This window comes from Oryctolagus cuniculus, chromosome 11 (genome assembly GCF_964237555.1).
Source record: "Oryctolagus cuniculus chromosome 11, mOryCun1.1, whole genome shotgun sequence".
Taxonomy (NCBI): domain Eukaryota; kingdom Metazoa; phylum Chordata; class Mammalia; order Lagomorpha; family Leporidae; genus Oryctolagus; species Oryctolagus cuniculus.
In genome coordinates, this window is record NC_091442.1 from 9,089,305 (window position 1) to 9,230,739 (window position 141,435).

General features: G+C 52.3%; 1 protein-coding gene, 1 long non-coding RNA gene and 1 pseudogene across 4 annotated transcripts; 1 reads left to right on the forward strand and 2 right to left on the reverse strand.

Annotated features, from left to right (window-relative positions):
- Positions 1-16,299: 16,299 nt before the first annotated feature.
- ZFP64 (ZFP64 zinc finger protein) lies at positions 16,300-101,122 on the forward strand. 3 transcript variants are annotated; one of them, XM_051832673.2, is made up of 9 exons: positions 16,301-16,899; positions 20,641-20,880; positions 42,518-42,679; positions 44,371-44,433; positions 47,792-48,043; positions 86,917-87,066; positions 87,576-87,638; positions 97,209-97,460; positions 99,944-101,122. In XM_051832673.2, exons 1-9 carry the CDS (start codon positions 16,854-16,856, stop codon positions 100,639-100,641), a joined length of 1,926 nt encoding a protein of 641 aa, XP_051688633.1. In that variant the 5' UTR covers positions 16,301-16,853; the 3' UTR covers positions 100,642-101,122. The 3 variants fall into 3 exon arrangements, with proteins under 3 accessions (XP_069907784.1, XP_051688633.1, XP_002720929.1); XM_070051683.1 differs by lacking the exons at positions 86,917-87,066; positions 87,576-87,638; positions 97,209-97,460; positions 99,944-101,122 and adding an exon at positions 53,313-61,703 and having other exon boundaries at positions 16,300-16,899; XM_002720883.5 differs by lacking the exons at positions 16,301-16,899; positions 20,641-20,880; positions 42,518-42,679; positions 44,371-44,433; positions 47,792-48,043 and adding an exon at positions 80,992-81,719.
- On the reverse strand, positions 47,283-53,407 carry LOC138844272 (uncharacterized). The gene is made up of 2 exons (XR_011379828.1): positions 53,300-53,407; positions 47,283-52,302 (listed from the first exon to the last, which is right to left on the reverse strand). It is a non-coding gene; the product is annotated as an uncharacterized lncRNA (long non-coding RNA).
- LOC127487364 (small nucleolar RNA SNORA51) lies at positions 95,676-95,782 on the reverse strand (annotated as a pseudogene).
- Positions 101,123-141,435: the final 40,313 nt, after the last annotated feature.

Consider the following 141,435-nt stretch of genomic DNA (forward strand, 5'->3'; position numbering starts at 1 on the left):
ATATGGACACTGGTTTGTGTCTCGGTTGCTCCACTTACAATCCAGCTCCCTACTAATGCACCTGGGAAAGCAGCAGAGGAAGGCCCAACTACTTGGGCCCCTGCACCCATGTGGAAGACCCAGAAGAAGCTACTGGCTCTTGGCTTCGGTCTGGTCCTGCTCTGGCCAATGTGGCCATTCGGGGAGGGAACCAGCAGATGAAAGGTCTCAGTCTGTCTGTCTCTCTCTCTATCTCCCTCCCTCCAACTCTGACTTCCAAATAAACAAAATAAATCTTTAAAAAACATTAATGACACCTTGAAGTGCTGAATTATTTTTTTGAGAAAAAATTCAACAAAAATAATGGAGCAAAGTCTCTGGTAAGAATCAAAAGGGAGTCAGTTGCAATGTTTCAATCATGAAGCCATCTTGTTAACATGGGGAAAGAGAGGGCAGCAACTGTCACTGCTGACTCCCTGCACCTTGGACACCTCCCCAGCTTGGCCTCATTAACACCACCTCTATTTCCTGCACCGCAGGCAGTCAGGTGCTGACCCAGCAACGTCTTTGTTTCTCACACTTTTAGTGAAATTTCTGTTATATTAATAGGAGTTTGGGGACCTGAATACATTTCAAAAACCACAGAAGAGATCGTGATACAATAAAAGCTCACTTGAATTCTGTCTGCAGGCTTCCCTCTGAGACATATATTAAGTTAGTGAGTTACTCAAGCTTTTCTCCACACCTTTTCATCTTAGGGGCCGATACTAAAATTCCCTTTGTGTCCCAAAGCAGAGAGAAGTGCACTCATTTCCTCTGACTGCTGTCACAAATTACCACAAATGTGGTGGGCTGAAGCAACACACATTTATTTCCTTCTAGCCCTGGAGGTCATAAGTCCAAAATCAGTCTCATGGGGCAAGATTCAAGGTGTGGGCAGGGCTGGTTCCTTCTGGAGGTGTCAGAACCAGTTCAAAGGGGAATCCAAAGAACGGACATGCTCATAAAACAAAAGTATTAAAATGAATGTGTGAATGACACGGGTTTGTTTCCTACTGGTGCTAAAATCATTTAGCAGTTTAAAACAGGAAGCGACTGGAGTAGGCATTTGGCACAGTGACTTAAGTCGCCTTTGGGACATCCAAATACCATGCTGGAGTGCCTGGTTCAAGTTCCAGCTCTGCTTCTAATCCAGCTTCCTGCTAATGAACACCCTGGGAAGCAGATGATGGCTCAAGTACTTGGGTCCCTAACACCCACATGGGAACTCAGACCCAGTTTCCAGCTCCTGGCTTCCACCTGGTCCACCCTTGACTATTATAGGCATTTGGGGAGTGAACTAGCAGATGAAAGATCTTCATCTCTCTTTCAAATAAAATGGAGATAAAATTTAAAAGTTATTTTAAATCATACTTAAAATATAAGAGTAAAAGTTTAAAAAAAAAAAGTGGATTATCTTATAGCCCTGGAGGTCAGAAGTCCTAAACCCAAGGCATGGGCAAAGCAGGCTCCTTCCAGAGACACCATTCCCTGCCTTTACCAACTTCTGGAGGTTGCCTACAGGCGTGGCTCCTGGCTCTTTCCTCCACCTTCAGACCAGTCTTTCTCCTTCTGCCCTCCTCTCTCATGCTCTCAGTCTCCCTCCTCCTGTTTCTCCCCTCCTCCCTCTTGCATTTACAAGGACCTCTGTGACACTGGTCCCACAGAGGATCAGGTGCTCTCCCCATTACTTGATCATTATTTGATCACATCTGGAAAGGCCCTTGTGCCATGTAAAATGGTGTAGTCAAGGGTCTGGAATTAGGACATCAGGGCTGGGGAACTGGAGGGCATCATTCCGACAACAGCCACAGAAGGGGAGATCGGACCTCAGAGGAAATGTGTGTGGATCTCTGTTAACACCCAACTCTTCCTGACCCCCACTGCTATCTCCACAGAGCCCAGCTCTGTCCAGATTACGCATTGTTGCAAGAGTAAAATATTTCAAATTTTTAATAATTTAAATTTTTTTATGTTTAAGATACAGATATCCTGACCACTTGTTTGTAGGCATATAGTGCTATGACCCATAACATGCAGATTCTGAACCACCACACATTCAGGGTACAGGAAATTTCCATCAGCCCCAAACCTACCTCCCCCCAACACTTAAGACCTGGTAACCTCTGATCTCTTCCCCATCACTACAGTCTCACCACTAAGAGAATGTTGATGTAAACCCACCAAGGTCAGGCTCTACAGGCACACGTCGTAGGCCAGGCTTCTGGGAGCAGAAATGCTTTACTGAGGGACAGCTGAGGGACAAGCAAGGGGCTTTAGGGCTGCAGGATGCATCAAGTACAGATCACTGAGCAAGGCTGCAGCCTTTGCCAGACTCTCAAGCCAGCTGGAGGCACCAGGGAGCTCCAGAACCCACACTGGCCACTCATGCTTGTCCCCAAGGAACTGCACTTCTGTGAGACAACACTGGTTATGCCAGGGAGGAGCGGGGAGGGCCTGCTCTCCAGAGCAAGACCCACCTGGAATCTGTTAGCATCCACAGTGCCCCTGCCTGACAAGGGGATGGGGCAAGGAGGCCACAGCAACAGCCCTAGAGCCCAGGGCCTCATGCTCCAGTGTGCATCCAATGTCCTAGAAGTCTCCTCAGAGCTCTGATTGCTGGCCCTGCCCCAAGGTTCCTGGTCCAACAACTCTGAAGTCAAAGTGCCTGTTCTTTGGAGTCTCCTTTGAACTGGTTCTCGTGCTCACCAGTGTCCTTGTTAACAAGCTCCATAAAACCTTTCATGCATTCAACTTCCTGTCTCAGAGTCAAGATTTCACTTTTTTTTTTTTTTAAACTTATCTTTTAACACTGGAAGGTAGATTGGTGGTGATTGAAAAGGCAGACTCAGGAGGCCTGGAGCCTGAGCTGGATGTGGGCAAAGCTGGCCAGGAGCCCATATGTCCTGCAGAGCCCTGTGAGGTGCCAGGAATTAATGGCACCAGACACCTCGGCCCCTTAGAGGTGAAACTGGGGCATGAAATAGAAGGAGCGTTTGGAAATCTGAGATTCAAGTTCACAATATACTAGAAGAAAGCACACTAAGGTACCAATCATAAAATGATATCAAAGAAGAGATGTTTTTGACCTTAATTTGATCAGTACACACTGTACACACATTTTAATTGTCTCCTTGTAGACCATAAATATGTACAATTTTTCAAAATTTAAAGTAAGAATAAAGTGTGAAAAAGAACTGAGAGAGCCCAGATTCCTTCCCTCATGCCACCTGCTGGGCATCTGTGGTCTTTACCTGTTCAGATAACTGAGAGGATAAGAGAGGATCCCTAGGCAGGGAGCCTGGGGCACAGGATGTAAATGGGGTTAGATGGTGGGAAGCTTACATCCTGGTCACTGAGACTCCCAATCTTCCTCCCAGCCACGCTTCAAGCACACAGTCAAGAAGAATTAGATCCTCCAGGCAGTGAGTAGCAAGTTTTCTCCAGGAAATTTGCCTGGTGTAGAACAAAGAAAACTAAATACACTGATTTGTGAGAAGGGATGGGGGATGTGACATAGCCCAGCCAGGTCCTCCTCTGCTGATGCCCAGGTTTGACAACCATCCCATCCCTGCAACCTATGCTCTCAGGACTATCAATCAGCTCTCCAGTGCATTCACCTAGGACTGATCAATTCAGGAGCACGAGACCTTGGAGGAAACCTGAAAGACAAAGGGCAAAATAGCCCCGCAGGAAGAAGGCGGGTCATGGGGACAACAGGCAGGATGGAGGAAATCCCTCCCCAGAACTTCAACAGCCTCAGAGAGACAACTGAAAATATTGTGCTCACAAAACAAGATGCTGATTGTTTAAAAGGCATTTATTTAAAAAGCAGAGTTATAGAGACAGAAAGAGATCTTCAACTCACTGGTTCTTCCCCAAATGGACTCAACAGCCAGGGCTGGGCCAGGCAAAAGCCAGGAAACTAGAACTCCATCCTGGTATCCCACATGGCTTGGGCCATCTTCTGCTGCCTTCCCAGCAGCATTAGCAAGGGGCTGGATTAGCAAGGGCTCAAACCAACGCTCATATGGGAAGCAAGCGTCACAGGCAGTGACTTTAACCTGCTGAACCACAACACTGGCCCCAAGATGCTGATTTTTAAGTAGAAAACTTAAAAGAAATAACCAAGGAAAGATCCCAGAAAGTAGAGCAAACTGCCCAAGACAGGGAAATTGGAGAGAAATGATCAAGGGGAAAATGACAGATGCAGTGCTAGAGTTCTGAAACCAGCAGTTTCAGAAGAGAACAAAGAAACCAGAAGAGAGGAAAATAATGCTCAGAACCAGAGGATTTGAGATGGTGGAGACCATCTGAGACCACCACACAATGGATAAAAACAGACACCCCCAATAGATGTCATCGCTGCATTTCACACTACTGAAGAACAAGGAAAAGCAGTTAAAAGCTGGCTAAAAGAAAATGAACTGTTTTTATCTAAAGACATAACAATCAGAAACATAACAATCAGAAGAGCATCGGACTAGCATCATCAGTAATGCAAGCAACTCAAGGACACACCTTCAAATTTCTGAGGAATAATTAGACAGTTCTCATTCACAGATTCCGTATTTGCGAATTCCCCTACTTGCTGAAATTTATTTGTACCCCACATCCACATTGCCAGCTCCTTCATGAGCAGGTGCAGAGCAGCACAAGTTTGTGTGACTCCACAAGCGCATTCCCAGTTGAGGCTGAGCCAGGCGACGCTCTGTCTTGGGTCAGCTCTCACGATTTCCTCTCAGATTCTGCATGAACAGGGGGCTGGAACACGAAGCCAGAGCTGGGAATCAAACCCAGGTACTTGCTTCACTGTGGGATGAGGGAGCATGCGCTGGTGTCTTCATCACTAAACCAAAAGCCCACCTCAAAGCTAAATTTAAAAATTGGACATGTGAACAGCGCTGTGGCATAGCGGGTAAAGCCGCCACCTGCAATGCTGGCATCCCATGTGGGTACCATGTTGCTCCACTTCCAATCCAGCTCCCTGCTAATGTGCCTGGGAAAGCAGTGGAAGATGGCCCAAGTGCTTGGGCCCCTGAACCTGTGTGGGAGACCCAGAAGAGGCTCCTGGCTTCGGATCGGCACAACTCCAACACTTACAGCCATTTAGGGAGTGAATCAGTGGATGGAAGACCTCTCTCTCTCTCTCTCTCTCTCTCTCTCTCTCTGCCTTTCAAACAAAATAAATCTTTTTTAAAAATTGGACATTAAACTTTTTTTCTAAATCAGGAATAAGAAAGAAAGCCATTGTTGATATTACCATCCCTGAAGCCAAAGCTAGAGTTACAAATTTCCTCTGTTCTGAGCTGGTTTCTCTCATTAGCAATCAAAAGAATCCCAACAAATGCAGTCATTATGGACTCTCAATGTCAAAAAGCCAGGGCTGGGCTAGGCCAAACCCAGGAGCTGAAACCTCACTGCTGTCTCCCAGCATGCACAGTAGTAGGAACCTGGAAAGGAGAGTGGAACTGGGACTCAAACATCCCAAGTCTTAGCGTTTTGTGAATCCTCTGCCTGGGACCCCAGCAAATTCCCCTGTCCTTTCAGATGAGCTCTGTCCCACGGGAACAAGTTGTCCCCTCTGCTAGCTCTGCTTTGTATTTGAGTCTCTTCTAACCAAATCAATAATTACAAACGTTGTACCTACAGTTTTGATGGAGGTGGGTGCTAAGAGGGTATGGTTCTCCTTGCTTAAACTCAGACCCATCAGTTCTCCATCATAGCCTTTGGTACCCATCAATTTAACAAATTTCAAGAGTTTGATAACAATTTAGGAAAGGCTGTAGGAAACAGGTGTTCTAACATGGTGTTGATGGGGGCTGTTACTGGTACAACTCATTGGAAGGCATTAAAATATCATCTGCACACACCTTTTGACCTAGAAAATCTAATTTAGGAAATTAAAAAGCCACTTATTTACAGATACTGATACACAGAGAAATTCATTACAGCTGTATTGAAGTAGCAACAAAAAGGGACCAAGTGTGTGTTACTGGGAGCTGCTGAAGTTCATTTTAGTAGGAGTGTTTCTAAACAGTGGACCACTGAACTCTTCCTAAAGCAATGGGGCAAATTTGATGCACTTGTAAGCAATATATTCCAAGATACATTGCTATACCAAAAAAGGTGTAGGACGCTGTTTGCATTACAGTATAATCTGAAAAAAAAAGGGATGGCTATGCATATGCCACTTTGCACATGCTCATATGTAGGAAAATTCTGAACATCCAGGAAACTGGTAAACAGTGGTTTCCTCAGGGCACCCATCTTCACTGCATACCCAATTGTGCTGATTGGGCATTTTAAGATTCATGCATCAATTATATAAAAGAACAAAAAAATCAAGCTCACACAATGCTTGCTTGCATGCAATTATCTGAGTGGACCATTTAAGTCCCAGGTGTGTGTCTCTAAGCCAGCTCTCATCAAAATAATTGGTTGTGTAACCACCTCTTAACGCCCAACAGGTTGAGTCTTGATCAGATCCCATTACAGAGGATTTAGCACTTATTTTAAGTTTCAAACGTTTCTTCGTTGACAGTTATATGTATGTAAAGGACTACAGGTAGCTGCTATATATTGTCAGTGAGTCAATTTTGGAATGGAAATTCTCCTGGTTCCCTTCCAAGATTCCAAATCAGGATTTGGTGATGGGAAGTCAGGAAGAGCTCTCTAGAGTCACCTGAGGCGTGTCTCCAAGCTCTGCCCGCCTGGACCACACGCCCTGAGACTGCTCCAGTCCTCGAGGGTGGTGCCCAAGCACATGTAGCCTCAGCAAGCCCTGTTGGAGAGTCTAACTCTCCAGTTAAGGATCACCTGCACAAGGTCCAGAAAAGAGAATCCGCAGCCCTTCAAACCGACATCCAGCTACCCCTTGCAATTCCGGCAGAAACTGTCTGGTTAGTGAAAGGGGATCCTCGCCCAGGAGCCCGAGGGTAATCAGCACTCAGGATCTACGTCATCAGGAAAACATCACGTCATCAGGAAAACAAACACTGCCGGCTTTTCCGTCCTCATTTACCAAACAGGAAGCCTGCCGACAAGACTCATTTCAGCGAGGAAACCGACGGAGGTGGGGCGACTACCAGCAGCTCGGTTCTTCTACGGACCCCAAGGTTCCCAACTGAGGCCTCCTTTACCGACCTGACTGGAGAAATGTAACTCAGCTTCCGCACCTACACGGAGCGCGGACCCCGGCTCGGCCCCCGCCGACCGTCACCGACCCAGCCCGCCTGGAAGGAAAAGGCCTTCCTTCACCTCACGGTTCTGGAGGTTCAGCTTCCGCGACTGGGCAGGGCCGCCCGGCGCACCCCTCGCTGGCAGCGCAACGCTGGCCGAGGCCTGGCGCAGAAAAGGCGCGAAAGTCAGGGAGCCGGCGGGACCGTCGAGGCAGGCGACTCGCTTCTCGCGAGAGTTGCTTCCCCGGCCACGCCCCCAGCGCCCCGAGGGCCGCCCCTGCAGGCCCGCGTGCTGCGCGCCGGCCGGATGACGCTTCCCAGCCTGTCGGGCTACCAGCCTGGTACCGGGGTTAGCCCGCCGGTGTGAGCCCAGAGCCTGGCGAGTCAAACCGCGGCGGGAGACTAATTATCAAATATGTAAAACACGGGGAGAGAAATCTTTTTTTTTGTCCAAAACATTTTGGAAATTTTTGCTAAATTCAGATCCCTTCCTCAAGGTCAGTGAGCTACGGGAACTGACATCACTGGGGTACACGGAGGGGCTGGCTTTTAGCCAAAGGACCAGCCTCTGAGGAGCAGCCACGTGAGAATGTGGGGCCAAGTTTTCCAGATTGTTCCATGGTGGGAGGGGGGACACACCTATAAACCCCTAGTCTTTCAACTTTGGGGCGTCGGTAACAGATTTGAATGCCTTTTCACTTTTAAATTTCGAATTACCTTTCATTTCTCCAATTTAGAATGTGGAGTAAGATTAGCGACATGGGGGCACCCCACCCACCTACCGAATGTGAAGTGGCCACGGAAAGTTCATCATTTATATATATATATATATATATATTTTTTTTTTTTTTTTGACAGGCAGAGTGGACAGTGAGAGAGACAGAGAGAAAGGTCTTCCTTTGCCATTGGTTCATCCCCCCACGGCCGCTGCGGCTGTCGCGCTGTGGCCGGTGCACCACAATGATCTGAAGCCAGGAGCCAGGTGCTTCTCCTGGTCTCCCATGGGGTGCAGGGCCCAAGCACCTGGGCCATCCTCCACTGCACTCCCGGGCCACAGCAGAGAGCTGGCCTGGAAGAGGGGCAACCGGGACAGAATCCAGTGCCCCGACCGGGACTAGAACCCAGTGTGTCAGCGCCGCAGGCAGAGGATTAGCCTAGTGAGCCGCAGCGCCAGCCCATTTTTAGATTTTATCTACTAAATGTGAAGTGGTTACATATAAGAAACCATGAGTATTCTTGTCAGACAAATGCTATTCTTTTTTTTTTCCCCTAGGATTTGTTTATTTATTTGAAAGGCAGAGTTACAGAGAGAGGATGAGAGAGAGATCTTCCATCCCCTGGTTCACTCCCCAGATGGCAACAAAGGCCTGCCCCAAGCCAAAGCCAGCAGCCTGGAACTCCATCAGGGTCTCCCAAGTGGCTGGCAGGGCCCCCAAGGACTTGGGCCATCATCCCCTGTTTTTCCAGGCACATTAGCAGGAGCTGGATCAGAAGTGGAGCCGCCAGAACTCCAGCTTGTATATGGGACGCCGGCATCACAGGTCGCAACGTAATCCACAGCACCACAATGCCGGCCACTTCTGTTACCTCCTTAAGGAATGTGAGCCCCGTTCTGGAAAGAATCCATTTTGAGAAGATGGCCTGAAAGGCAAAGGAGGAAAAAAGTCCAGGCAGGCACCAGCGCTGTGGTGCGATGAGTTCAGCCACAGCCTTCACTGCCTGCATCCCACATGGGAGCACCTGTCCCAGCCCCAGCTGCTCCACTTCCCATCCAGCTTCCTGCAGATGTGCCCAGGAAGACACCTGTTCCAGCCCCGGCTGCTCCGCTTCCCATCCAGCTTCCTGCAAATGTGCCCGGGAAGGCAGCAGATGATGGCCCAAGTGTTGGGGCCCCTGCCACCCACGTGAGGGGCCCAGATGGATTCCAAGCTCCTGGAGCCTGCCCAGACCTCTGTGTTGTGGTCATTGTGGAGTGGACCCACAGATGGAAGATCTCTCTTTACCCCTGCTTTTCAAATAAATGAATAAATCTTTAAAAAAAAAAAAAAAAACAGCTCTTCCTGATGGTGTTTAAAGAAGTTTCCTGCAGCTCTAGTTAGGACAGCTGGCATGGAGATAATGTGTTCACAGGTTCCAGTCCAAAAGCTACCTTGTAGTGGGTATAAAGCCACAGCCTGCAGCGCCGGCATCCCATATGGGTGCTGGTTCGAGTCCCGGCTGCTCCACTTCCGATCCAGCTCTCTGCTATGGCCTGGGAAAGCAGTAGAAGATGGCCCAAGTCCTTGGGTCCCTGCACATGCATGGGAGACCCGGAAGAAGCTCCTGGCTCTTGGCTTCAGATTGGTGCAGCTCCAGCTGATGCGGCCATTTGGGGAGTGAACCAGCAGATGGAAGACCTCTCCCTCTGCTTCTCCTTCTCTCTCTGTGTAACTCTGACTTTCAAATAAAATAAATAAATCTTAAAATACATATATAATTTCAAATTAGATACCTCATTGACTAAAAAAAAAAGCTATCTTGGTGTGTCACTTGTGATACCAAAACAATCATTAACAAACGCTGAAACCCCAGCAGCACGTCAACTAAATCACAGTGCAACCCATGATGAAATCTGCAGCCTTTGACACTAACAGTGGGAAGCAGATGTGTGCAAACAGGGAGGGCCTCAGCATGATCCAGGGGCTGCCAAAGTGCAGATACCCAGGCCCTGCCCCAGCCCTTCTGAAGGAGTCTCCACAAATGGGATCGGGAATCTGTGGATTTCATAACTTTCCAGGTGGGGAAACTTTCCACTGTGGTGTTAGCAGGGTAAGCCACCACCAGCAATGCCAGCATCCCATACTGCCACCCAGCTGCTCCACTTCTGATCCAGCTCCCTGCTAATGCACCTGGGAAAGCAGCAGAGAGAGGATGGCCCAAGTGCTTGGGCCCCTGCGCCCATGTGGGAGACCCAGAAGAAGCTCCTGGCTCCTGGCTTCTGGCTCCTGGCTGCAGCTCTAGCTATTGTAGCCATTTGGGAAGTAAGCCGCACAGATGAAAGATTTCTCTCTCTCTCTCTCTCTCTCTCTCTCCCTCCCTCTCTTTCTCTGTAACTCTACCTTTCAAATAAATAAATTCTTAAAAAAAAAAAAACCTCCCAGATGATTCCAATGGACCCACCAAATCAATCAAACCCCAGTTGTGAAACAATATCCATGATCTTGTGTTAGATTAGGATTTGATTTAGCTGCCTGTGAAAGAAATTCCCAAATAACATTAACTGAAACAAAATAAAAATATGTTTCTTGTAGAAGGAGTCCAGAAATAGACAATTCAGTTGATGACTCCACAAAGAAGTTAAAGACCAGGCTTTGGGGCCGGCCCTGTGGCATAGGAGGTTAATCCCCGCCTGTGGTGCCAGCATCCCCTATGGGCACCGGTTCGAGTCCCGGCTCGAAGTGCTTGGGCCCCTGCACCCATGTGGGAGATCTGGAAGAAGCTCCTGGCTCCTGGCTTTGGATTGGCTCAGCTCTGGTTATTGTGGCTATTTGGAGAGTGAACCAGCGGATGGAAGACCTTCCGCTCTGTCTCTCCCTCTCACTGTCTGTAACTCTGCCTCTCAAATAAATAAAGAAATAAAATCTTAAAAAAAAAAAAAAAAGACCTAGGCTACTCCCAGTGTACCACTCTGCCATATCTAGAGCCTCATTCCATAGTCTAAAGTAGTAGTCAGAGCTCCATCCATCACATCCTCATTCCAAGTAAGCAAGGAAGGAAGAGATTAAAAAACCCAGCATATTATGTCTATTATCTTTAGGATATTTATCATAAACTGTATTGCAAAAATTGATTTACATCATCGGAAATTAGCCATGTGCATGCCTTGTTACACGGGAAGCTGAGAAAGGTGATTTCCTAGCCGTATGCTCAGGAGTTCCATTACTAGTAGAATTTCAGAGACTGACGTTAGGTACATAAGCAGCAATTACCAGAAGTACAATATCAGTGTTGTGAATACAGTAAACTCCTATGAAATTATGGCTTCTAAGCAAAGAATCGATAAATAGCAGCAATCCATCTAGTTCACTCTATAATATTTCTTCAGAAAAAAAAGAGCTTAGAAAGATATACAGCCTGGAAAGCGATAAACACTGGGGCAGGCATCTGGCCTGGAGGTTAGCACACCTGTGTCCCGTGTCACAGTGTCTGGGTGTGATACTGGGCTGTGGCTCCTGACTCCAGCTTCCTGGGAGTGCAGACCTGGAGGACGGTGGTGGTGGCTCAGGCGCCTGCTTCCTGCTACCCACAGGCAGGCCTAGGCGGAGTTCATATGAAGAGTGGACCCATAGATGAGCACTGTCTCTCAAATCAATGAAAATTTAATAAAGATGTAAACACCAGCTATCTCAGGCAGCCAGGCATTATTTGTAGAATGTTAAGTTGCAATCACATTTTTATAAAATGTATGAAAACAATTTGTGTGTATCTGTGCATACATACTCACACCAATAAAAAGGCGTTACATGCATTCACCAATCAAAACGTTATTTCTGGGGACTAAGCCATAAATGGGTTTATTTCCCTTCTTATATCTTTCTGTATTTTTCCCACTGTCTAACCAAGAACTGGAAAAACTCTTGTAGTAAAGAAAAACAACTATAGAAAAGAAAAAAAAAAAAAGAACAGGAAAACAAAAAAGAGGGCATTTTAGGATCAGAAAAAGTGCCTGACAATGGTGTAGGCCTGTGTTGGAGCAGGCGGGGAGGGCCCAGGGGGGCTCAGGGTGGAGGCGGGCTGAGGGCAACAAGCATGGGTCCGCTCCACAGCAAAGAAAACTGTAGTGGGGGGCACTGTCCTAGACCCCGGACACACACAACAAACAAGGTCAAGTACACGCTTTGCTGGGCTTACACTCTGGTGGGGAGACGCACAATGACAAAGCATGAACACAGAACACTAATCACTGGATTTGCTGCCCAGCTATGGGAGCCAGGTGCTGTTCTAGGGCAACTTAATGAAGTAGGTGCCAATATTCGCTCCAGGTTACAAAGGCTGACAGCACAGAGCAGTTGACTCTTTTACCCAAGGTCACCCAGCTAATCCCACACAGCAGCCACAGGATTTTGTATGGCGTTGAATAACCTGAGGCCAGGAATTGCACACTTAACCACGGAGCTGGGAAGGCCCAGACTGACATTCTCATAGAAGTTATCTGGGGCACTTGTGAAATAAGCACAGGCAAACTGCCAGGTCTGGACCCCAGGAAATTCTTTTTTAAAATAGTTATTCAGGGGACGGCGCTATAGTGTAGCAGGTAAAGCCACCGCCTGCAGTGCTGGCATCCCATATGGACGCCGGTTCGAGTCGCGGCTGCTCCACTTCCAATCCAGCTCTCTCCTATGGCCTCAGAAGACAGTGGAAGATGGCCCAAGTCCTTGGGGGCTCTGCACCCACGTGAGAAACCTGGAAGAAACTCTTGGCCCCTGGCTTCGGATGGGCTCAGCTCAAGCCATTGCAGCCATTTAGGGAGTGAACCAGAGGATGGAAGACTTTCTCTCTCTCTCTCTCTCTCTCTCTCTCTTTCTCTGCCTCTCTTTAACTCTGACTTTCAAGCAAATAAATAAGATCTTTTTATTAAAAAAAAAAGTTATTTATTGAGGCCGGTGCTGTGGCATAGCAGGTAAAGCCGTAAACTGCAGTGCCGGCCTGGCCGCTGGTTCAAGTCCCAGCTGCTCCAATTCTGATCCAGCTCTCTGCTATGGCCTGGGAAAGCAGTAGAAGATGGCCCAAGTCCTTGAGCCCCTGCACTCGTGTGAGAGACCCAGAGGAAGCTCCTGGCTCCTGGCTTTGGATGGACACAGTTCTGGCCATTGTGGCCAACTGGGAAGTGAACTAGCAGATGGAAGACCTCTCTCTCCCTCTCTTCTCTCTCTGTGTAACTCTGAATTTCAAATAAATCTTTTAAAATTTTTTATTTATTGTCATCTACTTGAAAGGCAGAGAGAGAGAGCAAGAGAGATCTTCCATCTGCTGGTTCACTCCCCCAAATGCCTATAACAGCCAGGGCTGGGCCAGGCTGAAGCCAGGAACCAGGAACTCTATTCACGTCTCCTACGTGAGCCGGCTGGGACCCGAGCAATTGAACCATCATCTCCTGCCTACCCAGGATGCATCCGTGCTTTAGATGAGAGACAAGAAAGGTCTATTGGGGAAGGTGACATTGCATTTGACCCTGCCCACCCTGAAGAAGCCAGCCCTGGGAAGATCAGGGCAAAGCAGTCCAGGCAGAAGAGGAGCAGCTGCAGAGTTCCTGGGCCAGGAAGGCATGGGCTTGTGTGAGCTGCAGCTATGGGTGGGAGAAGCTGGCCAGGGCAACACAGGAGAGAGTGGTCAGATCTGCAGGACTGGCAAGCAGCAGGGCTCACAGCTAGCTCCTCCCAGCTGCAGGGCAGACCTGCACTTGCCCTGCCCCTTCCCCACAAGGTCGCCTCCTCCTGTTCAAACATTCCCTGCAGGAGGGGCCTTTCTGGGCCACTCCCAAAGCTGCCACCATATCCCTGCTTTGTAGTCTTCGGAGATCTTGTCGCATCCAATAAATTACACTACTGCTTTGATGAGTCACTTGTCACTTAGCGAAACCCGTGGGTACGTGACTTCATCATGGTGCCATGATCACAAAACCCACAGGAGAGGACACTCACTTCACTTGGCCTCTTGATGCTGTCAGGGTAACACAGCATTCTGTCCTAATCGTCTTTATAGAAATAGAAGGAATCCACTGTAAAAAAATGAAAAAAGTATAGCATTGCAAATACATAAGCCAGTAACATAGTTGTTTATTTCATCACCAAGTATTATGAACTGTACAGAATTTATGGGCAATACTTTTTTAAAAAGATTTTAATTTTATTTATTTGAAAGGCAGAGTGACAGAGATGAAGGGAGAAGCAGAGAAAAAGATCTTCCACCTGCTGGTTCACTCCCCCAATGGCTACAGCAGCCAGGGCTGGGCCAGGTTGAAGCTAGAGCTTGGGACTCCATCTGGTCTCCAGTGTGAGTGGCAGGCACTCAAGTATTGATCCATCATCTGCTGCCTCCCCAGGCGCATGAGCAGGAAGCAGGATTGGAAGCAGAATATCTTGGACTTGAACCAGGCTCTCCAATATGGGATGTGGGTGTCCCAAGCAGCAGCTTAACCTGATGTGTCAAAATGCCTGCTCCAATGCCATTACCATCTTATGGGACCATCATGGTCCACACGGCCCCTGGTTGGCCAGAATGTCACCATGCAACACATGACTGTTTTTGGTTGTGCTTCCTTAGCCTGTAGCCAGATTCTGTTAGAGCAATACTGCACCCAAGTGGATGCGGATGGACCTCTGGGGGCAGCACAGTGCCTGGCACATGGCAAACACAGGAATGGACAGCCACTCTGGGAATAAGCAAACTCTCAAAGGAAGTAGCAGGGGGAAATCCCATTAGTTACACAAGCTACAGTAACAGCCTGCTACAGGTCAAGCACTGGCAAGGCACCAGGGATACATCAGGGAAGCAGAGAATTGTCAAAACTCCTATTTTCACAGGGGCTTATTGAAAGTAAGGGGAGGGGCTGGCACCTGTGGCACAGCAGGTAAAACCACCGTCTGCAGTGCCGGCATCCCATAAGGGTGCAGGCTTGAGTCCAAGCTGCTCCACTTCTGATCCAGCTCCCTGCTAATGTGCCTGGTAAAGCAGCAGAAGATGGCCCAAGTGCTTGGACCCCTGCACCCATGGGGAGACCTGGAAGAAGCTCCTGGCCCTTGGCTTCCGCCTGGTTCAGCCCTGGCTTTGGGGAGTGAACCAGTGGATGGAAAATCTCTTTCTCTCGCGCTCTCTGTCTCTCTCTCTCTCCTTCTCTGTAACTCTTTCGAATAAAATAACTTTATAAAAAGGGGGAGAGGGGTAGAGAAGAGATAATATACAATCAAATTAAGTACCTATGCAGGTAGAGGTGCATATACAAAGAGATACTGGAGACGATATTCACCAGGTAGATGCAATAAGATAAATCGGTTGGGAAGGGGAAGAGTGTATCGCAGTGTTAGAACCGGGGAAGCCAAGGAAGGCCTCCCAAGAATGAATTCCTGCATCGGCATCAGGGATGGGGGGGCATGTAGGGAGGGAGCCAGCAGATGATGGGAGGGGGGAGACATGTAGGGAGGGAGCCAGCAGATGATGGGGGGGACATGTAGGGAGGGAGCCAGCAGATGATGGGGGGGAGACATGTAGGGAGGGAGCCAGCAGATGATGGGGGGGACATGTAGGGAGGGAGCCAGCAGATGATGGGGGGGGGGGGGACATGTAGGGAGGGAGCCAGCAGATGATGGGAGGGGGAGACATGTAGGGAGGGAGCCAGCAGATGATGGGAGGGGGGGACATGTAGGGAGGGAGCCAGCAGATGATGGGGGGGGAGACATGTAGGGAGGGAGCCAGCGGATGATGGGAGGGGGAGACATGTAGGGAGGGAGCCAGCGGATGATGGGGGGGGACATGTAGGGAGGGAGCCAGCAGATGATGGGGGGGGACATGTAGGGAGGGAGCCAGCAGATGATGGGGGGGGGACATGTAGGGAGGGAGCCAGCAGATGATGGGGGGGGGACATGTAGGGAGGGAGCCAGCAGATGATGGGGGGGAGACATGTAGGGAGGGAGCCAGCAGATGATGGGAGGGGGGAGACATGTAGGGAGGGAGCCAGCAGATGGGAGCGCGCTCTCTCTTTGCCTCTCTAATTAATTAACAGACTGCGAACTGAGTCCAGGCCTGTAGGGGTCAGGAAAGGTGGCGGTGGGTGCGGAGGGAACAGTGACTGCCAAGGCCCTGAGGCCCAGGAGGGCAGGACAGAGGGCTGCCTTGTCTGCAGGTCGCCAACGGGGCTGAAAAAGCTGGGAAGGGCAGAGACCTCTCCTCCCAGCGTCCGGGCGAGGGGAGCGCATCAGAGAGCGCAGGGCCCCGAGTGTGGACCCCGGCCCACTTCAGGGACCTCCCCCGGGGAACTTACAAATGCTCGTTCTCGGGCCTCTCCCCGCCCAAACTCCTCACTCTGGGACGCAGGGGTGGGCGGGCACTCGGCGTCCGAACACCGCCTCCTGGCGACCGTGCTGAGCCCACGCCGGAGGCCCCCGGAGCGCGGCCCCTCGGCGTTCCAGTGCCTGTCCTCTTCCCATTACCCACCCCGTCACGGCCCTCCGCATCCCGAAGCCTGGGCTGCGCCCCTGCACCCGGCAGCCGGGCGCGGGACTCTCCGAAAACGACCCAGGCGTCCGGGCGCACCGCGGCCCCCGGGAAGCGGCAGGTGCAAAGGCGCCGGTAGCCGGGGAGGCCGATCGCGGCGCCGAGACCTGCGGGCTCCCGCGGCCCGGGGCACGCACCTCGCGCCGCCCGCCGCCGTGCACCGCGCGCGGCCCGGGGCCTGGGAGTCGCGGCGACTGCAGAGCCGGGCCGGGGCGGCGGGCCCGGGCAGCGCCCTCTAGGCAGCGGAAGTGGAGCTCGCTTTACATCCGTCCTCCCCGCCTTGCAGAGTTGGGAGACCGCAGGCTGGGGGGTGTGGAAAAATAGCAGGAAAAGTGCTTGCACCATGTAGACCCGCGCCCCGCGCCCTGGCGCCCCGGCCGCGCGGAGGCCTCCCAGCCTGCGGCCATGAACGCGAGCAGCGAGGGCGACAGCTTCCCCGGCTCCGTGCAAAGTGAGTGCTTTTCCGGGCGCCGTGCGCGGTCCGGGGCCCGGGCCCAGGCACGTCCGCGACGCAGCCCGCAGGCCCGGGGCCCCGAAATCGGGGTGACGGGCGCCAGCCGCGTCGCGGGGAACCGCGGCGGGCGCGCGGAACAGAGGACGCCGGGGTGGGCCGGCGGCGGGGGGCGCTGCGCTGCCCCGAGAGACCCCAGGGCGCGGGGCCGGGGTTGGGGGGAGGGCTCCGCCGTGCAGACAATCGCCACTCCCTCGGGGCCCTCCCGCCCCGCCGGGCGGAGCTTGGGGCGCGGAGGGAGGGAGCGCGGATCTGGGGTGACCCGGGCAGCAGGGATGGGAAAACTTGGGCCGCGGGGGCTCGGAATTGCAGCCCGGGCAGCGGCTGGGCTCACGAGGTGTCGCCGGCTCCTTGCCCGGCAGAGGTGGAGGCGTGGATGGGGAGTGGGGCCGCGGTCGCGTTCTTGGAGTTTGGGGCTCGCGCGTCTGTTCCCGAGGAGGACCCCGGCCTGGTGCAAGTCCCTGGCTCGCCCGCGGCATTGTTTCCCAAAGTGCGGTCCGCGGACCGCGCGCAAACGCTGCCCCCGGGGGCCGAGCGCGGGTTCAGTGACGCCTCCCCGGGGTGCGGCGGGGCGACCCCGCGGCGCCCGAAGCGGCTCCCCGACTCGCCTGGGTGTTCCTAGCGGGACTTCCCCGCCCACCCCAGGGCGACGCCGCTTCTCCCGGGCGGCCCTCAGGTACGTGGGCACCCCAGGTACAGCGCGCCGGGCCGCTCGCAGGGGCGTGGGGCTGGGGGCCGGGGGCCGCGCAGGGCCGCTCCATCCTCACCATAGCCCTGCTCCCCACTTCGCAGATGACAGCGCCAAGCCCGCAGGCCGTGCTAAAAAGTGACGGTGTCGGGAGGGCCCCTGTGGGTGCGGGTCCCCGTGACGCCCCTCCTCACGGAGTCCGTCCTTGGTGTGGGTCCTGTTCCGTCACCGGGAATCCTCTGCACCCCGAGTCGCCGCACCTCTCCTCCTCTGGGTCCCTGAGTCCGCAGCACCCGCCTGCAGGGGGCGCTCTCAGCGCGATCCCGCTCCTGGGCAATCCACCCAGGCCTGGGGAAGACTGGGTGTGATGTAAATGTCACAGATTTTCAGGAAATGGTGATACTGGGACACTTGTCACACAAGGGTGCTTCAAAAAGTTCGTGGAAAATGTCATGGAACGTTTACTCTGGTGCAGAAAAGATTTGAAATCCATGCATAGTTTTTTCATAATATGCATTTCCATGAATTTTTAAAGATGCTTTTTATTCAGATATAAAAAAATTTTGCACCAAAGTAGCTTATCTTTTTTTTAAAAAAAGAAAGATTTATTTATTTATTTGAGAGGCAGAGTTGCAGACAGAGAGAGGGAGAGAGAGAGAGAGGTCTTCCATCCACTGGTTCACTCCCCAAATGGCTGCAATGGCCAGAGCCAGGCCTATCCAAAGCCAGGAACCAGGAGCTTCTTCTTCCTGGTATCCCATGTGGGTGCAGGGGCCCAATCTCTTCTGCTGCTTTCTCAGGCCATTAGTAGGGAGCGGGATTGGAAGTGGAGCAGCCAAGACAAGTTAAGCAGAGGCTTAACTTACTAGCCACAACGCTGGCTCCACTTATCTTTTTTAAAAGTTTTATTTTAGGGGCCGGCGCCATGGCTCACTTGGTTAATCCTGCGCCTGTGGTGCCGGCATCCCATATGGGTGCTGGGTTCTAATCCTGGTTGCTCCTCTTCCAGTCCACCTCTCTGCTGAGGCCCGGGAGGGCAGTGGAGGATGGCCCAAGTACTTGGCCCCTGCACCCGCATGGGAGACCAGGAGGAAGCACCTGGCTCCTGGCTTCAGATCGGTGCAGCGCCAGCCGTAACGGCCATTTGGGGAGTGAACCAGCAGAAGGAAGACCTTTCTCTCTCTCTCTCACTGTCTGTAACTCTATCTGTCAAATAAAAAAAAAGTTTTATTTTATTTATTTGAAAGGCAGAGTTAGAGAGAGAGGGAGAAGCAGAGAGAGATCTTCCTTCTGCTGGTTCACTCCCTAAATGGCCACACAACGGTCAAGGCTGGAACTGGGAGCTTCTTCGGGGTCTCCCACGTGGGTACAGGGGCCCAAGCACTTGGGCTGTCCTCCACTGCTTTCCCAGGCCACAGCAGAGAGCTGGATCAGAAACAGAGCATCTGGGACTAGAACCAGCACTCAGATGTAGAATGATGCTGTGGCAAGCAGCAGCTTAACACACTGAGCCGCCATGCTGGCCCTAATACATAATCATCTTAAGTAGTTTTTAAGTGTAAAGAAAATGAATGGGAGAAGATATTTCACAGCATTCATGGGAAGCTTTGGAGTGAAGATTATCTGTGATTTCCACACACACACACACACACACCCCGCTTCTTTATATGTTTCTTCAAAATTTTCTGTTTAAACATGAATTTCCTTATAATAATACAAAGAAAATTTTAAAAATAAAAATTAAGGTAGTCTTATTAGTTAGAAATTTGTTAATTGTGTTTTGTTATTTAGCATATATATAGTACTTTCTAATATAGTACCAGATACTGTGCTGAGTATTTTGCAAATATTAACACAGTATTAAAACTCTTAGTGTCAGGGCCCTGGCTGTGGTGTAGCGGGTAAAGCCGCCACCTGCAGTGCTGTCATCCCATATGGGTGCCGGTTTGAGACTCGGCTGTTCCACTTCCTATCCAGCTCTCTGCTATGGCCTGGGAAAACAGTGGAAGATGGCCCAAGTCCTTGGGCCCCTGCACCCACATGGGAGACCCAGAGGAAGCTCCTGGCTCCTGGCTTCGGATCGGCACAGCTCCAGCCGTTGCGGCCAATTGAGGAATGAACCAGCGGATGGATGGATAGAAGACCTCTCTCTCTCTCTCTCTCTCTCTCTCTCTGCCTCTCCTCTCTCTGTGTAACTCTTGACTTTCAAGTAAAATAAATAAATCTTAAAAAAAAAAAAATCTCTTAGTGTCCTTACTATTGGAAACAATGTCCCTGTCAGTAACTTGGCTGCAAGTGACAGAAGCCCAAACTGTACTGGCCTAACAAAAAATCTGGACTTGGTTGTTTCCTGCATTGAATCAGGGGATTGAAGTAAGAGCTGGAATCTATAGGGATCATAGCACCCTATTCATAGTTACAAGACAGCTGCAGAAGCCCCTGTCATTGTATCTGCATTGAAAACCAGAAAACAGAGACAGTGCCAGTCATGTCTGTTTCCTTTTTGTCATGAACGCCAGACTTCCCAGAAAGTCCTCCAGTGGTGTGCTAAAGGAGGTCCCAAGTATGTCAGAGACCAGGATGGTTTAAACGGGTGGTTCTCATGGTAGGGTGGGCATTTGGAAGTGGGGTGGGACTGGTGTTCACACTGACCCTTACACTAGGGTGCAAGATGGCTACTGGTCCTGCAAAGAGCAGGGAAACCGTGCACATCCAAAAACTTTTGTACATAAAATGTAACTGGTGGCGTGGGCACCAGTGCATCGTGAGCCATCACTCGGATCTGGGCACATTGCTGCTAGCACAGAACAGGGATTCTCTGGCATGGGGACGGGCCCGCAGCGAGCTGCCACTTTGCCTGTTTTCCTTCCATGAGTCTGGTTTGCATTGTCATTAGAAGCTGTCTGGATCAGAAGCCTTTGAGAAAAATAAAAATGGATAAACTTGTACAGCTGTGTGGGATTAACGTGCGGCTTTCCCTTTGCTCCGTGGAGTTCCGGGCGGCACGACGGTGCTGGTGGCGCTGACTCCTGACATCCACATCTGTGGCATCTGCAAGCAGCAGTTTAACAACCTGGATGCCTTTGTAGCCCACAAGCAAAGCGGCTGCCAGCTGACCGGGGCGGCCGGGGCAGCCCCCAGCACGGTCCAGTTTGTGTCAGAGGAGACGGTGCCTGCTGCTCAGACTCAGACCACCACCAGGACCATCACTTCAGAGACCCAGACCATCACAGGTACAGCTGTGGGGAGGGGTGGGGGTCACAGGTACAGCTGTGGGGTGGGGGTGGGGAGGAGTCACAGGTACAGCTGTGGGGTGGGGGTGGGGGTCACAGGTACAGCTCTGGGATGGGGAGATGGGGGGGGAATCACAGGTACAGCTCTGGGGTGGGGGTGGGGAGGAGTCACAGGTACAGCTCTGGGGTGGGAGTGGGGCATCACAGGTACAGCTCTGGGGTGGGAGTGGGGCATCACAGGTACAGCTCCAGGATGGGGGTGGGGTATCACAGGTACAGCTCCAGGATGGGGGGGGTGGGGAGGCATCACAGGTACAGCTCTGGGATGGGGGTGGGGGGTCACAGGTACAGCTCCAGGATGGGGGGGTGGGGGGTCACAGGTACAGCTGTGGGGAGGGGTGGGGGGTCACAGGTACAGCTGTGGGGTGGGGGTGGGGTGTCACAGGTACAGTTCTGGGATGGGGGGGTGGGGAGGAGTCATAGGTACAGCTCCAGGATGGGGAGGTGATGGGGGCATCACAGGTACAGCTGTGGGGTGGGGGTGGGGGGTCACAGGTACAGCTCTGGGGTGGGGGTGGGGTGTCACAGGTACAGCTCTGGGATGGGGGGATTGGGGAGGGGTCACAGGTACAGCTCCAGGATGGGGAGGTGATGGGGGCATCACAGGTACAGCTGTGGGGTGGGGGGGTCACAGGTACAGCTCTGGGGTGGGGGTGGGGCATCACAGGTACAGCTCCAGGATGGGGAGGAGTCACAGGTACAGCTCCAGGATGGGGGGGTGGGGGGGTCACAGGTACAGCTCTGGGGTGGGGGTGGGGGTGTCACAGGTATAGCTCCAGGATGGGGAGGTGATGGGGGCATCACAGGTACAGCTCCAGGATGGGGGTGCGGGGGTCACAGGTACAGCTGTGGGGTGGGGGTGGGGGGGTCACAGGTATAGCTCCAGGATGGGGAGGTGGGGGGATCACAAGTACAGCTGCAGGATGGTTAGGTGGGGAGGAGTCACAGGTACAGCTCCAGGATGGGGAGGTGATGGGGGCATCACAGGTACAGCTCTGGGATGGAGGTGCAGGTCACAGGTACAGCCCTGGGATGGGGGTGGGGGTCACAGGTACAGCTCCAGGATGGGTGTGGGGGGGTCACAGGTACAGCTCTGGGGTGGGGAGATAGGGGGGGATCACAGGTACCGCTCTGGGGTGGGGGTGGGGGGTCACAGGTACAGCTCGGGTGGGGGTGGGGGGTCACAGGTACAGCTGTGGGGTGGGGGTGGGGGGGTCACAGGTATAGCTCCAGGATGGGGAGGTGGGGGGATCACAAGTACAACTGCAGGATGGTTAGGTGGGGAGGGGTCACAGGTACAGCTCTAGGATGGGGAGGTCGGGGGAGCAATGTGGTCTGTGTTCCAGGTACCTCCAAGGAACTTGTTAAAAGCATAGATGCCCAGGGCCCACCTCCTGGGGCTGCTGGTTTATTATTTCTAACTAGCTCCATTGGGAAGCCAGTTGTCCCACAGGCTGGGGAGCTACAAGGTTAAAACATTAGCCATTAATACTGACACTACTGCCCTTCAGAATGTTTGTGGACAATGGAATTAAAAGATAGGTTTGTTTTGGTGCAAAAAAAAAAAAAAAAGAAAGAAATGGAAATCCTGGCATCCTTGTAAAAGTGGTTACATGACAGACAAAAAACAGGCTTCTAAAAAAAACCTCTATGCTAAAAATAATATGTGCAGGAAATATGTTGCAATAAAAAGGGTGGTTGTTTGGGTGCTGGGATATGATTCCTGACCTTGGCATTGCTTGTGTGAGGGCAAGAAAACAGATTAAAAAAAAAAACAAATCTACAAAGAGGCAGTCTCGCCTTTCTTACATCGCCAGGTGGGGAACCAGAAAAGTCGTCCCTGTTCTCTTGATCGAATCCCCGCACTCCACCAAAAACGGTTCACAGAGGGCCACGGTGGTCATGTGCATGATGAAATGTAGCAGCTCTGTACACATACACAGAAATAACACATATGTGTACACACATAGAGAAACAACACATATGTGTACACACACAGAAGTAACACATATGTGTACACACACACACATCCCTACACTTAATGCCCATGTGATCTGTCTTAAGGGATCCAACAGATAACTAACTATTTACTTTTTTAAAAATTTACTTATTTGAAAGGCAGAATTAGAGAGAAGGAGAGGCAGAGAAATCTTCCATCTGCTGGTTCACTCCCCAGATGGCTGCAATGGCTGGAGCTGGGCTGGTCAGGAGCCAGGAGCCTGGGTCTCCCACATGGGTGCAGGGGCCCGAGCACTGGGGCCACCTCTGCTGCCTTCCCAGGAGCTAATGCAGCAGGGTGCTGGATCAAAGTAGAGCAGCTGGGGCTCGAACTGGCACCGGGATGCTGGCATTGCAGGTGGCAACCTTACTCACTACACCACCAAATCACTCCCCCACAACAGATAACTTTGAAAGCATAAAGCGGCCCACATATGAAATAGTACAGACAATCCCAGGTCCTGTGGGAGAATGAAGAATACGTTCCTCACCTAAGGTGTGGGGAGCAACTCGGACTAGATTGTTACTCGAATTAAGACTTATTCTATACATCTGCTCTCCCACAATATGGCGCTGGGAGAGGAGGAAACAGCTTCTACACAGCTGCCTCCAGTTCCACCAATAAACAGCAGGACCTGCTCCTGATTGGAGGAGAGCAGCGTACTCGGCGTGTGGGTAGCAGAGTTGGGATTGGTGGAAGAGGACTATAAAGGAGGAGAGAGACAACACGCACCAGGAACATCTATCTGAAGGAACACCTGAGCAGCCCCCGAGAGAGCCGGCCGGCGGTGTGCCGCTCCCCTGCGGAAGTGGGGAAAGTGGCAGGGGGAACCGCCCTTCCACGGAGGTGGAAGGGTCAGTAGCCAACCCGGGAAGAACCAGCAGCAAACCCGGGGAGGGCCGAGCAGATAAAAAGAACAGCGCAGGGTCCTGTGTCGTTCCTCCGCGAAGAGGAGGAGCGACATAATGGTGCCGTGACTCGGATAGGAAACCTAGGCAGGGTTTAGTATCGTTCCTCTACGAAGAGGGGGAGCGACACTAAGGTATTCAATTTTTTTTTTTTTTTTTTTTTGGACAGGCAGAGTGGACAGTGAGAGAGAGAGACAGAGAGAAAGGTCTTGCTTTTGCCGTTGGTTCACCCTCCAATGGCCGCCATGGCCGGCGCGCTGCAGCCGGCGCACCACACTGATCCGAAGGCAGGAGCCGGGTGCTTCTCCTGGTCTCCCATGGGGTGCAGGGCCCAAGCACTTGGGCCATCCTCCACTGCACTCCCGGGCCACAGCAGAGAGCTGGCCTGGAAGAGGGGCAACCGGGACAGAATCCAGCGCCCCGACGGGGACTAGAACTCAGTGTGCCAGCGCCACTAGGATTAGCCTATTGAGCCGTGGCGCCGGCCAAATTGTATTTTTTTTTTTTTTTTTTTACAGGCAGAGTGGACAGTGAGAGAGAGAGAGACAGAGAGAAAGGTCTTCCTTTGCCGTTGGTTCACCCTCCAATGGCCGCCGCTGCAGCCGGCGCACCGCGCTGATCCTGGCAGGAGCCAAGAGCCAGGTGCTTTTCCTGGTCTCCCATGGGGTGCAGGGCCCAAGCACCTGGGCCATCCTCCACTGCACTCCCTGGCCACAGCAGAGAGCTGGCCTGGAAGAGGGGCAACCGGGACAGAATCCGGCGCCCCAACCGGGACTAGAACCCGGTGTGCCGGCGCCGCAAGGTGGAGGATTAGCCTATTGAGCCACGGCGCCGGCTCAAATTGTATTTTAAGAACAATATTAACATTCCTTCCAAAGAAGACCAGCTGTGAATAAGCCCCTTCACTCTCAAAGGTACAGAATGATAAATGAGATTGCAAATAAAAATACAATTTTTCCAAAGTAAAAATGAAGTATGAACAAAGTCTAAAGGCAAACCCATAACTAGGGGAGGGGGATGTGCTTTATATACCAAAAGTGTATGGAAAAATGGCATTATAAGGTAAGTTTATTTTGGTACCAAAATAACTGAAATCCATGCATATGAAAGATCTTCAAAAAAATTCACAGGAAATGCATATTATGAAAAAAACTAAGGATTCCTACTTTTTTGGTACCAAAAGAAACATACCTTTTGATTCCATTTTTCTTAAACTTTTTGAAGGATTAAGACATGTTACCCCTCATGTATAGGAAGTCCTAAAAGCAGTGGAAGGGGAGAGAAAACATAAAACAGATGACACGAGACCCCTGAGCTGGAAGGGGTGCTCTCTGGCCTTGGGTGCTGAAGAACCACAGATTGACACGAGGCAGGGGAAAGCAGCCGGCTGCGCTTCCTGAAACGTACACTTATGTAACCTGTCCAGTTTTGTGCTATCTTTTGAACTGTAAATTTGAGATGTCTCAGCTTTAAAATGTATATAAATGGGGCCGAGGCTGGGGCGTAGTAGGTTAAGCATCAACCTACAGCACAAGCATCCCATATGGGCACCAGTTCTAGTCCAGCTGCTCCACTTCCGATCCAGCTCCCTACTAATGACCTGGGAGAGCAGTGGAAGATGGTTCAAGTGCTTGAGCCCCTGCGCCCATGTGGGAGACCCAGATGAAGCTCCTGGCTCCAGATTAGCCCAGCTCTGGCCATTGTGGCCATCTGGGGAGTGAACCAGCGGATGGAAGACCTCTCTCTTTGTCTCTCCCTCTCTCTTTTTACTCTGCCATTCGAGTAAAAAAATAAAATCTTAAAAAAAAGAAGAAGAAGAAAGATATATAAGCACATTTTCCCAATACCTCTACTTCTGAGTGTGTATCCCATGAATACTCCCAAACAAACGTACAAAACTGTTCGCTTACAGGATATACTAAAGATGAAGTGGAGCCTTCGATGTCCATGTGAAGAGGAAATTAGATAAACACATACCAGAGATTCAGACAGTGCCCTGTGACTTAGCCTTGGAAAGCAGACACAGGAAGATGATCAGGGCACATGTGAAATATAAAATTGTAATATGTAGTACACAGTCATAATACATGCCGTAGAATGTATTCACAGGAAGCTTCTAGAAGAGGGAGGAGGCGTGGACGTGGGCTGTGTGTGACATGGCAGAGGTGGGACTGTGGTCAAGTGGATAAATCCTGTGTGACTCATAGAAAAATCACACCTGCTCTTTGGATGCAGTCACTTGGTTATTTGGGCTTTTCCGAGAAACTGAAAAATGTGAAATTTTCCAAGTTTTAAAACTTTGCTGGCCAAACATGGTACCTCTAGAAGGCTGATTAATCCCACAAGCTTCTAGCTTATTCTCAGAGAATATTTACCAAGTAGTTCCTGTGGAGTTGTGAAGGGGGAGGCATCTGGGGCGGGGGCATCAGTTTCCACCATATGAACCAAACAATTGCTGTGATGTTTGAGTTTTTTTGTCAATAAGCAAAGGTTTGTGGGTTTTTTCCTTAATGCACCCAAAATAATGTTTCTACTGAGCTTTTAGAACATTGAAATAAAACAAACCAATCACCTCACAGACCTTAGTAAGAGTACCTGATCTTCTCACTTTCTCCTGGGCTTATTGTAATTCTCATTTTAAAGGAAATCACCAAGAAAATGTTAGAAATGTGCCAGAGGATTCCAATTCAATCCCATCAAGGTGGCATGTACCAATGCCATCTCACTAGTCAAAGTGATCAGTTTCAGTTCATAATTGATCATAATGATAGGATTAAGTGTCAAAGGGATCACATAAACAAGACTAGTGTCTGCTAATACTAACTGATAGAATTAAAAAGGAGAGAACAATCCAACATGGGAAGCAAGATACACAGCAGACTCATAGAATGGCAGATGTCCTAAACAGCACTCTGGACTCAGAATCAGCCCTTAAGGCATTCGGATCTGGCTAAAAAGCCCATGAGAGTATTTCAGGCATGGAAAGCCAAGACACTGTGAAAAAAAAAAAAAAGTGACCTAAATAAAAGATCTCTGTGAGTGAGATCCCAGCGGAAAGAATGGGCCATCAAAAGATGTACCTTTCTCTGAAGGGAGGAGAGAACTTCCACTTTGACTATGGCCTTGTCTAAATAAGATCAGAGTTGGCGCACTCAAGAAGCTTCCATAGCCTTGGCAGCTCATGACAAGAACCTCGAGTGATCACTGACGTCATAAATAAGAGTGTCAATTGTTAAATCAACAACAGGAGTCATTATGCACTTACTCCCCATGTAGGATCTCTGTCCTTAATATGTTGTACTATGTGAATTAACGGTATTACTACTCAAACAGTACTCTATACTTTGTGTGTCTTTGTGGATGCAGTCTGTTGAAATCTTTACTTAGTATATACTAAATTTATCTTCTGTATATAAAGATAATTGAAAATGAATCGATGTGAATGGGATGGGAGAGGGAGTGGGAGATGGGATGGTTGCGGGTGGGAGGGAGGTTGTGGGGGAAAAAGCCACTATAATCCAAAAGTTGTACTTCAGAAATTTATATTTATTAAATAAAAGTTAAAAAAAAAAGTGGGAACATTGACGAAAGGCTGGAGGCCACCCACCTTCTTCTTTTACAATTGGGCAGAATGAAACTGCATTTGAAAAGAGTTGGGCAGGGTCCCAATCATAAGGTCAGGATGGTCCTGGAACAGACCTTGGTACTTCAAAAAGTTCATTGGAAAATGTACTTTACAAGTGGGGGCATTGGCACAGCAGGTTAAGCCACTGCTTGTGATGCCAGCTCCCATATTGGAGTCCTCACTGCTCCAGTTCCAATCCTAATGCACCTACTGATGCAGCAGAGATGGCCCAAGTCCTTGGGCTCCTGCCACCTAAGAGGGAGACCAGGTTAGAGTTCCTGGCTTCTGGCTCCAGCATGGCCCAGCCCTGGCCACTGTAGCCATTTGAGGAGTAAACCAGCAGTTGGGAAATCTTTCTCTCTCTCTTTATCTGTCTCTTTGCCTTTCAAATAAAATAAATCTTTAAAAGAAAATGCAACTAAAAGAAGTTTATATAGTGCCCCAAAACATTGAGATCCAGGCATAGTTTCTCTGAATGTGCATTTTCCATGACCTTTTTGAAGACCTCTTTGGCCCTTACCCTCATGGTCTTCTTAGAGCCCTCATGTTTGCTTTCCTGGCCTTAAAATCAGAGTCTCAGGAACCCACACCCAGGGTGGAAGGTCGTTCAGACCCACGTGTGCTCTGTGGCTATTGCACCTTCTAGATTCTGATCCACTGCATCTGCTGTTCCCCCTGCCTAATACCTTCCCCACCTGACACCAACTCAACTCAAGACCTTGAGGTTCATGATGATTGACACACGGAGCATCTGGCTTCATCTTGGGACACTGGGTCACCTGTGTCATAGCAGCCATGCTGCCTGTCACCTCAGAGCACTTGTATGTGTTGCTCCTTGCCTTGAACTTAGTCAACTTCCACATTTGTCAGAGCTGAGCTCAAAGAGCCTTTCACTGACACCACACACACAGATCCACGCACATGTACACACACTGTTCTCCCATGCCCACTCATGTCCTTGTAATTCATTAACTGTCCAAGAAGCAAATTCAGGTCTGTCCCCATCTCTGACCCCTAAGTACCATGAGGCCAAAGAGATACACCTGTCTTGTTCCCCACTGTACCTCCCAGCACCTGGAATCGCTCTTGGCTCAAAGGCACTGGTTAGTTGTGGAGTGTGAGCAACAGCTCAGAGGTCACGTCCACCACGGAAGCTGACCACACAAGACGGCTGCTCCCTCTTTTGTCTCCCTAGCTCCTCATCCTCCTCAGCATCTCCACTGCCCTTGATCACTTCATCTTTCCATGCTTGAGTTTTGCTGACTGCCCTGCACACTCAGGCCAGGCATCTGTCCTCTTACCATCCAGCTCATGGAAGCAATGCCTGCACAATGCAGAACGAAGCTACAAGCCACAGCGACAAATGGCTGAACTTCCATCCCGCCCCAGTCCCTAACAGCCCTGGCCTCTGGGTGCCCGCTCTCTCCTGGTATTCCTCCTAATGATGCTTGGGTGAAAATCCGCATGCAGGGTTCCAGTGATGGGGCCCAAGGTTCAAGGAGCGATCGCTTTTATTGATGCAGAACCTAACACAGAGGTGGGGAATGGAAGCTGCGATTCGCAGCATTTGTCTCTGCTGCTCCTCCTGATTCTTCCTGCCTCTGTGCCAGCAAAACAAGCCCACTTCTGCTTCCTTTTCCCATTTACAAGATTGGCTTCCTGGGCTTCAGCATCCCTTTAGCTGCCAGTTCCCACACTGCTCACGGACCACAATCCCTGGGGAGCTTGTTACAGATGCCTGTGCCTGGTCTCCGCCTCCTGAGTGGGGCGGTCTTGGAGCTGGGGTTCAGGCATCTGAGTTTGTAACAGGCTCCCAGGGGAGAGTGGGTGTCAGCCAGGTCAGAGGGTCCCTGACCGCCCAAGGCCACCGTCCAACCCCCCACCCCACGGCACTTGGCTGCACACACCCTCCTGCAGGCGGTCCTATGCGTGTTGGTCCCTCCTCCCTCAGCTCCTGCATCTCCTCTCTGCCCGACAGTAGTTGAATGTAAAGTGAGATGTGTTCCCTCTCTGCCAGCTTTGCAAGCGGCCTCTTGTTGGCATGTGATTTATGAACTTTCACACTAGAGCAGTAAAATTAGATGCTGATGGGAGAACATTAGCATCCCATGTGCGCTGAGTTCATGGCTTAACATGCTGGGGCGTCGGAGTCAGGTCTCTGAGCATGAATCTTGGCTGGTGAGAGCCTCAGGAACCACGTGGCCATGTGACCGTGGCAGATTACAAGAGCCTGCAGAGTCTCATCATAAAACGGGGATGAGAATAAATGGAGGGCCACAGGTTTGGTGTTGAAGGCCTGAAGTCCCAAGATGGACTACCTGGATTCAAACCCTGGCTGTACTGCTCGCTAACCACCTGACCCGGGCAGGTGACTGGTGAGGCTCGTGTCTCCATGTTCCCAGCTGTCAACTGGGAGCAATGATGGTACTCACCTCAGAGGATCCTAGCCAGGCTTCCGTGGGCTCCTCGATGGAAGACCCTTAGAGCTGTCAATGCTAGCTCTTGAACCTAACCATGACAGGAGCTGTGGGAACTAAACACAACGGCACGCGGAGAACGTTAGCACAGAGCCCGGCGCGGGGCCAGCCCTTGGCCATTGTTAGAGTGGATCACTTGACTGAGAATGCGCTTTCCCACCACTTCTGGTTCATTCCTGTCCATTAGGTCCTAGGTTAAAAGGCACCTCCATCTAGAAGCCAGCCTGGTTTTCCCTTCTCCTCCCCTGTAGCATTTATCACAGGTAGCATTTATCAGTTTTAATTGATTGTTTATTCGGTTACAAGCAGTCTTTAATTAGCCAGAGAAGTCAGGCTGGCAGTCAGGAGCTAGGCAGTAGCAACTGTCTGCAACAGTTGGTTCTACATGGGGTGGGGGAGGGTCTGGCCAAGTAGCTGAGAGAGGAGAGCAGTCCAGACAGCCAGCCGGCAACCATCACCAGCTAGGTCATCGCCAGCTGGGCCTGGGTATGGCCAGAGCTGGGCCGGCTCTCACCAGCCAGCCGTGCTGTCCTATTGAACAGTTTCACAGAATGTCAGCATCAGATAAGGGTGCTCAGGGACCTTGGTGGAACAAGGCAGAAACCAGACCCCCCTGTAATCATGTCTGAGCCCGGATAGAACAGGCGCATTGTTCAGGGCACAAAGCACCAAGCGTCCCCTTCCCTGGTTTACCTAGTAAAGTTCAGCCTCTCTCATCCTCTCTCTCCTTCCGATGATACTTGCTGAGATGCCAAGGCATGGACTTGCCCTCCCCTCTGGACAGCCCCCATCCAGTGCAGGTTTTCTAGAACTCTTCCCAGCAGCATCTAGCATGGGCCTCAAGCCCGTGAGAAATGCGTTCCAGCTCCCTCTCTCTTTTTTTTTTTTTTTTTTTTTTTGACAGGCAGAGTGGACAGTGAGAGAGAGAGACAGAGAGAAAGGTCTTCCTTTGCCGTTGGTTCACCCTCCAAAGGCTGCCGTGGCTGGCACACCGCACTGATCCGAAGGCAGGAGCCAGGTGCTTCTCCTGGTCTCCCTTGGGGTGCAGGGCCCAAGCACTTGGGCCATCCTCCACTGCCTTCCCGGGCCACAGCAGAGAGCTGGACAGGAAGAGGGGCAACCAGGACAGAATCCGGCGCCCCAACCGGGACTAGAACCCCGTGTGCCGGCGCCGCAAGGCAGAGGATTAGCCTAGTGAGCCACGGCGCCGGCCTCTAGCTCCCTCTTACTGAGATGGCCTGTGGTTCTGTGGTGGGAGGCTGCCTCACTGTGACAAGCCATGAACAGATCCAGCTGCAGGTGTCTGGTGGTCTCTGGCTGGGGGTCATTGATACAGGGCAAGACCCCAGCTCACCTAACTGATATTGACAGCCTTAAACAAATACTCTGAAGGCTCACTTCGGCCTCCCAGCCCCCAGATTAATTTCTAGTTTACTAGATCGTAAAGCTCACCGCAAGCAGCAGTCTGATGGATCTTATCTTCCTGCCACACAGCGCCAAGCCTGGCACATCCTAGGTGCTTTGAGTGAGTGCAGGAAAATGCCGTGGTACGGATCATGTTTGTCCGTGTGCCTGAGGCTCATGGCGTGGCGTCCGCCCCACTGGGAGAGCTCAGTGTGGGTTGCATGGGTGTTGTGCCCTGGGTGCTGGAGCTGAGACCATGGCAGTGCCTGCCCTTGGAGGAGTCTACGCTTCTCAGGGAGGGGAAGAGGATTTCGCTGTCAGACGCGCACGCCCCGCTGTGACTTGCAGCGTGCAGAGGATGAACAGAGGGCATCAGTCCGTCCCAGCGGGGAAAGCCAGGGCAAGCAATTGGGAACGGGACCAACTGCGTCATAGGCTCTAAGAGACGCAGTGGCCTTTGGGAGAAGGAAGGCGGGAAGAGGGCATTTCCTTGGGAGGCTTTGGAGCGGGGCATGCTCAGAGCAGGATCTGAAGTCCCTAGGTGGCTAGGGACGACCCGGGCTGGGCTTGTGGTCGGAGTCATGCTTCAGCTCTGGCTGTCATTCAGGAGGAGCTGGGAGCCCCTGAGAGTTGTTGAGTGCACGAGGAATGCAGGAAGACGGTGATGGGACTGCTACAAGGGTCTGGCGAATTCAAATGCTAGCGCTGGTTCTTTTGTAGTGCCTGCTCCGTGCCGTGTGCTCATCCGGGTATTCTACAGGAAGTGGCTTTCAGGAGCTTAAGCTAAGTGTAGTGATGATCCCCAGTTTGCCAGGAGCGAAGCTGAGGCACAGAAGGGTTCAGTAACTTGTCCCAAAAGACGGAGAGAGGAAGTGGTGGGGCCGGGTCTCACGCTCGGGCTCTCCGGCTGTGGGATTTGTGCTCGTAACCACGACAGCCCCCGGCCCCTCGCAGTCTTCCTCGCTGTGCCTCTCAAGCTTGTGAGTCTCTGGTGGGAATGCAGGTTCCCAGGCCCCTCCCCCGGGCGTGTCAGTCAGCCAGCAGTGGTCAGGTCAGTTCAGATGCCGTGTGCTGCTCTTAGCAGCATGAAGCACAGTGCAGCTTGGTTGGCTAAGATGTTCATTCTCTAAGCAGATGGGGCAAGGCGTGTCCAGGGCCCATCCTGCAGCTCAGACGTGGTGGGATCTTTGCATCTTCTTGCTGTCCTCTGCTGCGGGCTCTTATCCAATGCCCTTGACCTCCATGGCTGCAGATGGCTGCTCCTGCTTGAGACATCAGCCACGCACAGAGACAGGGAAAGGGGCGACTTGTCCCCGTCAGGGAGGATGTGCTCCCTGACAAACCCCCGATCCCAGCGCCAAAATGGAGGCACAGGCGCATGCCCGTTGGCCCTGAAGTGGAGCAGCTGGGCCAGCAAGAGACAAGGAAGGAGAGATCCTATCCCCAGCACCCACCCCCGCCCTGCCCCACCCCTGCAGAGGGCTGGTGCCTGAATTCTCAAATGCCAGTGTGCAAGAGAATGTCCTGGAAAAGCTGTCAAAAACGCAGCTGTAACAATATCCAGACGTTGCCTGAGATGTGCGCATCAGAGTGGCTGGGCACCACCAAGTTTGAACCCTCCTGGACAGGAGAAGGGGGAGAGAGGAAGGAAAGCTGTCAGCAGCCAGGTCTGGGTGGGGCAGGTGCTCCACAGGCCTGAGGAAAAAGCAGCAGAACCCAGGGGTGGGGAGGAGAGGTGAGTGTGGAAGGAGGGCCCGGTCTACCCGCTGGTTCTGATTTTCCCTGGTGGTGAATCCCCAGGTTCGTGCAAGTTGCTTTTCTGTTACTTGGAACTGTTTGCTTACAAGACCCATGCTTTGGCTGTAGTTTAAGCTAAGAAGAGGCTTTATTCAGGATATAGGAACTAATGGAAAATTGAGGGCAGTGGTGCAGCCAGATCTCAGAGTGAGACTGAAGCAGAAGCTAGAATTGTTTTAGGGTTTCCTGCACATTGACAACTCATAGTGTGGTCCAAGGACCATAGCCACCACCCTGGAGCCTTGGAAGGGCAACTCCTCCTCCCCACTCAGAACTGGTGGGGGAGAATCTGCATTTTAGAGACACCCAGAGATGGTCTGGGCACATGTGACCGCTGAACCACCTGCCTTTTACAGAAGCAAAATCCACACCAGCTCTGAGCATCTTAGTCCCAGCGCCTAATCCAGGCCAGGTGAGACACCCCTGCCAGGTGTCTGCCACTGGACCAGTGCACAGAGGCAGAGAGGGGGTGTGGTCAGGGAGTTTGGTAGCCGAGGCTCATCCCTAAGGACAGGGGGACAGTTGGGCTGACTATGATTGGCAGCACATGAAAAGGACCCCTAGAGGCCGGCACCGCGGCTCAGTAGGCTAATCCTCCGCCTGCGGCGCCGGCACACTGGGTTCTAGTCCCAGTCAGGGCACCAGATTCTGTCCCGGTTGCCCCTCTTCCAGGCCAGCTCTCTGCTGTGGCCCGGGAGTGCAGTGCAGGATGGCCCGAGTGCTTGGGCCCTGCACCCGCATGGGAGACCAGGAGGAAGCACCTGGCTCCTGGCTTTGGATCAGCACAGTGCGCCAGCCGCAGCGGCCACTGAGGGGTGAACCAACGGCAAAGGAAGACCTTTCTCTCTGTCTCTCTCTCACACTGCCCACTCTGCCTGTCAAAAATTTTAAAAAAGGACCCCTAGGAACAGTCTAAGAGAAGGAGGTGGATGTCCTCAGAAGAGAAGTCCACGTTTCCAGCTGTCTGGTAATCAAGAACCCTAGGTGTGAATCCCACATGCGTACAACAGTGGGAGATCAGAATATGCGATGGTGCAGTGACAGCGCAATCAGTAAGGAATATTTACAGATCAATGAGGGGAAAAGTAAAAATTCCGATAGGAAAAGGAGAGCTAATAGCAGACACAAGCATTCACCGAAGTAGGTATTTGAATGGGTAAAAAATGCTGAAGAACAGTTAATTCCCACTAATTATAAAGAAATGCAAAATTAAGCGACAATGATCTCATTTTGTTCTGTGATAGCCAAAGGAGAGAAAGCAAATTAGTTCCATTTTCTCAAAGGATCCTATAACTACCATTCACCAAGCAACAAGACCTCCACACTACTTTGCCCCAGTTCTTCAACTTAAAGACGTGCAACCAAAGACATTAAGGATAAGTTAACACTTCTGGGTAGCTGTTATTTATAAAAGTGAATGCCAGAGCAGGTGTTTGGCATGGTTAAGGTGCTGCATGGGACACCTGCATCCCATAGTGGAGTGCCTGGATCAGGTCCCACCTTGGCTTCCCATTCAGCCCCCGGGAAGCAGCAGGTGACAGCTCATGTCCCTGCCGCCCATGAGAGACCTGGATGGAGCTCCAGCTCCTGGCTTCGGCCTGGCCCACCTTTGGCTGTTGCAGGAATTGGGAAAGTGAACCAGTGAATGGAAGATCTCTCTCTGTTGCTGCCTTTCAAATAAATATAAATAAATAATTTAAAATAAAAAGTAAATATCTAGAAATATCCTCAGTGTCCAGGAAAGGAAAATGACTGATTAAACTATGCTACACCCAAATGATGGCATATGATGCAGCCGCTAGAAATTGATGTTTTGGGCAAATGGTAACACAACTAAATGCTTCAATGTGGCAAAATTGTTTAATTTAAAAAGAAAACAAATGATTGATGCTCTGAACCCAGTTTGATACTTTTAAAAAAAGATTTATCTATTTATTTGAAAGGCAGATTTACAGGGAGAGGGAGAAAAGAGAGAGCAAGATCTTCCATGCATGGGTTCACTCTCCAAATGGCTGCAACAGCTGTGGCTGGGCCAGGCTGAAGCCAGGAGCTTCTTCCCAACCTCCTACTTGGGTGGCCGGGGTCCAAGTCCTCGGGCTATCCTCCACTGCTTTCTCAGGCACAGCCAGGTCTCGAACTGACATCATATGGGATGCCAGCATCCCAGGTGGTGGCTTTACCCACTACGCCACAACACTGGCTCCCCGGTTTGATACTTTGATCTTTCTACAAAGAACACATGTAGCCCATCGTTAGCTCCACAGATGTTCTGTGAGCATCACCAGATTCTGCACGAGCTACTAACAGACAGTGCTGGAGAAAGACCTCTGTCATGGCTCATCCAACCCAATGAAGGCTGATAAAAATCATTAGGTAATTTCATCTCATCACAGCAGAGATCAGTGCTTTAAAAGAGAGTGTGGCTGTAGCAAGCACGTGATGTGAGGGTGTGTACTGCTGAGCTAGGACAGCGCTGGGGAGCTTTTATTTCCTTCTCTACATTTTTTGATACTTCCCAGGCTTTCTTCAATTAGTGTTTACTTTTTTATTTTGGAAAAATAATAAAAATTGTAATGAAAAGGGATTTTCTTTTTAATTGAAGAAGAGAAAGGGGAAACAAATGGGACAGGGCAGTATGGAAGGCACCTCCAGGTGGTTCACAGAAAATTCCCTTCAAAAGGAGCTGCACGGGTCCGTGTGAAGCCAGCAGATCTAAGGCACAAGGGGTATAAACTTCCGAGAAGAAGGTGTCAGTTTTCTATGAAATTCATGCAGCAGTCTCATCGCGGCTGAGTCACTGACGCCCCACGCTGCATGCCCAGGCTCAAGGAAAGCAAGGGAAATCCCCAGGAGGCAAAACCCGAACTGAAAGCCGCAGCAGGTGCATGGGGCCGTGAGCAACTGGGGTTCTGTTGGGGTTCTGATCTCAACAGCGGCAGGGGATGAGGCCCCGAGTGCATACAAAAGTCAGAAATGAGACCCCCCCCCAACCTAAAGCCACAGCCCTTGCTCCATGCTCAGTGAAGAGGGGCTGGATGCAAATCATGCCTGTGCAAGCAGCACCTCCCAGCCACAGCTGTGGGTCTTTCCAGCCCAGTGGACCTGAGGTCTGGATTGTCCCCACTGACTTCACTGCTGCACGGGTGCACTGGTCCCCAAGGCCAATGCCACTTGTTATGCCGCCCCTGAACCCAGATGAATGATTTGTCACTGCGGGTAACGATGCGAGCTAGCATCAGCTCGTGAGTGAGCCCAGATCTCAGGTGTTTCGTTCTCCTCGAGTCGTCATTAGGGAAATGCAGATAACAACCACACCCAGGCATCACCTCACTCCGGCTGGAATGGCTGCTCTCCAGAAATCAAACAATAACAGATGCTGGCACTGTTGTGGAGAAGAGGGGACCCTAGGACACTGTGGATGGGAATGCAAGTTGGTACAACTGTTGTGGGAAACAGTATGAAGATTCATCAAAAAACTAAAAATGAACCCAGCTGACCCACTTCTGGGAATGTATCCAAAGGAAATGGAATCAGCAGATAAAGGAGATCCCTGCGCTCCCATGTTTACAGCAGCCCAATTCACAATGGTAGATAGGGGATTAACCTAGATGTCCACCAACCGATAATTGGATAAGCAGAGTGTGTGTGTGTGTGTGTGTGTGTTCTATATATGTGGAATATTGCTCAGCCATAAAAAATGAAATCCTAACATGTACAACAAAATGAATGAAACTGAAGGTCATTATGTCAGCCAGCGCCACGGCTCACTAGGCTAATCCTCCGCCTGCAGTGCCGGCACCCTGGGTTCTAGTCCCGGTTGGGGCGCCGGATTCTGTCCCGGTTGCTCCTCTTCCAGTCCAGCTTTCTGCTGTGGCCCGGGAGTGCAGTGGAGGATGGCCCAAGTGCTTGGGCCCTGCACCCGCATGGGAGACCAGGAGGAAGGACCCAGCTCCTGGCTTCGGATCAGCGCAGTGCGCCAGCTGTAGTAGCCATTTGGGGAGGTGAACCAAAGGAAGGAAGACCTTTCTCTCTGTCTCTCTCTCACACTGTCTAACTCTGCCTGTCAAGAAAAAAAAAAAATCATTATGTCAAGTGCAGTAAGCCAGACCCAGAAGGATAAATATCACGTTTTCTCTCGTTTGTGGAAGTTCATATATAGAGACGATTAAACATCTCCTGGAGTCTTTTTTTTTTTTTTAGATCTATTTTATTTATTAGAAAGGCAGAGTTACAGAAAGAGAGAGGTCTTCCACTGTTGATTCATTCCTCAAATGGCTGCAACGGCCTGTTCTGGGCAAGGCTGAGGCCAGGAGCCGGGAGCTTTTTCTTGGTTTTCCACGTGAATGCAGGGGCCCAAGACCTGGGCCATCCTCTGCTGCTCTCCCAGGCACACCAGCGAGAGCTGAACTGAAAGTGGAGCAGCCAGCCGGGACTGGAACTCATATGGGATGTGGGCACTGCAGGCTGGCGGCTTAACACACTGTGCCACAACTCCGGCCCCATCCTCGAGTCTTTACCAGAACAATAGTCTAAGCTCCAAGGTCACCGCTAACATACCTTTTCACCGACGTCTGAGAGCTGGAGAGCGGGGAACTGACCAGGTCAGGGCCCCAGGACTACTGAGTGATGAGACAGAAGTTGCTGCAGGGTCAGTCTGGCCTCCCACACCCTCCACCTCCACTCACACAGGAACCCCAGAGGGGCCGAGGGCGTCACTGTCAGCAGCAGCCTCCCAGGGGTCAAGGCCACCAGGAGCCTTTCCCTGGCGTGTCTCTGCAGGCCCTGCCGTTCACAGAGGATCCTGGGAAGAAGCCAAGGTGTGGGGAGGGGAGGTATGGGTCGGCCCTGATAAAGCCAGCATGGGGGCTCCGCAAGCTGCCATCCAGAGACTGAGTTCCAGAGACCTGCGAGGCTCTGGTGCTTCTGTGTTTCACATCCAGTGCCACCTTCTCCCTGAGGCCAAACTGCACTGTCGTACTGAAGATCGCACGTCCCAGCCTCCGGGAATTCTCCGTGGCGTTTCGCTGCGTGCACCTCTCCCAGTCAGCGTGTTGGCTCCATGACAACAGGGGATTTTGTCTCCAGCCTGGCACACAGAAGGTGCTTAATACGTAGTCGGTGAGAAAATTAAAGAATAAATGAGAAGAGCAACCACAGCTTGGCATACCTGATCTCCGGTCCTCACAGCAGCCCTGAGAGACGGGAATGAAAATCGTTCCCCTTCTACAGATGGAGAAACTAAGGCACGGGAAGGAAGGGCCTGCTCTGGAGCGAGCCCCGCCTGGCCTAATGGCCGTCTACCCTGGGGCAGTTCACGCGTCTGATTTGTCCCAACCTGAAAAGAATCCCTGCGATTAGGCACCTGCTTCCCTTTGCTATGTATAACCTGCCCGCACGCGGTGCTTCCCGCTGCCTCCCAGTGACATCAAAGGCACTGGCGACAAAAGTGAAAAGAGACAAACGGAACGGTATCAGATATTAAGCCCTCTGAGCATCAAAGGAGACCACGAATGACAAGGCAAGCCATGGAACAGAAGTTTGCAAGTCACGTCTCTGCAAAGGGTTAAGATCGGGGATACTGCCCGGCTTCTCTCTGCTGTGACTTGCCCGGGAAGGCGGGGGCAGAGGGCATTTAGGAGAAGCAGCCAAGCTGGTCTCCAGGGAGGCGGAGGGAGGGTCAGGAGGTTGTGGCACCTGGCAATGGCCTTCCTGAGGGTTCTGGGGACCCCGTGAGCTGACCTGCAGGGAAGGCCTGGCCTCTTGGGTGCAAAGGCATAGAGCAGAAAGTTGGGAGCTTTGGTTAGTGTTACCCAGCAGCCTGGGCTTAAGCATTGAGCATCCTGTGTCCTGGGAAACTCTCCAGTCCCAGACAAGCAGGGACAGTTGGTCACCCAGGGGCCTGAGCATTCCCAAAGTTTGGTGGGGGGGCCAGAGCTGTGGTGTAGCTGGTAAAGCCACCACCTATGGTGCCGGCATCCTGGCTGCTCCACTTCTGATCCAGCTCCCTGCTAACGCACCTGGGAAAGCAGTGGAAAATGGCCCAAGTGCTTGGGCCCCTGCACCCACATGGGAGACCTGGAAGAAGCTCCTGGCTCCCGGCTTCGGATCTGCACAACTTCTGCCACCACAGCCATCTGAGGAATGAACCAGCAGATGAAAGACCTCTCTCTCTCCCTCTCTCTCTGCCTCTGCCTCTCTATAACTCTGCCTCTCAAATAAATGAATTAATCTTAAAAAAAAAAAAAAAGAAAGTTTAGTGCCCCAGTCGAGCCCTGTTCAGCGGGAGGAGCTGATGTTCTTTGTGAACTCACTGCAGCATTTCCTGTGCTGCTGGACTCGCACCCTAACCTTGGCAACATGACAGTGACTGTCCTCATTCACGGGAGAAAGCCGAGGCTCAGGGAGCTTCCATAGCCGGCCTGTGGTCACCCATGTGGTCATTGACTGACCTGTGGTTTTGTATCAATGTATCTGAACAGCAGTGTATCTCAAAGCCAATGAGAGTGCCCTCAGCCAACAGACAGTCCCCTAAATTTGTGACCGAACTTGAGGGTAGTTGATCACATCTGTTGTGATCACGTATTGTGTGCTTTTGGAACTGTGTGTACCTTTCAAAATGTCCTCCAAGATCTTGCATGATGATTTAGTTCAATGATGGCACTGTGTGCCCAGGAGCATCTGGAACCAGCTCAGGAGGTCACTTTGATAATAGGAAGCAAATGTTTGTTGTTGGAGGAATGAAGAAAGTCCCAAGTTCTTGCAAGGCGACCCCCAAGAAGGGCACAAAACGTTTGCCTGCTGAGATACGTGGAGAAGGATGGCCATGCTGCTGGCTCTCAGGCTCAGGTGAGTATCCCAGTCCTCTGCATGGCACTCCCAGAACGCGAGCCTCGGCAGACCAAGGGCTTACCCGTGACGAGTTCCCAGGTCGCTGCCGTGCTGCTGGCTGGGGACCATGCGCTGAGAACTAAGCAGAGCGAGCGGAAGCTGGAACAACAGCCACGTGCCATGGCGTGGGTGACAGCGTCGCTGCGAGAGGCAGGTGCGGCTGATGCACGCAGCAGAGAGACTTGGTCCAAGCCGGGACATCAGGGGGCACCAGTTGTCGACTCTTCCTGCTGACTTTAAACAGAGGGCAGCTGACTTCCTTCAGCACCTTTCCACTGAGAAATGGAAATCCAGATTTGACTCAGACACCAAATACGGAGCCCAGGTGTGACCCGAGAGACATCAGAGTGATGGCAGTCAGGAACCTAGACGTCCAACATCCCAGCAGAGCACTGTCAGTAAATATCAAATAAAATACTGAAGGGATATGGGAGCATTGTGCCGTCATGTGCTTACTGGGCAGCACTTTCTCATGTGTAAAATAATGGTGCCTCTTTCAGTCTGTAACATCTTAGGTACAGAAAACGTATAGCACCTTAAACCTGCAGTCTGGGTCCTATTGCTTGGGGCAAAGCCAAAATAGGTGATGAAGTGAAGCTTCCGTTGATTTAAATTAATACCAATGTATTCTGTCAATAGAGTGGGAACGATGTCGAAGCTGGTGGCTGGGTGACAGAAGGTTGGGGAACAGACGATGAAAGTGACTCTCAGAGTTGTCACCCGGGTCTCTAGCCTGAGGACTCACCCAGGGAGCAGCCCCCACTGCTGACATGCACCCCTCATTTGAAGGCAATCTCCATGGGACTTCAGACTCTGATAATATCAAGGAAGAAAGAAAATACTCCCAAGCCCCAAACCATAAACTCAATTAACAAAGAAGTCCCAAAAAATTTTATAAGCAAAAAAAGAACTTCTAGCCCTATATCTTTTATCTTACAATGATATTTCATATTAGGTCTCTTTTGCATTTTTTTAAAGATTTATTTGTTTGAAAGGCCAGAGCTGCACCGACCCAAAGCCAGGAGCTTCATCTGGATCTCCCAGGGGCCCAAGGACTTGGGTCATTCTCTGCTGCTTTCCCAGGCCACAGCAGGGAGCTGCTTCGAAAGTGGAGCAGCTGGGACTCAAACCAGTGCCCATAGGGAATGCCAGCACGGCAGGCCGGGGCTTTAACCTGCTGCGCCACAGTGCTGGCCCCTCCATAAACTTTTTGAAGAGTCCATGGGTGTGCGTGCACACACGCGCGAGTGCACATACACATTTGTAAAATTTATGCTGAGAAGAATTTAAGTAGACTAATTTTGCCCAAAATTCCTTTCATCAGTTCCTTTCTGGTAGTCTGTTAGGGTTTTGTGTTAGAGCTTATGAAGTGCCTAACAATAAAATAGTTATAAAAATGGAGCCAGCACTGTGGTGCAGCTAGTCAAAGCCCTGGCCTACAGTGCCAGCATCCCATATGGGCACCAGTTCAAGTCCCAGCTGCTCCACTTGCAAACCAGCTCCCTGCTGATGTGCCTGGGAAAGCGGTGGAAGATGACTGAAGTGCTTGGACCGCTGCACCTGCATGGGAGACCTGGAAGAAGCTCCTGGATCCTGGCTTGGGATCGGCTCAGTTCTGGTCGTTGCGGTCAATTGGGGAATGAACTAGCGGATGGAAGACCTCTCTCTCTTTTTCTCTCTCTTTCTCTTTCAAGTAAATAAAAGAAATATTTAAAAAATGCATATGCTATAAATTATAGGGGCATTTCTTCTCCACTTTTGTGTAGTTCCAGAGCTCTATCTCGGCATTGATTCTCCAGATTTTTCTTTTTTGGTTAAAGAATGGCTGCCACAGATCCACGCATCACATCTTCACCTTCGTGTGTCCAAGGACAGGAACTGGGGCAGCCAGGACAGAATGAGCTTTCTTCAACTGCTTCTCTTTCTGTTCTTTTTTATTTTTTAATCAGGGAGGAAAATCTTTCATAGAGGCCTCCCCAGGGATGCCCTCTAGTGTTTCATCGCCCAGACCTGGGCCATGTGGTCATCTCTCAGCAGCAAAGGAGCCTGGGAAGCAAGCGAGCTTGTTCACCCGCAGCAACGCAAGATAGAAAGGGGTGGGTGTTGTGGTGGCCACACCCCGTTTCAGAGTGCCCATTTGAGTCCTGGCTCTCTGCTTCCAGACAAGCTTCCTCGTGTGCATCCTGGAAGGAAACAGATGGTGGCCAGGTGCTGGGATTCCTGCCACCCACATGGCCACATGGGAGACCAGATGGAGTTCCTGGCTCCTGGCTTCAGCCTGGTCCAGCCCTGGCAGTTTTGGGCATTTGGGGAGTAAACCAGCAAATGGAAGATTCTCTCTCTCTCTCTCTTTCTCTCTCTCTCTCTCTCTGTCACTCTGCCTTTGAAATAGATAAATCATTTAAAAAAAGAAGTTAAGCGAAAGGAGTAACTATGGAGCCTTCATATTACGAAAATTAGTAACCACCATATCTTTTAGTTTCAGCTCCAGAGTTTGTTTTTGAACATGGCTATCAAACTTATCTGCCCACGGAAAGTAATGAAAACCAGACAGCCACCGTCATCTCCCTCCCTGCCAAGACACGCACCAAAAAGCCAGCGACCCCACCTGCCCAGCGGAGGCTCAACTGTTGCTATCCAGGTAATGGCAGTGTGACATCCTCTGGGGATGGTAGAGGATGTGACATTGAAATCATATTGCAGGGCTCGTGAGTTCTCATGAATGGACGCAGGTGTGCGCCACATTGCCTGGCCCCAAACCAGAGCCCATGGCATTGCCATGAGCACGTGTCCTGGTCATTCCCAGGCTTTCACAGTCACAGGAACTGAGGGCACTGACGTTGGGGCACAGCAGGGTGAACTTCCACCTGTGACATTGGCATCCCATATAAGTTCTGGTTCAAGTCCTGTCTGCTCAACTCTCAATCCAGCTCCCTGATAATGCACCTGGGAAAGCAGCAGAAGATGGCACAAGTGCTTGGGCCTCTGCATCCTCAGGGGAGACCCAGAAGAAGTTCATGGCTCCAGGCTTCAGCCTTTGTGGCCATTTGGGGAATGAATCAATGGATGGAAGATCAATTGCTCTCTCTCTTTTTCTCTCTCTCTCTTTCTCATCCTCCCTCCCTCCCTCTACCTTTTAAATAAAATAAATAAATCTTTAAAAAATTGAAAAAGAAATAAATGAAACTGGGAACTCCAGGCCTCTGGGAATGTCTCCAAGAAGACATCCAAGATTATTTTTTCTATCCTTACTTCTGTTTGTTTTAAACTTTTTATTTGAAAGTCATTTCAGACTCACAGAAAGGTTGCAAAAACAGCACCAAAAGTCCCCTCTTTCTCCTCCATCTGGAGTGCCAGTGTTAACATTTACAGTATTCGCTTTGTCAGTCTTTTTATGTCCACCCGTGTTCTCCCCCAAATCACTGGAGCATGAATTGCAGTCATGGCTCCTTTTACTGCCCAGCACCCCAGCGTGTGTATCCTAGACAGAACATTCTTCTCTGTAACCACAGTCATCAAGATCAAGAAACTAAGGTTCATGCTACTCATCAGATCTGCCGGCATATTCAGAGTCCACCAACCGTCCCCTCTTGTCCTGTCCAAAACAACAACAACAACATTCCCTCCTGGTGCAGGCTGCGGCTGGGATCACTGATTGCAACAGTGTTTATGTGTCTTTTTCCTTTCATCAGGGACAGTTAAGGTTTTGTCTTGTGTGAACTTGGCATTTTTGAAAAGCATAGCCAGTTGTGCTGCGGGATGTACCTCATTTGGGTTGTGTGACATGATTGCATGGGGGTTTTGGTGGAAGCCCAAGACTGGTGTTGTGTTCTTCTTGGTGCATCATGCCCAGAGCCCCACAAGATCTGTTCATCCTCTTGCTTGTTTACTTCTCTCACTTGGCTCAGAAGTTTCTGCCAGTTTTCCCCCACTAAAGTTACGATGTTTCCTTTTTTTTTTTTTTTTTTTTTTCTTTTGACAGGCAGAGTGGACAGTGAGAGAGAGAGACAGAGAGACAGAGAGAAAGGTCTTCCTTTACCGTTGGTTCACCCTCCAGTGGCCGCGCGGCGCACGGTGCTGATCCAAAGCCAGGAGCCAAGTGCTTTTCCTGGTCTCCCATGGGGTGCAGGGCCCAAGCACCTGGGCCATCCTCCACTGCACTCCTGGGCCACAGCAGAGGGCTGGCCTGGAAGAGGGGCACCAGGACAGAACCGGCGCCCCAACCGGGACTAGAACCCGGTGTGCCTGCGCTGCAAGGGGGAGGATTAGCCTAGTGAGCCGCGGCGCCGGCCATGTTTCCTTTTCTAATTCTTCCTTCTTTACTGTTTTTAGGTTGCCAATTCAAGACTGCCTACGGCATGAAGGACATGGAGAGGCACCTAAAAATTCACACAGGTATGAGATGCTTCTTCAGCCGGGTGCCCTGAACACCTGCTCCCTGCCGGGGGCTGGGACTCTGGGTTGACTCAGAACCTCGCTGGTTGTCACAGGAATACAAATACAAATTAAACACAAACAGGATGCTGCTTTACACATGATTTTGGCAGAAAATGAAGCCATAAAATCTGGCATTGAAGGGAAGATTGTGAGCCAACCTAGCAAGTAGAAACATGAGCTGCCACTGCCGTTGTGAAAATGGGTCAGCCATGGCCAGCGCCACGGCTCACTAGGCTAATCTTCCTCCTGCAGTGCTGGCACACCGGGTTCTAGTCCCGGTCGGGGCGCCGGATTCTGTCCCGGTTGCCCCTCTTCCAGGCCAGCTCTCTGCTGTGGCCCGGGAGTGCAGTGGAGGACGGCCCAAGTGCTTGGGCCCTGCACCCCATGGGAGACCAGGAGAAGTACCTGGCTCCTGCCATTGGATCAGCGCGGTGCGCCGGCTGCAGCGTGCTGTCCGCGGCGGCCATTGGAGGGTGAACCAACGGTAAAGAAAGACCTTTCTCTCTGTCTCTCTCTCTCACTGTCCACTCTGCCTGTCAAAAAATTAAAAAAAAGAAAAAAGAAAATGGGTCGGCCACAATTCATGGAAACTGGACTGCATGTGTTTGCATTTCGAGATGTGTGCGTGTACGTGGGTGTCTGTGTGTGTACACACATGTGTATGTATGTGCGTGTGTATCTGCGTAAGTGTAGAGGAATAAGGAAAAATCATAGTAATATTATGCATTTCTTTACGTTGCATCATTGGATACAATGAGTGTGTGTTATTTTTCTGATTTTGAAAGGGAAAGTTAAATGCTTTTTTTTAAAGGGGAGAAAAAGATCAATCCAATCCAAAGGGGAAAAGTCGATTATTCTGGTGATTTTCATTTTTTTAACTTATTTTTATGTTTCCTTAGTTTTCTGCATGGGAAAAGAATTACTTTTAGGCCTTTCTTAGAGTATTCAGTGCTGCTATTTAAGACGTGTGTGAATTTGGGAGCCTCAGTGTGAGAAATGAGGGACACCACAGTGGAATCTGGCTTTGGCTTCACTTGGACCAAAGTCTGCTAGTTAGTGATTGTATTCCGATAGTATTGATTGTATTCCGATGGTTATTGATTGTATCCCGATGGTTATTGATTGTATCCCGTGGCCATGATCAATGAGTGCCTTGGTGCTTTGGGGTCACCGTCAGCCTTGGTGACGTGTCACCTGGATTTTTTCTGTCTGTCTAAATGTTAAGCTTCAAGGATCCATAAGCGTTCAACATAACAGGCAGTGAACCTCTCTCTCCCTGTGGGCAACGCTGAAGCTGTAGCGGTCGTGTTTACCATCACTAAAGCTAAGTGCTTTGAGAACTGGGGATGCCTGGGAAAACACTGCAAGAGCACGGGAGGGCAGTGAGTTCGAGTCTCCGCAGCTGACCGGAAAGCGCCCTGGCGCAGTCAGCCAGCCTGTGTCATGGGAGAGTTTCTGTAGCACGGAAGTGTCTCTTGACATCCTTAGGACCGAAAGTTAACAAGAAGGTGTCTCTCCCGAGAGGACAGCAGTGACCTTAACCTTAGCCCGTGGGGGCTACGGGGGTCCTTCCTGGCAGAGCTGGCTGACAGCCGCCCGGCTCCTGCACCCTCCAACCTCTGCCCACGTCGCAGATACAGGCAGCGACTCCAGGGCCTCTGGGGCGGCCGTCAGCCCTGGGAAGTGATGTTCCTGGGTTTTCTCGTTTGACTACTGACATTTCTAATGATAAAAGCAAAACCTTTACTAAGAGTCCTGATGAATTCTTAAATCCCAGCAGATGACAGTGATCAGCTTTGGCTGACAGTTAGTTGTGGCACTTGGCTTTTTAGGATTTGGCCAAAATGCATAGTTGACGTCTGAAGCCAGAATTGAAAAATCCAAGGTTGCAGCCCACCTGCTCCTAATCCCTTGGCCAAAAGTCAGCAGCAGTCTTTTTGGTTTACTGTGTAGCCTTTTTAATATTTTTGCCTACCTATTCTAGGACTCAAAACTTACAATCCACTTTTCTAAGTTACCACAATGTCACATTGTACCACCTCCTTGTATATGTATCACATTATACATTTTCACTGCAACTGGCTTTTTTCAGTTAACACTGGATGTCTTTCCAACACAATATGTATAGTTGTTCCGTTCTTTCGTTGTCCGAGTAGAGAATTGGGTCAATGATGTAAGGCATATTCATACAGTGAACTAATTCAGCCATCTAAAGCATGCTGTGGATATTTAATGAACTCGCATCTCATATCACAGTCTCTGGACTCAAATCCCAAACTCACTTCCATCCAGTTTCCTTCTGGTGTGCACCCTGGAAGGCTGTGATGACTCAAGTAGTTGGATCACTGCCACCCACATGGGAGATCCAGACTGAGCTCCTGGCTGCTGGCTATTGTAAGCATTTGGGGAGTGAACGAGCAGACAGACGATTGATCTCTCTCTCTCTCTGTCTCGCTGTGTCTTTCAAATAAATGATTTTTTTAAGTGGTTAGAAATGTTTTTAAAAGGGCAGTGTTTAAATTGATGTTAGCAGAGAGGTATTTTTGTGCCAAAAAAAATCTGAAAATTATGTCAGATAGTTCACAGTTGTTCACAGGCGGCAAGGTGATCCAGGCCTTGGTGAGGTCCATGTGGAGCTACTGTAACAGACCCAAACAGCAGCTCAGACAGCTGGGTTTGTGTCTGTCTCACATCGCTGTCTGGGGGTGAGCAGCTAGTGCAGGACAAGTGGGCAGCTCTGTGCCAGATCTCACAGGATCTCAAGTTACACCATTCCACTAAATGCAGGTGTGCTGCATGCCCTTACCTGCCTTCTCACACCTGTGTCTTAGTTACAGCTAAGAAGAAAGAGGCAAAACAAAACAAAACAAGCAAAAAAACCAAGCAGTTCCCTTTTTCACCATCTCTGCTATAGCGGTGACAAAACTCGTCACAGAATCCCACCTCACCACAAGTGAGGCTGAGAGATGTGGCCTTCGAGGCCTTAGTTAGCGTGTGTCTGCAGAGGAAAAAGGAGAAGCTGAGCACGAGAGACAGTTAGCAGCTTCTTCTTTTACTTAGCCATACTTTCAAATGTTATCTTAGTAGCCCTCTGTTTTTAATTAATGAGGAATCGCTGTGCATTGTGGAAAAAAATTAGAAAATGCCAATAAGCAAAATAGAACAAGGCACCCCTCCCTCCCAGCATTCCAGCTCTCTGCCAGTGGTCCATGCAGCTTTGGAGTTTTTTAAGGAAGCACTTTACTTGTGTCCTGAGGCGCTGGGCCGTAGCCTTTTCCTGTTTAATCGCGTTTCCTGCTGCTGTGTGTGTTTGAAGGAGACAAGCCCCACAAGTGTGACGTGTGCGGCAAGTGCTTCAGCCGGAAGGACAAGCTGAAGACCCACATGCGGTGCCACACGGGCGTGAAGCCCTACAAGTGCAGGGCGTGCGACTACGCGGCCGCCGACAGCAGCAGCCTCAACAAGCACCTGCGGATCCACTCCGACGAGCGGCCCTTCAAGTGCCAGCTGTGCCCCTACGCCAGCCGCAACTCCAGCCAGCTCACCGTGCACCTGCGCTCACACACCGGTGAGTGCCGCCTGTCGCCCTTGCTGCACACTTGCTCCCTGTTCACATCACGCGCACCTTGGAGGGTGCAGCCGCACCGGGAGGAAGCACGCGGGCAGTGCTGGTTCCCAGGCGGCACGCTAGGCAGCACGATAGGCAAAGACACTGAGTGTGTGACTTCCTGTGCATCTCTGTAGCTGTGACTTCGGTGCTGCGGCAGTGAAGTGTGCCCGGAGGAGATGCACTGAATGAAACAGGGCTATAAGCAATGCGTCCTTAATACATTTCCGCCTTGTGGTTAGACATTTCAGTAGCCTGTATGTACTCAGTACAGTGCAAGCACACAGCAGTGAGCGGAGAATAGCAAATTGCGTGTTGTCTTTCTGGCTGTAGGGTGATGCTGTGTAACAACTACTACAAGCTCTGCGCGGTGCATTGTGGTAAACACTGGTTGCTGTTGATGTGGCTCGGCTTAGTCACCTGCGTGGGGAAGGTTGGGTGTCCACCAACCCTGGTCTGGGATCTGCTGGCTGCGGGCTGCTCTGTGCATCTCTGATCCTCCTCCTGGGACCACGGACCAACCCAGGCTTGATCTTCTAAGATCCAGGCTAGAGGCACAGGCAAGCAAGCCCTGCTGAGGCCTCTGCTTGCATCGTCCGTAAACATCTTGTTGGCTAAAGCGAGTCGCCCAGTTGAGCCTGGTGCTAGGGATGGGAGGAAGCATCCCAAGAAAGCCAGGGGTGCAGAGAGAAGGTGGAGAACTGGGACCACAACCACGGTCCGCCTGCACCCCTCCGTCATCTGCATCTCTCTGACAGGCAGCCTGTACCCACACCCTCCCATGGCCCCACAGGTCTCCTTCAAGCGTGGGCTCAGGCTTCGAGACCAGGGCTGTGTGGTCTCCCTCAGGCGGGCTGTGTTCCTCTTCATCCCCACGATATGTGGGTGACACTGAGACAGACTGTTGTGACGATCCCATATGGAGCGGGGAGAGGGGGCGGCACCTGGGCAGAGGTCCCCAGGTTCCCCCACGTGGGACAGGCCATGTGTCTTGATGAGGCCGTGGCTCGGCTCCTTGGTTCTGCCTCTGCCTGTGGGAGCATCCTGCCATCACCCTCCTTAGCCGCTTCAGAAAAGGACTGGAAATCCACCCTTGAGGAACTTCTCAGCTGCTTCCCACCTGCTGAAAGCTGGGGGTCCTTTTATTTTACATCTTGTCTTACTCTAGGCTGGTGACAGCTTTGCCAGTAAAGCTATCTTAGAAACCTTGTGAGCTTCCCAGGCATCCATACACCAGAATCTACACCCACAATTCCTTTGGAGTTTTGCTTTTCTTTCTAAACTCAGTTACATGTGCATTTCCTAAGACATGAGACTCTGTGGGAACTAGGAGTCCTTCTGTCCAGCTGAGAGAATCCACCTGACACCAACTTAACAAAGAGTCTTACATTCAGGTCTCACATTTCTTTCTGGGTCTTTGCTCTGAGACCAATCCCCTAGACATGATCTTTGTCCCCAGGCTTTCGTCTTCCTGTGGATTCTTTCGGAGGTGACTTTGGAAATCTGACTGGCTATGCTGGCTGGGGATGAGAAACCTTATTCTACAAATCTTTTTACTTTCTCTGTTCCCTCTGAAGTCTGGCTTTGCAAATGGCAAGTTGAGTTTGGAGTCTGTCTCTTTCAGTGCCTTATCCCATGCAACTTAGAAAATACTTGCACTGTTTTACTTGGAGTTTACTCCTTCTCAAGTCCAAAACTCATTATGTGAATTTTCTGTCCTGAGTCACTGCATTTGGCAGTTTTATCAAGTGTTTGCCTTTGCATGGTGTACCTTGCCATTTGTCCAGCCTTCACTGCAACCCAATCCCAAAACCAATACGTGCTTTGGTTCTTGGTTACGGCAACATCTCATTTCTAGATACCAATATCCATGTGACTATCTGTCATGACCATGATGCAGCATCATCACAAAAAACCCACACAACTCCTTCAGCACCGCCCTGTGCCTTATCTGTCCGCGTGTCAGCCATCAGCAGCTGGCACTAGGGAGTTCTGCTGATCTTGGCTAAGCTGACTTACAAGTCCGCAGACCTGCTGGCCATGGGCTGGCTGCCCACTGGCTTGGCTGGGGTAGCCAGCTCTGCTGCACACACCTGTCATCCTTCTGGGATCAGGGGGCTAGGCCAGGAGTGACCATTATGTGGCAATGACCAAGGTGTGAGTAAGCCCCAATGACAAGTGCATTTCAAGCCATTACTGGTGTCAAGTCTACTTAATACAGCATTGGGCAAATCCAGTAACATGACTGAGCCTGTCATCATGGTCACGGCAGATCACCCTGCACTTGATGGGTGGTGAGCACACAGAGGCCCTGGCTATAGGAGTGGGAGGTGAGGACATTGCATAACCATAACTGATGCTCGAATGGTTTTCCTCAGGAATTCCCCCAGCCTGAGTCAGAGAAACTGAAGGATTCATTTATGAAATAGGCTCATTTGGACTTATAAGGATGAACTTACTACTTGTAGTGGCATCTCTAAGTTGGTCTAGAAAAGATGTATTTTAGGAAAGATGTATTTTTCTAAAAATTTAAATAGGTGCCATTTAGGGCTTCTCTTCATGGAATGTTCATGTTCCCTTTCATACAGCTGTGGCCTTGTGAAATTTTTAAATTCACAGGATCCCTCCTTTCTGCTTCCACTGATTTGATGAGCTACACCTTCAGGCATTTTCGTAGCAATCTGTACTCAAGAAAGCTCTGTAGCTTAAAAATATCAGTTGCTTATTCATTCTACAACATCACTAAAGCCTCTCTGTGCACCAGACACTGGAGATCAGGAAGTGGTCAGCAACAAACACATTAATTAGCCTTGAAGAGGTTACAGTCCAGGGACTGTCTGACCAGTGCACCTCACTTGGCTGGTGCTGTGGCACAGCAGGTTAAGCCACTTCCTGGGCTGTATCCCATATTAGAGTGCTGGTTCAAGTCCTGGTTCCTCCACTTCCAATCCAGCTTCCTTGTAATGCATCCTTGGAAGGCAGTAGATGATGGCTCAAGTGCTTGGGTCCTGCCACCCATGTGGGAGATACAGATGGAATCCTGGGCTCCTAGCCTCAGCCTGGACCAGCCCTTGGCTATGTCAGGCATTTGGGGAGTGAATCAGCAAATGGAAGACCTCTCTCTCTGTGTATGTCACTCTACCTTCCACATAAATGAAAATAAACATTTTTTAAAAAAGGTAAAAAAGACAGAGATAAAGGGATTTAAATTCTTTGCTTTCATATCAGAAACTGTTGTTAAGCTGTGTACCCTAGCAGTAAGATTTGAGTATCTGATTGTTCTGAGTTTCACTTCTGCTCTTTGCTTTAAAAAACAAAACAAAAACCTGTGACTATAATCTGGGCAGGGTTGTATAAGCAGAAAACCTACTAGAACATTCTGGATTCTTAACTTTGGGTCTACAGACATCTTCCCCCAGGAATCCATGAGTAGAATTCAGCAGGTCCATGAACTTGGATGGGAAAAAAAAATCACATCTTCAGCTGTACCGAAATTTGACATGGCCTGCAATTATGAAAATAGTCGACAGCAGTGCGTGTGAACTCGGCACCGGTAGAAGCCACAGATGTCTCCGTCACAGTGGTGGTGAGCAGATGAGAGCATCTTTCACGTTCTCTGTGAACTGCCGTGCCTACGAGACCTGCACATCCTGCTACTGCGTCAGGGAGGCCCGCACATTGCCAGCTCACACGTTTTCCCTTTTAGTGGCTTAATAACTATTTCAATATAATCGGTTTCTCTTGTATTCCTGTGATTTCACTTTAGTTTGTGCATTTGAAACATGATTCTGAGAAGGACTCCATGGGCTTCGTGAAACCACCCCAAAGGGGTGATGGCATAAAAAGTGGGGGGATGGGACATCCTAGGGCAGAAAAGGGCCGGAGGGTAACCATCTTGGGCTTTGGAGCCATATGGTCTCTGTCACAGCTACTCACCCCTGCTACTAAAGTGTGAGAGTAGCCATGTGTAAAATTAAGCCATGGACACGAGTTGACCTACAGGCTGTTGCTTACTATCCCTTGTTCTAGAGTCTAGAGTACTTATCTTGGTGGTGTTTACTCACATAAACCATTGTTTAGGTTTAGGCTTGGTTTTCGAGAAGCTTCTCAAAGACTGCTCCCTGCCATCTTTAGTTGCATTTATTAAGAAGCCGGTGGTCATGTTGTCTGACCCTAAGCCAAAACGCTGGAACACAATCCCAGTCTTTGGAGCTGATGACCTAAGAAAGAGAACATGGGTTAATTGTGCAGATAATTATGTAGCAGCAAAGAATATCGGCTTTGGAATCAGCCTGGGCTGCAGTCCCAGCCCTGCCACCCTCCTCCTGGGTGACCATGAGCAAGTCTCCTAGTCCTGTAGGCGTCAGCGTCCTCCTCTGGACCTTGGTGTTAAGGGTGCCGGCCAGAGTGCCCACCTCACGGGGCTGGTGCCAGCATCATGGGAGACAACTCTAGTGCAGCGTTCCACCTGGCAGAAGCAATGGAAGAAAGCAGCGGCTGCTCTTCCACTTGTGTGCACAATATTGACACAGGGGCGTCACCCGTTTGAATCATCTGTGCCTTAGATAATCTGGACTTGGCGGTCACTGAGGAAATAAATGCAGAGTCTCCGATCAATTCAGATGCTTGCAACTTGACTTTCCCTGCTCATCTTCCAGCAGATACGAAATTTTTTTTTAAATCAAGCAGCTGGATTTTGTAACTTCACGAGTGAAGAAGGCAGCTGGAAAATGTGGGATAAATTGTGTGCAATAAACACATCTTTATTCATAAAAATCCGCATGAAGCATAAGCTGGGTGTCTCAACCGTTGTGTGGAGCTTGGAGCTGAGCCATTTGAAAGTGAATCTGTTCCCAGTAAGCCGATCAGAACCAGCGGAAAACGCAAGAGTGTGCGGCCGTGAACCACTGACTAGCCAAGTGGGCGCCTTAAGCGTGATTATTTTAAAGAACCTGAGTGTGTTTGCAAATCGTGTTTTATCTGGGACGATTGAATAGCTCTCCTCCACCCTGCCGGTTTGGTGTTTGGTTTGGTTTGCTTTGGTTTCCTGCTGGGTTTGATAACAGAGGTGGTGGCTCAGGCTGGGGGCGAGCAGCGAAGCCCTTCCCCCCCACCCCCAGCCCCCTGCCCAGGAGCCGCAGGTAGAGGAGCCCCCCCTGGGTGTGTGCTGGGGGGGATCCGCGGTGGTGTTGCCTGCCTGTTCTTATGGAAACTCACCTTGTGTTGACAGGGGATGCCCCCTTCCAGTGCTGGCTCTGTAGCGCCAAGTTCAAAATCAGCTCGGACTTGAAACGGCACATGCGCGTGCACTCGGGGGAGAAGCCCTTCAAGTGCGAGTTCTGCGACGTGCGCTGCACCATGAAGGGGAACCTCAAGTCGCACGTGCGCATCAAGCACAGCGGGAACAGCTTCAAGTGTCCGCACTGCGACTTCGCGGGCGACAGCAAGGCCACCCTGCGCAAGCACAGCCGCGTGCACCAGGCCGAGCACCCGGAGAAGTGCGCCGAGTGCAGCTACTCATGCTCCAGCAAGGCGGCCCTGCGCGTGCACGAGCGCATCCACTGCGCCGAGCGCCCGTTCAAGTGCAGCCACTGCAGCTTCGACACCAAGCAGCCCAGCAACCTCAGCAAGCACGTGAAGAAGTTCCACGCGGACGCGGCGCAGGCCGAGGCCCTGGAGCGCAGGGACGCGGGCAGGCCGGGCGGCCGCCAGGTGGCCAGGCTGGACGCCAAGAAGACGTTCCACTGCGACTCGTGCGACGCCTCGTTCATGCGCGAGGACTCGCTCCGCAGCCACAAGCGGCAGCACAGTGAGTACGGCGAGAGCAAGAACGCCGACGTGGCCGTGCTGCAGTTCCAGCTGGCGCCCGGCAAGCAGCCCGCCGCGCCCCTCGCCGTGGGGCAGCTGCAGGTGCCCCTGCAGCCCAGCCAGGTGCCCGCGTTCGGCGAGGGCAGGGTCAAGATCATCGTGGGCCACCAGGTGCCGCCGGCCGACAGCATCGTCCAGGCCGCGGCCGCCGCCGCCGCCGCCGCGGCCGCCGCGGTCAACATCGTGCCGCCAGCCCTGGTGGCGCAGGGCGCGGACGAGCTGCCGGGCAGCGGCCGGCTGCAGATCCTGCGCCAGGTCAGCCTGCTGGCCCCGGCGCCGGCGGCGGGCTGCGCGGCCGAGGCGGGCGCCGTGGCGCAGCCGGCCGTGCTGCTGGCCGCCCACGACCAGACGCTGCTCCCCGCGGCCGCCGCCGGGCCCCCGGACGGCGCGGGCGGCCAGACCTTCATCGCCGGCTCGGGCCTGGCGTGCGCCGACTTCGAGGGCCTGAACGCGCTCATTCAGGAGGGCGCGGCCGAAGTGACCGTGGTGAGCCATGGCGGCCAGAACCTCGCGGTGGCCACTACGGCACCACCCGTATTCTCCTCGGCCTCGGCCCCCTCCACCTCCTCCTCCTCCTCCTCGGCCTCTTCCTCCTCCTCCTCCTCCACCTCCTCTACCTCCACCTCCACCTCCACCTCCTCGTCCTCCTCCTCCTCCTCCACCTCCTCTTCCTCCTCCTCCTCTTCCTCGCAGCAGGATCTGCCCAAGCAGACGTTCTCCATCATCCCGGAGGCGGCGCCCGCGGCCGCACTCTGTCCAGCCGACTCCATCCCGGACTAGGCGCGGGGAGCGCGGGCGGGGAACACCGGGGGCCCCTCCGCGGGGTTATCCGGGGCTGGGGCGCTGCCTGTTTCCGGGGATGGGGGTGCAGCCCTGCCCGGGAAGGAATAAATTGTGTTTTTATAACTTGGTACCGTGGTGTCCCGAGGGGCGTGGCTCCATCCACCTGCGGCTGCCGCGGGATCCGGAGCAGCAGCCGAGCAGGGCCGCCGCTGGGTGCATTCAGGTCTTCGGCATCTTCCGGCTCTGCTGCAGGGTTCCTGCGTCTCGCCCCGGGAGTCGCCGCGGAGCTGTGGCCATGGCCTACACGGGGACACCTGGGCCCCCATACAATGCTGCCCGATAAAGCGTCCTGAATGCGAGCGAGTCCTGAGCGTGCGGGTGGGGATGGCCACAGAATGACAGAGCTGGTCCCGAACGTGGCCCGAGCATCCCCCGCCCCCCGCCCCGTCACGGGTAAATTAGATGCAGACCGGCGACCTGACCCCTGTTTCGGGGCGAATGTGATACACGCTCCCACTGACACTGCCCGCCGTCCGCTAGGATGCTGTTTTTAAAATACTAACACCTGGGAATGCGGACTCCAGTGTCCGGCTGACATTGGCAAAGCTCCTGGGTTTTTTTCCCAAAGTGTAGGAAAATTCAAATTGTGTTTTTGGAGTTGAAATGCTCTTTGATCAGGAGGTGGCGCCAGAGAGCAAGCTAGATGCCCAGCCTTAGACCTAAAATTCTGATTTCTGGCATCAGCGCAGATTGGGGAACGGGAGGTTACTCTTGTGAGAGAGGTGTATTTATAACGTTCTGAGAATACGTGGGTACGTTTTTACCAGCTTTGTTCCCCAATGTATAAACCTATTTATTCAAAATTGTCATCTCATTTTATAAGAAGCTGTGATTTGGGGTCTTGGTAACAGCAAACCAGGGAGATGCACAATAGTGAGATAAGGAACCTGGAAGCTTTGAATGTTGGACTTGCTGTGGAGTTGGAGCCGGTATTTCTTCTTCCTATTGCTCTTTGATCCTTAATATTTGAACATGGTTCTGAGGAAGTGCTGTGTTTTCTTTGCCAGGATCTATTTTTGTATCAGCAATGTAGTAAGTCAGGAACTACGGTTTTAGTAAGGAAAAAGCTTAGAGTGGACAATGTTAATCATTTAAATAATTTCATCTCATATTGCTTTTAGCTCCTTTTTCAAAGATTTATTTATTTATTTATCTGAAGGGCAGAATTTAAAAGGGAGAAGGAGAGACAGAGAGATGTCTTCCGTGAGTGGTTCACTCCCCAGATGGCCACAATGGCCATGACACAGATATAAGCATCGTAGCTGTTTAGATGGACTTCCCTCTGATCTTTTATTCTATGCTCATATGTGTATTTCCCAGCCCAGTTATAATGTTGTAGTTTCTTTGTATATTCTTTATTTTATTTTATATGCTTATATCTTTACCTAGCAGCTGCCTCCATTATACGCACCAGGGTACTTCAAAAAGTTTATGGAAAACGGAATGAAAATATAGGCTTGTTTTGGTGCAAAAAAAATTTGAAACCATGTGTAGTTTATCCATGATATGTATTTTCATAATTTCATGCTATGCTTTTTTCATGAACTTTTTGAAGACCCCTTGTATATGCACACGTACACATGCATATGTGGGTTTTTGTCTTTCATTTTTTACAATAGACTCTAGAGAAAGTTGTAGAAAAACCAAGCCAGCAGCTTCCAGTCCCTGCTTTGCTCCACCCAAGGTAATGAGTTTTCTGTGTCCCACCCACATATGTGGACGCAAAAGGCAGCTCAGAGAAGGTTCTTCCTGTTTCCAGTGCCCAGAGTCCACGTCTTTGCAAGTTGCCTTAGCTCCTCCGTTTCCTGAGGGTCCCACAGGTCGGTACGGTGGTCCCCACGTCCTTCTTTTCCTTTAAGCACGAGGTAGCGCCATGACTGTGCCACGCGGAGGAAAGTGGCCTACTCCCTTCCTCACTGATCAGCCGCAGCGTCGTCCCCGCAGGTGACACTCCCGAAAGTGAGTCCCACCAGCTTCCGCTTGCAAAGACTGATTACTTTTCAGTGTAGCTGTGGGTTGCATCTCTCAGACTGGCCCGAGTTTGGTCCCTGCGCTGAGTGACAAGGACTCTCTGGTCCTGTGTGCTCCCCAGCTGGCCTTGTGACCCACGTTCCCCTGACGTCTGTCACTCCTCCTCCCTCATTGCCCCCTGGGGAGTGGGAAACCAGGATGTGTCACACACGAGGATGGCTGGGTTCCTCCCTGCTATCTCTTTTCACCTTTTTTTTTTTTTTAAGTTGGAACCTTTTTTTTTTAATTTATTTTTTGACAGGCAGAGTGGACAGTGAGAGAGAGAGACAGAGAGAAAGGTCTTCCTTTGCCATTGGTTCACACTCCAATGGCCACTGCGGCCGGCGCGCTGCGGCCGGCACACTGCGCTGATCTGAAGGCAGGAGCCAGGTACTTATCCTGGTCTCCCATGGGGTGTAGGGCCCAAGGACTTGGGCCATCCTCCACTGCACTCCCGGGCCACAGCAGAGAGCTGGCCTGGAAGACGGGCAACCGGGACAGAATCCGGTGTCCGGACCGGGACTAGAACCCTGTGTGCCAGCGCCACAGGTGGAGGATTAGCCTAGTGAGCTGCGGCGCCGGCTGTTTCTCACCTTTCTTAGTGGCATTGCAACCATCTTTCTTTTTTTTTTTTTAAGATTTATTTTATTTATTTGAAAGACATTTACAGAGAGAGTTAGAGACATAGAGAGACAGAAAGGTCTTCCATCTACTGATTCACTCCCCAAAAGGCCACAACAGCCAAAGCTGGGCTGATCCAAAGCCAGGAGCTAAGAGCTTCTTCCTGGTCTTCCACATGGGTGCAGGGGTCTGCTGCTTTCCCAGGCACATGAGCAGGAAGCTGGATCAGAAGCAGAGCAGCCAGGACTCGAACCTGCACCATGTGGGATGCTGGTGCTGCAGGCCAGGGCTTTAACCCACTGCACCACAACGCCTGCTTGGTTAGCTTGTGTTTCTGTTGCTTCACTTGTGCCTTCTGCGTTGTCTAACATAGACCTCCTTTTGTCCTGAGATTAAATTTCTTTCTCTCACATTTTTATTGCCTGCTAGTTTGTTTTTGGTTAGCACCTACTGCAGCCAACATCCACATTTATATTTGTAATGTATATATGATGATGGGTGTGGCTGCCCACTTATGCCATAACCATTTCTTAAAGTTCACCTTTAGTGTAAATAAAGTTCCCAAATCTACTAGGATCCACTTCTGGAGTCTGTTTCGTTCTGCTGATTCCATGTCTCTGACTCGCCGGCATCAAATATTGGATGATAGTAGTGTTAACATAAGCATTACTCAACTTATAAAGCCTCTCTCTAACTATTCTTTTTGAAAATTTTCTCAGCAATTCTTTAATATTCACCCTCCCAAATGCAATCAGTTTATGTAGTATCAATCCCTTCTCCCCCCAAAAAGCCACCTTTTGGGAATTTTGATTGAAATTACACTGATGTTATATATGAACTTATGAAAAGAATGACTTTTAAAGAAAAGGTTTGTTTTTTCATTTGAAATGTAGAACAATGGAGTGGAGATGGGGACTGAGAGAGAGAGAGAGAGAGAGAGAGAGGAGAGTTTCCATTCTATGTTCACTCCCCAAAAGCCACAACAGACATGTCTGGGCTAGGCTGAAGCCAGAAGCCAGGAACTCCATCCTGGTCTCCTACATGGGTGCAGGGCCCAAGCACTTGAGCCGTCTCCTGCTGCCTTCCCAGGCACATTAGCAGGGAGCTGGATCAGAAGTACAGCAGCTGGGATTCAAATTGGCACTCCAGTGTGAGGTGCTTGTATCACAAGACACAGCTTCACTCACTGTACCTCAACACCTGCCTCAAAGGATAACTAATAAAATGATCAGTTTCTCACCCAAAAATCTTTACTCAAGTCCTCTTGTAAAAAGTATTCAATAAAATTATATATGTAGTTTTCTTCATGCATAGCCTATTCTCACATAAGACCAGTGTTTTCTCATTCTATAATGTCATTGATGGGGCTGGCACTGTGGTGCAGTGAGTTAAAGCCCTGGCCTGCTGTGCCAAACATCCCATATAGGGGCCGGTTCAAGCCCCAGCTGCTCTACTTCTTATCCAACTCCTCGCTGATGTGCCTGGGACAGCAGCAGAGGATAGCCCAAGTCCTTGGGTCCCTGTACCCAAGTGAGAGACCCAAAAGAAACTCCTGGTTCCCAGCTTCAGATCAGCTCAGCTCCAACCATTGTGACCATTTAGGGAATGAACCAGCAATGGAAGATCTCTCTCTCTTTCTACCTCTCTCTGTAACTCTGTCTTTCAAATAAATAAATTAAATCTTTAAAAATATATACCATTGTAACTGTGAACAGGATATTTTTCAGTTTTAGATAATTGTTTGTTGTAAGCATAACATTGTCTGTACTGAACTTCTTTAGAAACATGGCCCCTGGTGACTGGTGGCCTAGGAGACAGTCGCCTCATTTCCACATTGTTAACTCTCTTCCCTTACAATGTGTATCCAATCTGTGTTGTTTTCTTCTGTTGCATTCCCCAGCACAGCCAGCATCCCTGATGTGTCCGTGACTTTAACTGGAACGGCTTTAGAATTTCCCAATTTAATGCAGTGAACACTTTCCTCTGGGGAAAGGCTTTTAATGGGACTCGGGTCATTTTCGTCTCCTCCAGTTTTCAGTTACAGTCTTTATCAGAGCGGGCTGCTGACTTCTACCCAGGATGTCTTCCCTCTGTTTTGCCTTAATTGTTCGGGGCTTGCACTACATCGGTCAGTTCAGTGAATCAGTGTGAGTCGTAGCCTGGCGATGAATCACCTTACGACCCAGAATGAACCCTCGCGGCGATGTTGGATCATACCCACAGTGCGTCATGGATTTCATTTTCTCACGTTTGTTTGGGGTTTTTGCAGCTATGTGCACAAGTGCAGGTGGTCTCAGGTTTTCTTTTCTGTGCCGTCTCTGGATGTTGCTGTTCTGAAAATGAACTGGGCCGTGTCCTTCCTTTCCGGTGACCTGCAATAGTTTGATGGTCTCAGAGATCGTCTGGACAGACGCCCTCACAGAGCTCCCGCTTCTCTCTGTAATTGCCCGTCTCTGCAGGTTGTGCACCTCCTCGGGGCCCGTTTCAGTCATTTATATTTTGAAAAAACAAAAAAATTCACATTGCTCTAAGTTTTCAAATCTGTAGCACTATTATACCTTTTAATAGTCTTAAAATGATTTTAATATCTTTGGTGTTTTGAGATCTGTCAGCTGTCTTGGTACTACTGTATTTTTTCACTTTATTTTTGTATTTTCAGTCTTAGACTTAGTTGACTGGCCAAGGGTATATTTACTTAGTTATTTGTATTAAAGTAAAAGGAGGCCGGCGCCGCGGCTCACTAGGCTAATCCTCCGCCTTGCGGCGCCAGCACACCGGGTTCTAGTCCCAGTTGGGGCGCTGGGGTTCTGTCCCGGTTGCTCCTCTTCCAGGCCAGCTCTCTGCTGTGGCCCGGGAGTGCAGTGGAGGATGGCCCAAGTGCTTGGGCCCTGCACCCCATGGGAGACCAGGAGGAAGCACCTGGCTCCTGCCATCGGATCATTGTGGTGCGTCGGCCGCAGCGGCCATTGGAGGGTGAACCAACGGCAAAGGAAGACCTTTCTCTCTCTGTCTCTCTCTCTCACTGTCCACTCTGCCTGTCAAAAAAAAAAGTAAAAGGAGCTTTTGCTTTTACTTATTCCTTCTCTACACCGCCTCAGTCTTGTTCATTTTACCTTTCAGCTCCTATCTTGAATAACTACTTCCCTGCTTTTCTTGTTTTTAAAGATTTATTTATTTATTTATTTGAAAGGCAGAGGGACAGGGAGAGAAATAGAGAGACAGAGAAATCTTCCTCCACTGGTTCACTCCCCAAATGACTACAACAACCAAGGTTTGCCCAGGCCGAAGACGGGAGCCCTGGACTCCTTTTTAGTGGATGGGTGCGATGGCTGGGAGCAGAGTCAGAAGCCGAGCAGCCAGGACTTGAACCTGCGCTCACCTGCGCTCCTCTATGGGCTGCGTGGCGGCATAACCCACTGCGCCACAAGTCTGGCCCCACTCTGCTTCCCTTTCAGTTTATTTTGTTATAACTTCTTGAGTTCACTTATTCAACCTTTGACAATAAACACATTGAAAGCTGCACATTTTCTATTTTATCTGCATGTTTGAAAGCTAAGTTTTTAAAGTAAAAAGCACAGCTGGAATACAAATATAAAATGAACATGTGTCAAATATTCCGTTTAATCATAAATTAAAGAGGGACTCAGGGGCCGGCATTGTGGCACAGCAGGTCAAGCTGCCGCCTGCAGTGCCAACTTCCCAAATGAGCACCAAAAACATTTTGGATATTTTTATTGAAATTGCATTGTTATATATGAACCTATGGAAAGAATGACTTTTTTGTAAAAGATTCATTTATTCGTTTGAAAGGCAGAATGACAGAGAAGGAGAGATACAGAAAGAGAGAGAGAGAGAGAGAGAGAGAGAGAGAGAGAGATCTTCCATCCTCTGGTTCACTCTCCAAATGGCCACAACAGCCAGGTCTGGGCCAGGCTGAAGCCAGGAGCCTGGAACTCCACCAGGTCTTCCACATGGGTGGCAGGGGCCCACGCACTCGATCCACCTGCTGCTGCTTTCCCAGGCGCATTAGCAGGGAGCTGGATTGGAAGTGGAGCAGCTGGGACTCCAACTGGTGCTCACGTAAGATGCCACCATTGCAGACAGAAGCCTAGCCCACTGCGCCACAACACTGACCCCAGAATGTATTTTTCTAAAATTGCATTTTTGTAAACAGAACAAAATATTTAGTGATAAATCGACAAATCATTTAAGCTAGACTGCAAGATCACTTTTTGTGTATCATAGCTAATAAATTATGACATCTGTCCTTCTCATCTCATCTCTGCTAAGTTCTGTTGTTCCTGTAGTTTTCGGTACAAGTCACCTTTTTCTGGTCATCATTTTCTACTGTAAAACCTTATTTCATTTCAACCGTGTCGACTATGCACAGGCTGATTCTGTGGCTGGAGCAGCTTTGGGCTTGGATGCCTGTGAAAGTCTGAAGGGAAACTGGAAGTGAAGCTGTGTCGTGGGCAGGGGCTTGGCCTTTTACTGTCCCTGCATTGCCAGCTGACGCTTGAGACCACAGATCCCCAGGGAGGGGCCAGGCAGGGGTCTTTGGGTGCATTCCTAGGAGAAAGTGCTAAAAGAAAAGCGCATTTTTCTTTTACTGCTGAGTTTTCCTTTGAACCAGGATGTCTTATTCCTCTGAATCAGGCCATAGCAGAGAGCTGGATCAGAAGTGGAGCAGTCTGGACTTGAACCGGCGCCCGTATGGGATGCCAGCACTGCAGGCAGCGGCTTTGCCTGCCTCACCACAGCACTGGCCCTGGTGTTTCATTAGTAGGAAGCTTGAATTGGGAATGGGGCCAGGACTCAAACCCATACATTCCAATATGGGATACAGGGGTCCCAAGGGGTCTCTTAGAAGCTGTACCAAACACTGCCCCCAGGAGAAGCTAATATTCACCGACTCACAACATGCTGACTCAGCACTACGTGCACTATGTACTCTTCTGATTTAACGCTCCCAAAACCCAGCAGGGAGGTACTGTTACTACCCACATTGTGCAGACAAGGGGCTGTTTCCCAACTTGCCTGTGTGAGACTCTCCTGGAAAAGTTGTTCTAATGCCCACAGTGACAGCCCAGCTCTGAGAATTGGATCCAGCGCATCTGGACGAGGACCTGGGAGTCTGTATGTTCAAGCCCCTCTGGAGATTGCTCTGATCTGGCCTGTAGGGGAAATGCTAAGATAAAAAACCCGGGGCTCAGGGAAGGTGAGAGACCTGCCCGGTGTCACACAGCAAAGGGCTTGAATCCTGGAGCTAGCCCTCACATCCTTTTAATCAGCCTGTGTTCAGTAGTCATGACCTTGGCCCCACTTCCTAAATCGGGGCTTGTTTGCAGGAATCTGCCTCCCCCCTGGTCTAACCCATTCCCGGGTCTCCCTTCTGTGGCTGTGGCAGCAGGGGCTAAGAGGTAGGCCTGGAGGCCTTATGTGTCATCACTGCACCCGCCCCCAAGGGTGGATTTTGTTACACCTTGGTTTACAATGGTAGTTTGGGGAATTCAAAATCAGTGTATGTCTCTGAGCCTCTTCTGGACACCAACGTATTTCAGTATTCACGTTATTCTGCTGTGGCTGATTCAGCTGAGCCAGTGTTAGGGCTTCTGGCATCTGGTTTTCAAGGCTGTGTACTGGAAGCAGTCACCACGTGGATCCTGGCTTTTTGCATTATTTTTTATTTTTTTATTTATTTAACAGATAGAGTTAGACAATGAGAGAGAGAGACAGAGAGAAAGGTCTTCCTTCCGCTGGTTCACCCCCAAAATGGCCACTATAGCCAGCGCTGCGCCGATCCAAAGCCAGGAGCCAGGTGCTTCCTCCTGGTCTCCCATGGGGGTGCAGGGGCCCAAGCACTTGGGCCATCCTCCACTGCCTTCCAGGGCCACAGCAGAGAGTTGGACCGGAAGAGGAGCAACTGGGACTAGAACCCAGCGCCCATATGGGATGCCGGTGCCGCAGGCAGAGGATTAACCAAGTGAGCCACAGCACAGGCCCCATGTTATTTTTTTAGTTCATACTTTTTTGGTGATGGCTTCAGAAGAATTCTCCTCTGAGAATAAAAACAATGCTTGCATCTGAAATTTCTCTTTGATTCATTAGCCAGGATGGAATCTTCTGGAAAGTCTTTGGGTGAGGATCTGAAATAAGGACCATAATAGCTTTCTTTCTTTTTTTTTTTTTTTTTTTTTGACAGGCAGAGTGGACAGTGAGAGAGAGAGACAGAGAGAAAGGGCTTCCTTTTGCCGTTGGTTCATCCTCCAATGGCCACCATGGCTGGCGCGCTGTGGCCGGCGCACCGCGCTGATCCAAAGGCAGGAGCCAGGTGCTTCTCCTGGTCTCCCATGGGGTGCAGGGCCCAAGCACTTGGGCCATCCTCCACTGCCTTCCCGGGCCACAGCAGAGAGCTGGCCTGGAAGAAGGGCAACCGGGACAGAATCCGGCGCCCCGACCGGGACTAGAACCTGGTGTGCCGGCGCCGCAAGGCGGAGGATTAGCCTAGTGAGCCAGCCTTTTTTTTTTTTTTTTTTTTTTTTTTTTTTTTTTTGACAGGCAGAGTGGATAGTGAGAGAGAGAGAGACAGAGGACCATAATAGCTTTCCTTCCTGTCTTTCCTGTTGCCTCCACCTCTCTTTAGGTCCCAGGTTATCTGAGGTTCTTTGATTCAGGCCCCTGGGGCTTTTCACCCTGGGCCTCCTAACTGCAGCCAGGACCTGCCAGTTCCGTGGACACAGCACGGAGGTAGGGGGAGCTCTGAACTCTTCGAGGTGCTCTGTCATGACCTACTTCCGTCCTTCCAGTAAGATGGAGAGACAGAGGCTTAGAGACACAGGACAAACGACTTGCCCAGAGATCACTCTGCTGGCCCCTGGACTCAACCCACCCCTTGTTCCAATGCACACTGCCTTCCCCTGGTGTTGAGTAACTGGCTAGCAGCTCTCGCACACAGGCAGGGCTGTGCCTTCCGTTGTGTTCGGTTTGGTTTGACGCTTCTGCTGGTGCCTCAGACTTCACGCTGGACCCATGAAAGTGCAAGAGGGCCCCCATGAGTCCCCAGATGAGAGAACACACGCTCCAAGTGACTTTTCTTGGGAGTATTTCACTGGGAGCTGGTGGGGGCACGTTGTAGGACCTGGATGCTTTTGTTGCAGAGGTTCCCACACAGGGATAGATATATGGTCAGATGATTAACAGATAGATGATAGATTAGAGAGAGAGAGAGAGAATAGAGATGGATGATAGATGATTGACAGACAGATAGATAGATGATAGAAATAGATGATTGATAGATATTTAAGCAAGAATAAATCCAGCCTGCATTATATTTTTTTCCCTCTGATTTTAAGAGAAATTAAAGTACTTTATGGACCATGTGCCCACTGCGCCAGATGAAGTCAACCCCAGGGCATTGGGAGATGATAACCGAATGGAATTGCAAGTGTTCATTCTACAGGTTAGGCAAAAAGATAAGTACTTGTTCTTGTTTTGCTTAGTTTTTTTTTATTTAAAGATTTTTATCTATTTATTTGAAAGGTAGAGTTACAGACAGTGAGAGGGAGAGACAGAGAGAAAGGTCTTCCTTCTGTTGGTTCACTCCTCAATTGGACACAACGGCCAGAGCTGCGCCAGTCGGAAGCCAGGAGCCAGGAGCTTCTTCCCTGTCTCCCATGTGAATGCAGGGGCCCAAGTACTTGGGCCATCTTCTACTCTTTCCCAATGTTATATCTTAATGTTAGCCGTCGCAAAGCACACCGGACACCGGAGTAAGGGAAAGGGTTTATTGGGGAACACCCTACAGACCAGAGTGAAGAGGCAGTGAAGGGAAAAGAGAGAAGGAGACTGTGAGAGAGAGACAGAGGAGGGAGAAGAGAGAGGAGAGAAGCCAAGAGAGGCCAAGAGGGCAGGAGAGAAGGACGTGTGCAGGAACAGGCCCTTTTAAAACTTTGCCTGAGGGCGGGCAGGGAAGCAGGAGCAGCGAATCCCATTAGGATGGCAGTGGAGCCTGGCTCAGGTAGCTGGGCCATGTGGCCACCTGGCTACAACTGCACCAGTTTCCTAACACCCAGGCCATAGCAGAGAGCTGGATTGGAAGAGGAGCAGCCAGGACTAGAACCGGCGCCCATATGGCATGTCAGCACCGCAGGCGGAGGATTAACCTACTGCGCTATGGCTCTGCCCCCAACTAGTTTATTTTTATAACAGCTTTGTTGAGATGTAATTCACACACCTTAAAATTCACCTTTTAAGGTGTAAGACTCAGTGATTTTTAGAATATTCAAGTTTATGTAATCATTACCAGTAACTAATTACAGAACCTTTCATCACCCCTAAAACACTGGGCCCATTAGCAACCCCTGGCAACCACTGGCCTCCTTCTGTCTCTGTGGGTTTCCCTGTTCTGGGCACTTCCTGGGAAGACGGTCTAGCACATGTGGTCTTCTGCGACTGGCTTGTTTCACTGAGCGTCCACGTTCAAGGTGCATCTGCAATGAAGCATATGTTAGTTCTTCACTCCCTTCTATGGCCAAATAATAGTCCGTTGTATGGCTCTACCACATTCTATCAGTTTAGAGAAAGGTTGGGTTGTTTTCATTGTTTGCCCTATTTTAAACATGTCGGTATATTCAGGTTTTTAACTATTTGTGAGCTTTTTAAAGATTTATTTATTTGAAAGGCAGAGTGACAGAAAAGAGAGAGGATCTTCTGTGTTGGCTCATTCCCCAAGTGCTCACAACAGCCAATGCTGAACAGCCAGGCTGAAGCCAGCAGCCAGGAGCTTCATCTGGGTCTCTCATGCAGGTGGCAGGAACCCAAGTCCTTGCGTCATCATCTGCTGCTTTCCCAGGGGCATTAGCAGGAGGTTGGATCAGAAGAGGAGTTGCTTAGCCTCAAACCGGGCACCCTGATATGGAATGGGGATATCCCAAGCGGTGGCTTAACCCACTGCCGCACAGCACCTGCCCCCTTCATGAGTTTTCATTGTAACATCTGCTACCTGTTGAGCTGTAACTGTCAGTCACAGTAACTCATAGCTCTTGGGCAGCCCTCCTCAGAGCTGTTTTGATCATCACCACGTTAGCGAGTGCAGTGGGAAGGTAGGCAGCAGCCAGTCAACTTGGGGTCTGACTTGAATCGTCTAGTGATGAACCCCTGTTGTGCGGCCAGAACCCCATGTTGGAAATCTAGGAGAGCCAGGTGCATTGGTCCACACTTGTGCGACACACAAAGCCGAGCCCACTGATCTAGCCCTGTAGCCAGTATGAAAATTGTAGCACGTGGCAGGGAAACAGAATGCTTCCCTCTCAGGATTATAAAGGGTGCCAGCGTGGCCGGCGCTCTCCTGATTTCTAATAAACTAACATTTATTGAGCACGGACTGTATCCTAGTTACTTGCTAAGCACTTACCCATGGCCTCCCATGACCAACTCTGAAAAACCAGGGATCTGCAGGAGAAAAGGTCCATCCATACACACATCCCAGGCACCTGCGCTTCCTTAGCCGCGTGGATGTGTCTTTATTCGCATTTTTAAAACACATTTTGTTAGGACAGTCAAGATTTTATGAACACAAAGATTTTAAGTAAAATAGTACTTTAGAATTGTCTCCTTTGAGCCAGTCTCTGCTTTTTTTTTTTTTTTTTTTGCTTTATTTTTATCCACTATGTTCAAAGAGTTAATTTATTAAGTAGTTCAGTTTCTAATGCTCATTGGTGGTTCTTGAGCAGTAATGACCATCACTTATCTTGGGCTGTATTTTTCCACCGCTGTCTTTCCCTGGGAGGCGCATCAATGGCTGTGGAAGGTGGAGTTGGGTGTAACTGAGTTGTTAGGAAGAGGGAGGCCCGAGGGAGACGGTCGTCTGCTGCTATGGTGTCACCACCTCACGTGTGGATTCATTCTGGGGCACACACGTATGGAGCTTCCTACAGCGGCCAGGAGCCCTGTGGCCTCAGCCCGGCGCAGCCATGCCCCTGCCTTCGGCTGCTGCTTACCCTCTGTGCGCTGATCCTTGCGCTCCCGTGTTCTCTCCCAAACTTGAGAGGCTGATTCTGACCGGTACCCCCCACCCCCACCCCGCCACAAAGGGGCTCAGTGGACGTTCATGGAGCGCATTTGTCGCTTCAGTGTTTCCTGAGCACCTACTATGTGCAGGAAGTTAACTGAACACCTACTGGGTGACCTTGCCCTGTGGCATCTACAGTGAGGGACAGTCACAGAACACCATCCAGGGCCCCAAAGCGGACCCGGGCTATGCAGCTGTGGCCGAGTGGGGGGTCGCGCCAATGAGGGGCACGGGCCTGGGCCGGCGGTGGCGCTGCGGTTATAAACGGGATGTGTTCTGTTTGGAACAAAGCCAGGGATGTGGGGAACAGGGAGCCGTGTGCACAGAGGAGAGGAGCCGGGGCAGAGGGGAGCGCCCGGGGACACAAATCCTGAAACAGGCCAGCGCAGGAGGAGGAGCAGGGGAGGCGGAGGAGGGTGGGCTCTGCCCACCTCTTGCTGCCACCCGCGCCCCGCGTCGTGGTCACCGCCACGGCAGCCCCCTCCGTCCCGAAGCCGCTGCTTGCGTGGGGCAGGAGGGGTCCTTGCCCTCAGCGCCCAGTTCGGCAAGGCAGACCCGCAGGTCGTCAGGCTCCGTGCACCCCGCTGGGGGCCGGGGGCGCCTGGCCGAGGCCTGCGGGGCCCCGGAGGGCGCGGGCGACGCCGAGCGGAGCGGCCGTGGGCAGCAGCCGCCCAGCCCACAGCCAGGAGCGGGCGCTTGCGGGCGGCGTCCGAGGCGGCCCGGCCCCCGCGGCCGCCGGAAGGAAAAAGGCACAGGGAAAGCCTGGCGCTGCTCGGGGAATGCCGGCGGCTCGTGTCTGGGGAGGGGGCCCGCGCCCGCACCACGCTCGGGCGCACGCGGCGAGGCTGAGGCCGGGAAAGGGCGGCCAGTGCTGCCCCCTCGCGGTAGAGCGCCGCGACAACCACGAGGCGGGGCCCAACTTATTTATTTATTTAATTTTTGTTAAGTTTGATTTTAAAGTAGTGGGGGGGGGGGGTGAAGAGAGAGATCTTCCATCTCCCCAAGTGGCTGGAGCTGGGCCAGACCCAAGCCAGGAGCCCAAAACTCCAAACTGGGTCTCCCACGGGGGTGCAGGGGCCCAAGCGCCTGGGCCATCTGCTGCTTTCCAAGGCGCCTTAGCAGGGAGCTGGATTGGAAGCCAAGCAGCCAGCACTCAAACTGGCCCTCTGATGTGGGCTGCCAGCGTCCCAAATGGCGGCTTGGCCTGCCGTCCCACAATGCCGGTCTCACCTCAGATCCAGTTTTAGGAAAAAGAACAAGTCACAGGCCAGAGTTTGGATTTCCCCGTCACACTTCAGATAAGAATTTACTGTCTGGTGTCTGCGTGGCATGGTTACCACTCAGTGGCAGCAGCCACGTGGAGTGCGGTCCTGAGGGGACTCCATTCGCCCCCTGCTCCCCGGCCTTGGCCTCCCGCTGGGGAGTGCTTCCCCGACTCCACTGATTTGGGGCAAAGCTGTGGCTCATTTTGGTCGGTGGGATGCTAGTGGGCCTGATGGGGAGAGGTGCTCTAAGGCGGCGTTAGGATGTGGTGCCTCTCCTCGCTCTCGAAGGCTCTGTCATGGAAAAAGGTGCCCTGAGCAGCCGACCGCCAAGGAGAGAGGAACACACATGGGATGACACACACACACACACACACACACACACACCCGCCGCCGCCCAGGAGTAAACCTCTCAGGGCCACAGTGAAACAGAGGACCGTGTGCAAGCCTTGACATTAGAGGGTCTTACGTAGAAAACATTGCCTAATGTGGTGGGCTCCGCGTGCACACCCTCGGCTTATGATTTCCTAGTGAGTGGTTGTGCTCAGTATTTGGGTGAATGAAGCCATGCTTCCCCTACAATGCTACCTTTAAATTACTTTCAACACAGATATGTCGGGGAAAAGTATTTGTGCTTATAATGTTTCTTCCCATTGTTTTAAAGATTTATTTATTCCTTCACTTGAAAGAACAGAGTGATGAAGAGAGATGGAGGGAGGAGAGAGAGGAGAGAACTGCTATTCTCTGGCTCGTTCCTCAGATGGCTGCGACAGCTGGGGCAGGACCAGGTGAAAGCCAGAAGCCAGGAACTCCGTCCTAGTCTCCCATGTGAGTGGCAGGAATTCAAGTGCTTGGGCCTTCATTTGCTATCTCCCAGGCACCTTAGCAGGAAGCTGGATTGGAAGTGAAGTAGCTGGGGCTCGAACCAGCAATCTGATATAGGATCTAAGTGTCCAAGCAGCACCTTAACCCATGTGCCCAACATGTGCCCTGGATTTCTTCCCTCTTACCTTGCTTTCATTTTTTAGGGTTGATTTTTATTTATTTTTTATTTGACAGGTAGAGATATAGTTAGTGAGAGAGAGAGAGACAAAGAGAAAGGTCTTCCTTCCATTGGTTCAACCCCCAAATGGCCGCTACAGCTGGCGCTGTGCCAATCCAAAGCCAGGAGCCAGGTGCTTCTTCCTGGTCTCCCATGCAGGTACAGGTGCCCAAGCACCTGGGCCATCCTCCACTGTCCTCCTGGGCCACAGCAGAGAGCTTGACTGGAAGAGGAGCAAACGGGACTAGAACCTGGCACCCATATGGGATGCCAGCGCCGCAGGAGGAGGATTAACCAAGTGAGCCACGGCGCCGGCCTAGGGTTGATTTTTATTATTTGAAAAGCAAAGCGAGAGAGAGAGAGAAAAAAGAGAGAGATCTTCCATCCACTGAATCACTCCCCAAATGCTCACAACAGCTAGGGATAGGCCAGGCTGAAGCAAGGAGCCAGGAGTTTCATCTGAGTCTCCCAGATGGGTAGCAGGGACCCCGGTAATTGAGCCATCACCTGCTGCCTCCCAGGGTGTGCCTTAGCAGGAAGCTGGATTGGAAGTGTAAGCTGGACTGAAACTGGCACTCAGACATGGGATGTGGGCACCCCAGCAGCAGCTTAGCCCACTGCACCGGAGCACCTGCCCCTCTGTTTTTAAATTTGTGGACAGTACTGTTTTCACCGAAGGACAAACTTGTCTATGGCACTCCCCATGCAATCCTTGTTTCTTTTAAAGATTTATTTATTTATGTATGAATGGAAGAGCAACAGAGAGAAGAAGAGACACAGAGAGAAAAAGACACCTTCCGTCTGCTGGTTAACTCCTCAACAGTCAGGACTGGCCCAGGCCAAAGTCAGGAGCCTGGAACTCCATCTGGGTCCCCCACATGAGTAACAAGGACCCACACACTTGAGCCATCATCTGCTGCCTCCCAAGTGCATGAGCAGGAGGCTGGATTGGAAGTGGAGCAGCTGGGACTCAAACCAGTGCTTGGATATGGGATCCCAACCAGTGGCTTAACCCCCTGCACCACAGTGCCTACCCCTGCACAAGGGTTGTTTAAATCAAATGGAATTGGGTTCAAACACCTGCTCCAAATCTTCTTAGATATCTGACCTAGATGAGTGGCCTAACGTCTCTGAATCTCAGTTTATTCTTCTGTATAACAGGAGTAGCAACAGTGCCTTCATTATAACATTATTATTATTATTATTATTTACAGATAGAGTTAGACAGTGAGAGAGAGAGAGAGACAGAGAGAAAGGTCTTCCCTCCGTTGGTTCACCCCCCAAATGGCCGCTACGGCTGGCGCTGTGCCGATCCAAAGCCAGGAGCCAGGTGCTTCTTCCTGGTCTCCCATGCCGGTGCAGGGGCCCAAGCACTTGGGCCATCTTCCACTGCACTCCCGGGCCACAGCAGAGAGCTAGACTGGAAGAGGAGCAACTGGGACTAGAACCCGGCACCCATATGGGATGCCAGAGCCGCAGGCGGAGGATTAACCAAGTGAGCCACAGCGCCGGCCCCCTCATTATACCTGGCACATAGGATGTCAATTAGTGTAGTCCTATTCAGTGGCAGCTCTAATAATCAAGTGTGTGTGTGTGTGTGTGTGTGTGTGTGTGTGCGTTAGCTGGTCGTGCAGCCGTCCAATGAGAATCCACATTCCCAGCCTCCCTTTGGCCACATGACTACATTCTGGCCAATGGGACCCAACCAGGAAGTGACACACACTCTTGGTCACCTCTGTAAAAGGCGCTGCTTGCTCTTCTCTTCCTCTTTCCTCTCCCGGTGGCTGGGTCGGTGATGTGGGTCTTTGCCTTGAGGAATACACAGAGGAAACAGCAGAGCAATAAGCTAGAAAGAGACAGGTCCTCGGGTGATCTTTTGGAGGTTCGTCCAGCAGAAATAAACCTAGTATTTTGTTCAAGTCTGGTTTGGGGCCTCTGTTCAAGAACCCCAAGCAGTGTAACTAAAGACAGGATCACAGTAGGGCCTCCTGGGATGGCTGAAGACGTAAGTGTTGCAGTCACTTCTGTGTCTCTCACCAGTGCGTCTCCAGCATGCCTGGCACAACAAAACCAAAACAGTCATTGTGATTCTACTGTAAAATTCTTTCCCAGGCTCATTAGCAGGGAGTTGGATTGGAAATGGAGCTGCTGGGACTTGAACCAGTGCCCATATGGGATGCCTGGGATACCGGCAGGCAGGTGCTGCAGGCAGCGGCTGGGCCAAGACAGTGGCCCCTCTCTGGCCCCTTTTGCAAGCAGACAGATAGGTTCAGGAAGGCTCCACCCCCATGACCTCATCACCTCCCCCAAAGCCCCGCCTCTGGGCCACGGCTCCATCCCTGTGAGGGTGAGGATTCCAACATGATATCTGGGGAGTGGGGGACACATATTCAGAGCACTGCACAGGGAAAGATGGGAGTGATTGCATCATAGGCTGCCTGCCCTCCCTCCCCAACCCCTCCCCCTCATCTCCTGCATCCCCGCAGCTCCAGCCAGGCTGAAGTCTCTCAACCCCCATCTCCTCACCTCCTGTCCCTCACCTGAAACCCTCTCAGCCTCACTTTTTTTTTTTGAAAGTCAGAGTTACATATAGAGGGGAGAGAGATCTTCCATCTGCTCGTTCACTCCCCAAATGGCCAGGCTGAAGCCAGGAGCTTCTTCCAGGTCTCCCATGTGGGCGCAGGGGCCCAAGCACTTGAGCCATCTTCTGCTGCTTTCTCAGGCCACAGCAGAGAGCTGGATCAGAAGCAGAGCAGGCGGGATTCGAACCGGTGCCCATATGGGATGCCGGCGCTGCAGACGGTGGTTAACCTGCTGAGCCACAGCGCCGGCCACTTGGCGTCACTTGTTTACCGGCCCAAGGCCTCCCTGCCTCCGCTGTCAGGGTGCCCGATGCACCCCTGGAAGAGGCTTTCCTTATCACCCTGAGTTATCACCGACTGTTCACTTGTCGTCCTGCCGCACCCCTAGAAGTTAGCACAGCCGTCCCCAGTGGCAGCCCAGGGAATGTTGTTAAGCGCATGAGCGAATGGATCTGAGGTGCCCCCAGGAGCAAATGTCACTCATGGAGGTGTTACCAGACCCGAAGGTGATGCCGGGCCAGGTCGGCCGGGTGAGCCCATCTTTGCCACAAAGGAAGGGAAAGTTTCCTCGGAGCAGCTGGGACACCTGAGCGCCCCAGGCCTGCCACGCCCCGTTTTCAGAGACCAAGCCCTTGGTTCAGGGGCTCCCAGACCTGTAGGAGGCAGAAGGAGAACCGGAGGCTGTTTTCTCTATGAACACGGGACCCGTTCTGCATCGCCCAACAGATTCTAGTCCATGCGGGAGACACGGTTGGCGTGTGAGGACACAGACACAGTGGAGGAAATGGTAGCAAATGCGCAATGGTGACTTCTGTTTTTCACGAAGACTGTGCCCTGGTGACTTTGTCATCAGTTTTCTTTTAAATTCAAAAAGTACTGTATGCTAATAGAAATGGAAATGGGTGTACTTTGGCATTTCCTAAGAAAGTTGAGTGTGAGCCTATGCTGTGGCACCGAGCATAAAATCACCAAGGGACCTGGTTAAATGCAGACTCTGATTCCAGGGTGCCTCAAAATGCAACATGCGCACAGGGCACCCAGGGACCTTGTTCAGTGCAGCTCCTGGAGCCAGGGACTCCGACCTGCACGGCCAGGAAATCTGTGCAAGAACGGTCATACCCCGTTGCCCGTGAATTCCAAAGTGGAGATTACCCATAAGCCTTGGAGGTGAAGACGGAATGTGTTGAAGCTCACACACTTAAAGAAGCAACAGAATGAAAAACACTCAAGGTCGGAAAAAAGGCAGAACTGAGTAGCAGGGGCCAGCGCTGTGGCACAGCAGGTTAAAGCCCTGGCCTGAAGCGCCGGCATCCCATATGGGCGCTGGTTCTAGTCCCAGCTGCTCCACTTCCGATCCAGCTCTCTTCTGTAGCCTGGGAAAGCAGTGGATGATGGCCCAAGTCCTTGGGCCCCTGCACCTGTGTGGGAGACCTGGAAGAAGCTCCTGGCTCCTGGCTTCTGATCGGCGCAGCTCCAGCCGTTGCAGCCATGTGGGGAGTGAACCAGCAGATGGAGGACCTCTCTCTCTGTTTCTACCTCTGTAACTCTGTCTTTCAAATAAATAAAATAAATCTTTTTAAAAAAAAGAACTGAGCAACAGATTGTTTAAGTGACAAAACAACTCTTCAATAATCGTGACAAAGTTGGAGCTGGCGGAGGAAGGTGGTGGAGGAAGGAAAAGCAGGGGAGGGGCTTCGTGGCTGAAGAATGTTCTAGCTCTTAAGTTGCCAGTGTTCCATGGGTGTCTGTTTTGTCCCTTGTACACATTCTTGTATGTAGGTCAGGTGTTATTAGATTTCAAATAGTCTGTAGCAGGCTCTCAGCTGTTCAGCCTCACCACAAACACTTCTGTCCCCAACCTCAGGGACAACAGGTTCCGCAGTCCCCCATTCATTCACAAATTCCTGTTGTTATATACAGCCATATACAGCTATACACACAAGAGTCATATACTTTCTGTTGTAGGGATATTTCAGTATATCCTGAAGGGGATTCTGCATCACTGCGTATAGAAGACGTGCATTATTCTTTATTTATTTACTTGAGAAACAGAGCAAGCTCCCATCCTTTGCTTCCCTCCCTAGATGCCCTTAAAGGCCAAGGAGCCAAAGGTGGGAGCCAGGAGTGCAACCCAGATCTCCACTCTGGCTGGCAGGAACCCAGCTACTTGAGTCATTGCCCAGGTGCAATGGGTGCACATTAGCAAGAAGCTGGAGTCAAGACCCAAAGCCAGGTATGGAGCCCAGGCACTCCAGTGCGTGGTACAGGCGTCCGAGCGTTGTCTTAACTGCTAGCCCAGACACATGTCCCTACATTAGTCTTTCTTATGGTTGCATAGAATTTATTCCACTGTATAAAAGTACTATTATTTAGTTATTAATTTTAATGGATACTTTTTAACTATAAAGTAGTATGTGAATACATTTCCTATTTCTTAAAATTTTTGTTTATTGGGGCTGGCACTGTGGCATAGCGGGTTAAGCTGCCACCTGCAGTGCCAGCGTCACACATAGGCACCAGTTCAATTCCTGGCTGTTTTACTTTTGATCCAGCTCCCTGGTAATGCACTTGGGAAAGCAGCAGAAGATGGCCCAAGTGCTTGGGCCCCTGCACCCACTTGGGAGACCTGGAAGAAGCTTCTGGCTCCTGGCTTTGGACTGGCCCAGCTCTGGCCATTAACACTATATGGAGAATGAACCAGTGAATAGAAACCTTTCCTCTCCCTTTCTCTCTGTAACTTTGCTTTTCAAATAAAATAAATCTTTAAAAAAATAATTTTTTGTTTATTTTCATTTTATTTGAAAGGCAGGGAGACAGAGATTTTCCATTTGCTGGTTCACTCTCCAAATGCCTACAACAGCCAGGGCTGGGCCAAGCTGAAGCCAGGAGCACAGAACTCAGTCCAGAGACTCAAGTACTTGGGCCTTCACCTGCTGTCTCCCAGAGTGCACATTAGCAGGAAGCTGGACAGGAAGCAGAGTAGTAGAAACTTGAACCAGGCATTCTGATATGGGATGCAAGTATTCCAAGTGGTGTTTTTGTTTGTTTGTTTGTTTTTTGACAGGCAGGGTGGATAGTGAGAGAGAGAGAGAGAGAGAGAGAGAGAGAGAGAAAGGTCTTCCTTTGCCATTGGTTCACCCTCCAATGGCCGCCGCGGCTGGTGCGCTGCGGCCGGTGCAGTGTGGCCGGCGCACCACGCTGATCCGGTGGCAGGAGCCAGGAGCCAGGTGCTTCTCCTGGTCTCCCATGAGGTGCAGGGCCCAAGCACTTGGGCCATCCTCCACTGCACTCCCGGGCCATAGCAGAGAGCTGGCCTGGAAGAGGGGCAACCGGGACAGAATCCAGCGCCCCGACTGGGACTAGAACCCGGTGTGCCGGCGCCGCAAGGCGGAGGATTAGCCTAGTGAGCCACGGCACCGGCCTCCAAGTGGTGATTTAACCACTGTACCAAATACTCACCTTATTCCCTTTAAAAAAGAAAAAAAAAAAAAAACAGGCCTGTAGTGGCACAGTGGGTTAAGCCGCAACACCAGCATACTATATGAGCATACCATATGGTTCAAGTCCCAGCTGCTCCGCTTCTGATCCAGCTCCTTGCTAATATGCTGGGAAGGCAGCAGAAGATGGCTTCAGTGCTTGGACCCTTGCCACCTACATGGGAGACCCAGATGGGGTCCTGGCTACTGACTTTGGCCTGGCTCAGCCCCAGGCATTGTAGCCATTTGGTGAGTGAACCAAATGGAAGATCTCTTTCTCTCTGTGACTCTCCTTCTCTGTCATTCTGTAAAATAAGTAAATAAATCTCAAAAAAAAAAAAAAAAAACAAAAACAAAAAACAACCTTAAGCAGTACTAAGGATGATATTCTCATAATTACATACACACCAAGAAAATTTAGGTTTTCCTATCTGTCCTCTCCCAATCTACTCCTCTCCCCAACCTTGTTTAAATTGTAACTAGGATGTATTCTTCCAGTGCTACCTTCCTGGAATTTGCATGCATATCTATTTTATCATCCAAAACTAGGTGGATCTGAATATGTGTTTATATACCCATGTGGAGCCTGCTTTTTGTCTCTACTGCAGTATATCCTGGAGCTCTCGCTATGCCTCTCTTTGTAACTCTGGCTGATGATTTTTCTCTTGCCTGTTATTCCATGGTATGGCTTAACCTCAGTTCACACTAGCCACCCCCTATTGTTGGGCACTTAACTTATTTGTCTTTCTTTTTTCTTTGAAAGGCAGTTACAGAGAAAGGTGAGGCAGAGAGAGAGGCATCTTCCATGCACTGGTTTACTCCCCAAATGGCCACAACCGCTGGGGTTGGGCCAGACCAAAACCAGGAGCCAGGAGCTTCATCCAGGTCTCCCATGTGGGTGGCAGGGGTCCAACTACTCAGGCCATCTTCCACTGCCTTCCCAGGCACATTAGTAGGGTGCTGGATCAGAACTGGAGCAGCTGGGACTTGAACCGACACCCACATAGGATGCCTGTGTCCCAGGTGGCAGCTTAATCTGCTATTCCACAATGCCAACCCCAAGGTTGTTTCTGGATGTTTTTGCTATGACAATGGTGTTGCAACCAACATCCTCAGATAGTCCCCTCTGTCCAGTGTGCAAATATTCCTCTGGAAAATAGATGGAAAGTAGAATTGACAGGTCATTGGCAAGATGTTGCCAAATTGCCCTCTGCAGTGGCTGTAAACCTTCACACTCCCCTCCCCATCCCCCCCGCCCCCCGGCCCAGCAATGCAATACGAGACCAGCTCCCTGCACTCTTGCTAGCAACCAATGCTGGCCATGTTCTTAGTTTTTATGGATCTGATGGATGGTAAAAGGAAATTCATGGTTGTTCTACTCCTCCCTTTATAATCACCGAGGCTGATGCCTCTTGTGTTTGTTGTCCAGAATCTGCATGTAACAAGGTCCCCAGGTGATTCCTCTGCACATCCAAGTTTGAGAAGAGTTGAAATGAGAATCTGCATTTAACAAGATCCCTAGGTGATTCTCACGCACAACGAGTTTGAGCTGTGCAGGGTAGGCTTGGAATAATTGGGTCAAGCTCAGCATGCATGTGTGTTTGATTAATCCTTTCTATTCAGACAGGTGAAAAACAGCAGCGCACTTTATTTCAACTTGTATTTATGCAATCATAAGTGAGCTGGAAAATTCGCACATTTTCGTAGGCCGTATTTCTCTCTTCTAGGAACCATAGGCCTGAATTCCCTGTCTGTGCTTCAGACACACCGAACGTATTCTTTTCCCAGGAATGCTCTCTCTCTGGTTCTGCCCATGGCTGGCTATTACTTTCGTGTTTTAACACAGGGATCATTTATAGCCAAACTCAGGTGACCGCGCACCTGCCCAGTTTTGTCCATGTCCCCTGCTGTTCTCTGAGATGACCTTGTATGTTCTTTCATTAGTCACTTCTCTGACTGCCCTGCTGGACTCTGTCTTGGACATTGTTCTATTTCCAGCATCTACCATTAAGTGAGGCAATTGTGTGGGCTCAAACACTTATCAGAGGAACAAATAAATGCAAACTGGCAGAGGTCCCGGTGAAGAAGCAGCTTTGCTCCTGTCTGGCTTTCCAAGCCTTTTGGGGAACCATTTGCATCCAGGTAAACATTCATTTGTCCGTTCTGGCATTCAGGGTGGAATGACAGAAGTTAGCCCACCTGGCTTAGGAGAACCTGACCAGGACAGGGTACTCACACCCGAGAGACCCATGACAGAGACCGCTTTTGTGTTTGGATCTATTTCTTTCTCTTTAAAAAAGCACGCAAGCTTGACTCTGTGGCTGCGTGGAATGAAGGAAGCTGGCCCGAGGGTGGGAATTCTGCGACTCAGAAGAATTGAGTCATGCCCCACAGGCCTCTTGGCTGCAAGATGATTCCTGTGAGTGCCTGGCTGCTGGAATGACCGATTCTAGATGAGTGCTGGCCACTATGAAGGACGACTATAACGCGTGCCCTAATATTATAACTGTGGACCCTCCGTGAGCACTGCCTCCGTAGTAGACGTTGTTCTCTGCAGTTTGCACACATTCATTCACCCTCCCAGCACCCTCCCTGTAGTAACAGGGCCGCTGTATTAATGAGATGGGCCACAGAGCAGCTGGCTCGGGTTCGCCCGAAGTCCTGGAGCCAGGCTGCCTCCAGCGCCCACTGTCAGTTAGGACCTTACACCTGTAGACAGGTGCCAGGAGCCTGCAACAACGGGAAGATGTTTTGTGCACAGAGGTGCATTGTTTCTCTCTTGTCAGAAATACTTACGACCTGGGGAAATTAGAGATTCTCCATGTTTTTCCCACAAAATGACAAAACTTGAAAATTTTCTCTGTGAAGAAAGCAGCTATGTAACAATTACTTTTTAAAAAAAATCAAGCCAATACAGAAAAAATAAAGGAGTGGCCAGTTTCCAAGAGAAACATGACTGGAGCAGAGCTTGGAATGCACATTCCCCCATGATTCTCTTGATATGGGACATTTTTGCTGAAGCAATGCAAAGTTGTCCATCACCCTTAGAAACTCCTGCTGCATGTTTAGACTTAGCAGAATCCTCTAACCTGTCTAAACAGCTTAAGAAACTGCGTCTGTGGGCTTGGAATCTGTTTAAGATATGGTGAGGCACGCTCTTCAGTTTAATTTGAAAGAAACAAAAAACCGGTTTAGTATCAGGAAAGATGAAATTTTGGGGGAGTGTTTCCAAAAGTTCATGGAAAATGGATTTAAAATAAGTTTATTCTGGTGTTAAAAAAAAAGTTGTTCAGCCATGGTTTTTTTCACACTACACATTCTCCATAAACTTTCTGAAGGCCCCCTTGTATTAGCTGGAGTTAAATGCAAAAGAGTAGCCAATTTGTACCTAAGGACTGGGGTTGGAGGGAGGATCCTGACCTACGAAGCATAACCAATGATCCTTTGCTCTCACTGAGCAGGGCTATATGTATGTTGTTCTAGCTCTTCAGTTGTGGTCCTTGAAAGCAACTCATCACAACATAACCTGATCATCAACTTAACTTAGGACTCACACTTTGAATGGACATTTGACAAAACAACCCTTTCAAAAGTAAAACTACACATTTGTGGAAAGCATAACATAGCTGTTATATTTGTGGAAATCATACTTCATTTTCACTGTTTTTTGCTAAGATTTCATATTCAGGGAAAATGCAAATCAAGACCAAGTGAGATAGAATTTTGTATCATTGTAGACAGCAAAAATGAAGGCACTTGGAATACCAAGTGTGGGCAGTGTCACTTGGTGTGATGACTTTGCCAGAATCTCTTGTCCCATCCCGGTTAACGCTCTTGAACCCCAGAGAGGTCCTGCAAAGCTCCAAGTGCCGGAGAACAGAGGAACTAGCCGCGGTGTTATTTTTTTTATTAAGATTTATTTATTTGAAAGTCAGAGTTACACAGAGAGAGGAGAGGCAGAGAGAGAGAGAAGAGAGGACCTTCATCCGATGGTTCACTCCCCAGTTAGCTGCAACCTCCAGGGCTAACACGTGGGCCATCCTCGCTGCTGAGCAGGGAGCTGGATCGGAAGTGGAGCAGTTGGGACTGGACGCCACAGGCGCGGCGGAACCGCTACGCCAAGCAGCAGCCCCTAGAACTGTAGTTTTTTAAGGAATACTTAGATACGGGGGGTGGGGAGTATGTGTATTTAAATGGGCGCAGGGAGAGATGCAGGCGCGGTTTATCCAGCAACCACAGGTAGACCAGCAGATCATTAACGATGCCATGCCAGGTACCAGGCACTGACGGATCCGACGGTGTGCACGTGGGCAAAGAAGGGCACACACGCATCAATGCAAACTCACGCACGCCGCACGCGGGGCAGGGGGTCCCCGGCGCACCCCCTCCTCCCGGGTCCCGGTCCGCCGTTTATCCAGTATTCCTCGGGGCCATTCCCCGAAGGAGCCCCCATGGACACAGGCCCATTTCCTGGGTGCTTCCAGATGGCTTTAGGGATACCCGCAGCTGCCGCGACACGCTGTAGGAACTTCCTCCGATTCCGGGAGAGTTAACCTCAGACGACGCAAACGGCCCCAAGTCCGAGGGAAGCGGCTCCGCCTTAGAGGCGGCCAGGTGCTGGGGGCTGGCGACGCGGGCCCCCCGGGCGCGTTCTCCCGTGCGCCACCCGCACACCTGCCCTGCGGCGCGGGCCAGGAAGCGGCCTCCCAGGCCGGGCCTTTTTCGTAACTAGGTTCCCCCCCCCCACGTGACTTTCAGGTTCAGGCAAGCTTGGGGCACACCCCGGCCTCCAGGTGAAGAAAGCGAACACCTGGGTAGGTAGGCGTCGTTCCTGCCCCCATGGGCGCCGATCACCCTTCGGGTCTCACCGGGGCCCGGCCAGTCTGAGCACGAAGGCCAATTAGCTCGGTCCTCCGGGACCTGGGCGACCGTGCACTCGACTCACGCGGCGAGGGGGCGGGCGCGGCGCGAAAATGCAGATTCCAGAACTTTCAGATCTGCCTTTTTAACCGGCTCCTCCGGGAATGGTGGCTCCCCCCGCCCCCAGCCCGCCCCCGTCGCCACCTCGCACTTGGGAGCAGCTCTGGGCTCCTTTAAATTGTAAATTCGGCCAAGGTGGAGAGCCGCTCACCCCCGCCTTGCCTGCGCATCCGAATGACCCGAGAAGCTTTTTAAAAACACACCAAGGCCCAGGTCCCAACCCAGACCAATTAAACCCGAATCCAAAGGCGCGGCCTGCCCAGCTGCGGCCGCACCTGGGAGCTCGTTAGAAATACAGACGCTCGGGCCCCGCCCAGGACCCGCGGAGGCGGAATCTGCATTTAACGAGTTCCCGGGAGACCCGAGCGCACGGGAAAGTTGCCGGAGCGCGGCGCTTCTGAAATGTTAATGGGCAGGCGAGGCACCTGGGGAGCTCGTTAAAATGCAGACGCGCTCGCTCCCTCTTTAACGCGCAGGCGAATCACCTGGGGAGCTTGTTAAAAATGCAGATTCTGATGCAGCGGGTCTGGGGCGGAGCCCGGGCGGCCGCGTCGGTAACGAGCTCCCGCGTGGAGGGCGCGGCGCGGGCGGCCAAGCGCACCGGACCCCGGAGGTCTTGGCTCCGGGCCAATCGGCCGTCAGCACTCGGGATAAATCGCTCCGCGCGGCTCAGGAGCCGAATCGTCGGGGCGAGCGCGTTCTGGAGCAGCCGGGCGAATGTCTCAACTCCGGCGGTTCGCGGCGTGAAGTCGGCCGCGCGCGGGGACCCCGGCCGCGCGCCATGTCGCGGCGAAAGCAAGCCAAGCCCCAGCACCTCGACTCCAAGCAGAGGCGCTTGGCTCGCCAGGGCGCCGCGCCGGCCCCGCAGGTGGCGGAGGAGCCGGGTGAGTGGCGCAGCTGGGGGTGCCGCGCGCGTCCACGGTGCGGGCAGGGGGCGTTGGAAAGGCGGGCGACGCTTTGGATTCTGGCTCTGGGACTCTGCTGGGGTGCCCCAGGATCCTGCCTTTTAAACTCCTTCCCCCTCCCACCGTGGGTGCCCCCAGCCAGTACCCCCAGGCCCTGGTGAACGAGGGGTCGCCTCCGAACCCTCTGGCGGAGTGCTCGGAGACCCCCTTGGGGGCTGTTTCTGGGTGCGCAGGCACTCTCGCCCTGGTTGTCCCGGCGCAGGGTGGGATTATCTGCAGAAAGCGCGAGTTCCCGGCGGGTGCCAGCCCGGGTAGGTTCTGGGGCGGCTGCCGCGGTGGGCGACCAGGACCGAGCCCCAGCCCCCCGGAGCTTCCGGTCCAGAGGCGCGGGAGAGACGAAGCGCTCCATTTACCCGAGGGGGAGACCCAACTAAGCCAGGAAGGCATGGATGGGGAAGGGGCTACGACCGGCTTCACCCAGGCGGCACCTTCAAGTGAACACCTGCAGAGAGCAGACGGGCGCCGGTGGCGGGGCCCGAGCGTGCCAGGGCCAGGGGGCGGTCAGCCTGCACGTGGAGCACTGCCGGGCCCTTGAGAGACCTGGCTATTACTCGGCGGACTTGGCGACGACACGGTCGGACCTAGCGGCTCAGCCTGGCTGCCACGTGGTCCCAGGCCGAGGAGGTGGACACGTGGGACGGAGACTCCAGGGCTTCCCCAAGGCCCCTTGGCCACCGAGCCTCCACTTATCCGAGCCAGGGGGAGAGGCGCGTTGGAGAACTTGGCCTTGGAGGGCGCTTCCCCTGGCGCTGGCTTGCGCTCAAAGACCCGGGAGGTTCTCCTGCGCATCCCCCTGCCTTGCTGGTGCCCTTTACTCCTGCGGGAAGTGGAGAGCAGAGCTTCAGCCCGACTTTCTCTGCTCGCCCTCGTTTTGCTGGCGCTGAACTCGGGGAGGGAGATCTGCCCGGTCCCCACCCAGGCTCACCCTGCAGAGCGCAGGCTGTGCCGTCTTCGGAGCCAGCTTCCAGAAGTCGGGCCGGCCGGGTGGACTGCGGTGTGCACACCTTCCCGCGGAGGTGGGGGTAGGCAGTGGTCCAAACCAGGCTGTCCTGAAGCCGTTTCTAAAGCTTGCTCAGGTGGCAGGGCCGGGGAAGGCTCCTGTTGGGGCCCTGTGTTAAGCAGGAGCATTGGTAGCGGAGAGCTGAGTAGACCCAGGCTGGAGCTGAAAGTCGCTGTGCCTTGCTGCTCATTAGTCTTGCAGGCAGCGCTGAAAGGTGCCTCGTGGGGCTGTGCCCGGTGCACGGGCTGTGGGACAGGTGCTGTGTGTTTGGGAGAACTGGGGGTGCCCTCTTGGGAGCAGGATGCGGCCCAGGAGTGTGCCTCCTAACCCGGGGTGGGGGCAGGGGGGAGGGAGCAGTCTTCCAAGTGATGTGTTTAACCCTGGTTCTGTGAGGATGAGCAGGCCCCCTCTTTAGCTGTGAGGGTGGGCCACATAATCTGAAACCCAAGTCTCTCTTGGAGAGAAGCATAATGGGACTGTTAAAAGGTAGGCTTGCTGTCAGCATTAATGAAATAACAAAGGGGCAGGACAAGGACCTCAGCACACCAAGGGGTTAAACTGCTCAGGCTGCTGAACTGGTTTTTTGAAATTATATATATATAATTTGAAGGATAGAGGAGCAGAGGCAGAGAGATCCTCCATCTGCTGGTTCATTCTCCAAATGGCCATAACAGCCAGAGCTGGGCTGATCCGAGACCAGGAGTTTCTTCCCGATCCCCGATGTGGGTGCAGGGGTTCAAGCACTTGGGCCATCCTCCACTGCTTTCCCAGGCACATTAGCAGGGAGCTGGATCTAAAGTGGGCCAGCCTGGACTCAAACCGGTGTCCATGTGGGAATCTGGCACTGCCGGTGGCGGCTTTACCTGCTATGCCACAGTGTGGGGCCCCTGGTTTCTGACAGTCACGTGTTGCTCACCTCCACTGCCAGACTGGGTGTCTCTGGGTTCCCAACAGCCTCTGTCTAAAGCTGGAGGAAGGTTCTGGGATGCCCCAACGCAGCCTCTCGGGCTCTCCCTGGTTGATGCTTCCTGTTGGATGTGCGTCTCTGCCGGCTTTAACCCACCTGCCTGCCCTTTGCCTGTTAAGTCTGCAGTGCAAGCAAGCATTTCCCTTCCTGGTAGCCCTGGAGCACACATAGTGGATGCGCACAGCAATGAAACTGGTAACAAGTAGGCAGTGTAGGCTGATGCAAGTCTGGTCTTCCTAAGTCTGGAGACTGTACAGCCATGGGAATGAGTGCCCGTGTCCTGGGCTACGCAGCTAATAAAGGGTGGAACTGGAATCTGAATGTGTTGCTGCTTCCCAATCGGTTCCCTCACCCATTGTGTTCCACACTGCACCTCATTTGGGTCTTAGTTTTCAGCCTTCGTGGCTTCTATGTGGTGAAAAACTCTCTAGGGTTTACTGGTTTTCTTTTCTTGACATGAGGATTGCTGAAGAGTCAGGCTTTGCTGGCGTTTTCCTGCGAGGCACCGTGGGTGGGGCAGATGTGGGCTGCGGTCAGCTGCAGGTGGCCAGCCCCGTGACCTGGGGTGTCCTTTCCGAGCCGATGTCTTTGTCCCGAAGAAGTGTTCAAAGGGCAGCTCCCACTCCAGCACCAGTGTCCCGGGGAGCTTGTTAGAAATGAAGAAGTTACTGGTCTACCCCAGTAGAGCCAGCAGTGAATCCAGCCACTTGTGTGGTTTTACTTCTTATTAAACATCTTTTTTAAAAGATTTTCTTTATATTACTTGAGAGCTAGAGTTACCGTGAGAGGGAGAAAAAGAGAAATGTCTTCCACCCGCTGGTTCACTCCCCAGATGGCCGCAACAGCTGGAGCTGCGCCGATCTGGAGCCAGGAGCTTCCTCGAGGTCTCCCACGTGGGTGCTGGGGCCCAAGGACTTGGGCCATCTTCTACTGCCTTCCCAGGCCATAGCAGAGAGCTGGTTTGGAAGAGGAGCAGCCGAGACTAGAACCAGCACCCACGTGGGATGCTGGCACCTCAGGCAGAGGATTAACCTGCGCCACGGCGCTGGCCTCTATTAAACATTTTTTAAATGTGTTTATTTGAAAAGCAGAGTTGCAATGAGAGGGAGTTCACTTCCCAAATGACTGCAATGGCCGGAGCTGAACTCCATCTAGGCCTCCCACCTGGGTGTCAGGGGCCCACGCAATTTGGGCCATCTTCTGCTGCTGTCCCAGGAGAGTCGGCAAGAGCTGGATCAGAAGTGGAGCAGCCAGAACTCAAACCGGCACTCATCGGATGGGAAGCAGGCGCAGTTTAACCCATTGCACCACAATGCTGGCCTCGCCCTTCCCGTGTTTTTAAACAGTCTCCGAGATGATTCTGATGTCTTTGTATTTGGGAACCCCTTGTTGTGGGCTGTGCTCCTCAAGTTGCCCACATGCAGATGGACCCTGTAGGTGTGGGATGGGCCTGAGCGCTAACAAGCTCCCAGGTGTGAGGCTGGTGCTCCAGGGACCACTCTTAGGGTCACGGGGGCTCATGGGAGCACAGTGAGGTCGTCACCCAGGGAGAGCTTGAAGCATGCAGGTTCCTGGGTGCTGTCCTAACTCTCCTGCCCCAACCCCCAAGTCTTCAAGGCTAGGGGCAGGCCTGGGGAACTTAACCTGTTATTTAGATGCTGTGGGGATCGCACTTGGAGCAAACATGGAGCAGGACTAGTGCAGGCTTCCTCAGCCTCAGCTCTGTTAACGTTGGGTCCCCATAATACTCATTCGTGAGGGCTGTGCTGTGTGTAGAGGTTCCAGCTGCATCCCTGGCAGCATGAGAGTTCAGGTATGTCTTTGGTATGCTGATTTCACTTCCTTTGGCGTTATTCCCAGAGCGGGAAGAGCTGGATCACGTAGTCCACTTCCGGTTTTCTGAGCAGTCTCCATACTGTTTTCCATAGTGGTTGTACTAATTTGCACTCCCTCCAGCAGTGAATCAAGGGTACCCTTTTCTCCAAACACCTGCCAGCATTTGGTGTTTGATTTTTAGATAATAGCCATTCCAGGTGCAGCGAGATGATTCCTCGTTGTGGATTTCGTTTGCGTTTCCCTAATAATCCTGAGCGTTTTTCCATGTATTGGCCATGTGTTCCTTTGAAAAATCCCTCTCCATATCCTTTGTCCCTTTCTTAACTGGATTGTTGTGATTGGATATCGGATGCACGGTTGGCAAATACTTCTCCCGTTCTGTGGGTTGTCTCTCCACCTTATTGATTGCTTCCTTTGCACACAAGGTTTTTGTTGTATGCTTGAAATTGGAGCCAAATGAAGCTCCTGCATTGCAGATGGGTGTCTTTACATCTTTGTCTTTCCCTTCTTCTGTCTGTGTTCGCATTATTTGTTGAAACAGTGGTTTTGATCTGCAACCTGTCCCCTGGACTGAGCAAAACAACAATCAAGCATGAGCCTTCCAGTAGCCTCGTGGCAATTGCCATGGCAGCCGGCCTCGCAGTTGGCTCTGAGATTCATCTTCACTGTCTCGGAATTCAAGTTCAGTTCATTTCACAGAAGTTACTTGGATTAGAAGTTGTTTTTATAAAAGCTCGGTCTTCATGGTGCTTTAAGTGCTGAGAGTTATTTGTGTTAGCTGTTTGCGATGGTCTTAGTGCATCTCTCTGTCCCCCCATTCTTGGAAGTCTCAGAACATGTGTGCAAGACTAACTGGAACATGCATCACTTTGATTCTTTTTGAAGATTGTCATTCATTTGAAAGGCAGTTAGAGGCAGAGGCACAGAGAGGTCCTCCTTCTGCTGGTTCACTCCCCAAATGGCCACAACGCTGGAGCTGTGCTGATCCAAAGCCAGGAGCCTGAGCTTCTTCCAAGTCTCCCATGCTGGGCCCAAGGACATGGGCCATCTTCTGCTTTCCCAGGCCATAGCAGAGAGCTGGATCGGAAGTGGAGCAGCTGGGACTCAAACTGGCACCCATATGGGATGCTGGCACTGCAGGTGATGGCCTTATTGGCCACACCACTGCTCTGGCCCCAACACTTGGATTTTTAAGAAGTTTTTTTGGCAGGTGGGTGAAGGGAGATGGAAAGGAAGCTCAAACCTACATAGCCTAAAACTTGCGTGGCAGGTCTATTTGAGAAATTAAGTAAAACTTCATACCTTGATTTCAGCCTCGGAAGCAGATGATGAGGTCCCGAGACCAGCCTGCCCCTCTGCGGAGAACGACGACGCTGAGAAGGCCCCTCCCACTGCCCGTGCCTCGGAGTCGAGGGAACAGACGGCAACCCTCGGAGAAAGGACGTTCAACTGTTGCTACCCAGGTAAAGAACCTGATGGGCCAGGCAGTGGGTGTGGAGGCGCTGTGCGTCTCCTGTGTTACAACGCGAACGTGTGGACATCACACATACAGCCTCCCTGCCGCTCACCCTGTTTCTGGATCTCTGGGGTCCACCAGGACGTCACGTTCGGTCCCCCTTGTTTGGAGGCTTCTGCTGGGGTCAGGTCCCAGTAAACCCCAACATGAGCTGAAAATACCAGTTAAAAACATTTAATACACCCGACCTACTGAACAGAGTAGCCTGGCCAAGGCCACCTTAAGCATGCTTGAAACAAATGTTAGCCTACCTTTGTGCAAAACCATGTAACAAAGCCTATTGTACCATAAAGGGTGTGATAACCGTTATGAATGGGTGAACACCATGCTGAAAGTGACACACAGGATGGTGAGACACCCACAGGTCGGAACGTTGACCAGTCACTCTGAACCGCCGGAAGTCGGGAACAGTCTGTATTGAAGAGCCGTATTTTCTGTTCCCCTTCCCCCACCCAGGTTGCCACTTCAAAACGGTTCATGGCATGAAAGACTTGGACCGCCATCTGCGAATCCACACGGGTAGGTGGCTGCCCCTTGGCTCACTGGCCGAGTGGGAAACGGCTGTGAGGGAGGTGCTGGGTGTCTAATGCGGAGCCACCCAGACACGCTCTGCCTCGTGGGACCCAGGCCAGTCGGGGAGGGAGCAAAAAGGGTGTGAGATGAAGAGGAAGGAGCTGGCAGAGGCTGTGGCCATCATCTTAGAGAAGTGTCTCCTTGAAGGCACTTCTGTAGCAGTGTTTGCATGCTGGGCTCCTGGGCCCCCTGCAGCCTGTTTACCTCTTATCCCATGACTGGCAGAGCCGAGTCGTTGCTCCAGACCCCGGGCAGTGCTGAAGCCTGAAGCGGTGACTCTAACTCCAGTTTATCTGAAACTCCACGCTTGCCTGTGTCAGCAGGGGCATCGGCTGTTGGCTCTTGCAGAATCAAATGGAGTAGCTTAAACGTGGGGTTGTTTCTCAAATACTGCTTAGGAAGCAAGCAGCTCACAGCTGCTGGAATGGCACTGCCGTTCCAACAGACAAGTTCAAACGTGGGTCCCAGGCAGCTTCCCTGTCTTCTTGGGGGAGCTCACAGCACCCCCTCCTTGTGCTGTGACCCAGAGCAGCGTACCTGTGACCTTGTGAAACAGGAACAGACACTGTCCATGGCCACAGCGAGCATCGAGGGGGACTGCAGGAAAGGCAGCCGTGTGCCCGGCTGAAACCTGGCGCTCTCGTTGAGCTGCACAACGAGGAGTCTTTACTGGGAATGGGGTGTTGCGGTGGATAGGAGGGCTGGGTGCCTTTGTGGGGAAGCATTGATCCTCGCCTTGACACACAAGGCCACTTGGAAGGCGGCAGGTGATGGCTCAAGTACTTGGGTCCCTGCCACCCCTGTGGGAGACCCTGATTAAGTTCCAGGCTCCTGGCTTCAGTGTGACGCAGCACCAGCTATTGTGGGCATTCGGGGAGTGAAGCAGTGGGTGGGAGTTCTGTCTGTTGCTATCTGCATCTCAAATAATTTTAACTTTAAAATGGGGCCAGCATTGTGTTACAGTGGGTTACCAACAGCCCACATTGGAGTCCTGGCTGCTCCACTTCCCACCCAGCTCCCTGCTAAAGTGCCCGAGAAAGGAGTAGATAATGGCCCAAGTACTTGGGCCTCTGTCACACATGTGGGAGACCTGGGTGGAGTTCCACACTTCTGGCTTTGGCCTGACCCAGACCTGACTGGCTGTGGCCATTTGAGGAGTGAACCAGTGGATAGAAGAGCTCTTTCTACCACTCTGCCTTCCAAATAAACTTTTAAAACAATTAAACCTTAAAACATTCATTACTGATGAGCTGGCTTCCTGGATCTGACTCATTGATTATGGTTCTTTATGGTATGTTGTATTGGTTGATGTCTCAAGTTACTGGAGGTAGGGCAGGGTTGTTTGATAGCCTTTTCAGATCATTGCTTGACTTTTAAGCTACACCAAGACACAACAAATGGTACTTTCTTAAAAATACAGTGCTATATAGAATCTGCAGCTGGATCGACGGCTTTTTCAAACTGATAAACTAGAATCGGTCTGCCCATCTTGCAGCTTGCCCCCTGCCCGTGGTTGATCTGGTCACGCCATTCGTTAGTAGTCTGTAAAATACTGCTTTACCAGCCAATGCGGTTCTTCCAGACACTGCCTTGTGGCTTTTTACCATAGGGAGACGGCCCCTCGTCAGCGTCGCTGATCGCATCAGGAAAACCTACATGCAGCTTAAGTGTTCCTCAGTGTGAGATTTCGGAGGTTCAGGGTACTCGCATGTACTTTACCTGGGGAAACGTGCCAAGGATCACGTTCAGGCTGCTGCACTTGTCCTGGGACGTGGAGGCCTCACGTAGCAGGCGGAGGTCCCCCAGGTGTTTCCTGTTGCAGAATTCACGTTGCTTTCAGTGAAACAGCCTTGTCACTTTTGAGTAAATGCCTAACAAATGCTAATAAGGAAAAAACATAAGTGACTGATAAATCAGGATGTGCCACATGGGGCAAGTGCCCTGCTGAGCTCACGGTGCAGCCGTCGGTGCCTGCTTTTGGGTTCTCATGGTATCAGTAGTGAAAGGCATCCTCAAGGAGGAGTGACACGGTGGTAGGGGCACTGCTTGGGACCTCTGTACTGTATTGGACTGCGGGCTCTGGTTCCAGCTCTGCTTTGAATCCTGCTTCCTGCAGTGCAGAGTGGGGAGACAGCAGTGATGACTAGAGTACTTGGGTCCTGCACCCCCCCCCCCCATGGGAGACCCCAGCTGAGTCCAGGCTCCTGTCTTCAGCCTGACCCAGCCCAGCTGGTGCAGGCACTGGGAGGTGTGAACCAGCAAATGGAGGATTGGTCTCTGTCCCACTACCTTTCAAGTAAAACAATTTTTAAAAATTTCTTTTAAAAAGAGACTTCTTCATGGTAGGCATTGTAGCACAGCAGGCTAGGCCACCACCATGACCCTGGCATCCCATGTTGTGGTGCTGTGTTGCTGTGGATTTGTTCTGAGAGGAGGAACGTGGTGGGGGCAAAAGGCACAGAGTCACCACACAGATCCCAGGAGTTGGGTGAAAGCAGGCCAGAGGGGAGCAGCCCACAGACTCATCTATTTCGATTGGTACAGCAGCTTATATAGCCAAGACAGCCAATCCAGTCAAGGGGAGGTCTGTGCCCTAACGAATCACACCCTGTTGCCAGGCAGTTTCTGAAACCATCCAATCACAGCCTGTTGCCAGGCAGGCTCCATTGTCATGTGGTTTCCGAAGCCATCCAATCACAGCCTGTTGCCAGCGGCCATCTTGGCATGGCCTTCTCATCCCACCACAGTGCTTGTTAGAGTCCTGGCTTTATAACCTAGGGTAGAATTCATTTCAGAACAGAAAGGCTATAGTAAGTCAAAGTTAACCAGTTCCATTGGAAAAATATATAAACAGGTACTTAAGAAATGTGCATTCTAATAATGAGAGGCCCCAAAGCAGGGGCACATGTTGTGGCTCAGTGGGTTAAACTGCTACATGAGCACCTGCATCCCATATCTGTGCCTGTCAGAGACCTGGCCCTATATCACTATTCTACTTCCAATCCAGCTGCCTGCTGGTACAGCTGGGGAGCAGGTGACAACAGGTACTGGGGTCCCTGCCACCACATGGGAGACCTGGGAGGAGCTCCTGGCCCAGCTCCAGCTGTTGTGACCCTTTGGGGAGTGAAACCAGTGGATGGATGGATGATTTTGTAAGTCTGCTTTTAGAATCTTTTTAAATAGCCCCAAAGCAGTGAGGTGCTAATTAAACACAAAATCCTATTTTTTTATTTATACTGGCTGAGATAGTGAATCACAGGTCACCATTAACTTCACCATACCCTCTTCCCTGCCTCTCAGTTCAGAGAATTTGGTTATCTTTAGGGGGAAGACGAGTCCTGATGCAGAGCCAAAGCAATTTTAGAACTGTAGATTATAGAATTGTAGAGTTGTAGATGGTAGAACTGTAGGGTTGTAGGTTGTAGAACGAGTCCCGAGCATGCAGGCCCGTTGCCCTCGCCTCTTCCCACAGCTCGGATTGGTTGCTTCGGATTGATCAGGAAGACGGGGGTTTCCCTGTTACTGAACGTTCAGTTGACTGGAGACGCTTTTCCCCTGAAAGTCTGATGGAACTTGCTCGCTGTTCTCCGGCACTCGTGACTTCTCTCGGACCACATGAAAGGTTGAAGAATCGGCCGAGATGGCTTGTTCACAGCGGTACCCCTGGGCAGTCACAGCTATGCTCTTTGAGAGGTCTGGAGGGCAGCTGGTGGGCCCAGCTCGGTCTTGGGGCGTGCCAGATAAAGGTGTTCTTTAAAAAAAAAAAATTTACTTGAAAAAGTTACGGAGAGGGAGAGACAGATTTTTCCATCTGCTGCAAAGGCCAGGTCTGGGCCAGGCCATAGCCAGCAACCAAGAGCTGCTGCCAGGTCTCCCACATGGGTGGCAGGGGCCCAAGGACTTGGGCTGCCTTCCACTGCTGTTTCTAGGCACGTTAGCACAGTGCTGGATCCCAAGTGGAGCAGCTGGGACAGGAACTGGCGTCCGTAGGGGACACTGGCATTGCAGGTGGCGGCCTTACCTGCTACGCCACAGCGCCGGCACCAGGTGAAGGTGTTCTCGGCCTTTTTCCTGCCACGGCTCCTGGAAGTCTTGGAAAGCCAGTGTGTCCTCCTCGGCGTGTTCCTAACCCTGGTGAGATGTATCACATTTTGGGCCCGTGCCATGGCTCACTTGGTTAATCTTCCACCTGTGGTGCCGGCATCCCATATGGGCACTGGGTTCTAGTCCCAGCTGCTGCTCTTCCAGTCCAGCTCTTTGCTGTGGCCCGGGAGGGCAGTGGAGGATGTGCCAAGTCCTTGGGCCCCTGCACTCACATGGGAGACCAGGAGGAAGCACCTGGCTCCTAGCTTTGGATCGGCACAGCACCGGCCATAGCGGCCATTTGGGGAGTGAACCAACGGAAGAAAGACCTCTCTCTAACTACTGTCAAACAATAAAATGTGATACATCTTTATTTTGTCGTAATGTCTATGAAAACGTTAAGTGTGTGGTATCTTGAAGTGTCAGCATCACCAGGGAGCTTGTCAGAAATGCCAAGTCCCAGGCCCTGCCCCAGCTGATCAGTGTGCACAGTGAGAAGCCCTGCGCTTGATGTCGGCATCCACTGACTGCTCTTGGAACTCCCCCAGTAGTGAGGTTAGTGGTGCACCATGAATGGCACCTGGAGACCTGCAGCAAGTGGGACGTGCCGTGACCATGTCTGGTGCTGGTTGACCGGGGGCAGGCGTGCTGTGCCCTGACCACATCTCGTGTGTGTGTGGACCAGGGGGCAGGTGGCGTGCACTACGTTCTTGTGTCAACACCTGTTGACCAGGGTTTCAGGTGCTGTGATTTGCATGCATTGTTGCCTGCGTGCAGAATTGGAGGAATTGCACTTAGAGGCAGTGAGAAGAAACCTGTAGCTCTTGGGCCCCTTAACTTTTATGCACAGGCCCCAGATTAAAATCCCCTGCTGTGTATGGTGGCAAGGCGCCTTGGGGAAGGGACAGGGGTGTGAGAAACCACACACTGCTTTGCCTTTCTGTTCCTGTTCATTGGCCAGAGCCTGAGGCCATTGAGACAGGGAGACATAATTCTGACAGATTCCTGAGAAGGGGAAACACGTCCCTGGGGGAATGGGAGTGGGGAGCTGGTTCGGATCGTGGACATGGCCCTCTTGGTTACTGATCTGTTTCTGCGTCTCAGGTTAGACTTTAACTTTGCCTCTTCGGGACCATCGGTTGTCCTGTCCAGTCATCTTTGTCTGGTGGTCTACTTCCACCTGTAGTCTCTCCTCTCTCTTCCAAAGTCCATCAGGGTGGTTCTTCACCCAGCTCCATTGGGCCCCCAGGGAACATTAGGCCGTATGTAGAGGCATTTTTGGTTGTCACAGCCAGGGAAGGGGGGGTCCTGGAGAGGCTGGGGTGGCTAAACACCCTGCCTTGCCCAGGACAGCCCAGTACAAAGACTTACCTGAGCCCCAGATCCCGCAGTGCCAGGGTTGAACACCTGGGCTGTTGGTATCCTCTTTCGGAGCAAACCAGTTTTTACTGTAAGTAATCAGTTTTTTTTTTTAATCAAATGCTGTACATATTCCACCTTAATTCCTTCTAGTTTAAGATTTATTAATTGAAACAGTTACACAGAAAAGGAGAGACAGAGAGAGGGAGAAAGATCTTCCGTCCGCTGGTTTACTCCCCGACAGGCTGCAATGGTTCGAAGCCAGGAGCTTCCTCCAGGTCTCCCACGTGGGTACAGGGTCCCAAGCACTTTGGCCATCTGCTGCTGCTTTCCCAGGCCATAGCAGAGAGCTGGATTGGAAGTGGAGCAGCCGGAACTTGAACCAGCGCCCATAAGGGATGCCGGCACTGCAGGTGGCAGCCTTACCTGCTACGTCACAGCGCCGTCCACCCTTCTAGTTTCTCAAGTCACATACTGTTCCCTTGTTTTCAACTTTTCATTAAAAATGAACTTAAGTCTATAATTTTTATTCTGAAAACCATTATAAGTTTTGATATATGGGACTCACTGTCAATTTATAGAGTTTGTCATCTGGTTCTTAAATATTTGTTGGACAGAGTGACAGATCTTCCTCAGGTTCACTCCCCAAATGACCTCAAAGGCCAGTGCTGATGCCAGGAGCCTGGAGCTCCATCCGGGTCTCACATGGGTGGTAGGTGCCTAAGTACTCGGCCACCCTCTGCTGCCTTCACAGGCGCATTTACAGGGAGCTGGACTAGAAGTGGAGCAGCCAGGGCTTGAACTGGCACTGATGCAGGATGCCTGCATCTCAGGCAGTGGCGTGACCTGTTGTGCCCCCGTATCAGGCCCAGGCTCTTGTTAGGCCATGCTCCACGGTCGTTGCCCAGTTTCTGACTGTGCTGACGAAGTGTGGTTACGTGATCCCAGAGCTGGGAAAATGGCTGTGACCCTCACGGGCAGGTTGAACAGGTGTGCAGTGATCAGCCCCAGAGTTCATGTGTGACAGAAAGATCTAGAAAAATGGCAGAGCACAGAGCACTCTGCGTCCGCCCCTCGGGTTTGGTTTCATTGTGCTGACAGCCTCGGCTGGCGTTGTGGGTCATGAAGAAGCAAGAGTGAAAATCCTAGGATTCCTTTTCCAGGAACACAATATTTGCACATGGCCAAAACAAAAAAAAGGGGAGGGAGAGGTGGCATTGTGGCACAGTGGGTTGGGCCACCACCTGCGACTCAGCATCCCATATGAGCGCTGGTTCGAGTCCTGCCTGCTGCAGTTCTGATCCAGTTCCTCTAATGTGCCTGGGAAGGCAGCAGATGGTGACCCAAGTACGTGGGTCCCTACCAGCCACATGGGAGACCAGACTGGAGTTCCAGGCTCCCGACTTCGGCCTGGCCCAGCTCTGGCCCTTGCAGCCGTTTGGGAAATGAACCAATAAATAGAAGTTTCTGTCTCTGTCTCCCCCAACTCTGCTTTTCAAATAAATAATCTTTTTTTTTTAATTTATTTTTTTATTTTTTGACAGGCAGAGTGGACAGTGAGAGAGAGACAGAGAGAAAGGTCTTCCTTTGCCGTTGGTTCACCCTCCAATGGCCGCCGTGGCCGGTGCGCTGCAGCCGGCGCACCGCGCTGATCCGATGGCAGGAGCCAGGTGCTTCTCCTGGTCTCCCATGGGGTGCAGGGCCCAAGCACTTGGGCCATCCTCCACTGCACTCCCTGGCCACAGCAGAGAGCTGGCCTGGAAGAGGGGCAACCGGGACAGAATCCGGCGCCCCGACCGGGACTAGAACCCGGTGTGCCGGCGCCGCTAGGCGGAGGATTAGCCTAGTGAGCCGCGGTGCCGGCCGATAAATAATCTTTTTTAATAAAAGTACAAAAATTTCCTTAGGCCCTGTGGCCCCCTTCCCTGGTCCCCAGCTACCCCCAGCAGAGGAGTTGGTTACAGTGGATGAAGCCCCACCGACACGTCGCCACCCAGAGACCCTGGTGCCGTCATTCTGTGGTTTAGACAGATGTGTGAAATATCTCCCAGTGCCCATCATTTTTTGACATCCTTTCTGCTTGCTTATAGTCAACGTAGAGAAGTTTTCTCCTCTGTAATTTCAGTTCTTGTATGTGCTCTATGACTTCACTCGAGTCGGACGTGTCTTCCTGGTTTTGGCTTTCCTGACATGGTTGCTTATTGAGGACACCGATTTTTTTTTTTTTTTTTTTTGAAACGTGGAGTTAGAGACATCTTCCATCCGCTGGTTCACTCTCAAAATGATCACAAAGTGGCCACAATGGGGAGGGCTGGGCCAGGTCAAAAAGTCAGGAGCCAGGAATTCCATCAGAGTCTCCCACATAGGTGACAGGGGTCCGGGTACTGGACCATTCTCCGCTGCTTTCCCAGGGACACTAGCAGGGAGCTGGATTGGAAATGGAGCAGCCTGGACTTGAACCAGTGCTCGTGGGATGCTGGTGTCACAGACCAAGGCCTAACCTCCTGCAGCACAACACTGGCCCCAGACTGAATTTCTTCTCCATGTCCCCTCAATCACAACAAAGACCAGCACAAGGCCTGAGCAGAGGTGTATATGGGGTAGGTCTGCTCTGCCTCCCCCTCCTCTGTAGTTGGTGCAGGAACACTTTTTGGTCCCCCACGCTGATTTCCAGTTGGCTATGAGGGGCCTGGAGTGGCTGCAGGCAGGGAGGAGGGACTCCCTGCAGGTGTAGATGCTCTGGGTGTGGGGTTCTCTTGTATCTGTAGCTGCCTGGTGCCTGTGCGTTCCTGGGGCCTCCGTGCCTCGTTCACTGCCCGTTGTCTGTGTCAGCCGTGGGGGACTTATTTCTGCTGAGGGCCGCTGGGATATTTATGACATCGTTCACAAGCCACACAAAATGATCAACATTAGCTCACTATGGGCCGGCGCCGCGGCTCACTAGGCTAATCCTCTGCCTAGCGGAGCCGGCACACCGGGTTCTAGTCCCGGTCGGGGCGCCGGATTCTGTCCCGGTTGCCCCTCTTCCAGGCCAGCTCTCTGCTGTGGCCAGGGAGTGCAGTGGAGGATGGCCCAAGTGCTTGGGCCCTGCACCCCATGGGAGACCAGGATAAGTTCCTGGCTCCTGCCATCGGATCAGCGCGGTGCGCCGGCCACAGCGCGCTGGCCGCGGCGGCCATTGGAGGGTGAACCAACGGCAAAGGAAGACCTTTCTCTCTGTCTCTCTCACTGTCCACTCTGCCTGTCAAAAAAAAAAAAAAATTAGCTCGCTATGAATCTGTTGAGTTTGGAGTTCTACCTGCACTTGTCTTGGCAGGGCCAGACCCAGTGTCTAGGGGCTTATATGGCCCGCGGGCCGGACATTCCCCACCTCTGCTTGGTGTGGCTTATCAGCCAGCGGCCAGAGCTGGCCTAGATCCCTACACCTGCCTTGACTTGACCTCCCACCTTGACTACTTCTCTAACCACGCCTACCTTCCCAAACAAGATCTGGCCTAGATTTTTCCCCATCAATCTGATTTTTATCTAATGTGTCCTGAAGATTCCTCAAAACTAAACTTCTGAGCTCTCAAGGTTTGGCGTACCTTCTCATTTCCCAGTGTGTTGTCTTTTGTTTTTAAAGATTTTATTTATTTGAGAGGTAGAGTTAGAGAGAAAGAGACAGAAAGGTCTTCCATCTGCTGATTCACTCCCCAAATGTCCACAACAGCCAGAGTTGAGCCATTCTGAAGACAGGAGCTTCTTGCGGGTCTCCCAGGTGGGTGCAGGGGCCCGAGCACTTGGGCCATCTTCCACTGCTTTCCCAGGCCATAGCAGAGAGCTGGATCAGAAGAGGAGCAACCAGGACATGAATCAGTGTCCATATGGGATGCCGGCAGCACAGGTGGAGGCTTAACCTGCTATGCCACAGCACTGGCCCCAGTGTGTTGACTTTCAACTTGAGTATCTTCCTGTATGGGCATTTGGACGGGAGGAGGCAGACTCATATGCCCAGGCTGCCGTCCTGGGCAAACCTCTGTGTAGTCTCTCTCGATTGAGAAACCTTTAAAACCTTGAGTCCTTACATGTTTGAAGGAGACAAGCCACACAAGTGTGAGTTCTGTGACAAGTGCTTCAGCCGGAAGGACAACCTGACCATGCACATGCGGTGCCACACCAGTGTGAAGCCACACAAGTGTCACCTGTGCGACTACGCGGCCGTGGACAGCAGCAGCCTCAAGAAGCACCTGCGGATCCACTCCGACGAGCGGCCGTACAAGTGCCAGCTGTGCCCCTACGCCAGCCGCAACTCCAGCCAGCTCACCGTGCACCTGCGCTCACACACCGGTGAGTCCCTGGCCTGGCAGCTCGGTACCAGTTTTCCTTGAATTTCTTAGCTCTCGAGTCCTTAACCCAAGCAACTGGGTACCTGGTGGTAGAAGTAACCCTTCAGTGCTGTGATGATTGTCGGGGTGGGTGTTGGGGGCCAGGACACCAGCCTTCAGGAAACTGGACAGTCTGACGGGTGGGATTTATAGCTTGACCACACAGAACACAGCTGGGAAGTGTTCCCAGTACAAGAGTCGGGAAGCAAAGGATGCAGCTCGAGTAGACATCTGACCTATTAACCAGGTGTTTCAGGAACTGAAGCTGTGGTTGCATCGCTGAATTCAGAAATGTAGCGAAATCAGTCGAATATCATTGCAGATCACAGATTTTTAGTCCTAGATGTTTGTCCTCCCCTTTCGTGGGACCCCAGTGAAGTAATGACAGAGCTAATCTAGCCCAGAATGGGGACTGGGTTATTGATAAGGGGGCTCATAAGCAAGAATTTCCAATGAGTTCATCACAGGAGATGGCAAGAGATAGAAGTCGGCTGATGTTTACAGCTGGGCAGACGTCCGTGCGCCAGCAGACGAGCGGAGCCGAGCGCCAGGCTTTCCTCCTGGTGTCTGAGTGCCTGAATGCTGGGCGAGCCCCGGCCTGCACACTGCTCTGGCCAGAAGCCACTGCCTACTGGCAAAAGTGCCCAGCCAGCCCGGCAGCAGGTGAAATCCATGGCGTCCGGGTCTGATCCTTAAACCAGTCTTCCTTCCTAAACAGCCAACTGAAGGCTGTGGGTCCCTTACAGACAGGGAGTGGGGTAGGATGCTGCAGGTCTGACGAATGGCTGACCCCCTGCAGGTAGCCATACTCGGCGGGAGGATGAGGACGTTCACGGTCTTGTTGCCTACGCCCTGCCCCGAAGAGGGCTCTCCGGAGAGATACTGAGAACAGGGAGGAGGGAATTAAAACTAGGGTTCCCAGTTAGGAACTTAATGAAATTTCCTGGAAATCGGGGGGAGAAAACAGATCAGAGGTGTGAGGAGCGGCAGCCGGAAGCCTGGTGTCTGGCTAGGTCTAGGGAGAAGAGGAGTCGCCCGTTCTAAGGGGGCCTGGGGAGTGGGAGGCTCTCGGGGGTCCTCACCAGGACGAAGGCAGCAGGCGGAGGAGCTCTGGCCCAGGAGCCAGGCAGTGATTGTGAGTTCAGAATTCTGTCCTGGCTAGCAGAGCGGGACAGGAAGGGAAGCGATGGCCTGACGCTCCTCCCAGAGGCCACGCGGATGGACTTTACTGGGAGATAAATTCCAGCAAAACAAGGCAGGGAACAATCGGACACGAGGGATTTGATGGACACATATGTGAGTATAGCTAACTGGGATTGCAGCAGAGAAACGCCTGGGTACTACTTTTACGGACGGTGTTAAAAATGACAAATTAAATAAATTGGGAACTCAGAATCCACTGATGCCAAAATAAAAGGATGCGTTAAGAAACTGGATGCTGTCAGATATGATTTTTTCCCCTCTGGAAATGCACGACATAGTCGAGAAGGAAGCTAAAACGAGCCTCAAATGAGCCTATAGAAAGTGAGCAGTTTACCCATAATGCTGGTGACACCAGGCCGTGGCCCTTTCAGGCCGTGGGTGTGATCCTGGCGTCCTGCTTGACCGCCACACACCCAGTCGTACCACGTGTAGCCTGGATCTCAAAGCTGAAATCTGAAACCACTGAAGCACAGGCGTTCCTGAGACAGGGCCTGAATGCAGGACCACAGCCACCCCGGACACGAGGGAGGTAGTGAGGAGGCGGAGGAAGAGCCCAGGCTCAGAGAACCCACCCAGCTGGCCGAGTGGGACCTGCAGCCTCACTAAGTTTGGGAAGTAAATCGAGGGAACCTGTCCAACCTGCAGGGTCATCGGCATGACCTCCAGGATGCCAGAGGGGCCCGGGCAAAGAACAGGTGTGTAGGAGCCAATGCCGGACAGCCTCAGCGGTGCCGCCGGGGTCCGATTCCCGGGAGGCCACAGCCTGGCATTTGCCCCCTGCCCCGTGTTGATTTTATAAATAGTCCGGAGTCGGGAACCTAAGACACTGTAACACGAGCCAGTAACTGGCATAGCCGAAGTGAGCACGTCCCCACGTCTTGGCACGGTTTGGTGCAGTTGTGTGTGACTTACCTGTCACCGCTTCTTCCACACGCAGTTCCGAGCTGTCGCAGTGAGCGAGTTCAGACTTGAGATGTCATCAGCAGTGTGTACGGGGTGCCGGGATGCCTGGGTTCGAGCTAGGTCAGCTAATGACAGTACCCCTCGGGCTAGGGTTAGTCTGAGGATGGAGCGAGTCCATAGACACAGGACGCTTTGTCACCATCAGGAGGTGGCGAGCAGTTGGAGTTGAAAAGGCCCGACCATCTCGCTGCGGCCAGGTGCACTGATGCGTGTGTGTGGGGGGGGGGGCTGTTCTGTGTCGCCTGCCTGCTCTAATGGAAACACACCTTCCGTTGCTAGGGGACACCCCCTTCCAGTGCTGGCTCTGTAGCGCCAAGTTCAAGATCAGCTCGGACTTGAAACGGCACATGATCGTGCACTCGGGGGAGAAGCCCTTCAAGTGCGAGTTCTGCGACGTGCGCTGCACCATGAAGGCCAACCTCAAGGCGCACGTGCGCATCAAGCACACCTTCAAGTGTCTGCACTGCGCCTTCCAGGGCCGGGACCGCGCCGACCTGCTGGGGCACAGCCGGCTGCACCAGGCCGCCCACCCTGAGAAGTGCCCGGAGTGCAGCTACTCCTGCTCTAGCGCCGCCGCCCTGCGCGTGCACAGCAGGGTGCACTGTAAGGACCGCCCCTTCAAGTGTGACTTCTGCAGCTTCGACACCAAGCGGCCCAGCAGCCTGGCCAAGCACTTGGACCGGGTGCACAGGGACGAGGCCAAGACAGAGAACCGGGCCCCGCAGGGCGGGGAAGGGCCCCGGGACGGCGGCTCCCATGTGGCCAAGATAGTGACCCAGCGGGCCTTCCGCTGTGAGACCTGCGGCGCCTCCTTCGTCAGAGACGACTCCCTGAGGTGCCACAAGAAGCAACACGGCGAGCAGGGCGACAGTAGGAACTCGGCCCTGGTCACCTTCCCTCCCGAGAGCGCTGCCTCGGGGCCCCTGGTCTCCGTGGGGCAGCTCGAGGCCCCGCTGGAGCCCAGCCAAGACCTCTAGGCAGCTGCCAGGAGCCCCAGGAAAGCGCTGGGGCCGGGAGGCCGGCCAGGCTGTGGGGCCTTGGGGCTGGGGCTGGCTTCCCCAGTGCCAGAAGTCGCAGTTCTGGCCCCAGGACAGACGCCAAAGGCACGTCGTCGTGTAGACGTGTGTATACGTGTCCCCATGCAGCCAGCTCCCTGGGGGAGCTGTCCAAGCTCGCAGACTCGCCTGCCCGAATTCATTCACAGCGGCTCTGTGTCCACCGGGGGCAGCCTCTGTGTCACGGGTCTCCATCTTCAACTGGTGGGATTGTTAAACCTGTTAGGTGTGGTAGGAAACCAAAATTGCACTGATCTCTAACGGGGACGGGGGCACGTGAAGGGGCTGGGGGTCAGAAAAGCTGTATTCCCTTACCTGGGTGGTAGTGAAGTGTTCGCCTTAAACCTCTGTGTGGTTTCTTTTATCTGTTGTCTTACAATAAAGGCAGACACCTGTAGAATGATGCAGAAGAACCCTCAGTCGGACCCTCACCCACCACCCCCATCCCTTTCTCAGTTACTGCAATGACGTGAAATGATCCAAAGGTGGCGCCAAAGATCAAGCTAACACCCATCCCGCCTGTCACTGTCCGAGGATTAGAAAAACCGGCAGGCGCTGTAGACCCCGAGTGAGCCTGGGTCTGAGGAACAGGGTGGGTGGGACGTCCTGGGGCCAGCGTCGTCTTCATCCCGGAAGGCAGTGTTTATCAACCCACAGGCGGGTGGAACTCCGGCCTTCTCGGATGGGCTCTGTGGTGCGGGGCTGGCGTCTAGGAGGCCCCGGGGACCACAGCGGCCGTGTCGTCTGCAGAGTCGCTTTGTTCGTGTCGACTTCTCTTGAGATTCTGCCTCCGGTTAGTATCCTGTGCCATCGGTGAGCGAAGCCTTGATGCTTTTAGAGCGGGTGAAACAGATCCGGGTTCTTAGTAAGCCAGGAAAGGCTGTGAAAAGGCATCGGGTAGCTGCTCCCCGGGGCCGTTTCACTGGTAGTTTGAGCAAATTGGCCGCCTCCGTCGGGCCGATGCTAACTGGCAGAGACGCAGCCACGGCTCCTGCTCGTTTCGTCTTGTTAGAGAAGGGTTGGGTCCCTGGACCCTGGTGCTGTTGTACAGATCCCGACGTCACCTCTGTGCTGTTTGTCTGAGTTCCTGTCGTAGCAGCAGAAGGGCCGTTAACCTTTCAAGGGGGAGCCCGTAGGTCGGAATCGCGCGCCCGGGCCTGGGCCTGGGCCTGTGCCGTCCCGGTGCTGCAGGTGAGCCGGAGGGTTGGTAGCCTTTTCAGAGGAAGCCGTTTTCTGTCCACAGTCGTGCAGACTTCAAGGGTCTTCGCAGCGTGATGGCGCCCAGCAAATTGGGACCCCCCACCACCACCACCAGTGGAGCAGAGGTGAGTGAAGAGTTTGGGGCCAGAGGTTAAATTTTCGGGCATCACAGGGCCAGAGTCTGCTTCTGACCTCTCAGCTCTGTGGTTTTAGCACAAAAGCAGCCAAAGACTCAGAAGAAATGGGTCTGGGTCCCCATAAAACTTGACAGAAGCAGGTGAAGGTGAGGTGTGTCTGCCCGGAAGATGCGTGTCATGGAAGGCGGTGCGTAGCGTCTTGAAGGGTTTTGCACCAGAATAAACTTCTGCGTTCCACTGTGCACCAGCTTTCGGAAGTGCCCTCGTGTGTTTTGGTCTGAATTGGCACGTGTGACTTCTAGAACACGCCAAGCCGTGGCCATGTGACAGACAGGGTTCGCACAGAGCTGAGAGCATGGTTTGGGGAATAAGGCTGGGTTGAAGTGTGAAGAGTGCGATTAGAAAAAAAAAAAGACTGGGAACTCTGGACTTGGCAGAGTGCATCATGAGAGGAGTGTGGTGCCAGGGCGCTTGCAGGAGCTGGGCGATTTTCCCCCATCTCGTCGGCAAGGCAGCTAGAGGTCGGTGCTGGAGCTGAATGAAATCAGGAGCTGGGGCGCGGACTGGCTCTCCTGGGCCAGGTGGTCGTCGGATAAAGCCAGGAAACCACCTGAAGCAGCGTCGACGTCACCTGCACAGGTACGCGTGCGCTCTCAGGGCGAGACCAGGTGGCTGTGCGGCCCTGCTGCCTGGCCGAGCCCCACTGTGCAGCTGCAGAGCACAAGGGAGCGGGAGCGCAGCTGTGTTGTTAGAACCTCCCGAAGGGCAGGCGGTGATCCGAGGGTCCCGCATGGCTGACCCCCAGGGGTAGCAGGAGGAGGTGCCTTGAACACCTCATTTCCTGGGCTCCTGGAAGGTGTTGCTTCATGCGAGGCTGCAGGGGAGTCCCAGGTTAGCTGCTGGGAAAACTGGATCTGTCTTCATTCAGATAAGAACCAGCCGCGCCGTCTGCTGATCGGCTCCCCTGCGCGCGGCTTCCTGCTGCGGCGCAGACACACAACAAGTGCACGTCCCTGGATGTCCTTCCAGGAACGGGGATGGGCCTGGGTTCCTGCTGTAACCAGGTGACACCAGTCTGTGGTCACTTGGTGCTCTCCAGCGCTGGGCCTGTGGTGACGCAGGTGAGCCGCTCGCCTTGGGCACCGCGAGGTAACGTCTTAATGCAGCATTTTTTTAAATACGAGCAGCCCCTTTGTTCTAAACCAAGCTTTGTTGGAAGTTGGACTGGAGTGGGTCCAGGCAGGTGAGCTGGGCCCCGGAGTGGGTTGGATCTGGTCTTCGTTTAAATCCTCGGACTCCTTCAGATTCTAAAAACCTGCATTAGGGTGTTTACTCTGATCACGGAAATTTGAGTGTCACCCCGCCTACTTGGTCCCTGCCTCGTCCCTGCAGTCGCCAAGGAAACGGAAGGGTAGGGGTGCAGCAGTGCAGGTCCCAGCCCCGGGCAGAGCAGCCCCAGGCTCTGTAGTCTGGATGGGTGATGACAGAACCAGCCTAAAGAAGCCGCCTTTACTATCTAAATGACAGGTAATCCGCCTTCGGTGAGTGACTTGGTATACGTGTGTGTTGTCCGATTGGCACCGCGGTCATCTGCCTCTCCCCAGTCCTTGGGGGACCCCTGTTCTCTCTGGGAAGGCCCCTGCGTTACAGGCTGGCAGAGTTGAGGAGGGAGGTAGGAAGGCCTTGCTCCGGGTAACACTGTCTGGCGATAGCTAGATTGTTCTCAGATTCTCAGTTTGCTCATCTGTAAAATGGGCTGTGTCAAGACCCTGGCCTAATGATAAAATCTGTTTGCTTAAAACAACAGGTTGCTTTGCCTCGATGTCCATCACACACACACACACCCCTTTTTCTTGCAGAGGGAGTGAGAACAGCCAAGAACAAGCCCTGTGGCCTTAGCCTCTGCACTGACCACAGCCTCTGTCACCCCACCCTCCCTCTTCCCCTGCACACACCTTCCAGCGCTCCACCCAGTGCAGTCCCACAGCCACGTCTGCAGAGGATGCTGGGGGGCAGTGCCCAGGGTCAGGCCCTGGAAGGAGAGGCTGGCTCAGTGTCTTGGGCAGTCGTGCAGGCGTGGAGCAGCTGCGTGAGCTCTCAGTGACACACCTGGCCCAGATGTGTCTGCACATCAGCACTTGTGTCTTAGAGTCCACAGGACTAACTTTGCACCTGGTGGGGGGTGTTTCAGGAGAGCTAAGGTGGTGTGCAGGGGCCGGCACCATGGCTCACTTGGTTAATCCTCCGCCTGCAGTGCCAGCATCCCATATGGGCCCCGGGTTCTAGTCCTGGTTGCTCCTCTTCCTGTCCAGCTCTCTGCTGTGGCCCGGGAAGGCAGTGGAGGATGGCCCAAGTGCTTGGGCCCTGCACCCGCATGGGAGACCAGGAGGAAGCACCTGGTTCCTGGCTTCGGATCGGCACAGCACCAGCTGTAGCAACCATTTGGGGAGTGAACCAACAGAAGGAAGACCTTTCTCTCTCTCTCTCCCTCTCACTGTCTATAACTCTGTCAAATAAATTAAAAAAAAAAAAAAAAAAAGTGGTGTGCAGCCTAGCCCATCTGCACCCCCGGGAAGCATTAGGTGGAATCTGCCTCTGGGGAGAGGGCCCCATGCCCGCACTTCCTGCAGCTGTGCCGCTGACACTGATGTGACATGGACAAAGGCCGCACCGGCGGAAGGAGCCGGGCTGTCTTCCTGGGAGCATAGCCCATGCTGTCGGAGACTTCCTGCTTGCTTGTGTGCCCTGCTGTCCCCATCATGAAATTCTGAACTTCACAGCCTCTGCCTGCAGCACCGGCCTCCCATGTGGGTGCTGGTTCATGTCCCAGACACTCCTCTTCCAATCCAGCTCTCTGCTTACGGCCTGGGAGCGCAGTAGAAGATGGCCCAAGTGCCTGGGCCCCTGCACCCACATGGGAGACCTGGAAGAAGCTCCTGGCTTCAGATCGGCTCAGCTCTGGCCCTTGCAGCCAGGTGGGGAGTGAACCAGCGGATAGAAGACCTTTCTCTCTGTCTCTCCCTTTTTCTGTCTGTAATTCTACTTTTCAAATCTTTCCCAAAAAATTCTGCAAAGACATCTTGCATTCTTTGCATCAGGCCCCACAAATTAGTCATTGGTTTAGAAAATATTTATTGGCAAGGCAAAATGACTGAGGCAGATCATCCATCCAGTGGTTCACTCCCCAGATGCCTACAACAGCCAGAGCTGGGCCAGGCTGAAGCAAGGAGCTTAGAACTCAATGTGTGTCTTGTTGGGCATCAGGGACTCCAGGACTTGCTGTCATCTGCTGCCTCCCAGGGTGCACACTTGCAGACAGTTGGACCCAGGCATCTGAAGCGCAGTCTTAACCTCTGTGCCCGTCCCCTCCCCTCGGTGAGTTTTCTGAAGTATTGCAGGGCTAACAGATTCCACTCCCCTGACGTAGGCAGGTTACAGCACTGGGGATGACTGGACTGGGGCTCTCAGGGTTTAAGCGGCCACCTGAGCTTGTGCGAAGTCGCCCTCAGGAGATGTTCACGGTGGAATCGCGTTTGCTGCCCAAGTGTAGCTAGAGTTGCTTGTGTATTTGTAGAGATGCCGGTGGAGCTGGGAGGTGGGGAGGCTGGCTGAGGCCCAGCAGCACCTCAGGATCAGAACCTGCGTCCCAGGGCTTCCAGGCGGAGCTCCAACAGCCCAGACCTCTGCTTCAAGTCTGAGCTCTTCACTGTTTTGAATCATGGACCCCTCTGGTCATCCAGGTATAATCCCCTCAGTGATTTTTACAACACAAGGGTCTTTGGCCTAGTGACTAAGATGCTGTTTAGGACTCCTGTGTCCCATATTGGAGTGCCTGGGTTCCAGGCCCAGCTTCAACTCCCTGCGGATGTGCACCCTGGAAGGCAGCAGGTACTGGCTCAGTGCGTGGGTCCCTGCCTTGCACGTGGGAGACCCAGATTGAGTTCTGCACTCCTGGCTCTGTCCTGGCCCAGCTCCAGTGGTTCTGGCCATCTGGGTGTGAACCAGTGTGGGTGGAAGATCTCTTTCTGCCTATCTCCCCACCTCTCAAATAGGTAAAAGAAATATATTTTTAAAAATTTAAAGAAAGGGACGAGTACTGTGGCATAACAAGTTAGGCTGCCACCTGCAGTGCCAGCATCCCATGTGGGCACCACTTCTAATCCCGGCTGCTTCACTTCTGATCCAGCTCTCTGCTATAGCCTGGGAAAGCAGTAGAAGATGGCCCACATCTTTGGGCCCCTGTGCCCATGTGGGAAACCTGGGAGAAGCTCTTGGCTTCTGATCAGCTGAGGTTCAGCTGTTGCAGCCGTTTAGGGAGTGAACCAGCAGATAGAAGACCTCTCTGTCTTTCTCTGCGTCTGTAACTCTAAGATTCAAATAAATCTTTTTAAAACATTTTTTTTTTAAAGTATAGGTTTACAAAGGAAACCGGTTGCTGTATTGAAGTAGCTTTAAAAAGCAGATCTAGGTAAAGCTGCTGTTTGCAGTGCCAGCATCCCATATGGGCGCTGGTTCAACACCCGGCTGCTCTACTTAGATCCAGCTCCCTGCTAATGCGCCTGGGAAAGCAGTAGAAGATGGCCCAAGTGCTAGGGCCCTGCACCCACATGGGAGACCTGGAAGAAGCTCCTGGCTTCAGACTGGCCCTGCTCTGCCTGTGGCAGTCATTTGGAAAATGAACTAGTGGATGGAATCTCCCTCCTCCTCTTCCCCCCTCCCTCTGTAACTCTGCCTTTCAAATCTTTTTTTTTTTTTTTTTTTTTTTTTAAGAATTATTTTATTTGAAAGAGTTAGAGAAGTAAAACCACAGAGAGAGGACTTCCATTCCGCTGGTTCACTCTGCAGATGACCACAACGGCTAGAGCTGAGCTGATCAAGAGCTTCTTCTAGGTCTACCCATGTGGGCGCAGGAGCCCAAGCACTTGGGTCATCTACTGCTTTCCCAGGCCATAGCAGAGAGCTGGATGGGAAGCAGAGCAGCCAGGACTTGAAACGGCGCCCACATGGGATGCCAGCGCTGCAGACTGGGGCTTTAACCCACTGCACCACAGTGCCAGCCCTAAACAAATCTTAAAAAAAAAAAAAAAAAAACACTAAGAGGAAGACACAGAGACCGGTCTTCCATCTGCTGGTTCACTCCCTAGATGGCTGCAGTGGGCAGGGCTGAGCCAGGCCAAAGCCAGGAGCTTCTTCCAGGTCTCCCACATGGGTGGCAGGGGCCATCTTCCGTTGCTTTTTCCAGGCCATTAGCAGGGAGCTGGATTAGTGGAGCCACCAGGACTTGAACTGGTGTTGCAGGCGGTGGCTCAACCCATTGCACTACAACACTGACTTCTATCTTTTTAAAGAGCAATAACACGTGTACATGTTTTCTTAAAAAAAAAAAAAAGGGCAGTGAAAGTCTCAACACTGTAGCTCATTTTTCCTTCCAAGAACCGGAACTTCCTATAAAAGTTTTGATTTAAAATTTGTCATCGTGGATGTTTTCGTGTCAGGTTGGCTGCCAAAGTAAGAACTGTTGCTCCCAGTGCCAGATGTTGTGCGCGCTCACACCTTTCTTCCATCCACAACTTTGCCAACCTGAGGATGCTGGCCCCGCCTTACAGCTCGGACTCCTGCAGGCAGAGGCAGCAGCCATCGGTAGGGGGCGCTCCAGAGCATGCCTTGCTGAGGCTCCCGGTGGCCTGCGTGAGAGGTATCGCCCACGCTGTGGAAGGCCCTCCCTCTAGGCCCCCAGTTCCGGGCTAGTTGTAAGGGACGGTCCTTCCCTACCCTCCCCGGCCTCACGTTTGTTCCGTCTGAGATGGACGTGGAGTACAAGGCTCCTGTGAGAGTCACGGCGGACACTGGGAGACCCAGCCCTGAGAAGGAGGTGCACCCTGACCGTCTGCTCTTTAGAATCACTTGGGCATTAAAAATTGCTCTTGGGTAAGCCAAGACTTACAGGAGATAGGGCCCCTGCCTCATCCTCCAGCTGTAGAACTTGCGTCTTAACCCAGTGGGTGTGGCTGGCCATCGCCATTATCCTGTGTGGGCAGGTGTTCGGCCCAGCTGTTGACATGCTCCCTGGGACACCAGCTTCCCGTATTATCGTGGGACCTGCATTCCTGTCCTCGCTCCACTTCCACTGGCAGCTTCCTGTCAGTGCACAGCTCAGGTTCCCTGCCACCTACGTGGGAGACCAGGATGGTGTTCCAGGCTCCTGGCTTTGGCCTGGCCCAGCTCTGGCTGATGCAGGCATTTGAGAGTGAACCAATGATGTTAAGATCTTCTGTCCTCCAAATAAAATGAAAATCAATATATTTTAAAAACCCACATTGTTTTTTGTCAAACTATCTGCTGTAAGCCAGCAGTCCTTCTGGAGAGTGGAGACTGCAGTGGGGAGCACTGATCCTGGAACTCCCTGAAGAAGCTGCTCCAGCCGTGTGATGCCACACCCCACTGCTTGTTGGCTAAGAGCATTAGACGGTTTATCAGTCAACCATTGCTGAGATAATGTTGCATGATACACCACCCCCGAATCCGAGGGCCTTACTACAGGTGGTTATTTTTCTTGCTTATGGCTGACCAGGGGGCTCAGCGATGAGTTTCTGGTTAACTGGGCCTGGCTCCAGGTTTTAGATGGAGCCCAGATCTATTCCATGGGTCCGCACATTGTGCTGGGGTTAAGGGTGACCGTGATCTCGCAGAAGGGCAAGAAGGGCAAGCCAAACTCAAAACTCGAATTTCCGCTTGCATCGCATCCGTGGAAGTCCAGCACCTGTCAGAGTTGGGAAAATGCATCTGGTTGGCAGTGGAGAGCTGTGTAGGATATAGCATGTGGCTGTGTGATCCCATGACAGGGAAGGAAAGAGCTAGAACCGGAGAGTCTATGCCTGGGGTCAGCAAGCTCGCCTACCGCCTGTTTGTGTAAGTTTGGTCAAGTGTCCTCGACTCCCATATGTGTGGATTCAGCCAGCTACGGATCAAAAATGTTGGATCTCATAAAAGCATCGGTTCAAGTCTGGCTGCTCCATTTCTGATGCAGCTTCCTGCCAATGTGCCTGGGAAAGCAGTGGAAAATGGTCCAAGTGCTTAGGCCCCTGCAACCTGTATAGGGGACCCTGATGGAGTCCAGGCTCCTATTTTGAACCTGGCCCAGCCATGGCTATTGTAGCCATTTAGGGAGTGAACCAGCAGATGAAAGATGGAGCTCTCTGTGTGTCTCCTCCACCTCCTCTCTCTCACCATGCCTTTCAAATGAGTAAGTCTTTTAAAAAGTATTTGAAGAAATCTCTGCCCCTACTAAACATGTCCAGGCTTTTTGTTTTCCTCTTGGTCATTGTTCCCTAAACAATATAGTACAACTGTTTCCATAGCATTTGCATTGTGTAAGGCGTTTTAAGTCAGCTAGCGATTACTTAAAATATACAGGAGAAGCCGGCGGCGCGGCTCACTAGGCTAATCCTCCGCCTTGCGGCACCGGCACACCGGGTTCTAGTCCCGGTCAGGGGCGCCAGATTCTGTCCCGGTTGCCCCTCTTCCAGGCTAGCTCTCTGCTGTGGCCAGGGAGTGCAGTGGAGGATGGCCCAAGTGCTTGGGCCCTGCACCCCATGGGAGACCAGGAGAAGCACCTGACTCCTGCCTTCAGATCAGCGCAGGGCACAGGCCGCGACGGCCATTGGAGGGTGAACCAACGGCAAAAGGAAGACCTTTCTCTCTCTCTCTTTAAAAAAAAAATATATATATATACAGGAGAGGGCAAGCTTTTGGCCCAGCAGTTAAGATTCCAGTTAGGACCCCCATGTCCCAGTGTCGGAGTCCCAGGTCTCCAGACTCCAACTTCCTGCTGATTCCCCCTCTCTAGGAGGCAACAGGGAACTCAGTCACCCACGTGTGAAATCGGGTTGGGTTCCTGGCTCCTGGGTTTAGCCTGGCTCGGCCTCCCGGTGTCTGTGGGGTAAACCCACAATGCGTGGGAGATTTCCCTGTAGCTCACGTTCTTGCTCTGTCTCTAATTTCAAGTAAATAGAAATTTTTTTAAAGGCACCTGCTCCCGCTGACCACAGGTGCCCTCACTGTCCTGACATCAGCTTGCGCTGGTTCTGTGGTTACTCTGTGCCAGGCATTCTGCCAAGGCTTGACCCACCTTAGGTCACGTGATCAGGGGCTGGCATGAAGGAAGCACAAGCTTATCTGTCCCCATTTGCACACGAGTCAGCTGAAGCCCTGGAACTGACCCCGGGCACGGAGGAGGACGTCACGGAGGCCGGTTTCCAACCCAGGCAGCCAGACCCCAGGCCCTGCGGCGGCCACTGCTGGGCTGGTGCCAGTCTCGCGGCCCTGGCGACAGTGATCTCCGGTGCCCTGAGAACTGGGGAGCAGGCGGACGTCAGCACGGGGGTGCTGGTGAGGAGTTGTGCAGCAGCCCCCGGCCCACTGAGCGGGACCTCCCACTAAATGCTGGAGCCTCTTGGCTTTTTTTTTTTTTTTTTAAAGGATTGATTGATTTGCAAGTCAGAGTTACACAGAGGAGAGGCAGAGACAGAGACAGGTCTTCTATCCACTGGTTCACTCCCCAATTGCCCGCAACAGCCAGAGCTGCACCCATCAGGAGCTTCTTCCGGGTCTCCCACGTGAGCAGGGGCCCAAGGACTTGGGCCGTCTTCTGCTCTCAGGCCATAGCGGAGAGCTGGATTGGAAGAGGAGCAGCCGGGTCTCGAACCGGTGCCTATATGGGATGCCAGCGCTTCAGGCCAGGGCATTAACCCATTACACCACAGCACCGGCCCTGCCCTGGCTTTTAAGCTGCCCCCGAGCCTGCCTCCATGTCCTTCCCAAAGCAGGGGTAGCTCTGCTCAGGGTCTGCTCCTGGGCTGTTCCCTGGCTGCCTGCTTTCTCTGTTTGCCAGGCTGTCTTCCCTGCAGGGGTGAACTGTGATGTGCCGGTCTGGACTTGGTCCTGTGGCCCTAGCGTATTGCACAGGTTTGTGTGTGCAGTCAGAGACGCCCACGTGGCCTGCAGGGGCTGTGCAGGGCTGTGGTTTGCCATAACACAGCTCGCTTGGGGTGGAGCGGCTGTGGGTGCTGCAGGCGCTGGGCACGTGAGAAGGGAGCCGCCTTCCTGTGGGAAGCTGTGCTCTTGAGAACGGCAGGATCGGGCCGTAGCTTTGCTCTCTTACGGCAAGAGCAGGATGATGGTACTGGAGGAAATGGGGAGAGGCGAGATGAGGGTATCGCGCTCATAACCCAGCCATGGCAACGTGTGGCTACCGCGGCGCCTCTCCTCGCAGGCGGGTAACGCCCGCGCGGCTTGCGGCTGGCCTTGTGGCTCAGCAGGCTGAGCTGCTTCCGCCCCAGCGTCCCTTAGCAGAGCCCTGGCGTGAGTCCCAGCTGCCTGGGAAAACAGCACAGGAGGATACTGTTGTTCCGGGCCCCTGCCAGCCACGTGCAAGACCCAGGCTGAGTTCTGGGCCCCCGGCTTCGGCCTGGACCAGCCCCAGCCACGGCGGCCATTTGGGGAGTGAACCAGTGGGTGGGAGATCTGCATCTCCCTCTCCGTGTGTCACTCTTTCAGGTAAAGTAAATGAGCAAGATCTCTGCATGGGTGTTGTCTCAAAGGACATGGAACACCTTTAGCGGTGGCCGGCTTGGTAAGTGCAGCAGGTGTGGGGACAGTTTATCCTCGATTTCATTCCTTTATGTCCTGCCTGTTCTGCGTTTTACAGCAAGCAAGTGGGGCATGAAGAACAAACATTTATCTGCCAGGTTCTGACGTGTTCCCCCTCGTGTCCCTGTTCTGAACACACACACTGATTTATGTGTGAGATCCTTTGCGTTGCGGGAGACTCTGCCACCTTGTATTTTACTTCTTCCTTGCTAGGAGTTTCAGGCGCATGCTCACACATACATGCACATGCTGCACACGTTACGCTCATGCACGCATGCTGTACATGCTCACGTGCACACATGCATGCACGCTCACACACAACCCACTTCCTGGCTCTGCACAGATCATCTTCCGCCCTCACTGGGACACTTGGACGGCATTTTCTCGAAGTCTCTGGAAAGTTATTGGATAACAGAGTTGTTTACAGCGTAGTTTGTGACTTGCCTGGCCCCTCTGCTTCCCACATGTGGTTCTGGAAAAATCGACAGCTTCCCCCAGTTTATTTGCTGATCTCCAGGATTCTAACTGCAGAGTCAAATAGGAATTTATGCTGTTAGTGTAGTGGTCATTTCAACAGCTGACCTCATTTCTGGAAAAAGGAAGAATTCAGCCCTGAATCCCACCTGTAACTTAACCTCCCACTCTTGTGCGTTTAATAAAATATTACCCAACATGTTATTGCATCTCTTAGGAACAATTAATATTCTGTTAGTGCAATAATGTATTGACATTTTCACACCAGAAGAAAATATCTTAAACTATTACAAGATAATTTCAATTATATACGTTGAATTCCATTTTTTAATAGAAATTTTGGAAAAATCAAAACAGCACAGAAAGAGTCCCAGGTGAGCCCCAGATCTGTAGTTTTGCGCTCTCAGCCCTTGCTCTGCCTCCTGTGCTTCTATGTAAGTTACGTAACTGTTACTCCCTTGGTGAGCATTTGGGTTTCTCCTAGTTTTTGGTAATTTAAAATAATATTGCATTTAGCACCTTAATGCATAAAGCTCTTTCCGTATGTAGGGTTGCATACTTCAGGGGGATTCCCAGAAATTGAATCGCTGGGTCAAAGGTTATGAGCGTTGTTAAGACTGGCTGGACACTGCCAAATTGCTCTCCACTGCAGCCCTGGGTGGCCCAGGTTACCGCCCCCTTCCCCTTCCCCTTCCCCTTCCCCAGAACTGGTCACTGTTTTGTGAACTGCTGTATGCTGATCATCATTATGACATTTGGAACTTTACGTGACATCAATAGAGGACGTTGTAAAAATCCATACAAGGTCTTTTAGCATTACTGTGTAGTTTTTATTTAACAGTTATTAAATAAAGATTTCAAGATTGTTCTGGTGAACAGGTGTCAGGACACACAGCTGTACAAAGGGGCCAGCAGTGAGGTGCAGCAGTTTCAGCTGCCGCCTGCAATGCCACATCCCGTACGAGTGCTGGTTTGAGTCCAGGCTGCTCCACTTCAAATCCAGCTCTCTGCTGGTGCACCTGGTCCAAGTACTCCCTCCACCCATGTGGAAGACCCGGATAGAGCTCCAGGCTCCTGGCTGGCCATCTGGGGAGTAAACCAGTGGTTGGAAGATCTCTGTCTCTCCCTCTCTCTTTCTCTATAGCTCTGCCTTTCAAATCTTTATTTTAAAAGTTTTTTTTAATTTTAAAAAGATTTATGTATTTTAGAGAGGTCTTTATCTGCTGGGCTGATCCAAAGCCAGGGGCTTCTTCAGGTCTCCCATGCGAGTGCAGGGGCCCAAGGACTTAGGCTGTCTTCTGTTTCCCGGGCCATAGCAGAGAGCTGGATCGGAAGAGAAGCAGTCGGGACTTGAGCTGGCGCCCACGTGGGATGCCAGTGCCACAGGTGGAGGCTTAGCCCACTAAAGCACAGTGCCGGCCCCTAAAATTTTTTTTAAAAGCTCTACAAACATAAAATCGTTGGAAATACATCATGTGTGCATGTGCCTATTAATTCTGGACTTTGTGCCCCAACAGCATTGGGCTCCTCCCTGTGTTGAGCAGTGTTCAGTACCACAGCGCGTGAGTCCCAGGCCCCCGCACATGCAGTGACTTCGGAGGGAACCCTGATGCTCGCTGTGGCCCAAAGCTGCTGGCAAGATTGGTTTTTGGTGATGACTCTGCATGAAAATCGCCCTTCAGGGACCATTTGGTATTGATTACCTTTCACTGCTAATGGCCTCTAAGACGCCTATATTCGAATGTAAATCTGGTCCAGGAAGGACTGTGGGGGTGGGGCCACCATAAAATAAAACGGACAGCTTTGCTGGCTTTTCAGTACTGCGAGGGGAGCAGCTGACAGAGCTCCTGTGGCAGAGGAGGGTGGGGGGCCTGAGGGAGGGAGGAACTGGGTCCTGGAGACCCTAGAAGCTCCGCAGGTGTGACACGGAGAAACGTGTACCCAGTGCCTGTGGGGGGCTGCTCGTTGTGTCGAAAGTCTCCCTGATTGGTTGGGAAAAGACTGAGGACGGCTGCTAAGCAGCGGAGTGTGAGAATGGCTGAAAATGTAAGTAGTCCGTTCACGGGCGTGCGCAGCGTGAAGTTTATCCATGGCTTATCAATTTCATTTTTCTAACAGAATCCTGGCACCCAACATTGCTGTGTTTAAGATCTGTTTTAGGCCAGCGCCGCGGCTCACCAGGCTAATCCTCCACCTTGCGGTGCCGGCGGTATGCCGGTTCTAGTCCCGGTCGGGGCACCAGATTCTGTCCCGGTTGCCCCTCTTCCAGGCCAGCTCTCTGCTGTGGCCAGGGAGTGCAGTGGAGGATGGCCCAAGTGCTTGGGCCCTGCACCCGCATGGGAGACTAGGAGAAGCACCTGGCTCCTGGCTTCGGATCAGCGCGGTGCGGCGGCTGCAGCGGCCATTGGAGGGTGAACCAACGGCAAAGGAAGACCTTTCTCTCTGTCTCTCTCACTGTCCACTCTGCCTGTCAAAAAAATAAAGATCTGTTTTATTTGAAAGGCAGAGACCAATCTCCCCTCCCCTGGTTCGCTCCCCAGCTGTCCACAATGGCCTGGCCGGGCCAGCCTAAAGCCAGAAGCCGAGAACTCCATCCAAGTCTCTCCTGGGGTTGGCTGGGGCCCAGGCACTTGGGCCGTCCGCTGCTTTCCCATGTTCCTTAGCCAGGGAGCTGATGGTAAGTGGAGTAGCCGGGGCTTGAACAAGCTTACGAGGCGCTGGCTCACAGGCAGCAGCGTAACCCTCTGTGCCACTACACCAGTCCCAGCATCTGGAGAACGGGCTTCTGTGGTTCTAACTAAAAACTAGCACCATAAATACAAAACCTTCATTACTACACTTTCTCTCAGCACGCCTGTAGCGGTAGAGCAGCTAACACGAGCCGTGCACTGCCCACGTACTGTTAGAGAGCAGGAAGGCTGGGCCTCTGCTTCTGAAATATTTGCTGAGTATTTACCACGTGTCTGGCATCGTGCAAGACAGCAGAGATGCGCGTGAGAGAGACCTCAGTATGTGGTTTGAGGGTGGGCTTAGTGCACAGCAGATTAATCTGACTCTTGGGTTCAAGTCCCAGCCGCTCCACTTCAATCCAGCTCTCTGCTAATGTGCCTAGGAAATCAGCAGATGGAAGATCTCGCTCTTGTCTCTGTCTCTTTACATTTCAAGTAGAAGAAAAATGGATTCCTTCTCTTTAAGTAATTTTATTTCATTCATTAGAAAACAATATATAATTTATAATACAATTCAAATCTTACTAAAACTTAAAAAGAACAATGGGGATAATTCAACAAATGTGCCTGGGACAATTAACTGTCAGTGTAGAGAAAGGCATAGATTCCCATCCTCACTCTTGCTACAAAATAAATCAGCCAGAAAGCAAAACTCTGTTGTGGAAGAAAATATAGAAATGTGTATTCCCGACTTTGTTTAAAAGACACAAAAACCTCAAAGAGCTTTGACACCTCCAGACTGCGTTGTGGCGCAGTGGGGTCAGTCTCAGCCTACAACACCGGCATCCCATCTGAGCGCAAGTCCCAGTCCCAGCTGCTCTGCTTCTAATCCAGCTCCCCGCTAGCGCACCTGGGAAACAGCTAGTGCCTGGGCCCCTGCACCCACGTGGGAGAGCTGTGTGGAGTTGCTGGCTCCTGGCTTCAGGCAGGCCCGGCCCTGGCCCTGGCCCTGGCCCTGGCCGCCATTTGGGGAGTGAACCGGCAGACTGAGGGTATCACTCACTCTTGCTCATGCTATTCGAATAAAGCCTGCAGTAGCCTCCCTAGGGTAGATGTTTAGCTTAGTGGTTAGGACATGTGCATCCCTGAGGCAGGGGTGGGAGGGCTAGGGAGTGTCATGCAGTGAGTTAAGCAGTTGCTTGGGCTGCCCATGTCCTGGGTTTGAGTCCTGCCTCTGCCTTCCATCCAGTTTCCTGCTAACGAGCCTGGGAGGCAACAGAGGATGGCTCAAGTCATAGGGTTCCTGCCACCCAACTGGGAGCCTGGGATGGGGTTCCGGGCTGCCTGGCTCACTCCTGGCTGTTGCAGTCCTTGGGGAAGTAAACCAGCAGATGAAAGATGTCTGGCTTTCCTTTCTTTCCCTTTCAAAGAAGTAAATAATAAATTCCTTAACAAAAATGCCAGGGGTCGGTGCAGTGGGCCAAGCCTCTGCCTAGGACACTGGCATCCCATATGGCATTCATTCATATCCCAGCTGCTGCTCTTCAGAGCCAGTTCTCTGCTGTGGCCTGGGAAGGCAGTGGGAGATGGCCCAAGTGCTTGGGAGACCCAGAAGAATCTCCTGGCTTCCGACTGGCCCAGCTCCAGCTGTTGTGGCTATTTGGGGAATGAAACCGTGATGGAAAACCTTCCTCTCTGTTTCCTTCTCTTTTTCTCTCTTGAACTCGAACTCTACCTCTCAAATACTTAAGATTTTATTTACTTGAAAGATAGTGTTAAAGAGAGAGGCAGAGCCAGAGAGAGGTCTTCCATCCACTGGTTCATTATCCAGATGACCACAATGACTAGAGGTGAACTGATCCAAAGTCAGGAGCTTCTTCCAGGTCTCCCATGTGAGTGCAGGGGCCCAAGGACTTGGGCCATCTTCTACTGCTTTCCCAGGCCATAGCAGAGAACTGGATTGGAAATGGAGCAGCCGGGACTCAAAACGTTGCCCATATAGGATGCTGGTGCTGTAGGCTGGGGCTTTAACCCACTGTGCCACAGAGCCAGCCCCTCAAATACTTTTTAAAATTTTTTTGACAGAGTCAGAGAGAAAGGTCTTCCTTTCATTGGTTCACCCCCCAAATGGCCGGAACAGCTGGTGCTGTGCCGATCCGAAGCCAGGTGTAGGGGCCCAAGCACTTGGGCCATCCTCCACTGCTCTCCCGGGCCCCATCAGAGAGCTGGACTGGAAGAGGAGCAACCGGGACTAGAACCCGGCTCCCATAAGGGATGCCGGCTCCCCAGGCAGAGGATTAACCAAGTGAGCCATGGCGCCAGCCCCTCAAATACTTTTTTAAAAAAACATGCCGGCACCCCCTATCTGAGTGCCTGGGTTTGATGCCCAGCTCCTGACTCCAGCACTTCTGCTATGCAGACCCTGGGAGGCAGCAGGTGATGGCTTGAGTAACTGGGATCCTCCCAGCCACATGGGATCCTGGATTCAGTCCCAGCCTTGGCCTGGCCCTTACAGGCATTTGGGCAGTGAACCAGCAGATGGGAGCTCTCTGTCTCTGTTTCTCTCTGCCTCTCAAGGAAATAAAAAATTTGAAATGAATATGTAAAATGAAATAGCCTCCCCTTGTGTTAGCAACGGTGTTAGTGCCCTGAAGCTGTGGGTATTTGCTCCCTGTCACACCTCCGGGACTTAGAACAGCTCCTGGCAAACAGAAGTGCCCAAATACTTATTTAATGACGTGCCACACTGGCTGTCACTCCACTTGTCTGTGGATGACAATTGATTATTGATCTTCCTGTGTCAGCACTCTTAGGACATTGGCTGCATCATTTACAGTTTCCGCTTAGCCTCTGAAATAGAACCGGGAGCGTAGCAGGTATTCAGTGAACGTGAGTGAGTGAATGAACCTCACCCGTTAACACAACCTCCTACTGGCCAAAGTGCGCAGCAAAGCTTTGTGTTAGTATTTTGGGATGTCCACTCGGGAGGGACACTGCGGATGCCGACGGTCCCTTCAGAGGGGAGGACCGGCCCTGTCAGTTCTTGGCCTCACCTTAAGATGTCACTAAGTGGCTTGGGCCATGGCTTCCACTGGCTGTTGGCAGCAAAGCCACCGGGTGGAGAAGGGAGGAAATGACCCTGTGTTAGGAACAAATCTCCCACTTCCTCTAGTGCCTGGCGGAGTCGGTGACAAGGTGCTGATGTGCCCCACCTGGCTTTACGAGCCCTTCATTAGCACACCTGATACTCTGGAGCCCTGGAACATTGTGCTGTCTTCTACAGCCAGAACCTTCATAAATCACGCTCCGCCGAGGTTGACTCCCGGGTGTGGGCGCTGTCAGTGGAGCTCAAGAGAGATGTCCAATAATGTTTGCACCTGCAGGTCGTTTATGGAGGGTGGCAGGGACACAGAGGAGAGAGAGAACAAGAGAGAACAAAGCGCAGGATTCCACAGATGATGTGTTCTGTACTGGATCCTGGAGCAGAGCAAAGCAACCTTAGTGGAAACTGATGAAATGCAGACAGAAACTGTTGCTAGTGCTCCCAGTGGTAATTTCTTCTGACCAATACACGTGGTTATGTGGGAGGCTTAACATTAGGAGAGGCTGGGCAAAGCATACTTGGGAAATCTCTGTACTATCTTTGCAGTACAGAAGGGCTAATGGTAGCCCCAAATCAAAAGCTTTCAGAGTGTACAAGACATTACCAGCCAGGGTGGTCTGGATGTGGTCTTGGAACTCGGTGTAGACCTTCCGTGTGAGTGGTGGGGACCCAAATACTTGGGCCATCATCTGTTGCCTCCCAAGGTGTGCATCAGCCGGAAGCTGGCCTCTGGAGTGCCGCTGTACACCCAGGCACTCCGGTACAGGATGCGGGAGTCTCAGGCGGCAGCTAACCACTGAGCCACAACACCCAGCTCTGGTGATTCTTGTTTAAAATGGGGAGCTGGGCACTAGGCTAATCCTCCGCCTAGCGGCGCCGGCACACCGGGTTCTAGTCCCGGTTGGGGCGCCGGATTCTGTCCTGGTTGCCCCTCTTCCAGGCCAGCTCTCTGCTGTGGCCAGGGAGTGCAGTGGAGGATGGCCCAGGTGCTTGGGCCCTGCACCCCATGGGAGACCAGGAGAAGTACCTGGCTCCTGGCTCCTGCCATCGAATCAGCGCGGTGCACCGGCCGCAGCGCGCTGGCCCGGCGGCCATTGGAGGGTGAACCAACAGCAAAGGAAGACCTTTCTCTCTGTCTCTCTCTCTCACTGTCCACTCTGCCTGTCAAAAAATAAATAAATAAAAATAAAACGGGGAGCTGGGGTGGGGATTGGCACAGCAGTTAGGATGCCACCTGAGGTGTTTGCATCCCAGCTTCCTGCTGATACAGACCCTGGGAGACAGATGGCTGACACCTAAGCGGAGGCCTGGATGGGGTTCCCTGCTCATGACTTGAGCCTGGCCCAGCCCCAGCTGCTGCAGGGATTTAAAAGTGAACCGGCTGACGGGAAATGTCTCACTGTCTCTGTGCCTTTCTGAGAAATCAAAATGAGGAATTAATGATGAAGAACTTAAACTAAACACGAGCATAGTGCAGTGTAACACATCGGAGGTCTGGTAATGGTGGTCTTGGGGAGAAGCAGTGGAAGGTGGTCCAAGTACCTGGGACCCTGCCACTCACATGGGAGTCCCAGAAGGAATTCCTGGCTTCTGGCTTTGGCCTGGTGCAGCCTGGCCATTGTGGCCATTTGGGGAGTGAATGGAAGATTGATCTCCTCTCTGTCTGGCTCTGTCTCTTCCTCTCCCCTTCTCTATATAACTGCCTTTCAAATAAAATCTTTTTGAAAAAACAAGAATCTACAAATATACTTCTCAGAGTGGGAGAGTTGGATGTTTTGTTTGATGTGTGACTTTCACACATGACGGCGTGCAGCCAGTGAACCACAGCCCGCAAACACTGGAGGGTCTGCCTGGCTGTCTGCCCCTTGGATGCATCTGAGGTTTTTTTTCGGTTCTCGCATTGGCCTGAGAACGTTGAGGGCGCTCAGATGACAGATCAGTGTCACCCTCTGTTGGCACGCGGCACAGCTGCCACGTGGAGCCTAGTTCAGTCAAGGTTCGGTGGAACACTGGTAACCAGGAGAATTTATGTGAATAAACAGATACCTAATCATTCCTCAGTGCATAAAGCAGCAAAGCGCCGTGTCAGGCAACCTTTTCATCCCAGAAAACGTCTTTCCAGTCAAATCCTGTTTTTCTTTTGAGCCATCACCTTCACGTGTTGCAAATGCTTTGGGCCAGTGTTGTCATTCAGGCCCAGACCCTGCCCTTTTCATTGATTTTTTTTTTAAAGATTTATTTATTTGAAAGGCAGAGTTAGGTCTTCCATCCGCTGGTTCACTCCCCAGATGACCGCAACGGTTGGAGCTGCACCCATCCTAAGCTAGTACCTTCTTCCAGGTCTCCCATGCAGGTGCAGGGGCCCAAGGACTTGGACTGTCTTCTGCTTTCCCAGGCCATAGCAGAGAGCTGGATCGGAAGTGGAGCAGCTGGGACTAGAACCGGCACCCATATAGGATGCTGGCACTGCAGGCAGTGGCTTTATCTGCTATGCCAACAACGCCGGCCCCTTCATTGATGTTTTGACACCAGGAAAAAGATGTGTCCAGTTTCTCATGGAAGAGAGAACACAGGATGAAGGGTGGGAGGTTGCTGTTGGCCCTGAAGAGTTATGGACGGCTTGCCATTGGAGGCACAGGGAGGAAGAGGAAGACGTGGAGGGAGGAGCTGAAGAAGTCGGGGGTGGGGTGCAGCTGAGTGGGACTTCCTTTAAGACTGAGCTCGTTGCCCTGCGGCGCAGCTGGGCTGACCCCAGAATGCGGGCTCTGGCTGGCGGCACCAGTTCCTGAAGGGACCTGACCCTTCCCCTCGGCCCCCAGCCAGAAACTCCTGCAGTCCACGCTGATGGCAGAGTCCTTGCACTGCACCGGGCGGCTGTCTCAGCAGGCACAGGTTGAGAGGAAGTTGCAAGGAGTGTGTGCGGCGCAACCTGGGATCCTGCTCCTTAGGCAGGATATTGGGCTCTTCTGGGAAGTTGATTAGCTTTTCATAAAGGAATCTGGAGCCTTGCTCTTGCCCAGTTGTCTTTTAAAGATTTCTTTGTTCATTTGAAAGGCAGAGTGAGAGGTGAAGAAACAGAGCTTCCATCAGCTGGTTCGCTCCCCAAATGCCCGCAACAGCCAGAGCTGGACCAGGCTGAAGCCAGGAGTTCCATCGGGGTCTCCCATATGGGTACCAGGGGCTCAAGTGCTTGGGCCATCAACTGCTCAGGATGCATTAGCAGGAAGGAAGCTGGGTTGAAAACCTGTGGGGCCCAGTGCTGTGGTGTAGCGGGTAAAGCCGCTGCCTGCAGTGCCAGCATCCCATGTGGGTGCCGGTTCGAGTCCTGGCTGCTCCACTTCTGATCCAGCTCTCTGCTGTGGCCTGGGAAAGCAGCAGAAGATGACCCAAGTCCTTGGGCTCCTGCACCCACGTGGGAGACCTGGAAGGAGCTCCTGGCTGCGGATCAGTGCAGCTCCTGCCGTTGTGACCAACAGGGGAGTGAACCAGCAGGTGGAAGGCCTCTCTGCCTCTCTCTCTGCCTCTCCTCCTCTCTGCGTGTAACGCTTGAGCCCTGCACTCTGATGTGGGTGTTTAACCTGCTGTGCCACACCCCAGCCCTTGTCCCACATTTTGGTAGATGTTTGCCAAGCATACTTCATCTTGTGCTGCCAGCTGCCCAGTCACCTGGCATTTTGCTAGGTACAGTCTTGCTTGTGGCTCTGTGTCCTTTGACAAGTTTGCCCAGAATCAATGAGCTAAGTTCTGCATCTCCAGGTTGTTACTCTTTTGAGTGTTCCTTTCAGGGGTTCAAAGCACAAAACCCAGAAAGGAAAAAGTCATGTTTAAGAAAATGGAAAGGTTTCCATTTTTGTTAGGGAATATGTTTGATTGCACAAATCGGTTTATTTGAAAGACAGTTACAGAGCAGCAAGGTAAAGCCAGAGAGAGAGATTGATTCCATCCGCTGGTTCACTCCCCAAAATGACTGTAATGGCCGGAGCTGTGCTGATCAGGAGCCAGGAGCTTCTACCAGGTCTCCCACGCAGGTGCAGGGGCCCAAGGACTTGGGTCATCTGCTGCTGCTTTCCCAGGCCATAGGAGAGAGCTGGATCGGAAGTGGAGCAGCCAGGACCTGAACCAGCGCCCATATGGGATCTGGTGTCACAGGCCGCAGCCCTAACCTGCGCCACAGCGCTGGCCCCCTCAGTTTTAAGAACTGTGGGGCCCCTCTCTGCTGGTGCCTATGCTGCTGGCAGCCCGTATGTACACGGGTTCATGTCTCAGCCGATCTGCATTCTAGCCAACTTCCTGCTAAGGGCTTGGGAAAAGCAGCAGATGACCAGAGAGCTTGGCCCCTGCTGCTCACGCAGGAGACCCAGATGAAGCGCCTGGCTCAGCCCCAGCCATTGCTGCTGTCTGGGGAGTGGATAGATTTACTCTCTAACTCTCTCTCTCTCTCTCTCTCTCTCTCTCCCTCTCCCCCTTCTCTCTCTCTTTCACTCTCTCACTCTCTCTCCCTTTCTCTCTCTCTCTAACTCTCTAACTCTTTCAAATAAGTAAATAAATCTTAAGTACCACAAGGGTGTCTTCTACTGTACTTGCTACATTTTTTAACCTTCAAATTGCCCATGTTACTTTAAAAAGAAAATCACGTTTGATTTTCATTTTGTGGTGTGGAATCGTTGAGGGTCTTTTCTGTTTCTGGTTTTGGAAATTATGGTTCCCTAAGGAGGAACAGGTACTATTTTTCCATATTAGACATTTCTAAACCCAGGTGCACTACCCTGACCTGCTGGAACAGTGAGGGAACTGCACACCAATAACCTCCATCATTAACATATTGATGCCTGTAAGCTCAGAGGAGGGGGACACGGGTCCCATTGTAACCCGTGGCATCAGTGTGTGAAGGAGTTTGGGGTCCCCAGGACTCTGAGGCCTCCCCAGAACTGCCTGAAGAGATTGGCCCCTGACAATTTAAATCTTCAGGGCTTTATCTCTTTGTTTGAGTCTGGGGATGCCATGGATACCTCCTTTGTATTTATAATTGTTTTAATTAGCCACCCAGCAGGGGTGCCTCTCCCAGCTTGGATTATGGGCTGCACAGCGGGACGGACAACCCCGCTTAGCTTCTTCTTTGTCAGTTTTGCCTTCTCGGTCCCCTCTTGCCCGTGCTTTCTTGCACCTCCCCCTCGTGTTTCCTGGTGGAGCGCAGGGGCAGAACGCTTTGATGCCTCCACCGGCTTGGCTTTTGAAGAACCAAAGCACAAACAAAAACCCTCGCCCGTGGGTTTTGATCTGCAGTTCGCGGCTGTGCTGCTCCATATTCTTGATCAGCCTGGATCGTGGGTGGGTGGGTTCCACCAATGGTCATTTGGTTGCTGGACTCTGGTGGCTGCAAGGGAGGGAAAATTTGCAAAAAAAGCTGCTGCTCTCTGTTGCTCTCGCCTCCTTTTGTGGCTGAAGTCAGGAGGATCCATTCTGATGCAGATCTGATACCATTTCCATTTGTGGGAGCGGCTGGCCGGGAAGTGTAGACTTTCAGGAACTCTTGCGTTGTTGAAATGGTGTTTCCAGAAATCCGTGCTGCTACTGGTGTGATCGCACTCATTTCATAAAGTGCATGGCTTGCTTGTAGGTTCCATAAAGGTTCGCCCTTCATGAAATGACCTGTCTGAAAGTTAAAACAGGGCTGGTCCTTGTGGAAGCCCTTGTCATTTCTAGAATAATACTCCTGCGGTAGGATGCAGATAATCTAGTTTAAGCTTTTTTTTTTCCTGTAATACCCCCAATAGCTCATTTGCATTTAAAGAGACATGGCTCAAGTTCTGCCTTCTAGGAAAAGGCCTTGCATTGTCTTCCACATTTCAGTACATTTAAAGATATTAAATGCTGTGGGGCCCACCTTTTATTCTGGACATGTTTAGCCTTAGGCATTGACTGAACCTGCCCCGCCGTCTGCTGGAGGACGTGGGCACCAGCATGGCACAGGTTATTTTGGGTTTATGTATAAACATTTAGTATCTCGGAACCTTTAAGACCAAATGTGCTTATCATTAACATTTTCTCCTGTTATCTCTGCTATTTTGGCACTCACCAATCAGAGTCCCCCACATTCCTTTGCTTTGAAAACCAACCACAGCCGGCGCCACGGCTCACTAGGCTAATCCTCCGCCTTGCTGTGCTGGCACACCGGGTTCTAGTCCCGGTCGGGGTGCCGGATTCTGTCCTGGTTGCCCCTCTTCCAGGCCAGCTCTCTGCTGTGGCCAGGGAGTGCAGTGGAGGATGGCCCAAGTGCTTGGGCCCTGTACCCCATGGGAGACCAGGATAAGTGCCTGGCTCCTGCCATCTGATCAGCACGGTGTGCCGGCCACGACGGCCATTGGAGGGTGAACCAACGGCAAAAAGGAAGACCCTTCTCTCTGTCTTTCTCTCGCACTGTCCACTCTGCCACAAATCCAGGGGCTGTGAATTCACCATTGCACTTTGCTGGGTGTGGTATAAAGCTCTTCAGAGGCCAGAAAACCGGTCTAAACCGGAGGCCTTGGTTGGGAAGGTTCTGCTGGACCCTGGTGTCCTTGAGGGGCACTAAATTGCTAAAGGCCAAATAATGAAGCCTGTCCTGCCCCAGGCTGTCCCGTGTGTGGAGATAATGGAGTCAGCGGCCCTCACATCTGGAATGCACGAACTGCTGCTTTAAACTGCATTGTACATCCTGGCGACTTCGCCTCAATAAGGAAACGAATTCAGTGAGATAATCTTTTTTTTTTTTTTAACATAAAAGATAATACAAGGGTACTACCAGAAGGTTACGGGAAATGGAATTCAAAGATAAGTTTGTTTTGGTGTAAAAAAGTTGGAAGTCCGTGTATATAAGGGATCTTAGAAAAGTTCATGAAAAATGCAAGGTGTCCAGTACATAACAAATCTTCCCAGGCAGACGAATCAATTAACTCACAGGCTTTTATTGGGATTCCGCTCCCGGGCGAGGTTCCCCGGTCCCAACAGAGCGGGGGCATCAGAGGTTGGGAGGGCTCCTTTTATAGATTCAGGGCATGGGGGTTACAGGTTGGGGCGGGTCTGATCCTCATTGGTTGACCTTTAGGCACCCTCAGGGACCTTGACAAGGACTCCCCCCCACCCCCCAAGTACAGGTAGGAATCTTCCATTCCCAGAAGTATAGGCCTTCTTTCCATGCGGATCCCAAAGCTACCAAAAAATGCCTATTGTGATAAACCTATGCGTGGATTTTAAATTTTTTGGCACCACAATCAACTTACCTTTTACTTCTACTTTTCTCAATTTTTCTTTCGATTGTTAGTTTTTATTCTGTTTGAAAGGCAGAGAGATCTTTGATCTGCTGGTCACTTCCCAAATGCCTTCGATCTCTGAGGATGGGCCAGGCCAAAGCTGGGAAGCCAGGAGCTCAGTGCAGGTCTCCCATGTGGGTAGCAGGGACCCAAGGACTTTATTTGAAAGTCAGAGTTAGAAGGAGAGGCAGAGAGAGGTCTTCCATCCGCTGGTTCGCTCCCCAGTTGGCCACAATGGCCGGAACTGCGCTGATCTAAAGCCAGGAGCTTCTTCCGGGTCTCCCATGCGGAGGACTTGGGCCATCTTCTGCTGCTTTCCCAGGCCTTAGCAGAGAGCTGGATCGGAAGTGGAGCAGCCAGGACTAGAACCTGCGCCCATATGGGATGCGGGCCTGCAGGTGGTGGCTTTACCTGCTATGCTACAGCGCCGGCCCCAGCTGTGCCACTTTTTAAAGTCCCCTTGTGCAGTGGCTCAGAAATGACAGCCCAGTTTCCTACATACAGATTTATGGATGTCATGGATGCTCTTCATTGTGTACGTGGTTTTGTAGAGGGAAGTGCATGTGTGGGAGCCATGCAGATCGGCGACCAGACCTGCTCTGTCTGTCCCCGGGGAGGACCCATGTGCCAACCACGCCTCTCCAGGCAGGTGTGAGATCCCACTGCCGGGCCAGGAGCGCGCTCTGCCCTGTCCCCTGTCTCTCTTAGCCGGACGTCAATAAGCAATCCTGTCTGCTTCCGTGGTTATCGTTCTGCTGTGATGTGGACCGATGAGCAGAGGCAGAACGCTCTTCTGTGTTAGTACGCTCTACCCTGTTAGCAGGGTAAGTGTGTGGCGTGCGTGGACCCTGGGTGCCGTGTGGTGCAGCAGTTCTGTGGAGTCCCTCTCTCAGGGAACTGACACTGGTGTCCGAGGATTGGTCAGCCCCGTGCCACACCTGCTCCTGTGAACTGAACTGCTTTGAGATAACTCGTCTAAGTGGTGTCAGGCATATTTGTCTTTCTGTGATCACCTTATTTTGGCTGCTTGGCTTCTTCAAGTTTCAACCATGTTGTCAGAGTGTGCCGTTTCCTTTTTTTTATTTCTTCCTGCAAGAAAATGTACCTCTAGAGCAGAAACGGGGGAACAACGCAAGTTTGTTCGAAGCCTGTGTCTTTGAAAGGGATCCTCGGACCACATTCTTTTTAATACAGGCCTGGTGATGCAACTGGACTCCAGGGTTTCCAAAATCCAGACCGGCAGCAATACTGTCGCTGCTCGGTTTGGGCTCTCTCAGCTGCTGCGTCTCTCTCTCCGACGTTCCACCTCGTCGAAGGCTCGTTTCCCTTGGCAGCCTCCTTGGCCTCGGCGATCCTCAGGTGTCTCATCACGCGCTGGTCTTGACCCAGGCTTGTTCTTTGCCGCGTCAGGCACCTCAGGCAAGCTGCTCCCTGGGAGCCCACCCTCCTCGGGGTCTGCCTCTCCCAGTCCGCAGGTTTGTGTCCCGGCACTGTGTGGCTGTGAGCGAGGCACGGGACTTGAGCCCTTCCTGTCTCTTTGGTGCAAAAGCCATGAATTCTCTTCAGATCTGAGTTTCTGATGAGGAAGTGTGTCTCTCATACAACCTGACCCAGCCCCCTGCTGTCAGGCGCAAGCCCGTGGCCACCCACTCGGCTGACTGCTCAGCACCCGCAGCGGCCGTGGCACTGCGACACGCTCCGCGTCACAGAGGGCCCGGGCAGGGCGTGTGGGCCGTGCGGGATGCCAGGACTTCCTTTTTTTTTTTTTTTTTTTTTTTTTGACAGGCAGAGTGGACAGTGAGAGAGAGAGAGAGAGAGAAAGGTCTTCCTTTGCCATTGGTTCACCCTCCAATGGCCGCCGCGGCAGGCACACTGTGCTGATCCGAAGCCAGGAGCCAGGTACTTCTCCTGGTCTCCCATGGGGTGCAGGGCCCAAGCACCTGGGCCATCCTCCACTGCACTCCCTGGCCACAGCAGAGGGCTGGCCTGGAAGAGGGGCAACCGGGACAGAATCCGGCGCCTCGACCGGGACTAGAACCCGGTGTGCCGGTGCCGCTAGGCGGAGGATTAGCCTAGTGAGCCGCGGCGCCGGCCTCAGGACTTCCATTTTTAAGGCTGAATAATTTAATTGTATGTATACAATCTTTTTATCCATTTTTATCCATTCTTGAGTCGACAAAGGCAGGGAAATTCTGTTCAGCATAGCGGATACTTCGAAGTGTCAGCAGTTTGGAGGCGAGCCCTGCAAGACTAAAGACGATATGTTGTAGTTGTTTCGGAGGATCTCATCCCCTCCTGGGTTCTCGGGCATCTCACCCCTGTGTCTACTCTTGCGGATGCCCAGGAGGGCGCTTCAAAAACTTTGCAGGAAAATGGAATTGAAAGTGTGAGCTTATTTGGGTGCAAAAGCAATTCTGAAATCTGTGCACAGTTTTTTCACAGCACATATTTTCCATGTAGTATTCAAAAATTTTAAATGAAAAAATGTTGTTGCAGCAAAATATACTCTTAATTCCATTGTCCATGAATTCTTTAAGCATCCTCCTAAGCTGTACCAGCAGCCCCTGGTGGCATACGTCCAGGGGAACATCAGGAAACTCCGTCACTGTCCCCAGCCCCTGTGGACGCGCAGTCTCCGCTGCCTGTGCACCGTGTTTGGCTACTCTTGATTTGCTTCTTGGCTTTGCCTTCTCATCCTTGTCTTACCAGACCTTGAAGTATGCCTGGTGGCCAGCGCTGCGGCTCACTAGGCTAATCCTCCACCTTGCGGCGCTGGCACACCGGGTTCTAGCCCCGGTCGGGGCGCCAGATTCTGTCCTGGTTGCCCCTCTTCCAGGCCAGCTCTCTGCTGTGGCCCGGGAGTGCAGTGGAGGATGGCCGAAGTGCTTGGGCCCTGCACCCCATGGGAGACCAGGAGAAGTACCTGGCTTCTGCCATCGCATCAGCGCGGGGCGCAGGTCGCAGCGCGCCAGCCGCGACGGCCATTGGAGGGTGAACCAACGGCAAAGGAAGACCTTTCTCTCTGTCTCTCTCACTGTCCACTCTGCCTGTCAAAAAAAAAAAAAGTTTATTGAAAAAAAAAAAAGTTTATTGAAGTATGCCGGCACAGGGTAGACCCTCCCGGGATACTCACTGGATGACTACACCTAGTAAATTTGGAATCAGAAATAAACAAGGTTTTCTTTTGCATTTATACAACTCATCAAATCACTGCCCTGTTGTTCTAAAGAAAATACCCCATGAGGGTGCACAGGTCGCATTTCCAGCCAAAGGGTAGGTGTTTGGCACAGCAATTGGGACCCCCACGTGCCATACCAGAATGCCTTGGCTCGCTCCTGGCTGTGCTTCCCCTCCAGCTTTCTGCTGATGTGTGCCCTGGGATGCAGCAGGTGCTGACCCAAGTTCGTGGGTCCCTGCCACCTGCGTGGGAGACCCAGACGGACTTCTGGGTCCTAGCTTCAGCCTAGGCCGGCTGCTGCTGTTGTGGCCATTTGGGAAGTTGTGTATTGAGCCAGCATATGGAAGGTATTTCTCTCTCTCTCTCTTTCAAATAAATATAAATAAATACATTTTTAAAATTTCCAATAAAGAACATATTCCCAGTATTTCTTTAAAAAATAGATTACGTATTTATTTATTTGAATGGCAGAGTTATGTAGAGAGACTGCTGGTTTACTCCTCAAATGGCCACAATGGCCAGGGCTGGGCCAGGTTGAAGCCAGGAGTCGGGAACTTATTTCAGGTCTCCCATGTAGGTGGCCTGGGCCCAAGCACTGGGGACATCCTGCGCTGCTTTCCCATGCACATTAGCAAGGAGCTGTATTGGAAGTGGAGCAGCTGGGTCTTGAACCGGTGTCCATATGAGATGCTGGCATTGCAGGCAGTTTAACCCACTATACCACAACACTGCCCTGCCCCCAAAATTTCTTTATTTCCTTTTTTCTTCACAAATTGAAACAATAAGAGGCAAATAGTCTTCAGCATTTGTCAGGGGCCACAGCGTTCTGGAAGACACAGGCCCTGCTTGTATCGGCAGAGAGCCACGTCGCGTGGCTCCGTGTGGCCTGACCACCTTCGGATGCTTCTCAGCCCAGCTCATAAGGGCCCTCTTAGTGACATCACTCACATCTGGGCCAACTTAAGCCTCCCATTTCCTTGAAACTGGAACTTAAGAATAGGAAGGGTTTATCCTCTCTAAACTGATTAGCAGGAACCAGTAACTCGAGGAGGTGTTTCCCTGGCACGTCTCCCTGGCCAGTCTGGACGTCTCCAGCCACTTTACCAACCCCAGTGAGGGAGGAGGGGGTGGAGGATTTTGGGAAATAAAGGAGTAATTGAGTAGAGCTCTCTGGAGATTTTTAAAATACAATGAGAACCAGCAAGCAAATGTAGCATCGGTTGTAAATAAATGGATTTTAAAGGAAATAATTATGTTTTACAGAATTATTAAATAAAGTAGTTGGTTAAATAACACGTTTAAAAACTAAGTGGATTTGCTTGCACAATTGTAATATGTGAAATATTTAGTTCTGGCATAAATTTCTTTTGTTCCTCTTTTACAAGGAACAATATGGAAGATAAACTAAATGAAGAAAGCAAGGTATAGAACCGTGTGTAATGTAGCCAAAACATACATGTAGGCAGTGTGTGGATGCACATTTGCATGCATTCCTATAGCATATCTCTAGAAGAATACACAAGACACTTAAAAAAGTTGGGGCCAGCGCTGTGGCGCAGTAAGTTAATCCTCCACCTGTGGCAACAGCATTCCATATGGGTGCCGGTTCTAGGCCTGACTGCTCCACTTTTCTTTTTTTTTTTTTTTTTATTATTTATTTGAAAGCATTATATAGAGGAGAGGCAGAGGGGGAGAGGTCTTCCATCCACTGGTTCACTCCCCAATGGCCACAACGGCCAGAGCTGCGCCAATCCGAAGTCAGGAGCCAGAGAGCTGGATTGGAAGTGGAGCAGCTGGGTCTCGAACTGGCGCCCACATGGGATGCTGGCACAGCAGGCAGCAGTTTAACCCACTACACCACAGCGCCGGCCCCGACTGCTCCACTTCTGATCCAGCTCTCTGCTATGGCCTGGGAAGGCAGTGGAAGATGGCCCAAGTCCTTGGGCCCCTTCACCCGCGTGGGAGACCCGGAAGAAGCTCCTGGCTTCTGAATGGCTCAGCTCCTGCTGTTGTGGCCATCTGGGGAATGAAGCAGCAGATAGAAAACTTTTCTGTCTCCTCGCTCGCTCTCTTGCTCCCCTCCCCCCACCCCGCTTTTCCCTCTCACTGTTAACTCTACCTCTCAAATAATCTTTAAAAAATTTTATTTTCATCCACTTGAAAGGTGGAGCATCAGAGAGAAAGAGCAAGATCTTCTGTCCACAGGTTTATTCCCCAAATGCCCACAGCAGCTGGGATTAGGCCAGGCTGAACCAGGAGCCCAGAACTCTCTCCAGGTTTCCCAGTTGGGTGGCAAGGGCCCAAACACTCGGGCCATCCTGTGCTACTTTCCCAGGCACATTAGCGGGAAACTGGATCAGAAATGGAACAGCCAGGACTTGAACCAGTGCTCATATGGGGTGCTGGCATTCCAGGAGATAGCTTAACCCACTGTGCCACACTGCAATCCTCTAATTTTTTTTAAAAAAACAGATTATTTATTTGAAAGAGTGACAGAGGAGGAGAGACAGAAATCTTCCCATCCGCATATTCACTCCCCAAATGGCCCCAACAAATGGAGCTGTGCCAGCCTGGAGCCAGGAGCCAGGAACTCCCTCAGGAACTTAAATAGTTGAGCTTCCCAGTCCCATTAGCAGGGAAATAGATCAGAATAATAGCCAGGACTTGAACCTGCTGTGAATTCCTGTGGAGTCGCAAGAGAATCCACTGGGGGGCCTGCACTGCAACTGGTTAAGCTGGCCTCCGCAACCTGGTATCCCATATGAGCCCCAGTTCAAGTCTGGCTGCCCCACTTCTGATCCTGAATGTGTGGGCCCTGCCACCCACATGGGAGACCAGGATGAAGCTCCTAGCTCCTGGCTTTGGCCTGGTCCCGCTCCAGCCATTGCAGCCATTTGATGAGTGAACCAGGAGATGAAAGACCTCTCTCTCTCTGTAACTTTGCCTTCCAAATAAATTTTACAAACGTTTAAAAAAAAGAAGAGGAGTGCAGTCCAGTAAATCACCTCTCAAAAACCCTGGGCCGTGGGTTCCCCACCTGGGCACTGTGGGCGGGATCCTTCATCAAGGTGAAATCGGACAAGACCCCCTAAAATTTACCCTGAAATGTGGCCCCTTAAAGTTCCATAGAAATGCTATCCGGAGTGCCACATGTGCTACCGGAATTTGGGGTGCCTTACGATTTCACCATGGGCTTTTTACTAAATCCCCAATATTAATAAGCCCGAGAGGGTTCTTGCCTAATATTTAGAGAAGAATTCTAAATACTGGCACAGATAAACGAGGCAGCATGGTACGTTTTAAGCTTTTATTTAGTGAGAAAGATGCATAGAAGGGTGAGAGCTTATTTGGGGGAGGGAGGTGAATGGGGGTTCATACCAAGCACCAGGAACCAACCACGTGGATAAGCATCTAGGCCAGGAAGCCTAGAGCACATGGCCCGAAGGCCATGCACCCTGGAGGCGCAGGGCTACAGCAAGCCCTGTCCTGGCAAGAGGCCAGGGAAGAAGAGCAGGGCCCGGGCACACTGTGCCCTAGGCTTTTAACCCACTCCAAAGGGGAGTGGTTAATTAACCTGATTGGCTGGTGGGCACCCCAGTGTGGCCAGGTAGGGGAATGAGGCCACACAGGGGCGTGGCAAAGGCATCAGGTAGGAGCATGAGGCCACACAGGGGTGTGGCAAAGGCATCAGGTAGGAGCATGAGGTCACACAGGGGCGTGGTCTTCCAGTTCACAAATTTAACAGTTTTAACCTGTATGCCTGCCTACTTCAAAGAGACCGTGCTGTGTGCTACATGGTGTTGAGCAGCCCTGGTCTCTATCCATTTGACGCCAGGAGCATCCCTAGGTTGTGAAAACCGAGAATGTCCCCAGGCACTGCCACATGCCCCCTGGGGAACAAAATCCCTCCTGTTCAGCACCCCCAGGGCAGGAGTCCTTGGAAATTGGCCGGCATTTCTTCCAGTTTTTCTTTCCACCTTTCTATGCGATGTTACAGTTCTTCTAGCAAGGACTGATACACTCACTGAGTCACACCAGCCACTCCCCTGTTGTCTTACAACATGTACACTGTGCCTTCTGGAGGCCCAGCCTGGAGCCATTCTTAGCGACCTTCCCCCCACCTCCACACCCTACCTCATGCACTTTCCTTAAAAACATCGCCTTGTCCCCCTGCCCCCAACTCCAGGAAGTAAAAGCGGCACCCGTTTTTGTGACAGCCAATTCCCTCTCCCCAAGGTTGTTTCGCCAGCCCTATAAAGTGTGACTTTCTGGTGGGGCGGAATTAAATCCGCAGCTGTCGGTTCAAGGTGACCCAACAGGATGGACAAGATGTCCCTTGTCTCACTGAGCGCGGTGGTGCACGGCTTAGCAGAGCAGCCAGCTCAGAGATTTTCACAACCCCAGCCCCCCGGGAATGTGACACTGTGGGACCGATCATCGTTCACTATCACTGTGTGAGGATTTAATGGGGGATAAAGTTTTTAATCGACTTGAGAGCTTAGTATTTCTAAGATAAAAGATACCCCACAGTTCCAACAGCCAGACGCATCTTTTATGACTTCCTTGTGTATGTGTGTGATGTTCAGAGACATGTGTGTGTTTATGGTCTTTTTTAAAAAGATGTATTTATTTATTTGAAAGAGTAACAGGGAGAGAGGACAGAGATCGTCCATCTGCTGGTTCAGTCCAGCAACTGCTTGCAACAGCTGCGGCTGGACCAGGCTGACGCCAGGAGCCAGGGACTCTCCATAGGGATGGCGGGAACCCAAGTGCTTGGGCCATCACCTGCTGCCTCCCAGGTGCACTGGCAGGAAGCTAAGGAACCAGGACTTGAACGAGGCATTCCATGTGGGAATCGGGTCCCCAACCAGGTTAGCCTGCTGCGCCACGACACCTGCCCTAGGTAGCGTGTTTTGTCAAGTTGCTGCATAGCAGGTGGTCATTGGGCATAGTAGGCTGCCTGGGGTGCCACATCCCGCAGCTGAGTGCCTGGGTTCGTATCCTGGCTCTGCGTGTGATTCCAGCTTCCTGTGAGTGCACAGCTTGGGAGGCAGCAGGTGATGTCCCGTGTGTGTGGACTCTGCCCCCCATACGGATCAAGTTCCTGGTTCTCCTGTCTTTGGTCCAGCTCTCACTGTACTAAGGGGTATGCCAGAGGTCCTGAACAGGAATTCCATTGTGTTTTTTTCTGAATGGTCTGGGACAGATCATGTGGCCAGGGGGACTCAATACTGGAAGGCGTGCTCTGTCTACTCCCTTTGTTCCTGTCTTTGTGGCTGAGAGAGGATGTGACCGCTTGGGCAGCATCTGTGTCAAGCCTGGAAGAGGGTATAGCCAAAAGATGGGAACACTCAGAACCTGTAGCTCTGAAGCACCAGGTCCACCTGGGGCTACCTGTCCTGAGACATCCTGTTATGTGTTACGTATGTGAGGGGGGCATTTAAACTAGTGGTTGAGATACCTGCATCCCTCGTGGGTTGCCTGGGTTCGATACTTGGCTCCGCGTATTCCAGCTGCCTGCTCACATAGACTCTGGGAAGCAGCAGTGATGGCTTAACTCATTGGATTCCTGCCACACATATGTGGAAGAACTGGCTCGAGTCCCCCCCACCCCCCCCACCCCCCGTCCTGGCTCTGTGGGCTGTTGTAGGAGTGAACCAGCAGACGGGAGCTCTGTCTCTGTCTTCAAATAAATACATAAATAAGCATTAAAAATAAAATATCCTTAGTATTTAAGACACCATTGCTTGTGTGTGTGTGTGTGTGTGTATGTGTATGTGTGTGTGACAGGCAGAGTAGACAGTGAGAGAGAGATAGAAAGGTTTTCCTTTTGCCGTTGGTTCACCCTCCAATGGCCGCCATGGCTGGTGTGCTGCGGCTGGCGCACCGCGCTGATCCAAAGGCAGGAGCCAGGTACTTCTCCTGGTCTCCCATGGGGTGCAGGGCCCAAGCACTTAGGCCATCCTCCACTGCCTTCCTGGGTCACAGCAGAGAGCTGGCCCGGAAGAGGGGCAACCGGGACAGAATCCGGCGCCCCGACCGGGACTAGAACCCGGTGTGCCAGCGCCACAAAGTGGAGGATTAGTCTATTGAGCTGCGGCGCCAGCCAAGACACCATTACTTGTGACTAAACTTGATGTGTACAGCATCTTTTTTAAAATATTTATTTATTTGAAAGAGTTTACAGAGAGGCTGAGGCAGAGGCACTGAGAGGTCTTCCATCCGCTGGTTCACTCCCCAAATGGCCACCACGGCTGGAGCTGGGCAGATCTGAAGCCAGGAGCTTCTTCAGGGACTCCCACGTGGGTGCAGGGACCCAATCACTTGGGCCATCCTCCGCTGCTTTCCCAGGCCATTAGCAGGGAGCTGCATCGGAAGTGGAGCAGCCGGGACATGAACTGCAGGCGACAGCTTTACCCACGATGCCACAGTGCCGGCCCCGCCGCATCCTTTTGAGAGAGGCTTTCCTAGTCCCATTTCACGGATGCAGAAGCTGAGGCTCAGAAAGATCAAGGTGCTCAGAGCATGGCAGGGACATGAGCCCGGTCTTCCAGTCGCTGTCTGCACCCCTGCTGCCTGGAGGAGCAGTCCTTCACCTCTGCAGAGCTTGGAGCCTCCCCAGGGCTGCCGAGGCTCTGAGCCTGCGCCCTCCGGAGCCACCCAGGGCAGTAGACAGGTGTTATCGCAGGTGTCATCTTTGATGGACGAGGAAGCAGATGGTCTGAGCGCTGTGATCTTCCCAATGAAGTCGGACGCCTTTGCCCGGTGCTCTGGGGCATTCCCCGTGTCTGCCTTTGTCTCTCCCGGCTGCTGTAACAAAATACCAGAGGCAGGAGTCGCTTAAACCACGGGAATTGATTTGCTCAGGGTTGGGGAGGCCGGGAGGCCGAGCTCCAGGTGCCAGCAGAGCAGTGTCTGGGGAGGGCTCCCTCCCTGGGCTGTGGACGGCTGCCTTCTCCCTGTGTCCTCTCATGGTGGCGAGACAGCGCTGGTGTCTCGTGCTGTTCTAAGGCAGGGTGGGGGCGGTCGGTCCTGCAGGCTGTATATAAAGTCCACAAAATCATTTGGTCTGGCCCTGCCAAGACGACTGCAGGCAGGACTGGCAATTTGAGAACTTGATAAATCTATATCAGGTTTGTTTTTTTTTTAAGATTTAATTGAAAGCGGGGGGGAGAGAGAGGTAGAGAGTGAGAGAGAGGTCTTTCATCTGCTGGTTCACTCCCCAGATGGATGCAGTGGTCGGGGCTGAGCTGATCTGGAGCCAGGAGCATCTTCTGGGTCTCCCACATGGTGCAGGGGCCCAAGCACTTGGGCCATCCTCTTCTGCCTTCCCAGGCCACAGCAGAGAGCTGGATCAGAATTGCAGCATGGCAGGTGGTGGCTTTCCTCGCTATGCCACAGCGCTGGCCCCGCGGGCTAACTTTTAAGCTGATTTTGTGTGGTCTGTGATTGATGTTATAAACACCTAAGTGGCCCTTGGCAGAAGAACGCCCCAGCCCTAAGTACACCCACCCTGGGGGTCAGGGCTTCCACATGTGAATGGGAGAGGACACAAGCGTCCGGTCCCTAACAGGCCCTCCGCCACCCTGCAGCCCCATTACACTGCGCTGCACACTGGTCCGTCTGCATCAGCCAGGGGCAGCCGGAGAAACAGGGTAGCAGTGGAGAGGGCCCTTCCCACAGTGGGAGCTCAGAGGTCTGTGTAAGCCAGCATTTCTGCCCCTCATGCTGCTGGGGCTGGGGTCAGCCACGAAGGGGAGGTGGGGGAGACCAGGGGCAGGCTGGAGCCCAAGGACCCTTGAAACCCTTGTCCATTCTTAGTGGACACAGCAGCCAGGCCCTTTACCAAGGAGCCGGCGCTGGGGCAGGATGGTGAGGGAGGGGCGAGAGGAGGGAGCAGGCCCAGGCCCAGCTCAGCTACACAACGGCTGCGGCTTCCCTCCCACCTTCAGGTAGGGAGAAATCTGGATTTAAGTCTCAGGTTATTCCCTGCTTCAAAACAGTGTGACTGCTGAAGACTAGAAAGAGAACAGGATTTTCTCCTTCATGCCCTCCCCCACTCTCCTTTCCTGGGAAAATGAATTCTGACAACCATAAATAAGAAAGGGAGAGAGGCTGCCATTGGGACGCTCGTAGCCCATGTCCGACTTCCTGGTGTAGGTCTGAGCCCTGGTCCCTGCGATTCCGATCCAGCTTCCTGCTGATGAGCACCATGGGAGGAGCTGATGGTGGCCAGGTGCGTGAGTCCCCGCTGCCCCATGGGGGACCCAGATGTCATTCCAGCCCCTGGCCTTGGCCTGGCACAGATCCGGCCATTGCAGGCATTTGTTGGGGGGGGGGGGGGTGAGGCGGTGAACCAGTGCAAGGAAGATCTCTGTCACTTTTTTTTTTTTTTTTAAAGATTTATTTGAAAGAGTTGCAGAGAAGAGGTAGAGACAGAGAAAGCTTCCATCTGCTGGTTCACTCCCCAAATGGCCGCAATGGCCAGAGCTGAGCCGATCCGGAGCCAGGAGCCTCTCCAGGTTTCCCTTGTGGGTGCAGGGGCCTGAGCACCTGGCCCATCTCTGCTGCTTTCCCAGGGCGTCAGCAAGGAGCTGGATCGGAAGTGGAGCAGCCGGGACTCGAACCCACACCATGTCAAACTGTTCAGGCTGCAGTGACCCGGGGGGCCCTCACTGTCAGCAGCACTTGAATCTCCCTCAAGGGGGCAGTGATGAAATGCTGCTCCCCTCTCCGCCCTTGACCTGCCTCGTTAGCCGTTCTCCCCCCCCCCCCCTCCCGTGCAGCCTGCCTGCACAGGGGTGTGCACGTGTCTTTACTCATTTCACTCTTGGAAGGAATCGGTGAAGCCACTCCCACGCCGCGTTGCCCCCACCACCGTTTTTAAAGGGCTGGGGTCCTGCCTCCAGGCAGGCGGGCTGTCCTTTTGGGCTGACAGCTGATGGCTGGGAGCGCCAGCGAACCGTCCACTTTCAAGTGGTGACGTCTCAGCTCTGGATTAAACCACAATTTTAAAACGGGGAGCCTGGGACTCCGCAGTCCCTCGTGGGGAGCCGTGGGGGGCCTCGGGGGTCCCTGGCAGCCTTGCCCCACCGTGGGCGGATCTGTGCGTTTCCTCCCGGCTCGGCAGCTGTGTGCCATGGGAAAGCGCTGTCCACGCGCCCCGGGGTCCGTGCCCGGTTCCAGAGGGGGCGGCCCCTCCGTGACGCTGAGGGCCACAGCGAGGGGTGCTGCTACCGATCATGGCTCCGCTCGCTCGTGCTCATCTCAAAGGCACGGGACACCTGCCGCGCGGCATCTCGACTCCATTCCCACGCTGCCCTCGTTTTCAAAGACCCCATAAACGCGGGATTCCCCCTGCTTTCGTCCAGGCCTCTCAAGAAAACGACACTCAGTCCCCTCCCGTCTGTGACGCCCTCAGACAACAGCCTAAACGGGGTTCCTCCCGGTGACGTCACACCGGAAGTCATGCTCGCTTCCGGTGGCCGTGCTCGCTTCCGGTGGCCGTCGCCATTTTATTACCACGCAGCAAGGAAGCAGAGCGCTTCCGGGGTGCCTGGGGGAGGCGCTGTGCACTTCCTCCTCATAGTCGGGGGCAGGAACGGGTCCCCTCTGGCCACAGCCTTAGGAGCGAGCGGGCGTGGGCCGGGGCGGAGTCACGCCACATGCCACGCGCCGCCTGTCACTCGCCTCGTCATGCCACCCGACGCCTGTCACCTGCTTCGTCACGCCACACCACGTCATGCGCCACGTCACGCATGCCATGGCCGACGTGGCGCGGGCATCTTCTTGTGCGCATGCGCGGCACTCTGCCCTCCTCTTCCTCCGAGGCGAGGTGGGGCCGGCCGCGGCATTCCTGTGCGCTGTCATCAAATGCTTAACGCGTAGAGCATTGGAATGCGCCATAATTTGTCAGGCTTCCTTTTAGCAGCGTCCACTGGAGCCACCGCGGGCAGGGCCCCTTGACCCGCGGAGAGTGTGCCCTTTGACCTTCATCGGGCCTCTCGTACGCGGGGCGGGGGCGGGGGTCACTCTGACCAGATGGCCAAACTATCAAAGGATTTTATGAGTGTAAACCCGCCTTCCCCACCCGCAAGTTGTGTGTTTCTCGTGGGGACTTTAAACCCGGAGCCCGGCGGCAGCGCCAGTGCGAGCGCGGGGCCGTGGGTGTTTGCGGGGAAGGCAGCTGACGGCCAGATGCCGGCTGGATGGTCCGGATAGCATCGCGGGGCGGCGATGGACGATGGACGGGCCCTGTGTGTCCTCAGGCCGCGCCCGCGCTGGCGAGCTGGGACTGGGCTGCGGGGCCCAGGCCGGAGGGCTCCCTGGAGGAGGTGCCGGCCCCGGGCGTGCGCGGCTCGGTTTCTCGTCGCCAGATACGAAGGAGCAGGTGCCGGTCATTTTAACGTCGCTTCTGTTTCATTTTTATTTGAATTATTACGACTTGCTTTTTGTTACTTGTCTTTAAACGAATTTATATGTTTTATTACACTGAATCCCGTAGGTGCCGTTTTCAGTTTCTAGTAACCAGATTTTAAAAAGGAGTAGGTAGAATTACTTTTAAGCATATCTGTTATTTTCCTTCAACCCACTCGCGTCTGAATGGCTTTTTTAAAGTGTTGGAGAGGGGAGGCGCTTTCCGTCCGTTCTCGCACGCCACGTCTGCGTTTGGAGGCTACACTTGGGTTGGAAATACTCGGTCTGAATTCTGGCGTCCCAGCGTTTGTGGCTGGAAAGGTAAACCCGGTGTCCATCGTCCCGGATGCCCAGAGAGGTAGCGGGGCTGAAGCTGTGCACATTCGCGTCCGGTGAACTTAGAGCGGCGGCTCCCAGACGCACGGCCGCCGCCGGGCTCCCGTGACCTGCCGGACGGTGCGGGTCTGGGGGCTCCTCGTGGGTCAGGGGCTCGGGTGCTTTGTTTGTGCCGCGTGAGCCCCACGTGGGAGGCCCGGGCACAGGAGAGCGGCTGTGTCCGTGTCCTCAGGGCAGGGGCGTGTGCGCGCCACCAGGTTGTCGGGGGAGCGAGGTGCTGCCAGGGCCCGTCCCGCGGAGAGAGGGCAGTGGGAGTCCGCAGTGGAGAGAACCGAGGGGTAAGTGAGCCGGGGGCCGCTGAGCAACGCACGTGCCACCCGTGGAGACACAGACACAGACAGGCACATGCACACACCGACACATACAGAACACACAGACACACGCGCACACATACACGCAGATGCACACAGACACATGCACACAGACGCATACAGGCACACGCACACACACAGACATGTACAGAACACACAGACACGTGTGCACGCAGACACACGTGCACAGACGCACACAGAGACACGCACGCACACAGGCACACGCGCACACAGACACGTACAGAACACAGACACATGCGCACACAGGCACGCACAGAGACACACGCACACACACGCGCGCACACAGGCAGACCCGCACGGCCCCAGAGGCGCGTTGGGGAGGTCCTGGCAGTCCCTGGGCTGAGCGATGGCACCCAGGACTTCGGAGGCATTTGCGTACGTGCGGATGTGGCTCGGGTGGGTGTTTCTTACACTGCATTCAGTATTTGTTGATTTGAATAGTCTTCGATTAAAAAAAACTCACCCAGGAGGAGCAGCAGCCCTGTCCCCTCCAGCCCTCCAGCCCTCATCCCTGGGTCCCAGCGTCTCCTGCCCGCCAGGGCCTCCCCCTGGTAATTAGGGAGCAGATCTGGTGCGCTCTGTTTACTCAGGACCTTTTCTGCGCCTGAGGTTGACAGGCAGAGGAGTCATTAACTCTTTCCTCGCCGGCCTCCAGCCACCCATCTGTTGTTCTGTTTCCTTGTGGCTTCCGAATTCGGAGGCATTTCGTGCTCTTGGAGACCTCACGCCATTTGGCCAAAAATGTTGCATTTTGAACAAAACAGTAAGTACATAAGAATGTAGAAGTTGGCAGCGCAGGTCTCCACTGCTGCAAAGGAAATGTAGACGCTCCTCTTCCCGCGTTCCCGCTTCTGCTGCGTCTCCACGTCTGCCTCCCCCCGCCTGGTTGTCTCCTGGGGTTAACAAGAACTGTGTCTCCTCAGAAACCAACAGAGGGCCCAGCACTGTGGCCTAGCGGGTAAAGCACCGCCTGCAGTGCCGGCATCCCATATGGGCGCCAGTTCGAGTCTCAGCTGCTCCACTTCTGATCCAGCTCTCTGCTGTGGCCTGGGAGAGCAGTAGAAGATGGCCCAAGTGCCAGCTTCAGTTGACGCCGTGTTTACGGTTGGCTTGTGGAATCCCATCACGATGAAGGCCATTTTCAATCTTCCCAGCGTGAGCTCAGGGTCTCACTGGGATCGGCTCTGTGCTATCCCGACCACTTCCTAGGCTACACATGAGACACGAAGGCTCAGGGGAGTGAGGGGAGGCGTTGGACGCCACACAGCCCAAGAGCCAGCAGTCCCCGCAGCTGTGGGGTCCCTGGTCCAGAGACACAGTCATGGCGCAGCTGCGGCCTCTGTTGAATTCTGGCTCAGGGACAGGGGAGCAGGTTCCTTGCCGCGAGTGGGCTGGCCCTTCCTCTCCGTGCGTGAACAGGCCTGGCTTCTGTGGGCTGGCCCTTCCTCTCCGTGCGTGAACAGGCCTGGCTTCTGTGGGCTGGCCCTTCCTCTCCGTGTGTGAACAGGCCTGGCTTCTGTGGGCTGGCCCTTCCTCTCCGTGTGTGAACAGGCCTGGCTTCTGTGGGCTGGCCCTTCCTCTCCAGGCACAGACCTGGACTGTGTGGGACCGGAACCTTCCCAGTAGGAGGGGCTGAGGGGACTCTTCCTCACGGAACCCACAAAAGCAGTGCACTGCTAGGACCTCTACTGGGGCTGTGAAAGGGACCTGAAACCTGAGCTTCACCTGCCTAACAAATCCAGCTTGGTCCGTCTTTGAACCTGGCGTTGTGATTGGACCAGGGAAAAGGATACAGAGACATTCAGCAAAATTATTTATTCAGAATTTTCAACCCATCAGGCCTCTGTTAAATCTTATGTCTGTGACGGATTATG

Excerpts from the sequence above, each read along its gene's own strand:
- ZFP64 (XM_070051683.1), top strand. The coding sequence starts at position 16,854 with ATGAACGCGAGCAGCGAGGGCGACAGCTTCCCCGGCTCCGTGCAAA. Across the intron at positions 16,900-20,640 it reads CTTCCCCGGCTCCGTGCAAA|TTCCGGGCGGCACGACGGTG; the intron begins GTGAGTGCTTTT and ends TGCTCCGTGGAG. Across the intron at positions 42,680-44,370 it reads GCTCAACTGTTGCTATCCAG|GTTGCCAATTCAAGACTGCC; the intron begins GTAATGGCAGTG and ends TACTGTTTTTAG.